The 144,179-nt window shown below is 43.7% G+C and overlaps 3 protein-coding genes across 10 annotated transcripts in view; 1 reads left to right on the top strand and 2 right to left on the bottom strand.

The window, feature by feature from the left end:
• The window catches only part of SMAD5 (SMAD family member 5), a 53,379-nt gene extending 11,904 nt beyond the window's left edge, over positions 1-41,475 (top strand). For 2 of the 8 annotated variants that reach the window (XM_082454638.1, XM_082454639.1), the window contains exons 2-7: positions 7,602-8,155; positions 14,409-14,660; positions 18,038-18,157; positions 29,125-29,346; positions 31,159-31,415; positions 32,853-37,924. In XM_082454638.1, the coding sequence (XP_082310764.1) occupies positions 7,753-8,155; positions 14,409-14,660; positions 18,038-18,157; positions 29,125-29,346; positions 31,159-31,415; positions 32,853-32,996 (1,398 nt within the window). In that variant the 5' untranslated portion in view covers positions 7,602-7,752 and the 3' untranslated portion in view covers positions 32,997-37,924. Of the gene's footprint in view, positions 1-7,601; positions 8,156-14,408; positions 14,661-18,037; positions 18,158-29,124; positions 29,347-31,158; positions 31,416-32,852; positions 37,925-40,987 lie in introns of those variants that run through there. The other 6 variants (XM_082454641.1, XM_082454642.1, XM_082454644.1 and 3 more) reach the window with 6 other exon arrangements.
• A 4,872-nt stretch (positions 41,476-46,347) lies between these two features.
• Positions 46,348-48,055, bottom strand: SMIM32 (small integral membrane protein 32). The gene has a single exon (XM_082454697.1). It carries the CDS (start codon positions 47,411-47,413, stop codon positions 47,102-47,104), a length of 312 nt encoding a protein of 103 aa, XP_082310823.1. The 5' UTR covers positions 47,414-48,055; the 3' UTR covers positions 46,348-47,101.
• Positions 48,056-62,224: 14,169 nt separating this feature from the next.
• LOC309657329 (short transient receptor potential channel 7) lies at positions 62,225-121,703 on the bottom strand. The gene is made up of 8 exons (XM_082454616.1): positions 119,013-121,703; positions 103,850-104,083; positions 98,326-98,590; positions 81,841-82,036; positions 76,077-76,298; positions 75,351-75,431; positions 68,229-68,304; positions 62,225-66,216 (listed from the first exon to the last, which is right to left on the bottom strand). Exons 1-8 carry the CDS (start codon positions 119,200-119,202, stop codon positions 66,047-66,049), a joined length of 1,434 nt encoding a protein of 477 aa, XP_082310742.1. The 5' UTR covers positions 119,203-121,703; the 3' UTR covers positions 62,225-66,046.
• Positions 121,704-144,179: the final 22,476 nt, after the last annotated feature.

The raw sequence follows: 144,179 nt of genomic DNA, 5'->3' as shown, positions 1-144,179 counted from the left end.
TATTACTGGGATAAGTTTAGAGATAATATAGAAGAGTATTGTTGTTGGTTGTGAATACAATCAGCTGTTTGAATTGAGGATGGGTGTTCTCAGTGTTTCTAAATTCATTTTATTTAGTGAAAGGCGAAGGGGGTGTGAAAAATTGAACCAACTTTTCAATAAGAGATTTAAAATTAAACCTTTTGGGTACTAGAAAACCTGATCATACTCTTATTTTCAAAGGTATTGCAGGTTCACTGGGACTCATATTGCATATGCTAGTATTTGCAAATCAAAAATATTATTATTTTACTCTATTTTTTGTATACATAATGAAAAAATTCTATCGTAATGGAGGACTTTTGTGAGGGTAGTAAAATAAATCTGTTGCTCTATCCCAAGCACTCTGATACTTTTATTTCAATTTGTGGACCAATGTCTTATTTTAAATATATATTTTACAGAAAAGATGACAGGAGAAAATTGATCTATCACATGGGTACCATAAAACAGTTTTACCAGGACTTCCCGGGTGGCACAGTGGTTAAGAATCCGCCTGCCAATGCAGGGGACATGGGTTCGAGCCCTGGTCCGGGAAGATCACACATGCCGCGGAGCAAGTAAGCCCGTGCGCCACAACTACTGAGCCTGTGCTCTAGAACCCGTGAGCCACAACTACTGAGCCTGCGTGCCACAACTGCTGAAGCCCATGCACCTAGAGCCCGTGCTGCACAACAAGAGAAGCCACCACAATGAGAAGTCCGCGCATCGCAACAAAGAGCAGCCCCCGCTCGCTGCAACTAGAGAAAGCCCGTGTGCAGCAACGAAGACCCAATCTAGCCATAAATAAAAAAAATAAATAAATAAAATTTAAAATTAAAAGAAAAGAAAAGCTTATGCTATATTTAGGTCTTCATGAGCCAATGATAATTGGTTCAGGAAAACACCCATTCAAAATGAAACCACTTAGAATGCAGACCAGTATTTCATACTGAATTGTGAATAAAAGGTCTGATTGGGACTTTATCTTAAAAACTTAAAATTTTGGAAAATCATTAGGTTATAATTGTAAACATGCATTAAGTTTTATAATGAACAAAGATTGAATTGAGTATGGATAGGCTTAATTTTTCTCACAGAACAATTTAGTAGCATGATATGACATCCTTCATGTTTGACATTTGTGGTACTAATATTAAGAGCATTTTTATTTTTGTGAAAATATTCATTAAAATATATATGGATTTTCCCATGGACTTCTGTTAATCCGTTGACAGTGAAGTTATTATTGCTTACTGATAACTATAAAAGTGGTGAATTTCCCATACTCACTGTTCATCATTAGTGCAAACCACTGCAGGAGTACTGTCCATCTGGGTCATATTGCATTCTTCCTGTGGGTCTCAGAGGCAAAGGGAACCGCACATCTGACGCTTATGTTGCTTGATGGGCCATGATTGATAAAGTCCTTTGTCTTTCTCTGAGTCAGGAGTCTCATGTTCTTTGACAGTATGCATGAAACAACAATAGACTTATTTGTTTATAGGATAGTAAGGTAAAATTAAATCCCAGACCTTGCATCTTTTGCTCTCATTTTAATAAACTTTATGAAATGTTACAGTTTTTGCAGAATTTACAGTTTTACTTGTGGTTTAGAAGCTGTTATAGTAAGGGAGATGCTAGTGAACAAGAACTAATTATAAGTGATCAGTACACTAGTAAATTTTTAAAAGATATTTTAAATTGAAGTATATCTTAAAATAAAGTGCACAAATCTTATGTGTATAGCTCAGTGAACTTTTATGTATGTGTACATCTATACCACCATCACCCAGATCAAGATATAGAAATTTTCTAGCTCCCCAGAAGGCTGTCTTGTCCCCTCTTAGTAATATTCTTGCCTCTGATGCCATAGGTTAGTTTTGCCTGTTTTTCAGTGTCATGTAGTTGGAATGATAAAATGTGTAATCTTTTGTATCTGACTTCTTCAGTATATCAATGAGATTCATGCATGTTTTACATGTGTGTGTTCTTTTTCATTGCTGTGAAGTATTCTGTTGTATGAATTTATTACTATGACTTATCTACCCACTCTACTGTTGATGAATATTTGGGTTATTTCCAATTTGGGACTATTACAAATAAAGTTGTTATGAACATGTACTTGCCTTTAGATTGACATAGCACTTGTTTCTGTTGGATATATACCTAGGAATGGAATTGCTGGGTCATAGGGACCTATGTTTAGCATTAGTAGATGTTGTCAAACAATTTTCCAAAGTGGTTGGGCTAGTTTATATTTTTGCTAGCAATATGTAAGAATTGTTCTGATTGTCATGAACACCTTCTCTCTCTCTCTCTGTTTTTTCTTTTTTTTTGTGGGATGAATATCAGGAGTCCCACTTTTTTTTTTTTTAATTAATTAATTTATTTATGGCTGTGTTGGGTCTTCGTTTCTGTGTGAGGGCTTTCTCTAGTTGTGGCAAGCGGGGGCCACTCTTCATCGCGGTGCGCAGGCCTCTCACTATCGCGGCCTCTCTTGTTGTGGAGCACAGACTCCAGACGCGCAGGCTCAGTAGTTGTGGCTCACGGGCCCAGCTGCTCTGCGGCATGTGGGATCTTCCCAGACCAGGGCACGAACCCGTGTCTCCCGCATTAGCAGGCAGATTCTCAACCACTGCGCCACCAGGGAAGCCCCTCTTTTTTTTTTTTAAGTCTAGCTATTCTGGTAGATGTTGGTGTGATATTTCACTGTCTTTGTTTGTTTTTTAAATTTCTTTGATAACTAATGCTGTTGAGTCCATTTTACCATCTAATGGCAATTTTGATATCTTTTGTGAAGTGCCTGATCAGGTCTTTTACTTATTCACTAGTGAATTTTTATAATCAATTTTGCTCCCTTTTTAAATTTTAGATAACAAGTACTTGGATTACTTGCACATACCAGTTATGCAGTTTGGAAAGTTATAAAACATTTTTAGAAAGAATTCAATTAAACATGTTTAAAATTTTTAATCATTCCATATTTAAAGAGGTAAGTGCAAAGTTTGTCCCTTCTCCTTTCCCAGTGCTAGAAATTCATGTGTGAATAGCATGTTTGAGTTTATAAAGCATCTATTACATGTATGTATATGTATATGTGTGTTTTCAGTACTTCAGGCACACATTATTTTATTCATCATTTTAATGACTTAGGAACCATCATCCCTATTTTACAGAAAAATTAATAGGCTAAGAAAGAGTGATACCTGGTCATGGTCATATACCTAGTAAAGGACAGAATCTGATCCTCTTCTGTTTTCATTACATTGATAATACTTTAAAAAATTAAAAATAGTGCATTTTTGAGTTATAAAATATTTAGATGTAGAAAAGTAGAGAAAATAATATATGTGATGATTTGTCAGATTTTCTTCAAATCCAGTTTTAAAAGAAACATAGCTAAAGCTTTTCCATTTGTTCTTCCACCTTCTTTCTTCTTTCACCAGAGGTAGTCAGTATTCAGTATCCTGAGTTTGGTATGTATCATTTCCATGCATACTTTTATTCTCTTACTATATCTGTGCATGTCCATAAAGAACTCCTTTTTTTGTTTTAAATTGTATACAGTTGCTCTTATAAAGGTATGTATGTTTTTACAAATTGCTTTTTTTTAAACTGTCTACTCACTTACTTAATAAATAAGCACTGTTCTAGGTCCAGGGGAATATGATGATGGATAAAGAATACAAGGCTACCTGCCTACTAACATGTCTGTGGGGAAGACATGTAGTTAATAAATAAAATCCATATGATATCAGATTATTATAAATGTCATGAAAGAAAATTGAGCAGGACCGGGGGATAGAGAATGATGCAGGAGTGGGATGTATGCTATTTTAGATAAAGTGGTCAGGGAAGTCCTTTTTCAGGAGGTGACTTTTGAGCAGCTGAATTAATTGAGAGAGAAAGCCACGTTAAGATCTGGGACAGGAGAATTCCATGGGAGGGAACATCAAGTGCAAAGGCCTTGAGGTAGAAATGACTTTGGAGCATTTGAGAAATGGAAAGTCTTCAAGTGTGGTTACTTGCAGAGTTAGCTAGGAGAATGCTAAAAATGAGTTTGGAGGAGAATCCAAAGGCTGGATCATGTAGGTCCTATAAAGTAATGTTAAAGAATTTGGATACTGAGTATAATGGGAAACTGCTGGATGATTTTTGAGCAGAGAAATGACATGGTTTGATATACTTTTAAGATTACTTTTACACTGGAATTCTGTGTATTAGAAAAGAATATGGAAGTTCTTTCTATATAGGTATGGAAAGATCTTGAAGATACATTGTTTATACATTTTTCTGTACCTTGCTTTTTTTCTTTTCAATATACCACTATTTGTGTAAAAAAGGTTATGATTATTTATATATCTGTATTTGTGTAAAATTTCTCTGGAAAGACATAAAAGACAATACAAGAGGGATTGCCTGTGAGAAGGGGACCTGAAGATAGGGCAAAAAATAGGAAGGAAGCTGACCACTCTGCACTTTGCATAGCAGGAAAATATTTTAAAATTGTTAACAGAAAGTGTACACATCTTCAGTATTCAGCCAGCCAAATTTTCACAAGGTGACTCTCTCATAAAATCACCCAGAGCAAGATGAAGAACTTTACCAGGATGGCAGAAACCCTCAAGCTCCCTTCCAGTCAATACCCCCACCCTTCCCTTTAAAGGGTAACCACCATCCTGAGTTCTAATAGCATGCATGAGTTTCACCTGTTTTTTGTAATGGCACTGTTAACTCCATTCTGTTCTATAGTAGATAATAGATTATCTCCTATTTTATTTATTTATTTATTTAATTTATTTGGCTGCATCGGGTCTTGGCTGTGGCACTTGGGATATTTGTTGCGGCACGTGGGATCTTTCCCTGCGGGGCACAGGCTCTCTAGTTGTGGCACGTGGGCTCCAGAGCACGCAGGCTCAGTAGTTGTGGCTCACGGGCTCTAGAGCATGTGGGCTTAGTTGTCCCGCAGCATGTGGGATCTTAGTTCCCTGACCAGGGATCGAACCCGCGTCCCCTGCATTGGAAGGCGGATTCTTAACCACTGGACCACCAGGGAAGTCCTTCTACTTTTATCTTAGCATTATGCCTTTGTTAAAAAGTTAAAAAAATATAGAAGCATATAGAACAAATCATGCAGGACCCCTTTCTATTTTGCTTGTCTTCCATTCCATGTCTCTCCCCAGAGGTAACTGCAATGAATAATTTAGTATGTAGCCTTTTAGTCCTTGTTTTGGGTTTATATAGACAAATAACTTTCCCCTTTTTTCTTGTTAGTACATAAAATGGTTAGTATTTAATAGTAATAGTGATACTAGATTAGTAGTTAACATTTATGAAGCACTTTCTGGTGGTTAACTACTAATCTAGTATCTGGTCTTCAAGCTTCTCTGCTTTTGTCTCTCCCTTCTTCAACATATCATTGCTCATACATGCTCTCTCTCATACACATGCACTACTCTGTTTAGCCTCTGTTATATTCTAGTATTACAGAATAAGGTCTCAGTCAGCCAGGCCTATCTGCTCTCTATCCTAGAAAATGCTCTCTTCATATCTGCCCATGTATTTTTTTGTTTGTGCTCCTTTTCCTTTGAAATTTTCCTTCTCATCTCAGACAACCAAATCATGCCTTTACTTTCGGACCCAGATGGCTTATTCTATATCCTTAATGTTGCTACAACTGAAGTAAGCCTTTCTTACAGTTTGTTTAACTCATAACACGTTATACTGTGTGACCTGTTACTGAAAAACGTGCTTTCATCTTTTTGTTATATTTCTTTGGTTTAATGTAGGCAGTTTTGCTTACCTGATGAAAATTATCCTGTGTAACATTGGGAAAGATGTCCTGCATAGGGTTAGGCATATCCATCCATACATAAGGAATATACCTTCACTTCCCTGCACCCTTCCTCCCATGGTTCCTGCATGGCAGTCTGGATAGCCACTAAGCATCTGAGCACGTCTCTGACTTCCCAGTGGCAGCAGATTGAGTGGAATTTGAGTTTAGTGAAATGGGCTGTAAGTTGTTCTCTGCACTCTGTATAGTCTGGCCTTGCAAGTAGGGAGAAGTCAGTCTAATTGAAGATTGTGCAGTTCCTAGTGACAGGTGCCAAGAGGTTATGATACCGGTTTCTTGGGTGTGGTGTACAGTGTGAATAAATGCTTGCAGCTCTTAGCCCTTTTTGGATCAATTAAGCACTTTTTAAAGGAGGAACCGTAACGCTCCATAGCTCTGCATGTAACCCTTTTCTCCTAAAGAGGAGTCAGTCAGCGCTCCTATATTTTTCCTTTTCTGGATCAGCACCTAGAGCAGTGCCTGGCACTTAGTAGGCTCTTAGTAAGCACATATTGAAAGAATGAATCAGTTGGCTCTTAAGACGAAATTATTTGGTATATGACTTTTTTTTTTTTAAAGTACCATGGCTGTTCACAGTACATGGCGACAAGCAATCAATACTTATTTGTTGAATTTAACTCTATTTTATTTTACTTTATGTTTACCTGAGTTTTAACTGAGCACATGTATTCTTTTCTGGGAAGATGCACCCCAATCCAGAATAGGCTTGATGCTAGAATTTGCTAGTATTTGTCAAAGACAGAGCTGCAGCGTTATTTGGCAATTTTAGACATAAGAAAGGAAGCATCTTTTGTTACTGACATCCTTTTTCCAAACATTACTCCTGCTATTTCACTAGCTACTCATTGTCTGCGGTTGGCTGTGTAGTGACCACAGGGCATTGTACCACTCTTATCGGTGGAGTACCACTGCATATTGCTTCATCTTGTCACCATCACCAAGGGCTTCTTCAGGGTGTAGAATGGTGGTCTGCCTGGAGCAGGTTCATTAACTTAACATGCTTAAAATATCAGAGAAGGCAATAGGAATTATGAAATTATAAACTATCTTTTTTGGGATTAAACTTTGAATTTATTCTCTTTAAATCTAGCATTCTTCATTTTAAAAGTAGATACTTCCCATTTTTCTGGCAATTAAGTATGTTATAATTTATTTGAAGGTTTGGTACATCTTATGACAACTTCTGATAAAATTTGCATCTATAATAATAATGTGACTTGAGTACTACTATGACTTTTGCCCAAATCTTACAAGTCTGTGAAACATTTTAAAGAGAATAATGACCCTTGGGAAGAGCTAGATTTCTCTTAAGACGTTTGTTCAAATCAGGATAATGTCATGTTCAAAACTGACACAGCACATAACCTGGATTTCAATGAAGAAAAGTACATTAGAATCAAACCTTAGATTTGGGGGCTTCTGACGGAAAGAAATAAAGGTCTAGGGGCTGTTTTTTTTTTTGGTGGGGGGATAATACCTAGAAAGTAGAGCACCCTACTTTGCTTTTGGTTATCATTTGGCATTGCCAGTGAATTATTTGTTCATATTATGAAGAAGGAAGTGAGTGGTCACAGGACTAAGAAAATTTCTCTTTCTAGACGTAGGTTTTTTGTTTTACTTTGTAAACCTTTTCTGCTGTTATTTAAAAGTAATATGCTTTTCAAATTATATTGATTTAAATGTATGTTAATTACATTCATTTAAATTTTCCCCCTTTCTCTTTCAGGACTTGAACCAATGAAAGAAGCTTATGGCACTTATGAAGATAAATGTCACTCCTCCCTTTTTAATTGGAACTTTTGTCTAGGACTTGTATATGACTTTTCACTTGTGATCTGACTTTGAGTTGCAGGAAGGTTTCTGAAGATTTAAATCAAATGACGTCAATGGCCAGCTTGTTTTCTTTTACTAGTCCAGCAGTAAAGCGATTGTTGGGCTGGAAGCAAGGTGATGAAGAGGAGAAATGGGCAGAAAAGGCAGTCGATGCTTTGGTGAAAAAGCTAAAAAAGAAAAAGGGTGCCATGGAGGAACTGGAGAAAGCCTTGAGCAGTCCAGGACAGCCAAGCAAATGTGTCACTATTCCCAGATCTTTAGATGGACGCCTGCAGGTTTCTCACAGAAAAGGCTTGCCCCATGTTATATATTGTCGTGTTTGGCGCTGGCCTGATTTGCAGAGTCATCATGAGCTAAAGCCATTGGATATTTGTGAATTTCCTTTTGGATCTAAGCAAAAAGAAGTTTGTATCAACCCATACCACTATAAGAGAGTGGAGAGTCCAGGTAGGTTTTAACTCCTCTAGGAAAAATTGTAAAAACTTTTCTCTTTCTGATTTGCATTTGACTGAATTTAGTAATTAAAAAGGTTATTTTAGCTTTCTGTTTCCTTCTTAAAGATTTTAGTCTTGGGAGGAATACTGGATTTTGAATTTAGCTTAGTATATGGATGATACAGCTCCCAAGTGGCTTGTTCTAATTCATTGTTCGCTGTAAGCAGCCAGTCGTATATACACTCTGCCATTCCTCTATTTTATCTAAAGTCTAAGTTCCATGTGTGTACTACATCCCACTCCTTTTTGTTTATTTTTTATTTATTCCAGCATTGTATTTTCCCTCTCTGCTAGACTTTTTCTGAAAGCATACAAGCATGTCATGATACAGCCCAACTTCAAATAAAAGTTAAGAATTTCTGTCTTGACCTCAAGAATATGCCCCCACCTCCAGTCTGCCTTTTATAGTAGTCTCCATGTTTATTATCTCCACATTACTTTCTTCCTGTTCTTTCTTGATACCCCTCTAGTTAGTCTTTCTTCCCTACCATTTGACTTGTCAAATTCACTAATGACTGCCTTCTTACAGATAGAGGGGTCATTCATTCTCAGTCCTCATCTTACTTGCCCTCTCAACATCATTTGATACAGTTGCTCTTTTTCCCTTCCACTCAAAACTTTTTTATATTGGCTTCTGAAACACTACACTCTCCTAGTTTTCCTACCTCACTGGCTGTTTTTGCTTAGTCTCTTTGTTGGCTGTTTTCCTGTTTTCACAGGAGTCAGTCCCTGGACTTTTTCTCCATCTATATTTTTCCTCTGTGTACTCTTATGTTATCACATGTCCTAAAACTATCTATAAGCTCATGCGCACATTTTGAACTCCAGAGTCAGCTTCTCCTGACTCTGTATCCAGTTGCCTATTTAACATCTCCACCCGAATGTCTAATAAACATCAGATTTAATATGTCTAAATAGGACTTTGGATTTGTTTTTCCCACCAAGTCTTTTTTTTCCTCCAGTTTTCCCAGTTGAAGTACATGGCACTAGCATTCATGTAATTGCTCCCTAGAAGTCATCTTTTATTTCTCTCTTAGGTTCTGTGTTTGGGCTATGAGCAAATGCTGTTTGCTGTGCCTTCAGAATATATCTTGATCATATCATCTCACCATCTCTGACAGCACTACTCCAGTACAGACCATCATCATCTTTCACCTTAAGTAGTCTAATTGGTCTCTCTGTCTTTTTTCTTTCCCCCAACCCATTCTGTTCTCTATTATAGCATCCAGAGTGATCTTTAGAAAATATATATCAAATCATGTCAGTCCCTGCCCAAAACACTTTAAAGGCTTTCTGTCACACTTAGAACAGATTTCTACAAGGGCCTACATGACCTATCCTCAAACTTCCTCTGTTCCTTGGACTTGCCATACTCCTGCATCCAGGCTTTTTTCCAGTGCTGTTTCCTCTACTTAAGAGTACTCTCCCCCCAGGATCTTTTCATGTCACATTTTCTCATTTCATTTAGTCCTTGCTCAAATGCCCCCATCACTACTTGACTCTATTAGGTATTTATTTTTTTTATTGACTGATGTGAGAAGGACCGTCCTCTGGCTCATTCTGTACTGCATTCCCAGTGCCTAGAATAGTATTATTACCTAGAACTTAGTAGGGAGTGCTCAGTAAATATTTTTTTGTATTGAATGAATTATATAAGCCGAGATACTAGCTGGGTACATTAGTTATCTATTGCTGCATAACAAAGTACCACAAGGTAAGTGGCTTAACACATGTTAATTATCTCACAGTTTCTGTCAGTCAGGAGTCCAGGCATGGCTTAACTGGGTCCTTTGCAAGGCTGTACTCTAGGTATTGGTCAGGGCTTGGGTCTTACTGGAGGCTCAACTGAGAAAGGATCTCTTTCCCAGCTCATGTGATTATTATCAGGATTCAGTTCCTTGCAGGCTGTTGGACTCTTGTCTGGTTGTTGACTGGAGGCTGCCTTCATTTGCTTGCCATGGGACCTTCTCTATAGGTAACTCACATTCATGGCCACTTACTTCTTAAACGCCAGTAAGAAAGGGTCTTCTTGCTAGAAGGAACATTGTATTCTTGTGGAATGTTATTGCATACATCCTGTCACTTTTGCCATATGCTATTGGTTAGAAGCAAGTCACAGATAATATACTCAGAGGGAGGGGGATTACTCCAGGGGTAAATACCCAGAGGCAGGAATCATGGTAGCCACCTTAGTCTGCGGGCCTCGCTGGATTTCACTGAAGATAATATAAGAGCCCAGTATGGTAAAAAAGCTATAAAAATAATATTGATTGTGGAGACTAGCAAAACAAAACAAAAAAATAGTAGTAATGGTGCTCTCAGGGAAAGTTCATTTTAAGGGCTGTAGGGCTGCCAGGTGGTATTTAAGGTGATTCTCAATTTCTTGTTGAATCCAAGGAGAGCTGTAGCCTGAGGAATTGATGAGGAAAGGAAGATGTGAGGATTTAATAGAGAAGTGTAGTTTGGAAAGTTCCCAGGTTTGATATTTGCTAGAAGTTGTTGGAAAGACAGTCAAGGAATTTAGTGTATTCCCCCATAGCTAGGGTGTGTCCAATAATAAGTCGATAGAAATGTCTTATTTTTGTTATGTGTTTTTCCTCAGCTGTGATTCATTCTGTAGAAAAGACTGGGGCTTAGGCCTGGTATGCTTAAGCAAGTTAAGCAGCTGTGGCACAGGATGGATCACTTTATAGTACCAGTATTAATAAAGTCATAATAATAGTAACAGTAATAGTAATAGTAATGAACACTTATTGAGCACTTAAGGACTAGACACTTTACTAATCCTATGAGGTTATTCCTTCATAGGGTTAGAAAATGGTACTAACATTTTACAGCACTCTAAGTTTACCAGTAAGTTTACAGATAAGGAAACCAAAACTTAATAGGGAAGTAACTTATATAAGATCACATATAGTGGAGCCAGAAAATATTGAAGAATGGTAAAAAAAAGGATGGAAAATAGTTGGAAAGTGATAAAGAAAAGAAAAATAGAGGGCCAACCCAGGTGATCCAGCGTTTAATAGGCAGTATTGTCTACTGGTTAAGACTATGTTCTGGAACCAGCCTTTCTGGATTTGAATCCTGACTTTACCAATACTATCAGTGTGACCACAGGCAAATTAATTAACCTTTCTGTGACTTTGTTTCCTCATCTGTAAAATGGGAATAATAATACGTACTTCAGGTTAGTTACGAGAATTAGGTGAGTTAATTCATGAAAAGTGCTTAGATAAAACATTAACTGGCTCAGAATAAGTTTCAAATTAAATATTCCAATAAAATAATACATTCTAGAAATCAAGCATTAGAGAAAATGGGAAGGAGAAAATTATCAAAGAAATAGTACTAGAACAGTTCCCAGAACTGAAAATTGAAAGGACCCAGTGACTGAGTAACCAGAACAAGGGGCAGAAAAAAGACCCACATATGAAATTTTAGCATATCATGGATAAAAAGAAGATTTTGAAAGCTCTCAGAAAAGTCAGGGCACATAGAAAAGACTGAGAATGAGAATACTGGATTTCTCAATGCAGTTTTAGATTCTAGAAGAAAATGAAGCAGTGCCCCCCAAATTCAGAAAGAAAAAGTTATCTATTCTGGAATCTGTCTGCAGATAAACATAAGACAAGATATTTTCATATAGGCGAGGGCTCAAAATTTCTCTTCCTTACATCCTTCCGTAGGAAGCTAATAAAGAATGAGGTCCAGGAAATGGGATCCAACAAGAGAGAAGAGAAGGGGAGGTTCAAGGACCTCAGATTTGTAGGAGATTTAAGTAGCAGCCAGTCTAGATTATAGCAAAGGATGGAGGATCAGGGGAGAAAATGGAATCAATAGATTATTTGTTTGTTTGTGGGATCTGGAAAATAATATTGATGGGAATTTGATAGATCTGTTGGACTTCTGGAAATTAGTGGTACAAACTTGAGATTAATTAAATGAAGGACCAAGGCAATAATTAACTTTAATAAAAACATTGTTCAAGGAAAAATATAATCATAATATATACTTGGCTCAGCAGTGAATTGTATTTATATAATTTGTATAACATATAAAATATAAACACTGGATATTGATTTAACCAAAATTTTTTATGTGACTTTATTGTGGGGAAGGGGAAGGGGAGTGGGATAGAATGGTTTAAGAAAGCTACTTCATTTACCATAAAAGCAAGTCTACAAATAATGTCTTGACCAACCAATAACAACAGTATAAGTATATTACTTAGTAGTGCACAAAGTGAATGTTAGAAGAAATGGCTAAGAGTTTAAATTTGTTGTCTCTGGAAGCAGTATTTGAGGAGGCTTAGAAATTGTTCTTTTTGTTTATAATCTCTTGTAGCATCTATCTTTTTAAACTATCCATGTATTATTTTTGAATGAAAATAAAATAATTTCTAAAAAAATGATGTGTATAGATAATATACAAGTAAGAGAGAAATCAGTGATTTTAGTTGTGCCTCAAAAAAAAAAAAAAGTAAAGAAATCCTTACTGGATTGAACTCCTAAGTAGTTATTTCACTAAGTCTTTCAGATTGCTAGGCAGCTACACATAGACATTCTTACTGTCTCATGCCCTACTGTCCAGTGGCATCTGTCCCATCATTTTGTAAGGGGAACAGCAGTTAGTAATGCACCGTAGAACGAAGCGATTGTCGTCAGATGTTAACTACATAATCACAACACTAATTCAGTAAAATGAAAAGAGATAAAAAAACAGTACAAATTACAGAGCTTCTGATTCCTCAGGTTCATTCTTACTTCAGGGAGGGGAAGTGTGACCCAGTTAACTTAAAAACAGATTGATTTTGTTGCTGCTGACTGATGTCAGAGTCAAAGTGAGATTTTCGGAAGTGAAATTACACTGACAAATATAGGAAAGTTATAAAAGAGATGAATTAGTACCTGTAAGAGTTTAGAGAAATCAGGTTTGTTTCAATTTCCTGTAGGGAAAGGCGATCGGATATTTGTATGTGGTTGACACTTGGGTCTTTAGAGAAATTGAATGTTTGAATAAAGTGAATCTGCTAAGAAAAAGTGTATCTCTTAAAATGTTTAGGCTTTCTTGTATATATTTTCATTATGGTCGTGTTTAGAAAAATTATTTTGAATGGAAGACCTCTACGTAGGAGTTGTTACTGTTTTCAGTTGGGAAAACTTTACTGAAGAACATAAAATGCAAGATCTCTCAAAGAAAGAAAGGTAAAATGTCCAAAATTGGAAACATGGAGGCTTTCAGGGCATGTGCATAGCTGATCTCAACTTTATTCTCTAGTCTTACCTCCCAGTTCAGTGCTTAGGCCACCTGACTGTTCTTTCTTATCTTTATCCATCTCCTCCTTTACATTCTTTACACTCTCCACCCCTAGCACTTCCCTGTGAAATGCTTCCAGGTCTTTAAGGTCCAATCAGGTGTTGTCTTTTCCATGGTATTTTGTTTGATTCCTTGCTAGCTGGGAACGCTCACCTCTGTTCAACTCTCAGTGCATTAAATTCTCTGTGTTATGGTTGTTTTTATCTATTTTTTTTTTTTTAATTTTAAAGTTATATTAATCCATTATTTTATTTCAAATTAATATTAGCTTCTTATTTCATTAAAAGCATACACAGTCTTGAATGGTAAAGAGCAAACATGCAAAGCAGTAATGTCATGGAAATAGCTACCTTGGTTGCAAACTAAGGGATGATACTTTTGTGCACATGGTTTAGGATGTGTTCCCTGTTGCATGTAGATAAAGCAAGACCAACAGCAGTAACATCTAAGGAGATGATGACATATTTACCTTTTTTTTTTTAGGTGTAGTTGATGTACAGTATTATATAAGTTTCAGGTGTACAACATGGTGATTCACAATTTTTAAAGGTTATACTCCATTTATAGTTTTTATAAAATATTGGCTATATTCCCTGTGTTGTAATTATGGTTGTTCTTAAATGTGCTTGATCTCTTATAGAACAGGAGTGATATCTTCTCTGCTTTGGATGTTCTGTCTTCTAGAGTATTTTATATAGGCTGAGTGCTTAGAGAATTTTTGGTTTAGTTATTTTGTAAATATAGATTCAAGGTTCTACAAAGCAGCCCTTCCTAAAAATAAATTGTTTTAATAGGTTTACAGTCTTCCCTGAATCCTTTCTGTCTTTCCCTTCATGTGTATATTTGTTTTAGTCGTTGCTGACAGATGACTTTTGATTTTTGTCTTTCAGTCTTACCTCCAGTATTAGTGCCTCGTCATAATGAATTCAACCCACAACACAGCCTTCTGGTTCAGTTTAGAAACTTAAGCCACAATGAACCTCACATGCCACAAAATGCAACGTTTCCAGATTCTTTCCATCAGCCCAACAACACTCCTTTTCCCTTATCTCCAAATAGTCCCTACCCTCCTTCCCCTGCTAGCAGCACATATCCCAACTCCCCAGCAAGCTCTGGACCAGGAAGTCCATTTCAGCTCCCAGGTAAGAATTTATTTTATTGATACAAAAAAATAATTCCTAAGAATTAGCAGTTGTTCTAATACTGCTGATCCTCTGGGTGAACTGTTAATATGCCAAGAGCCAACTATTTTTGACTATTCTTTGGTAATTGTTTGATTTTCAGAAGAGTTTGGGATTTTATTTTGCCAAGTACCGTAAGTTTAAAAAAATGTAAGTAGACCTATTTTTCACAAAATATAAGAAACAATCGTGAACTTTGTATAGAACCATAAAAGACCCCGAATAGCCAAAGCAGTTTTCAGAAAGAAGGACAAAGCAGAAGGCATCACACTCCCTGATTTCAAACTGTATTACAAAGCTGTAATAATCAAAATAATATAATATTGGCAGAAAAACAGACACATAGATCATTGGAACAGAATAGAGAGTCCAGAAATAAACTCATGCAAAAATGGTCAGTTATTGGGTGGGCCAAAAGTTTCGTTCAGTTTTTAACATAAGATGGCTCTAGTAGCACTTAGTTGTCTTTAACTTCAGTTGAAACAGTTTTGTTAGATTGTATTTCACAGCCGTCATATCAGCGTGCATTAAAAAAAGACTTATCAAAATTGGTGAATTTTTGTGCAGTCATTTAATATTGAAGATGGAAGGAAAAAAGCAACATTTTCAGCATATTATGCTTTATTATTTCGAGAAAGGTAGAAATGCAGCTGCAACGCGTTGGAAATAACAAGTGTTGGTGAGGATCTGGAGATATGGGAACTCTTGTGCACTGTTGGTGGGAATGTAAATTAGTACAGCCACTTTTGAAAACAGTATGGAGTTTCCTCAAAAAATCAAAAATAGAACTACCATGTGATTCTGCAATTCTACTTCTGGATATTTATCCAAAGAAAACAAAAACACTAACTCAGAAAGATATCTACCCCCCACCCCCATGTTCATTGCAGCATTATTTACAGTAGCCATGATTTGGAAGCAACCTAAGTGTTCACTGATAGATGAATGGATAAAGAAGATACAATAACACACACACACATATTCACACAGTGGAATATTATCCAGCCATAAAAAAAGAATGAAATCTTGCCATTTGTGACATGGATGAACCTTGACAGCATTATGCTAGATGAAATAAGACTGAGAAAGACAAATACTATATGGTCTCTGTCAAATAAGATATGTGGAATCTTAAAAAATAAATAAGAAACTAAGCTCACAGATACACAGGACAGATTGGTTGTTGCCAGAGGTGGTGGGGGAAGTGGATGAACTGTTTTTATTTTTTTTAGTTTAAATAAATTGAATTTTTTAAAAAAGCAAACACAATTTGGGGGAGATCAGAGATTACCCTTTAAGAATAATGACAATAAAATAAGATAGAACTTAAAAATTGCACTCCCTCCTCCCAACCCACCTTCCCTCTCTCATTGCTTGATCTTTCTCTATAGCATGTATTACAATCCAGTATAGTATATATTGTCTTTATTTATAGTCTGCCTCTCCCCAGCCTCCCCCGTCTTGACTATAAACTCCATGAAAACAGGGATTTTATAGCATCTTTTGTTTTTTGCTATATACCCAGTACCTATATCAGAGTCTAGTATGCAGTAGATCCTCAATAAATACTTGTTAAATGAATAGACAAAATTATAGCAACACATAAATACATTTACTGTTAACTATAGGTATACCCATATGTCAAGTGGTTGCCAGTGCAGCTTGAGAGATTGAAGCCAAATGGTGTTAATTTGAAAGGTTTCAGAGAGAGGAGTCCTATTATACAGTAAAGGCAGCGTGTAGTAAAAGCTTATCAAAGACATAAAGACAAAATGACTGTTTGATGAATGTGAAGTAAAGTAGCTAATCTGGAAACAAAATGTGGTTAGATATCAATTGACCATTTATTGGACCAAATGACTAAATCCATATATACCATCAGGCATTAAAATTAAGTTCTACCAAAACAACAGCAGCAACAAAGGAAGTAGCTATGTTTGATGTAAAGTTAAATATTTTCGTATAATTTATAATACCAAGTACCATTTATCAAGTGCCTTTTATGTAACTAATACTGTGATGAAAGATACCACATTAAATTTAATCTTCAGAACAACCAAGTGAGATAGATATTTTTCTTGTTTTACGGATGGAAAACGAAACTGGTATTAACCCCAAGAGCTTAAATACCTTGCATAAGGTTGCACAGCTGATCAGTGGGGGTTCAGGCCCAGGTTTCTCTGAGTCTAAAGTGTGTGCTTTTTTAAGTTTGCTACATTGGTTGTCAAATCATTTTGTACTTCGGTAGGTTAAAATGAACCCCAGTTATCTTTAATTAGGTAACTGATGCACCGAATTGCCTGAAGAAGGATCATAAGTGGATTTTTAAAGTTGCTAAATTTTGTTAATGGCATGCCTGTCTTATGTGAGTAAATTGTGAGGTCACTGTGTCAAGAAATATTGGGATGCCTACTGTTGTAAGTAGGGTCATATGTAAATATATACTTCGTAGTTTCTCTACTGCAGTGAAATAGCAATTGATGAAGTTGTGTTTTGTTGTGGTGTGTTTCTTTGGAGAGGATTTCAGTTCCAACTGTTTAACTTGCTGTTAGGTGTTTGTTCAAAAACTAATTTTCATCCTTTGTCCTAGATTCAGTGCTGATTGTAGCTCTGTCTCAAAATACATCTTATACAAACTTTGAGGTGAAAGACAAGTTATATTCAGTATTTATAGTATGAGACAAATAAGTATAGCTGTAGCTTTTATAAAGGTTTTCAACCACAAATGTTGGAACTCAAAAGATATTCTAGTTAACTTTCAGTTTCCTAAGAGCCACTTAATAGGATTTAGCCATTTAATAGGACAGAGCAACCATTTTAAGACATTGCAGAAGAATTAGACAGCTGCTGTTAGTGTTGGCAAATTTTGAAAGAGCATGGTTTTATTTTCCAGTTTTAAATAACCATACAGTATGTGATGATCTTGATAATTCAAAAATGTCTCTGTAGATATCTATCTAAACAAGGATAATCTGTGGCCTTCAGATTGACCTGCAGTAGTTGCAGTTTCTCTGAGCATATGATTCTAAGCAAATGGAGGCAAAATTCTTGACCTTGAATTCTATTTTAGTGAATTTTAGCACTGATCTTACTATCCTGGATTGGAACAAATTCATGTGGACCTGCAGTAGGTTTTTGGTAGCTAATGGGTGTGCTGTCTTTTCTCCTTTTCCCTTGCCCTAAGGTAGCATCCTACATTTTTGTGTGTCTCTGATGTTCAGTAATGAATCCTGCTGGTAATCTTAGGAATTTTCAGATGTGTTTAGATTAACTTTGAGCAGGATGAAGATTTTAACTATTCTTCTGGGACTTAATTTGTCTCATTTTATCCCTCTTAGCTGATACTCCTCCTCCTGCATATATGCCACCAGATGATCAGATGGGTCAAGATAATTCCCAGCCCATGGATACAAGCAATAATTTGATTCCTCAGATTATGCCCAGTATATCCAGCAGAGGTAAGAGAAATACAATACTTACTTTGTTGTTGTTGCTCTTTTTTTTTTTTTTTTTTTAACTTCTTAGCCACTTTTAACAACCACCTTTATTGAGGTACAGTAATAATTTATTTTTTTTTATTTAATTTTATTTTTTATACAGCAGGTTCTTATAAGTTATCTATTTTATACATATTAGTGTATACATGTCAATCCCCATCTCCCAGTTCATCCCACCACCCCCACCCCCCCCTCCGCTTTCCCCCCTTGGTGTCCATACGTTTCTTCTCTACATCTGTGTCTCAATTTCTGCCCTGCAAACCGGTTCACCTGTACCATTTTTCTAGGTTCCACATACATGCATTAATATACGATATTTGTTTTTCTCTTTCTGACTTACTTCACTCTGTATGACAGTCTCTAGATCCATCCACGTCTCTACAAATGACCCAATTTCGTTCCTTTTTATGGCTGAGTAATATTCCATTGTATATATGTACCACATCTTCTTTATCCATTCGTCTGTCGATGAGCATTTAGGTTGCTTCCATGACCTGGCTATTGTAAATAGTGCTGCGTTGAACATTGGGGTTCATGTGTCTTTTTGAATTATGGTTTTCTCTTGGTATATGCCCAGTAATGGAATTGCTGGGTCATATGGTAATTCTATTTTTACTTTTTTAAGGAACCTCCATACTGTTCTCCATAGTGGCTGTACCAATTTACATTCCCACCAACAGTGCAAAAGGGTTCCCTTTTCGCCACACCCTCTCCAGCATTTGTTGTTTGTAGATTTTCTGATGATGCCCATTCTAACTGGTGTGAGGTGATACCTCACTGTAGTTTTGATTTGCATTTCTCTAATAATTAGTGATGTTGAGCATCTTTTCATGTGCTTCTTGGCCATCTGTATGTCTTCTTTTTTTTTTCTTTTATTTTTAAAATTAAAAAAAATTTTTAACATCTTTATTGCAGTATAATTGCTTTACAGTGGTGTGTTAGTTTCTGCTTTATAACAAAGTGAATCAGCTGTACATATACATATATCCCCATATCCTTTCCCTCTTGTGTCTCCCTCCCTCCCTCCCTCCCTCCCTATCCCACCCATCTAGGTGGTCACAAAGCACCGAGCTGATCTCCCTGTGCTATGTGGCTGCTTCCCACTAGCTATCTATCTTACATTTGGTAGTATGTATAAGTCCATGCCACTCTCTCACTCTGTCCCAGCTTACCCTTCCCCCTCTGCTTGTCCTCAAGTCCATTCTCTACATCTGCGTCTTTATTCCTGTCCTGCCCCTAGGTTCTTCAGAACCATTTTTTTTTCTTAGATTCCATATATATGTGTTAGCATACTGTATTTGTTTTTCTCTTTCTGACTTACTTCACTCTGTAGGACAGACTCTGTGTCCATCCACCTCACTACAAATAATTCAATTTCGTTTCTTTTTATGGCTGAGTAATATTGCATTGTATATATGTGCCACATCTTCTTTACCCATTTATCTGTTGATGGACACTTCCATGTCCTGGCTATTGTAAACTGTGCTGCAATGAACATTGTGGTACATGACTCTTTTTGAATTATGGTTTTCTCAGGGTATATGCCCAGTAGTGGGATTGCTGGGTCGTATGGTAGTTGTATTTTTAGTTTCTTAAGGAACCTCCATACTGTTCTCCATAGTGGCTGTATCAATTTACATTCCCACCAACAGTGTAGGAGGGTTCTCTTTTCTCCACACCCTCTCCAGCATTTACTGTTTGTAGATATTTTGATGATGGCCATTCTGACCGGTGTGAGGTGATACCTCATGGTAGTTTTGATTTGCATTTCTCTAATAATTAGTGATGTTGAACATTCTTTCATGTGTTTGTTGGCAATCTGTATATCTTCTTTGGAGAAATGTCTGTTTAGGTCTTCTGCCCATTTTTGGATTGGGTTTTGTTTTTTTGATATTGAGCTGTATGAGCTGCTTGTAAATTTTGGAGATTAATCCTTTGTCAGTTGCTTCATTTGCAAATATTTTCTCCCATTCTGAGGGTTGTCTTTTCATCTTGTTTACGGTTTCCTTTGCTGTGCAAAAGCTTTTAGGTTTCATTAGGTCCCATTTGTTTATTTTTGTTTTTATTTCCCTTTCTCTAGGAGGTGGGTCGAAAAGGATCTTGCTGTGGTTTATGTCATAGAGTGTTCTGCCGATGTTTTCCTCTAAGAGTTTTAGTGTCTGACCTTACATTTAGGTGTTTAATCCATTTTGAGTTTATTTTTGTGTATGGTGTTAGGGAGTGTTCTAATTTCATTCTTTTACATGTAGCTGTCCAGTTTTCCCAGCACCACTTATTGAAGAGGCTGTCTTTTCTCTACTGTATATTCTTGCCTCCTTTATCAAAGATAAGGTGACCGTATGTGCGTGGGTTTATCTCTGGGCCTTCTATCCTGTTCCATTGATCTATATTTCTGTTTTTGTGCCAGTACCATACTCTCTTGATTACTGTGGCTTTGTAGTATAGGCAGAAGTCAGGGAGCCTGATTCCTCCAACTCCGTTTTTCTTTCTCAAGATTGCTTTGGCTATTCGGGGTCTTTTGTGTTTCCATACAAATTGTGAAATTTTTTGTTCTAGTTCTGTGAAAAATGCCATTGGTAGTTTGATAGGGATTGCATTGAATCTGTAGATTGCTTTGGGTATTATAGTCATTTTCACAATATTGATTCTTCCAATCCAAGAACATGGTATATCTCACCATCTGTTTGTATCATCTTTAATATCTTTCATCAGTGTCTTATTGATTCCTTCTAGTGTATTTTTCATTTCAGTTATTGTATTGTTCATCTGTGTTTGTTTGTTCTTTAATTCTTCTAGGTCTTTGTTAAACATTTCTTGCATCTTCTCGATCTTTGCCTCCATTCTTTTTCCCAGGTCCTGGATCATCTTCACTATCATTATTCTGAATTCTTTCTCTGGAAGGTTGCCTATCTCCAATTCATTTAGTTGTTTTTCTGGGGTTTTATCGTGTTCCTTCATCTGGTACAAAGTCTTCTGCCTTTTCATTTTGTCTGTCTTTCTGTGAATGTGGTTTTCCTTCCACAGGCTGCAGAATTGTAGTTCTTGCTTCTGCTGTCTGCCCTCTGGTGGATGAGGCTATCTAAGAGGCTTGTAGAAGCTTCCTGATGGGAGGGACTGGTGGTGGGTAGAGCTGGGTGTTGCTCTGGTGGGCAGAGCTCAGTAACACTTTAATTTGCTTGTCTACTGATGGGTGGGGCTGGGTTCCCTCCCTGTTGGTTGTTTGGCCTGAGGTGGCCCAGCACTGGAGCCTACCTAGGTCTTTGGTGGGGCTAATGGTGGAGTCTGGGAGGGCCCACACTGAGGAGTACTTCCCAGAACTTCTGCTGCCAGTGTCTTTGTCCCCACGGTACACCACAGCCACCCCTGCCTCTGCAGGAGACCCTCCAACCCTAGCAGGTAGGTCTGGTTCAGTCTCCCCTGGGGTCACTGCTCCTTCCCCTGGGTCCCGATGCACACACTACTTTGTGTGTGCCCTCCAAGAGTGGAGTCTGTGTTTCCCCCAGTCCTGTCGAAGTCCTGCTATCAAATCCCACTAGCCTTCAAAGTCTGATTCTCTAGGAATTCCTCCTCCTGTTGCCGGACCCCCAGGTTGGGAAGCCTGACATGGGGCTCAGAACCTTCACTCCAGTGAGTGGACTTCTGTGGTGTAAGTGTTCTCCAGTTGTGAGTCACCCACCCAGCAGTTATGGGATTTGATTTTATTGTGATTGCACCCCTCCTACCATCTCATTGTGGCTCCTCCTTTGTCTTTGGATGTGGGGTATCTTTTTTGGTGAGTTCCAGTGCCTTCCTGTCAGTGATTGTTCAGCAGTTAGTTGTGATTCTGGTGCTCTCGCAAGAGGGGGTGAGCTCATGTCCTTCTACTCCGCCATCTTGAACCAGTAATAATTTATATACCATAAAATTTATCCATTTTAAGTGTATGATTCGATGATTTTTAGTAAATGTATAAAGTTTTACACCATCACCACAATCTAGTTTTGGAACATTTTCATAACCCTTTAAAAATATCCCTTGTGCCTGTTTGCAGTCTATCCCCTCCTATCCCCAGCTCCAGGAACCTTCTAATCTGTTTTCTGTACCTGTGGATTTGCCTTTTCCGACCTTTTCATATAAATAGAATCACAAAATGCGTTGTTTTCAAGATTCATCCATGTTGCACCATGTATCAATAATGTTCTTTTTTATTGCTGAACAGTATTTTATTGTATGGATATACCACATTTTGTTTACCCATTTATCTGTTGATGGACATTTGAATTGTTTCTAGTTTTTGGCTAGCATGAACATGCTGTAATCAACATTTGCAGATAGGTCTTTGTTTTTATTTTTCTGTATCACAGGGTAAATTTAAGTATTTAAGAGAAACTACCAAATTACTGTAAAGTGACAGCACCATTTTACATTTTTACCAGTACCATATGAGGGTTCTAGTTTCTCCATATCCTCCTATCGCTTGTTATTGTTTATCTTTTTGATTATAGTTATTCTGATGGGTGTAAAGTGGTGTCTCATTTGTTTTAATTTGTATTTCCCTAATGAGTAATGATTTTGAACATTTTTAATGTACCTAGCCATTCATGTATCTTCTTTGGCTTATTTAAATCTTTTGCCTTATTTTTATAATTGGGTTGTTTGTCTTATTGTTGAGTTGTAAGAGTGCTGTATATATTTTGGATAGAAGTCCTTTGTTTGTCTTATTATTGAGTTTTAAGAGTTCTGTATATATCTTGGATAGAAGTCCTTTATCAGATATATGTGATTTGCAAATATTTTCTCTCAATCTGTGGATTGTCTTTTCATTTTCTTAATGGTGTCTTTTGAAGCACAAAAGTTTTTAATTTTGATGAAGTTATCAATTTTTTTATGGATTATGCTTTTCGTGTTACATCTAAAAAATCTTTGTCTATCCCAAGGTCATAAAAATTATTCTCCTGTGTTTTCTCCTAGAAGTTCTTTAGCTCTTATATTTAGGTCTATGATTCATTTTGAGTTAAGGTTTTTGTATGTTAACGTTCTAAATTCATCTTTGTGGAAGTAGATATCCAGTTAGTTCTAGCACTGTTTGTTGAAAAGAGTATCATTTCTCCACTGAATTGTCTTGGCATCTTTTTCAGAAATCAGTTGACTATAAATTTAAGAGTTTATTTCAGGACTCTCAATTTTGTTCATTGTCTGTATGTCTATACCTCACCGTCTTGATTACTAAAGTTTTATAGTAAGTTTTGAAAACAAGAAGTATTAGTCCTCCAACTTTGTTCTTCTTTTCAAAAATTGTTTGGCAATTCTGCATTCTTTGCATATTTTCATATCATTTTAGTATCAGTTTGTCAATTTCTGTCTGCCGCCAAAACTCTTCCTTGGACTTTGATAGCGGTCACATTGAATCTTCAAATCAACTTGGGGAGATTTGCTGTCCTCTTTAGTACACAGACATGGAATGTCTCTCTTTTCTTTTCCTTTTAAATTTATTGCTAAGGGAGTGGAAGAATTTTTTAATTTCGAGTTTGGATTCTTCATTGGTAGATAGAAATAAAATTGATTGGATGAAGGCAGTCAAAAGGCACATACTTCCAGTTATAAGATAAATAAGTACTAGGGATATAACGTACAACATGATAAATGTAGTTAACACTGCTGTATGTTATATACGAAGTTGTTAAGAGAGTAAATCCTAAGAGTTCTCATCACAAGGAAAAAGTTTTTTTCTGTTTCTTTAATTTTGTGTCTGTATGAGATGATGGGTGTTCACTAAATTTACTGTGATAATTGTTTCATGATGTATGTAAGACAAATCATTATGCTGTATACCTTAAACTTATACAGTGCCATATGTCAATTGTATCTCAGTAAAACTGTATGAAAAAGACTTAAAAGACTTGCGTCACCTGCATCTTTAATTGCTTTGCCAGATTGAGCTGTAATTTTAGACATAATTTTTGCTACAAAGATTTAAAATATAAGAGCATTTTAACCACTCTAAAATTTAGAAATAGGAACTTGAGACAAATTAGATTTTTCTAATGGAAATGTTCTGAGCCTAAAGCCCTAAAGGAGAGTAAGGAAACCAGTTAACTTTAATTTAAATAATCAGGTCTTAAGTAGTGAATGAACCAAGTTCTTTTGTTAAATAACAACTGTATTAAATCCCTGAAAGGTTAGTTTCAAAATGGCATTAATGCAGTAGTTTCAGGTCTAATTAATGAAATAAATTTCTATTGGTCACTATAAAAAAATTTTTTTTTTTAATTAAAAAAATACAGTTGATTTTTGTATATTAATCTTGTAACCTGCAACCTTGCTGAATTCATTTATTAGTTCTAGTGGTAGCTTTTTTGTGTGTGCATATGTGGATTCCTTAAGGTCTTTTAAATATAGGAGCATGTCATCCATGAATAAAGAACAGTATTTTTTTTTTTACTGTCCAATCTGAATGCGTTTAACTGCCCCTTCTCTCTTATTATTAAAGCGCATATATGAAAAACCTATAGCTATCATAATTAATGATAAAAAACTGAATTACTTTCCACCTATAATTGGGAGTAAGACAGTGATGTCGGCTTTTATTACTTCTGTTCAGTATTGTTCTAGAGAGTCTAGCCAGCAAACTGTTAGTTCTCTTCTATTACTAGATTGAGAATTTTTATCATGAATGAATGTTGGATTTTGTCAAAAGCTTTTTCTGCATCTACTGAGATGATCACGTGAGTTTTCTGTTCTTTTTTTCTAGTAATAAGGTGTATTACATGAACTGATTTTCTGATGTTAAACCAACCTTGTATTCCTAGGATAAAACCCATGTGGTCATGGTGTATAATCCTTTTTTATATATTGCTTGGTTAGGTTTACTAATATTTTGTTGAGTATTTTTGCTTGTATATTCATGAGGGATATTGGTCTGTAACTTTCTTGTGATGTCTTTGTTTGGTATTTCTGTGGTAATAATGGCCTCACGGAATGAGTTGGGAAGTGTTCCCTCCTATTTTTGGAAGAGTTTTTGAAGTATTAGTATTATTTCGTCTTTAAATATGTGATAGAATTTACCAGTGAAGCCATTTTGGCTTGGACTTCTATTTGTGGGACGATTTTAAATAATCGATTCAGTTTCTTTAGTTATTATATTGGTCTATTCAGAGTTTGTTTTTTCTTGAGTCAATTTTGGTAATTTGTGTCTTTCTGGGAATTTATCCATTTCATCTAAATTATCTAATTTGGCATAAAGTTTTTTGTAGTATCCTTTATAATCTCTCTAATTTCTGTAGGAGTTGGTAGTGATGTATTACTTCCTGATTTTGGTAGTTTGTGTCATGTTCTTTTTTTCTTGTTGGTTTAGTTAAGGGATTGTCAATTTTGTTTATCTTTTGAACAACAACTTTTCCCTCTTCCATTGAATTCCACTCTAATCTTTATTTCCTTCATTCTTCTTGCTTTGAAGAATGCAAGTTTACTTTTAGTTTACTTTTCTTTTTATAGTTTCTGAATCTTACATTATTAATTTGAGTTGTTTCTTTTCTAATATGGGTGTTAAAAACTATTTATTTCCCTCTAATCACACCTTTAACTGCATCCCATAAATTTTTATTTTTGTTTGTTTTTATTTTTATTCATTTTTGTTTGTTTTTATTTTTATTCAGTTAAAAATATTTTAAAATTTCCCTTGTGGTTTCTTCTTTGACCCATGGATTATTTAGTAGCGTGTTAATCAATTTCCAAATATTTCAAGATTTCCCAAATTTCTTTTTGTTGTTGATTCCTAATTTAATTCTGTTGTGTGCTTTGAACATATTTAGTATGATTTCAGTTCTTTAAATTTGTTGAGACTTGTTTTATGCTTGTTTTTGTATAGCCTGTGACCTAAGAATGGTTTCTAGATTATTAAAGAATTGTTAAGAAGAAGAAGAATATATGACAGGTAGTATGTGGCCTGCCAAACCTAAGGTATTTGCATCCCACTTGGTCATGGTGTATAATCCTTTTTATATGTTGCTGGATTTGCCCATTTGGGTGGGCAGAAAAGGTTTGCCAACCCTTGGCAAAACATATAGTCTCTTTTAGACAATACTCCATGTACCTTTGAAAAAATTGTATATTCTGATGTCGTAGGGTGTCATAGGATCTCTGGATTTCAGTTAGATGAAGCTGGTCAGTAGTGTTCAGATCTTCTGTATCCTTGCTTATTTTCTTTCTAATTGTTCTATCAATTATTGAGAGTGGGAGATTGAAGTCCCCAGCTACTACTGTTGAATTATTTATTTCCACTTTTAGTTCTGTTAGTTTTTGCTTCTTGTACTTTGGGGGCTCTATTGTGAACAATTCAGTAGCATTAAGTACATCCACAGTATTCTGCAAGCCATCACTCCTATCCATTTTCAGAACTTTTTCATCATTTCAAATAGAACTCTGTACCTATTAAATAATGACTCCCCATTCCCCCTCACCTTACCCCCTTGGTAACTACCATTCTGTAATTTACATTAGGATTCATTTTTTCTATTAACATTCTTTGGGTTGTAACAAATGAATAATGACATGTTATAGTATCATATAGAATAGTTTCACTGCCCTAAAAATCCTCTGTGCTCTGCCTGTTCATCCCTCCCTCTCTCCTAACCCCTGGCAACCACTGATCTTTTTATTGTCTCCATAGTTTGCCTTTTCCAGATGTTTTGTAATTGGAATCTTACAGTATGTAGCCTTTTCAGATTGGCTTCTTCACTTAGTAATATACATTTAAGTCCCCCACCAACCATGTCTTTTCATGGCTTGATAGCTCATTTCTTTTTAGTGTTGAATAATATTCCATTGTCTGGTGTACCACAGTTTATTTATCCATTCACCTATTGAAGGATATCTTGGTTGCTTTCAAGTTTTAGCAGTTATGAATAAAGCTTTCTATAAACATCTCTCTGCAGTTTTTGTTTGGACATAAGTTTTTGACTCCTTTAGGTAAATACTGAGGAACACATTTGCTGGATTGTATGGTAAAAGTTTGTTTAGTTTTATAAGAGGTCAACAGACTGTCTTCCAAAGTGGCTGTACCATTTTACATTCTCACCAGCAGTGAATGAGAGTTTCTGTTGCTCCTCATCTTCACCAGTATTTGGTGTTATCAGTGCTTTGGATTTTGGTCATTCTAATGGTTGTGTAGTAGTGTCTCTTTGCAATTTTAATTTGCATTTTCCTGATGACATGTAATGTGGAGCATCTTTTTATATGTTTATTTGCCATGTGTATATCTTCTTCAGTGAGGTGTCTGTTCATGTCTTTGACCAGTTTTTCTCATTACCTTGTTCATTTTCTTGTTGAGTTTTAAGAGTTCTTTGTATATTTTGTGTAACAGTCCTTTACCAAATGTGTCTTTTGCAAATATATTCTCCCATTCTGTGGCTTGTCTTCTCATTCTTTTGACGGTGCCTTGGTGTTGTATCTAAAAAGCCATCACCATATTCAAGGTCATCTAGATATTCTCCTCTGCTATCTTCTAGAGTTTTATAGTTTTGTATCATAGGTCTGTGATCCATTTTTGAGGTAATTTTCATGAATAGTGTAAGATATTGTGTCTAGATTCATTTTTTTGCCTGTGAATGTCAGTTGTTCTTATACCATTTGTTGGAAAGACTGTCTTTTATCTATTATTGGGGAAGTAACCAAGATCCTTCATCAAAGATCAGTTAACTATATTTATGTGGATCTATTTCTGGGCTCTCTATTCTGTTCCTTTGATCTCTGTTCTTTTGCCAATACCACACTGTCTTGATTCCTGTAGCTTTATAGTGAGTCTTTAAGTTGGATGGTGTTAGTCTTCCAGTTTTGTTTTTCAATATTGTGTTGGCTGTTCTGGGTCTTTTGCCTCCTTATGTAAACTTTAGGATCAGTTTATCAATATCCACAAGATGATTTGTTGGGATTTTTATTGGGATTTCGTTGACTCTCTAGATCATGTTGGGAAGAACTGACATCTTGAGAATATAGAGGCTTCCTACACATGAACATGGACTATATCTCTATTTAGTTTTTCTTTGAATTCTTTCTTTAGAGTTTCATAGTTTCCTCATATAGATTTTTTATCTATTTTGTTTGGTTTTTACCTAAATATTTCATTTTTTGAGTGCTGATATAAATGGTAATGAATTTTTAATTTCAAATTCTACTTGTTCATTACTGGTATAGGAAAGTGATTGACTTTAGTATATTAACCTTACATCTTGCAGCCTTGCTATAAGTGCATATCAGTTCTGGGAGTTTTTTTGTCAGTCATTTCAGATTTTCTGCATAGACAGTCTTGTCATTTGTGAACAGACAGTTTTACGTCTTCCTTCTTGATCTGTATACCTTTTATTTCCTTTTCTTGTCTTAGTGCTTTAGCTAGGATTTCCAGTGTGTTGTTGTAAAGGAGTGGTGAGCACATCCTTGCCTTGTTACTGATCTTTGCAGAAAAGCTTCTAGTTTTTCACCATTGAGTATGATGTTAGCTGTAAGTTTTTTGTAAATGTTCTTTATATCAAGTTGAAGAAGTTCCCCTCTATTCCTAGTCTGCTAAGAGCCTTACTTAGTTTTTTAGTTCAGATTTTTGTTTAAAGTAATTTTACAGACACTGGTATAGTTAAGTCTTTCAGTTTGCTGAAACAGAGGTTTGTCATCTCAAATTTAAACCTGGATTAGATTCTGCTAGAAAAATAACTTAAAATGTGATGTTGCCTATCCGTGTATATGTATAATTTTGAAAATTGTTATGATCAACGTATTTCTGATGTTTGTTTTTTTGAAAACAAACATACAAACAGACTGAAAGTCAGGAAGGACAGTGAGACAAGTGAAATATCTGAAAATTTTCTTTTTCATATAGTGCTTGGGTTGGGTTAAAGGAAACACAGAGTCTGGAGTTTCTGATAATCATTAAACATTTTTTCTGTCTGGTTTGTTCACAGATGTTCAGCCTGTTGCCTATGAAGAGCCCAAACATTGGTGTTCAATTGTCTACTATGAATTAAACAATCGTGTTGGGGAAGCTTTTCATGCATCTTCTACTAGTGTGTTAGTAGATGGATTCACAGACCCTTCAAATAACAAAAGTAGATTCTGCTTGGGATTGTTGTCAAATGTTAATCGTAATTCAACAATTGAAAACACTAGGCGACATATTGGAAAAGGTAATTTTGTCATTTTCCTACATTCAGTTGAATTCAGTCATTTGTTGTGCTTGCTATGTAGTCTGCATTGTGTAAGGTTCTGGGGCATACAAAGAAGCTTAAGGCATGGTCCTGCCCTCAAGTTGCAGATGTTGAAGAATGTATTAAGTAAAGACAGACTTCTTTTCTTTATCCTACCTATTTTTTCTTCATAGTACTTAGGGTCTGAAATCATACTATTCTGTGTTTATTTTTAAAATTTTCAGTCTTTTTGACTGAAATACAAGCTATACAGAAATTTGCATTGTTCACAACAAATCTTTAGCAACTAGAACGATGCCTGGCTCATAGTACATACACAAGAAATATTTGTAGAATATATGAATGCTAGTGAAGGATTAAAATTTTTAAATTATGATATTTGTGGAATATTTTGGGTTGATGACTTGAAAGAATTTCCATTATGTTGGAGGAGCAGGGTTACTGGTAGGAAATCCAGTTTGAATGACGTAAGTCTTCAATGGCTTCACTGCCACATCTCCCACCTTTTAAATTCAGGTAACAGGGTTTTATTTATAATTCATCCTACAAGATAGTTGCCATAGCAAACAAGGAACTTTTCACATTGCAGTGAAATGTCTCACGCATCAAGCGGTCAGAAAGGAAACCTATCCCAGGTAGAGCTGTTTGCCTCTCTTTTAAGAAGTTTTGTTTTTACCACTTGCTACTTTTTGCTTCTTTGACTTGAGAAAGTCTTGGTCCAAATTAGGAACAAAAGGTAAAAAACTTTAATTGTAATATGATTTCTTATAGAAGAGATTCAGAAAAATAAATAACTTTAATTGTAATATGATTTCTTATAGAAGAGATTCAGAAAAATACTATGTCCAAAAATAAGTTGGAAAGAAAGTTTCCATCCTTTTTTGACTGAACTGTCAACTTGCCATGATTTTTTAGGTAAAATGCCTCACTTCTATGCATTGATTTTTCATTCTGCAGTAGAATAATTTAACAGAAATCTACTTGGTGAATTCTTAAATTCTAGAATCGTTTTCCCCTTTTTTCCTAGTATGCAGTTCTAGGATCCTTTCTTCCACGGCTCATTTTTATTGGCCCAGAAGCAAAACATAGTTTTTAATGTCATAGCCTGAAACCAGTCTGTGACTCACATGTGTGTACTACGATGGTCTTTGTAGTACCATTTGCAGTAGAGAAAAGTTGGGAACAACTTCAGCTCTAGTATATAATTTGAATTTTTAAATATTGAAGATTCATATATTATTTATATATTTTTTAAATACCCAAAACTTTTTTTTAAAGGAAAGTAAAATAAATCTGCCATTTAAAGGCTTTTCCTATGACCTGAAATTACATATGTGACTTAGCTTTTTTTTTTTTAAATGCTGCAGACCTTTCCATTAGCAAAAAGAGTGCAAAACTTTTTGCCAAACAACTATTCATGATAGTTGATAGCACTAAGAATTCCTTTGAAAGGACTCATCATAAGGTGCTTTTTGGGGGATTTTTTTTTTTGCCATCGCTTTCTTTCATAGAGATGATAAATGATTGTTGGAAAAGAAAAAAAAACCCTGAGAACTGATAACCTAATATGCTGCCAACTTGAGGCTTAAGTCTTTGTTATTTGAGGATCATTTTAGATTTAGGCACATTAACCTCTTGATTATCTTTGGTGGCATAAGGCCATCTAGTGGTAGCTTCTGTCTGAAGACTTGCTATAGTTTAGTAGTTATTCTTGGTTGTACCTCATACAACTCCCTCGGTTTCATTATACTGCTTTGTTGAGTTTACTCTTGTAATGCCTGTCTTTTTAAGGTGTTCATCTGTACTATGTTGGTGGAGAGGTGTATGCAGAGTGCCTCAGTGACAGCAGCATATTTGTACAGAGTAGGAACTGCAACTTTCATCATGGCTTTCATCCTACCACTGTCTGTAAGATTCCCAGCAGCTGCAGCCTCAAAATTTTTAACAATCAGGAGTTTGCCCAGCTTCTGGCTCAGTCTGTCAACCATGGATTTGAGGCAGTATATGAGCTCACCAAAATGTGTACCATTCGAATGAGTTTTGTCAAGGTGAGTGGGTTGTGACCTGTAGCTTAATTTGAGTCACTGTAAATATGTATATTATATGTCTGTAGGTTATGATTTTAAAAAGTCTTTGTTAAATGAAAGGTACTATTTTTTACCTGATTAAATAGGTTTTTAAATAAAATTCTTGAATTTATAACTTAAACCACATGATTGGTCTAAGATTTTATTTTATAATCCAGACATTATAAAGTGCTCAATATTGATATTGAATAGGGGCTGAGTTTATAAAAGGATTTCAGTTAAAGGCTAAATTGCTAGAAAGCATTTAATATTAAAATTGCTTTTTAAGTTCCGTAGCTTCAGCAGTTTCAATCATTATTAGATCCCATTAGGTTGACTTAAAGAATTCTTTACCATACTAAAATTATTTTCCTTGTTTTAAGCTCTGTTATTAAGGATTTGCAAAGTTCAAAGAACTTTTCAAATTTATCATTTGCTCTTGACCTAATTTTATTGGTATTCCAAATGATGGTGCATAAGCAAAATTTAGAAAGAATTTTAGTGTTATACTTCAGCAACCTGTTCTGTACCTGCTTGTTCCTTAAGGATTTAGCCAAAGAAGAGCAATTGTCAAATGCTCTGTGTAGGTTTTTTTTCTTTTTGGCCCACAGCACCACAGCCCAGTATTTTCTTGCTATAGGCTTTGTTATAGGCCTGTTTATGCAGCAGTTTATCAATAGCCCTGAAGGCATTTCCCTTGCCTTCTATAGAAACATGGCTTTTGCATATTCAATATAGTCTCCCAATCCACCCTCATCACAGCTGCTTACTTTTCCTGGGCCAGGACTACTGTAAGCAGTAAAGCAGAGAGCTAGATAAATTCAGGCAAATAGAAGTGAAAAAATTCTGTTTTACTCTTCGGAGTTTTAGGCTAAAGTGGTCCAGCTCAATTCATCCCAGTAATTTCCCATCTTAAAGGATAATGATATGTGACTGCCACTTTAATTACATTTGTATGCATTGATCAGATTTACAACGCCTTATCTGATGTTTAAAAAAAACCCTGAAAATCAAAAACTTTTTGTTTACAAAATCTGATGTGAACTTACATGAGGCTATATTTGAGTTTTATTTATCCCATTAAGAGAGAATGTAGCTCACTGCAGAAATATTAATATTTTAATTATGAGGTATTGCACCATTATTAACTTTCTAAAAGTAAAAAAAAAGAAAGAATTCTGAAACATATCTTGCTCCAAGGGTTTCTATTAAGGAATTATATGTTATTATAATGATGCAGCTATTGTGTTGCTTTTAATTTCATGGTGAATGCTAAGATTGGTTTTGTGATAGTTTTTCCTTTAGGTATGTCTGTATATCTCTACTGTTAAAGTTTATTTTTGTTAATGTGTTGAAATTGGTTTTGACTGGTTGACAGTTTAAAAAGTGGCTTGCCATATTATCTGTTCATTTTCATAGGGCTGGGGAGCAGAATATCACCGGCAGGATGTTACCAGCACCCCATGTTGGATTGAGATTCATCTTCATGGGCCTCTTCAGTGGCTGGATAAAGTCCTCACTCAGATGGGCTCCCCTCTAAACCCCATTTCTTCTGTTTCATAGTGCAGAAGTATTCTTTTCCAGTTATATTATTAGTGGACTTGTTTTAATTTTAGGGAAAATTTCAGTACAGATACTGTGAGCTTACATGGAAAACAGATATTACAGCTTATTTTTTTTCTACATAATTGTGACCAATACATTTGTTTTTGTGATGAATCAACATCTGTTTGTATTCATGTTCATGTGATTAACTCGCAAAAGTGTTGTGAAAGATGCAGAGTGAGTATTGTGCCCCAGTTCAGAAGTTTGGCATTGATCTTAAACTGGAACATACTTTTGCCTTATTGTCCCCTCAGTTTTTTTATTTGTTAAATTTTTTTGGAAAAGTAATACATCACATGATGAAAATTATAACAGTATAAGAAGGTGTTCAATGAGAGTCTTCCGTTCTATTCTTGATTCTCCAGAAGCTGTACTTCTACCAGTTTCTTAGTCCCACCAACTTTAAAAAAGTATAATTCATTGTTTTATAAAAGCATATGGTAGGGGCTTAAAAGAAACTATAAAAAAAAAGTCTTTTATTTGAAGGAACACTATACACTGCTCTAACAGGTAGTGTTCAGTAAAAGCCAAGTGATAGTTTTCTAAGTGACATAAAATTTACATTTAATACAGCTAAATGTTGGTCAGTGCATTGTGACTTCACTCAATATTATCTTTTGTAAAATATTTCCTTTTTTAAAAAAAACTTATTGCAAACAATGGATCTCCAGTATATGTCATTTACTCAAATCTGTCATAAGTACTACTTTATAGCTAGTGACAGTGCATGCACGGCCTTGTTCAGCTGTGTTTGCTGCTTTTGGCCAATGTTGCAAGAACTCTAATTTTGACATGCATTAATCTTTTATTTTGCACTTTGATGGGTGACAGTTTTTAGAGTAACCTTTTGTGAAACACACTCAAGCGACTTGGACTTAGACGTTCATCCTTGCTTCCTTGGTACCCCTTTTGTATTAAACACTGCAATTTATAGATTACAGTTATAGGAAGTTATACTTTTTCTAGCTTTTGTCGTATTTTCAGCCTAGATTATAAGACTGTTATTCTGTAGCTCCAGTTGAAGGTGCCTTTTTAATTCCCTGCAGGATGATATTAATGTTGAAAAATCATGTCCTTCATCCCATTGTTCTTACTTGCGTCTGTTTCCCCACGCAAGGACCTGTGTCCTGTATCCATAGGAGCCTCTTCAGTCTGGCCCCAAGGATGAGGCCACCTGTCTGATGCTTAAATGAATTGAGCTAGCTGACGTGAAAACATTCACATATCAAAGAATACAGACTATTCTCTCAGTTACCATGGGTGCTCTTTTCCCGTTTTTTTTAGCACCTATGTGGATACTAGTCTCCACAGTCCTCAGAGAGGAAAGACATGGAAACTCTAAAATACTCACTTAATCAGTCATGCTTAAGGGCTTTGAGTAGAGGACTCTTAACCTCTTTTTCTAGGGAGCAGTCAAATGGATACTTAGTTATGGCATGAAGAACAAATACATTTTTTGGAAAAAAAAACCACCTAACTTACCTATTAGAAGACGCTTATTTTCTAGTGCCTTTTAAAAATATGTGGAGCCATGTCAGTCTTCTGTTTAAAATGTTAGTTTCATTTGACTTTCTACTTTGCCCTTTCTGCTCTTACGAGGAAAAAAAATGCATTTTTTGAGGAAAGGAGAATGCAGTTCCTTTTGTTTTCCATAACATTATTTATTGCTTTTATAAAGTGCAGCCAATGGATGGTTTTAGTTCTCTCAGATGAAGTGCCATATGTGTTTCAGCTCACAGTCCTTTGCTAAGTAAAAGGGAACTTTCTGACAGTCACCTGAGCCTTAAACGTAAGTTTTACATGACATGCATTCTCAATCTTCCAGAATTGTGTCAGCCACACAAAAGAGGATTATTTGCTTAGTGATAGAACTTAGCTATTTACATCATTCTTTTACTTAGGCTCATGGCACAATCTTTGGAACAAATTTGTAGAAAAACTACCTAGGTTGACTGGCAGATACATGTAATCAACTTCAGTGGGCTTGAACTGGTGGAAACTATTGAATTGTTTTATTGATGCTTACAACTGAGTTAATTAAAAATTGTTTTTATTCATGTAACAGCCTTTAGAGTTAGCAAGATTTTATGTGATTGGCTTTTTCTGTGTTTTCTCTAAGGAGCTGTGTCTCATGAATGACAGTACTGAAGCTATTAACTGGTAAGAGTTTCATGTAGAAGTATAATAAGCCTGTTGTATTTCCAAAAAGTTGTTAACTCTACACCCCTGGGTTTTATATGAAAACTTCATTCAATCCAGCTGGTCCTGTAATTCCTGAGGATGCTCAGTACAGGAATGGATGGGGGATAAAAACTAGCCAGTGACATTAAAAAAACTAAGTAAAATTCTACCAATGAAAAAAGCACCTCTGAAGGAAACCATTTCATAAAATTACAGTTTTAAGCTTTTATTTAATCTCCAGAATGGTTTATAGTCAAATTTATGAAAACATCATCACAACCAGAATAATCACATTTTATAGCATGTACAACATTTAAATAAATATATGCCAGCTGAAAAGATAGAGTCTGGGAATAATAAAATTACAACCAGTTTGGTAAATGCAAAAAGAGGAATAGAATCAAAATTAATCTCAGTAATGTATTAAAGCAACAAAAAGATACTGACTGGAAAAAAATAATTTAAGAGGTGCATTTGACTAATATCGCTACATAATTACCTGGCTTACGTTATGGAATATAAACTAGTAGGCATGTTACTGATCTACTGAAGTGAACGTTTTTTCTTTAGAGAAAATTTAAGGAAGACATCAATCTAAATGTCAAATATATATATCAGACTATAAATCACTTTTTACATTTTCTTGTTATATAAGTAAACTATCAATATGGTAATAGAATTGTCTGGGTTTCTGAGGTGAAATCCACAGTAAGATTGCTGTCAATAGGTAGTTCAATAAGTTATACTTAATAGTATGGAAAGAGGGTGTAGCTATTTTATACTTTTCATAACATTTGAGAGTAAGACATTCTTTTAGGATGTAAAATGATCAGTAAGTATTCAGATCTGAAATCTATTGTTAAGATAAGGACTGGGGCTCACATTATATAACCTTCAGTATTATCTTAGAGTACCTGTGGGAAACAGTTCCCCTGTAATAGTGTTCTTTTAAAGGAGAAAGTTTATACAAAAATGAAATCATGCCAGTAGCAGAGAAACCCTAATTTCAAGTTTGATAGTACCTGTTTAAGTGTTGTATTTCTATTACAGAGAGCATCTAATATACCATTTTAGCTCCATTTCTTTATACTTTTTCTAGTTGCTTGCTTAATATTACTTTGGATCATTATCACTCTCCCACTTAAAATATATTAATATCTTTTATACTTTCTGAAGAAGGGAAAATCTTTTGATAATTATTAAATTCAGCTTCCAATGATGATTTAAATTTTGGACCTATTAACTTTTAAGAGGCTCAGAGCTCTTCCTTGTCTTATTAGTTAAATCCTCACTTAATCTCTCTGGTAGGAATTATGAATGTGTGTCCTCATTATACCCATCAGCTAGATAAGCAAGAATCTTTTAAGGTAGTAGATAGCCTGGTGGTTTTAGAAGTGTTTGGTGATTTTTATTGGCGGGAGTTTTCCTAAGTATTGGTTTATGGGCATCTCCTCAGATATTCAGTAGCGCAGCTTTTTGGGTGGTAATCTCAGGTTTGATGCCTGTTTCCCCTGGAGAGTAGCATTTTCCTCATTAAAAGAGGTGGGACTGGGGAGGTTTACTTCTCACAGAAGATGCATGTATGGAGAGAGAACTTGAGGCATTTCTTCTGCGTAAACAATTCTATTCAATACCTGCTAAACAGAAACTTAGCTAGTTCTTTGTAATTCACTGGATTGAAGTTTAGCACGTCCTAATTACAAGAGGTAAGAGTATTTGTCAAGCCTTTGTTATATTGGATTTTTCATAATAGAGACTTCTCTTCTAAAATGCAGTTATTATAATTGAAGTGTTACCCTAAAATTGGATGATTTACAAAAACCAATGAGAAGGACTTTACATATCAATGTTTTTAAAAAATAAGAGCTTATGCTGTAATATTTGCTGGTAGCAATTGCTGTAGAACAAGTGTTGAGTTGTTTTGTTGAAAAGATCTAGTCTCAGAGCAGGATTCTTCTGTTATTTGTGACAGAGTGAAAAAGCTTTGTGTGGTTCTCGTCCAAATAATTCAGGTCTTAAAATTCCTAAAATCGTCAAAACCATTGTCTTTTAAGGATTTATTTGAAGATAACTGTTTTTTAAAAGTTTGAAATTTTGTGTAGAGGTAGATTTTTTTTTACCCCATTGATAGGTAGTGCCTTCTTAATACTAGCTGGTGTTAGCTATAACAAAACTCCAGTGAGGCCAAACAATCCCAAGTAAAGAAGAAATCTTTTAGAGTCAGATTTGCCCTTCTAATACCATTGGAGATGATGTTGCTTTGATTTATTCATAAAGTATTTTAACTGTAGGGACTCTTGGAGATAATAGTTGGGCAAGTGCTTTTCTTTTCAACGTGGTTGGTTAAAGTTGCATTTTGAAAATCACTTATGTTAAAATTGGGTAGGACTGTAATCATGAAAACTGGGTGTTTGTATGTAATCCTGCCCATGTTCTCTTAAAAAGATATTTCATATGCAGATGATAAAGACCAAATCACTGGCTGCACTCTAGGTCTGCTTCTTACTTGTACTTGTTCTCCTTCTGTTTATGTTATAGAAAATGAAAGTCTAGCAACATGCTTCAATTCTGTTATCTTTTTGATACTTATAAAAATGTATTAGGTTTTACTATATTGTGCTTTTCAAAGCCATAACTCTTAAGAACTTTGTTTTTGGATATTGTTTGCTAATACTTTATTTTAATAAATCTCAAAATCTGCTTAATGTGTGTTTTTGTTTGTTTTGGGGGCTATTCTTTTTTGATTTAACATGTTTCATTGAGTGAAGTTATAAAAAAGGATGAGATTATCAGTTGCTGTGATCGGCTGTGTTATCTGTTTGTGCACTAGCGATAGAAAATGAATATACTAGGCCTTTCCACCCAGCATGAGGTTTGCTCAGAATGATCAGTATGTTTCTGTTCTGTTTATAAGAGAGTTGATGTGTTTTTCTTTGTTAGTTTAGTTTTGTTTTGAAAAAGGATTTGAATTTAGAGTCTGGGGTTTTTTAGTTTAACCACTAATTTCCCTTCTCTAGCTCTATTTAAAATTAGAGGTCTTGACCAGATGATTGAGAGATAGAATAGTTGTTAGCAGAGCTGGCTTTGGAGTCTGCTTGCCTGCATTTGGGTCCTGGACCTCAGAGCTTCCTTAACTCTGTGCCCTTAGGCTTAACCACTCTGTGCCTCAGTTTCCTGATCTGTAAAGTAAAAGTCTACTTGTAGGATTTGGGGGAAGATTAAATAAAGTAATACAAATAAAGTACTTAGTGCCCGCCACATCAGAGCTCTTTTATTATTATTATTATCATAACCATCATCTCTTACCTTTCTGCTGCTTCTTTGAATCAGAGGAATTATTTCTGATGCTACTTGACCTTAGTAGATTAATCCTTGATTACCCACTTTGCGAATTAGCCTTGTTTTTCTTAATTTTCTCCTTTTAAAAAAAGTTCAAAATCACAGATTAGTTTTGTCATCCCCACCAAGTGCCTGCCTACTTTGACCACCTTCTGTGTTGTATATACAAGAAAAACAAACTTATTCTAATTAGAAGGGGATGGTGAAAATCCATGTGTCCCCACTAGAAAAACCCAAACTAAATATTTTAACCTGAAAGAATAAATATAAAAGCTCTTATTATTCTCTATAGAGAAAGGCTTCATCAAAAGAATCCATATCTGCAAATCAGTTTCTTCTTATGCTTTTTTTTTTTTTTAATTTCAAGTGTAAGGCATTTAGTAAGGTATTTAGTAGCAACTTCACTGTTTTAGAAGCATACTTTAAAAACATTTGTTCTGGCAAAAGATTTCAGTGAACAGTGAGAGGTGGTGTTGGCTTCTCTCAGATTTAAGATAACTAGTTTTCAAATTGCCATAGCCAAAACAGTTCAGGTGACAGGGATCAATTGTGACATCTGTTTCAATTTTCTTTTAGACACAAGAACTCAATGGCTAATGCTATTCCATATTACAGCAGTTTTGATGCAATTCGTATTTTATAAATATTTATAAGAAGGCTATCAGTGGGCTATAAGAAAGTATTTCCCCCCCATTTAACATTTTAAATATTACTGTGTTTGTTGTTGTTGAATTTGTAAGCCTATTTTAATAAACTGACTTTTGTTAAAAAAAAAAAGTCTGTGTTCTTTTGGTCTAAATAACTTTTTGTGGTTGTATTTTAAAGGGGCTATAGGGAAAATATAAAGAGTTTTTGGCACCTTGCTCAACCATCTCCATCTTAAAGTATGTTGCATGGGGGTGGAAGGAGGATTTAGTTTGGTGGTTAAGATTATTGTATTATCAATATTGTTTCAAGTGGATGTGTGTATAGTTGCTGTGAGGGGTGTTTCCTGAGGCAGTTTTTGATGTTTGGGATGGATTTTGAAAGCCTTCTTATCCTTTTTCTTAATCTCTTACCCCTTTCCTGTCACCTTTTATTTCATTTTAAATAATAGTTTTATCTGAGATAAATGCTGAGAATTTTAATAGTACAGGAAAGTATGAACTAAAAATCCCAAACCAATAGTGAACCACTAAACATCTGTGCATGTATCCTTCTAAACTATTCAGGTAGTCATTCTACATCAGTCCTTTCCTTTCTTTGACAAGAATTTAGCTGATTATGGGTGAAGCTATAGCTCCTTTTTTGAAAGGGTTCTAAGAGAAATTGGTTTGGTTCCAAAGTGTTTCTTGAATTCTGTATCCCCAAGAGAGCATTGTCCTCTGAGCTGTCTCTTATTTTGTTGAATGGCAGACCTTTCCAAAACATATTACATCAAGCTTAGCTCTCCAGATATTTTAATGAGACTGCTGAAGTGACAGAAGAAGCCAATTGGGATTAATCTGGGAAGGCTTTCAGAAAGAAAGAAAATAAGACTTTGGAAAAGAAGGAGAAAGAAAAAACAGTTTTTCATTCTCCATAGCATTTATCACCATCCAGCATCCTACATGTTTTATTCCTTTGCCCTGTTTATAGACTGTGTCATCTCATGGGAATGTAAGCTGTGGCCAGATATGTGTTCCCACTGCTAGAACAGTTTTTGATATATTGTAAGCAGTCGAATATTTGTTGAATGAATGAGAGTACTGAAACCAGATATGATTTTTTTATACTAGAATTTAGCTTTAAATTATGTAATAAGACAATACTTAATTGAATGGATTGGAGCTCTGTACTTTATTAGATCTCTTTATTACCCACCTCATAGGAGAAGAAAGGGGGAAACTCAACTAAGAACATTCATATTTATTCTTTCTCTTTGAGCTTTTGGACCTTTGCCCCAAAGTTATCAGGCTCCTGGATTGTTGCTTAGAGAACCTACAAAATTAACAGGCAACTTGGAGCTTTAACCTGTTGACATTTAATATTTTCCCAGAGAATCGAAAGGGCACAGTTTCCTTGATGTATTTGACAAGAGAAAATAACAACAACAAAAAAGTGTGCTTTTTAGTTCATAGCTTACAGGGGCAGCAGTGTTAAGAACCCTGTAGTTTGATTTTAGTGCCCTGGTTTAGATTCCATAATATCACCCCCAACTGTTGTGCCTGAGGGTCAGGCCTTTAATTGCATTCAGGTGGGGCACCCTACGCAGTGCCTTTGAGAAACAGAACAGTGACCTGTGTTTGTACTTCAGAATAAAAGATTAATTTTGCTGAAGAGTGCGTGTGTGATTGTGGGGGGAGAAAAAGCAGAGGAGGGTTTGAAGGGCTATGCAGACATTAGTTAAGATTAATGGTAAACATCCCTTGGTTGTCTTTTCTTTACATAAAATTCTGTGAATTTTACAGAATTTGTTTAGGCCAAGTTAGTGATGGCAGTGAAGGTGAAGATGCTGAATGCAAGCACAAACTCGTTATGTATGAACAGGAAGCCTGCAAAGATGATCTTCATATGAAAAGAAAGGTGCTGTCCTTTTACTGTCTGTTTAATAAACTGCTAGAAGTTTACCATACCCATTTTCTCTCTCCTTAATCGTTGAACACCTCTGTCCAGCTGCATACCCCATTTTCCAGCCTCCCTTTCAGCTGTGGCTGGTCATGCGACTAAGCTCTGACCATTGGCATAATAGCAGAAATGATACGTGTCATTTTGGCATACTGCTCCACAGAGGAACCCTCTTGCTTTTTTCCCCTTCCTTGTGGCTAGAATGCAGATAGGATGGCAGGGACTAGAGTAGCCACCTCAAAGTGGACACGGGAGCCAAGGGACGAGGGTGACAGAGTTGTGCTACTCTTGGAAGGTTATGTGGAAAAGAAACTTGGAGGTGGGGAGTGCTCTTTGTTGTATCAGTCAGGCTGTAACCTGGTGAGTCCTTACTTGCTTCTTCACTTACTCTCACCTGACCTTTATTGCGTGCTTACTGCAAGTCAGGCTTCAGGCTCGGCAGCAGAGCTGTCGCAGGGAGTCATTCCTGTCCTCATGGAAAGCGAAACTATAAACACAGTTTAGTGGTTTCAGTCTCTATCTAGTTAGGGTTATTTGATCAGTTTTGGAGGGTGGAGGAGGGGCAGAAATGGAGAATCAAGGAGACTTTAAAAAATAGGCTCGGGGCTTCCCTGGTGGCGCAGTGGTTGGGAATCTGCCTGCCAATGCGGGGGACACGAGTTCGAGCTCTGGTCTGGGAGGATCCCACATGCCGTGGAGCAACTAGGCCCGTGAGCCACAATTACTGAGCCTGCGCGTCTGGAGCCTGTGCTCGGCAATAAGAGAGGCCACGACAGTGAGAGGCCCGTGCACCGCGATGAAGAGTGGCCCCCGCTTGCCACAACTAGAGAAAGCCCTCGCACAGAAACGAAGACCCAACACAGTCAAAAATAAAAATAAATAAATAAATTAATTAATTAAAAAAAAATAGGCTCTGCTCCTGTTTTTCCAAATATCTGGATTTTTTTCTGGTCCTGCGTGAGCAGTATCAGGTTGTTCATTCGTTTAACTAATATTTGAGGGCCTATTAGATGTCAGGCTGAGGATAAACTGAATGAAACAAAAATACTTTCTCTCAAGCAGCTTCATTCCGGCTGATGGAGACACAAAATAAGACAAATAAAATATATAGGGTAGTGGTAAGTTCTAAGAAGAAAAAGTATGAAAGGAAGATTTGAAATGTCAGGGGTGGGAGGAGGAAGATGGCTGAAGGTTTAGATCCAGAAACCAGAGACGGTCTCATTGAGAAGGAAATCTGTGATCAAAGTCCAAGAAGAGGTGAGGGAGTCAGTATGTGAAGTAGTGATTTAGTTGATTCTTAGTCAAGGCAATTCAGAAAGCATATGAATGACATGGTAAAGATCTCAGCTTCCCTGCAGGAAAAGGAGTAATTCAAGCAGAAATAGCTAAAGGTACAAACTTTTAAATTGCATGTTCTTTAGTCTCTGCAGGATACGATAATGACTGAAGTGTTACATAGATGGAGACAAGAAATGTCAGTTGCTAACAACTTTGTGGATTACCACCTCCAGGAAACAGGCCAGTTGGAGGCCCGATCAATAAGGAGCGTTCAACTCAGTATTTCATCTGATGCAAGTTTAGTTTAAGGCAGCAAATCAAAGGTGAAGTGTTCGGATGAAGAACCCACAGGCAAGAGTTTACCTTAACCTCTAGCTGTCTTTCCATTATATTCCAGTCAGTAAATACTTATTCAGTGTCTGTTTTGTGCTTAACACTATGCTGGGCCTTAGGAAAGCAGCAGTGAGCAGAGCGGGCACATGCTGTCCCTGACCTCATACAGCTTACACGGTAATAGAGGGGAGACATTAGGCCACGAACTACAACGCAGTTACTTGATAGCTGCGGTAAGGGACCTGATCGGGGGCTGTGAATGAACATAACTGATCTCCTCTGAGAACTCAGGCAGATCCATTTTGAGGAAGAGATATTGAGACCTGAGGGATGAGGAGGCATTAGCTGGATGAAGGAGGAGGGACAAGCAGCTTAGGCAGAGAGGCTTTAGGGATCAACAGGCCACTGTGTCTCAAGCCTGGAGTGCAAGAGGAATGTGAGGGGATGAGGCTGGAGAGGTTGGTGGGGGCCAGAGGATGCTGCATCTTGTAGGCCAAGGTTAGAGTTTTGTTTTAAATCCTGAGAACAAGGAGAAGCCACTGGAGTGTAAGCTGGGGCTGGAGGCAGATACTGGGGTCGGACACCTGCTTTGGAGAGAGGCAGCAGTGAATGCTGGGCTTTGAATTCAGGTCATGTTGGTAGAGATGGAGGGGAGTAGATGGAGCAGAGTGGTGTCTAGGATGGACTGCACATGGGAAGATGAAGAAGAGTTCGGGGTCAGGATGACCACCATGTGCTTTTTACTTTGGGCAACCAGATGATGGCTCAGTTTACTGAGATGGAGAAGACTGGAGGAAGGTCTAATTTATATGGAAAGGTGATGAATTTTAGTCACTGAGGGAAAGCAGTTGCTATTTTTGCTGCTGCAAACACTTCTGAAATGGTCATCCTGATGGCGAATAATGATAGCTCACATTCGAGCACTTACCACATGTCAGACATGAGCTGAACACTTTACCTCCAGTGTCCCCCACAATGTTGAAAATCCTATGAGCTAGGTACTGTTATTGTCTCCATTTTACAGATGAGGAAGCAGGTTTTCGGAAATCCAGAAGCATGAGCATGGCATGGAGTGGATGGCCAAGGTCAGGTTACCGGGCTCCAGGACTCTGGCTCTTGATCTCTACATTATGCTGCTTCTCCTGGTTCCTGGCATCTTTAACCACTTTCCTAATTTCTACCCTACCCACCCTCTTACCCCCCATCAGAAATGTGTTCTCAACCCTCTCGCCTGCCCCAGTGACTGGTTATGGAAGAGCAGCCCAAACACCTATGTCATGGGTCCTATTCCTCAATGTAGCCTGCAGGCCCAGCCCTTCCAAGGTAATTCCAAGACATCATGGGCTTGGTGGAAGAACAAAGGGCAGGAGGATGTGTGTGCATAGATCGACCTTCCTGATATCCATCTAAATGTCCAGTTAGCACTTCGTAGTCCACTTACCCTGCATATCAGCAGGAGACAGACATGAACTCAGCCACACCCTTTCCAGGGGAGAATCTGGGTCTAGGTCCCACATGACAAAGGACCCATTACTGCTCAACTAGTCTAACGCTAGCCTAGAGATGAGAATGAAATTATTTAGGGTCACAGTCCTGGCAAAAAGCAGAACTCTAGTCCAGTTCCTCATACTGACCCTGCTCGGTTTCTAGATTTCCAGCTCTACATGGTGCAATTACTTAGGAATTTCTTCCAGAAGTATCGGTTCATTTGAAGTGGCCAAGCCTTTGGCTTAGGTGGCTAAGACCACTGAAACCTTGTAGAGACATCAGAAAGATGGTTTCCACGTTGTCTGCATCTTAGCATTTTTTAGCTTTAACCTCTTGATGCCTTGGGACAGTATTGTATTAAGGGATCCCAAGAGCCTCCTGGATCACTCTGGCTTCAACTGGTTCTGGTCCAGGAACTTCAGGTGACCTCTAAGCCAGAAGTCCACTGATAATCCCCCCCCTCGCATTTTTTTGTGGTCACGATAGAGCTGTGGTGAGAGCACATCCTGTTTGTGGGTCAGCTTCTCCCTTCGGCAGTGCTGCCTCAAGCCTAAGGCTCAGTTACAATAACAGCTAATATTTGAGTGCTAGCATGTTACACTGATTATGTCATTTGACATTCAACCCTGTAGAGCTAGGTGATATAATACTCATTTCACAGATAAGGAGACAGGCTAGGATAGATTAAGTAATTTGCACAGGGTCACACAACCAGTGAGCAGTGGAGCTGGGATTTAAAGCCAGACAGACTCCAGAGCTCGTGCTTCTGACCACTCTGCGTACTGCCTTGAGATCTATCCATGGGGAGATGTGGAGGAGGCATACGCTGCCTCTACATTAGTCTCTTACCCCTCACAGCCCCCAGACTAAAGCTGAAGGGTCCCGCATATCAGCAGTGTGTGATTTCATTATGCCAGCCGGGGCTCTCATACCTCCTTAAAACTTATTCCATTTAGTCTTCTCTGCAACCAAGGGTCACATGCATTAGCTGTGTTACCATTACTATAGGCTAGAAAGGTTTGGCTACATTTCCAAAAACCAAACTGTTCTGTGAGGTTATCATAGAATTAGCTCCATTAGGGCTTGGTTGGTGTTAGCTCTCCAAGACATGGGTAATCAAGCCCAAGATGAACCCTCAGCTGCTCATCTCTGCTGCTTCATGGGATAGGAGCAGGAGGGGATCTTGTGCACTGGCTGAGAAGTGGTGGTGAGGAGCCCTAGCCTGAGACTGGAGCCGTAGCAAGTCTTTTCCCAGCCTCAGCTGGGGTCCTTAGATGGGTTTCAGTGTCAGCCCTCACAAAAAGTTTGTAGAATTGTGTGCCTGTATGCATTTTGCCAGACAGGCATCCTTAGTATTCTTCAGATTCTCAAAATCTGAGTGACCCCTAAATGGTTTAAAACTACTCGATTAGATAATCTACCAAATCTCCTTTTAGTCAAACATTCTCTAAGCTCCAGTGTCCTAATGAGCCAGGTGACTCCTGAAACTTTTAAACCACCATAAAGAATTCTCCCTAGAATTAGATTAACTTTGAAAATGGTCAAGGTTATCACAATTCTTTCTATTCCCTCTCAGGTTCTTTGAAATCTGCTCCTCCAAGCTGGGCTTATTCATCCATTGCTTTCCTGCTGTCTTTTCCAGAGCTGGCCTCCTGTCTACCTTGGGCAGAAGTGCTGAGCAGCTGCCCCCATCGCCTGACCCTCAGGTCCTTCCTTCACCAGGTGGTTCTGGTCCAGAAAAGGCTCCTGGAAGGGCTCAGGCCCAGAGAGGCTCTGAGAGCGACGGAGTGGATGCCAGGTGGGAGGAACCACCCCACAGGGAAGGACTCCATGGAGCCCTATTAGAGGGAATTTTTTTTTTTTTTTCAGCAGATGAGGCAGCAATTCCTCTTTGAGACCCACTCGGAAGACACTTGCCAGAGCAAGTAACTGACTGACCCTGGGGAAGGGTGGAGCTGGAGAGGAGCGAGCATCATTAAAACTGACCTGGGCCACAGCGAGGTGGGAGGCGTGCTGCGCTTGGGTCTCAGCCTGCTCAGGATCGCCCTGCCCTTTATCCCCCTTTCCCAAGAGGCGCAACCAATGACCAGAGCGTCGTCAGCACTGGGTCTAATTCGGTGAGGTTTTATTGTAGAAATGCGGCCCCTGGAGATGAAGGACACTATTTCCTGACCACAGGGTGCTGCAGGTGAGACCCTGCGCCTCTAGACCGGCTTCCCGTTTGCGCGTGCGGGCAGAGAAAACTGGGTCCTCAGACCCGGGCGGGACCCATTGAAACTCGCGTCCCCTCCTTCCCCAGGGGACGAAGCTTCCGAGAGCCATCATTCCCAAGTCCGGCTGAGTTCACAGTCAGATCCTAGTGGGACCCTCGGTGCCAAAGAGTGGGAGAGGTGGTAACAGCCGCAGGAAGACGGCCGCAGGGCCGGGGACTCCGGACAGGCAGCTCCCCGGCTGGCTGCGCGCTCGGGTAGTTGCGCGCTCACAGCGCCTGCCCCTTGGGTGTGCAAAGTAGGGAAGTCAGCGGGCGGCGAGGAAGGCTCCCTTGTCCGGGCGGGAGCGCCGTCTTGCAGGAAGGCACCCTCCGCCACCCCCCTCAAGCTGGGCCCACTGTCCAGGGAAGAGAGAGTCCTCCAGGGGAGCAGAACCTTAGTTCCCTGCGGCCACGAGGATCGGGACCCTCTGCAGCCTCCTAACTCCTCCTACTCCCTTGACGCCCAGGGTGCTGTTCAAGGGCGGGAAGGGTGTTGGGGGTCAGGGCGCAGTGTTCCCAGGGGCGTCAGGTGCACCCTGCCTGGCTCACACCGACTGCTGGTGGCGAGACCGGGACCGGGCGCCTGCCGGCGTGGCTGGCTCCGCCGCTACACCGGCCGCATCTTCCAGGGCGCGCGGGCGTCCCGCAGCGAGCGGTCGTGGGGCAGCGCGGCGAAGGCCGAGTGGCGCAGCTGGCAGCCGATGAAGAGGACGACGAGCGCCACGGAGAGCAGCAGCAGGAAGAAGAGCAGCAGGTAGGTAGGCAGGTCGGGCTTGGCGGCCGCGCCGTCCCGCATTCCGCGCGCGGTAGCCAGCTCCAGCGGCAAAGCGCCCTCCGCCTTGACCGTGGCTGCCAGGGCCAGCGCGCCGCCTACCGCCGCTTCGGGGCCGCCCGTGGCGTTGAACACGTCGCCGTACATGGCCCGCGGGGCCGCCGACCCCGGCCCGGCCGCCTCACTTCGCTTTGTGCCGCCCGGCGCCGCCCCGCGCTTCCATGGCGCGCCCTGCTCTTCCCGCTACGGGTGACTGACCGCGAGCCAGGTGCCTGCGGGGTCGCCGGAACCGCGGAGCCCCCGGGCCGCCGCCGCTCCGTAGCCAGCCGCGCTCAGCTGCCCTCCCCGCGGGGTGGTGGACCCCACGGCTCGGAGCTGGACGGCTCGGCGGCCGCGACCCCCGGACTTTTCGGGTTTCTCGCCGTCGCTACCCGCGGTCCCGAATCAGCGACCCGGGTTTACGGCCGCTCTCTCAGCTCGGACCCCAGCTCCGGTGAGCTCCGGGCTCCGGGGCGCCCCTGGGCTGCGGCGGCGGCGAAAGCTGAGCCGTGAGTGCGGCCGCAGCTCGGGGTCCCTGCCGGGCGCCGCCAGAAGCCGGGTGCACAGAGGGCGCAGGCGGGGAGTCCTCCGCGTCCTCCCGCGCTGCCGCCGCAGAGTCTCGGAGCAATTCTGCAGCCTCGAGTCCCTGTTGAGATGCCGGGTGTGCGGAGAACCTGTCCCCGCTGGCTTCGGCTGCTGCGCTCCTGTCTCTAGCTGGAGACTGAGCTCTGAGGCGCCCCGCGCTCTCAGGTCCAGGTCCGGGGGGTGGGGGTGGGGGTTGGAGAGGGGCGGGACTGGCGGCAGCTGTCCCCGGGGAGCGGCTGCGAACCAATGAGAGCGAGAGAGGACAGGTATGCACCTCCCCCCCATCCCGCACCCCTGCCCCACCCCCCCCCACCCCCGGCCTGGCCTCACATCACTCAGGGACAGAGGGACACACAGAGAGGGAGGGAGGAAAAACAGGGTCATGGAAAGACAGACGGACAAAGAGACGATTACAGACCTGTGAACAGAGACACACGCAAAATAGAGACAGTATGGACAGCAAACCGGTTCAGAGACCAGGCTCAGACAGGCATGGATAGCTGTTTTTGTTCTCGTGGACATTCTCCCTCCCGGCACAGCCTGGTTGGCTCCCAGTCCCAAAACTGGGTAGTTTGGGGAGGGCAGGGAGGCCCTGGGCAAGGGCAGAGGGCTCCCAGACAAGCTGGGGCTTGTTCCGTGGGCCCAGGCTCCTCTCTAGCTGAGGGCACATATGCTTCCCCACCATGAGCTCACTTTCTCAGCGCACTTGGCCTGTTCTGCTCAGGCACAGAGGGCGAGAGGAAGACGTGATACTGGCAATGGCCCACCTGCCCTTGGCAGCCCTGGCAAAGGCTTGGTGGCCAGGACGGGGTGAGCAGTCAGCAGGAGCAAGGGGGTGTCTCCTTTCCAGGAGTCCACACTCTTCACTTCCTTTGCGAAGTTTTCCAAGCCCCCCAGATTAGAATGGGAACCAGTGGCCTGGCCACCGCAGCCCCTGAACTCTTCAAGAAGCACTGACTGCCCTGGACTGTCATGGTCTGGCACAAAGCTGAAGGAGGCAATTGCCCTCAAGGTTCTGCAAGTGTAGGGTCAGGAGGGAGTGTGCCTCCTTCCATTTTGCACCCTGGGTACCTCAGTCCTCACCCTAGTCCCAGCTCTGAGACCCCTACAGGGTCAGCCAGGGTCGCAGCCTTGTCTCCCTCCCCCACACCTCCTTCCCCCATCAAGGGCTACAGGATGTGGGAGAACTTGGTAAGCACCGGCTGCAGGAGCCTGTGGGAAGATGAACTCGTTATTCGCCTCTTCCCCACTGCGCCTCGCACCTGCCCACAGGCTTAACAAGAGCAAGCAAGGTGTGCAAGGCCATCCTCGGCCAGAGCGCATTCCCGCAAAGCCCAGCTCAGCCCAGGAGAAACACCTCTGCAAGCTCTTTGTATAACACTGAATTGTGGGCCTGTCCTGACCCTACAGAGAGTTTGACTGCTTGCTAAGTGAGGTGCAGAAACGCTCCGGAGACCCTCCTCAGTGTTTTCCTGTAGTTCCATGGACAGGCCTGTGGGGAGCCTCCCTGAGCGTGGGGGTGGGTGTGGGTGTGGGTGTGGGGTGGAGAGCGGGACCTGGCAGGACTTAGCATGACCCCATCTGCCCACCTTGGTCCCGGGGCGCTGCCCAGTGTGCTCCAAGGGCATAGGGCCCTGAGCCCCTGTGCCCGGCTGCTGCTTAGGCCAACTCCTCATTTTCCAGATGGGAAAGCGGGCTCCGAGAGGGGCAAGGCTCATCCGTGTTAGCACACGACAGCCTCCACGTAACAGTGATGCAGCAGCCGTGGATGTGGGCTGCTCAGGCAAGGAGCAGAGTCCCTTTCTCTGAAGGCCTGAGCTACTTGGGATAGCAGTTTACTCAGCCAGAAGGATCCCAGGGATGTTATGTGAAAGCAGAAGAAGCTTCCTCAGGGACACTGTCAGCCAAGGGGAGAGGCAGCATGTGGATTGGATGGAGGCGATTTTATCCAGGTGAAGCCCCTGCTGTCGGTAACTCTCTGGGTCTTGAGTTTTTTGTTTGTTTTTTAAGGTAAAACAAAATTAAAATTTTCTTTTTCATTAAAGATTGTGCCCATCTGAAATATATACAATGAAGAAAAACATCAAAATGTTTTTGGTTTGTAGCTTAGTTTGTGGTTTGGCCTGGAACTTCCTCCATGTTTGTGTGGGGAGTCATGGTGGCCCTGCTGACCCCCGCTTCCTCTCTACCCTGCGCATGAGGTCAGGTAAGACACCAGGCAGTGGCAGGAAGGCTGGGTGGCTCAGTTGGGAGGTCCTAAGTGGAATCTGGGCCAGGCCTCAGCCTTTTGGGCTATAAAGTAAGGGTTTATGGTAAGTGATTTTGGGTTCCAAACTTGTGCTGGGATCATCCAGGAAGTGGGCAAAGAGTAGGGGGTGTCTGCAGAGGGCTTGGTGTGGATGGAGGGTCCCTGCAGCTCCATTGCTCCTGGTGGGGCAGGGAAATCTCGGCAGCTGGGGTCCCTGGCAATGCGCATTCCTTCCTCAGAGCTGCCACTTTTCATCATCATCTTGCATTTTGCAAGGCCTTGCAGCCTGCGAATGGAGGAACTGGGACTTGAACCCGGGCAGTGGGTTCCGGAGTCCGCACTGAACCACTACCGTGGGCCACCTCCAATTTAGAGCAGTTCTAGTAGCCACGGTTCACACCTCTTTCCATAGGCCAAGCACTTGCTGCTCACAGCAACCTGTGAGACAGACACACTAGCACCTCCATTTTCCCAAGAAGGAAGCTGCAACCCCGAGAAGTGGTGTCACCTGCCAAGGTCACATGGCTGGGTCGGGGTGCCAGGGAGCCTCAGACTTGGCAGTCTGTTCTCGTCTACTCAGTCTTAAGCTGCTTTTTCTAGTGAGAAACTTAACAGAGAGTGTGGTCAAACTGCCTTTCCTTTTGGTAAACTTGGAGGAGGTATCTTACCCTTTTTAGGGGGTCTTTTGGTCCCAAAGTGGGAGGGCACTGTTTCTTTTCCAAAAGATGTTCAGAGAGGATGGTCACGTTCCCTGAACATCCCCTGGCAGGAAATTAAACAAGGTTGGTGCTGAGTAAATGCAGAGATGAAGTTTACACAGCTTTTTACACAAGCCAGAGCGACCTTCCATTAGGAAGCTTTGTGTACCCATACATTTAAGTCTCGGGAAAGATTATAAAGGGGCTTGGAGGTTGGCTTTGACAGGCAGAGGTCACAGGGCTGGGATCCCTGCGGGACCTCTTCCCCATTACGTGGTCGCTGAGTGACACACGCTCCCTCCCTGCTGGCCTGTCTGCAGAGAGACCAAGAGAGGCGAGGCAAGGGTGCCTCTCCTGCCGCGATGGGGCCATTTGTTAGCTGTTTAATGGAAACTTGGGAGACTGCGAGCATTACAGCCCCAGGATTTCATAAACTGCTGCACCGGCCCTTGGTGACTGGTACAGCTATTTTTGTTTCTTCTGCTCACTAGGGGAATTATTATTAAAGCACTCAGCATCACCAGGAGGCTGGGGTGAAGATCAACGGTGAAGTGTTGCTGTCTGAGGTTGGAGTTCATTGCTGCTGGCGTGGGTTTCCCTGTGTACTGTGCGTATTCGACCACTGTGGAGTGGTCTCTGCATCCTCTGTGAATGCTGGTGATGCCCTTGCTTGCAGACTTTTATTTTAACCATCACCCTTGGCAATGTTTTTGTTTTGTTTTGTTTGGGTTTGTGTGTGTTTTTTGTTTTGTGTTGTTTTGTGTTGTTTTTGTTTGGTACAGATGGCTTTGGCAACCATAGTGATTTGTGACTGAAGGTTGCATTTTACAATGTCCATTTCAAGAACTGAATAGCAAGTAGGCCAAGCCCAGGCTCTGAAATGAAGTGATTTTCCAAATGGAAGCAGACAGCAGTGGGTTTGAAGAATGGTCATGCCAGGGCTTTCGAGGGGTTGCAGTCTGGTTTGTGAAGCAGGAAAACTGGAGAAAGGATGGGGTGTGAGGGAGAGACGGTTCTGGAAGGAAAGAGCTCACAAAAGGTCTCCAATCCCAGAAAGGGCGTCTCCACCTCTGTCTTCTGATCCCACGGGCCTGTGGGTCTCTTAAGGTCAGGGGGTGAGATGGAGAGTCAGTGGCGTGATTCACGGGCTGCCTGGGACCTGGATGTGCAGGCTGTGGGTGCTGGCTCTGGCTCTGGTGATGGGGTGACTCTGGACATTTTTTGGACAAAGTCTCACTGGTTAGTGCCTCAACATCCTTCTCTTTGGTTTCAGTGACATGTGACCTCGCCTGCCTTTCTGAGTCCCTTTAGCTGTGTGGCCTCCAGCCAGGTGGGTTCCAGTGACACAAGGCTTGCAGGCTGCTGAGACATATTGCCACCCCCGGGCCCCATCACCTAGCCTCCTGTGGGAAGGACAGGGGTTTGCATGAAGGTGAACCTGCACTCCTGCTGCTGCCTGGGCCTGACCGGGTGTTGGGTGGAGTCACGAGTAGGGTCGTTGCATGCTAAGGAACAGGCCACTGCTCTGGCCAAGAGTGGGAAGGAGGCAGAAGCTGGGATGGAGCCAGCATATGCCAAAAGGAACAGGACTGTTGTTTGAGATTGGTAGCCAGGCTCAGGGGTACCTGGCCTTCTGGCTGGGGCCCTCTGGTCCCTGTATCAAAGCAGGGGGTACCTGGCCTGTGAGGTTACACTTGGAGGGACACTGAGAGCCAGAGGGGATGCCTGGGGCCCAGAAGTGGTGACAGGCAGCAAGGCAGGGTGGGGGTATGTTCAGTCAATTAAGAGGCCCCCCAACCCACCCCATCTGTGGCATGCTGGAGAACTACTTCACGCAAAGGTCTGGGACTTGGTGGTGAGGCCAGGGCAAAGGAACTCACTCAGGAAGAGCTGGCTCTTTTTGGATTGAATTGCCTAAGGTTTGGTATGCATACATCAAGTGGGATGCAGGATTATTTTAGATGGCACGTGGGTACGGCATTAAACATCATCGAATCACACAATGCGAAAGTTAATGTCTTATAATCAGCTTTAATTATTCTGATGATGGCAAGAGAAAAAAATCCAGTTTGGTCCTGTGTCAGTTTGGGTCCTCTGAGAAGCACATGCAAGAGATTTACTGGTAGAAATGCCTGTCGAGGATAAAAGGTGTGGGAGCTGGAGTACGCTGGGAGAGCCTCCAGGTAACAGTGTGGGTCTGACACCTCTAAGAGGAGAGGCGTAGGAAGGACTTGGTAGGAAGCACCACAAACTAAAAATGTCTCGTTCAGACCAGTGGGTGGCCTGTCAGAAGAGCCCCATCAGGCAGGATGTATGCAGCTGTGCGGAGTTGGGCTCAGAGGGTGGTCAAGAGTAGCATGATCTTTCCCCTGCTGGGGCTGGTGACCTTTCACACGGGGCACTTGAGGCCTGAAGGAAGGGATAGCTACCAGGGGTTGAAATCCTAGCCAGACTCACCTCTAAATCCTAGCCCGCCTCCTCGCCCCCAGCCCCTGGTATCCTTTCCTCTCTGGCCTCGCCCCCCCACAGTCTCCAGCTATTTACTGATGGCTTTGACTGGGTGCCTCAGATCCAGAGTCTTCCGAGGGTGAGAGTTGCACCCTTGGGTTTTGAGTCTGGGCTAAGGTCAGAGCCCTGGGTCTCAGCCAGACCCCCTCAAAGCCAGTGCTTTGTTTCTGTGGTCAGTGGTATAAAGTTCACGTGTGTCCTCTCATTGCCGTCGGCATTGCCGCAGGGGCTGCTACGGCCCAGGTGCTGAGCCCCCTGCCCTGCACTGTGCCCTGTGGTCCATCCTTAGGGGCAGATGCAGGTTTTGTGGAGCCTGCAGCTCCTGCACCTTAGGGGCCCTCTCTGAGAACAACAGCACAAAATTAGGTTTTAAAGTAAATAATTATTTAGCATGAGAAAGAATCAAAATAAATGACACATTTTAAAAAGCTGACCAAGATGCAAAGTACAGGAAAACAATCCAGACTGGCTTCTGGGGCCATACGATTCAAACCATAGTTTCCTTCCATCGCCACATTCCTTGGTACCCGGTGTTTGGTGACAGCTCCGTATCTGGTCCCCCCTCTGACCCTGCACCTTCGTGTCCTGACACCTGTGAGCTGAAGTGGTGGGAGTTCTCCTGGGATCCCCAGTGGAGGGCTGGCGGTACCTCACCTCTAAAGTAACTGGAAACCACTTAGTTACATGCGCTAACACTTGGAGGAAATGTGTCTCCAACTTGGCCTCCTCTCAGCCGGATTGCCCGAGTTTCCACGGTCCCTTCAGCGCCACCCAACCCGAGGAAAAGTGTGATGGGGGAATTTGTAGTGGAAAACAATAGTCTTAGCTGTTGCTTTTTTTTTTTTTTTAATTTATTTATTTATTTTTGGCTGTGTTGGGTCTTCGTTTCCATGTGAGGGCTTCCTCTAGTTGCGGCGAGCGGGGGCCACTCTTCATCGCAGTGCGCGGGCCTCTCACTGTCGCGGCCTCTCTTGTTGCAGAGCACAGGCTCCAGACGCGCAGGCTCAGTAGTTGTGGCTCACGGGCCCAGTTGCTCCGCGGCATGTGGGATCTTCCCAGACCAGGGCTCGAACCCGTGTCCCCTGCATTGGCAGACAGATTCTCAACCGCTGCACCACCAGGGAAGCCCTTAGCTGTTGCTTTTGCAAATTTTTTAAACACATGACAGGTCAACGTGAGCTGGGGGGGGCCTGAAGCTTAAGCTTCATTGCCTCACCGTAAACCCAGCTGGATCCATCCTGAACATGTTCCTCTGCCAGAGGGAACCTGTTATCCTTAGGTCACTTCCCGAGTCAGTGACCTACAGTGGCTCCCACTGACCTTTTTAAAATGAAACTCATTCCCCTTGATTTTTATTCTGGTTGTAAAAATAGTATTTGGTCATTACTGAGAAAATATTAACAAGGGTAAAGGAGACAATTAACGTCATCCTGGAGCAAACCCCGCAGGCAAGCAGTAACAATTTAGTTTCACTCTTCTTCCATCCCCTGCTAGGGATTTGACAGGACATTGAAGCAGACAGGTTGGAATGTCCAGACGTCAGCACGTGGGCTCGCATGGTGCTCCCCCTTTCAGTCTGGCGGGTTATTCTAGAACATTCCTGATTGCCAGCCTCCATTATTGTTCCCACCCAAAGCCCTTTAAGGCTCAAATGAGGGCCTGACCAGAAGATGTGACACAGCTGTGGGTCTTGATAAGAGATACCTGTTTTGGCTCCAGCCTGTTTGAGATGGGGGGAAAAGGTCTTTCCTTGTCTACTGACCCAGATCTGTGAGCTGAGGGGTCCCAAGGACAGACAAACCGAGGGCTGGTCCTGCTTCCAACTCTGTCTGGGATGCCTGATATGGGGGGGTGGGGAACAGTAGGGGCAGGGGACCTGCCACAAAGGAAGGAATGGCAAGGGCCATCAGGCTCAGCCTTCCTTTGGTTCAGGTATGGCTGAACCTCTACCTGGGAGGTATAAGGGATGGCTCAGGCGACCTGTAACCCACCCCCATGGCCAGAGGGCAGCACCAGCTAGAAAGACTTGGTCTGAGTCAGCAGGAAACTCTAGGATTGGGGACCTGCATGGAGGCATGTCACCAACTCTTGTCTTCAATACATCCTTCTCCTGGCCACCCCCAGAGGGTGCCCCTGGGCAGCCTGTGGGGAGGCTGGGGAACTGCAGCTCTGCCTCCAGATTCTGCTCCAGAGCTGGGGTCCTGGGTGGGAAGTTAGAGGCCTGACTCCCCTCTCAGGGGTTGAGTCCAGGCCCTGCATGGACAGGCATGCCTCCCTACTCACCTCCCATCCCAAGGACCAGGCCAAGCCTGCAAACCTGGTCCTCTAGAGAAGACTCTTCCTTTGTGATGGGCCCCCTGGTCGCTGGTCTGGGCTTCCTGCAGACCCTGTCTTCATGGGCACAAATCCCAAAGTCACTTCCCAAGTTAACAGGAGGTGGGAGAGGAGAGACATCCTCTGACAACACCCTTCCTACCCCACCCCCCTGCCCACGTATACTTACCATGTAGGGGAGGATTTCCATCCTTGACTAGAAAGAGGAGGAAAATCCAAGTTTACACAATTTTGGAGCATATTCTTTCAGGAATAATTAGAAAATTATTCCTAAAAGATTATTCCTGATTTCCATAAAGGAAAATTATGTTTTCTTTTTCTTCCAAAGTTTAAACAGAACAAAACAAAAAACAACTTGGTTTCTCTCTCATAAAACTCCTAGGGATCCCAATTATCTTAATTTTGGAGAAGTCCCTCCCTGCAGCCAATGAGCCCTGCTCCACACCTGCTCGGGCAGGATCTGGGTGTCGCGGGGGACAGCTCTCATTTCTTCCCTGTTCTTCCTCTGCCTCTGCCTCTGGGTGGTGTCATCTTCTCCCATGGGGAGTGACAGGGTCCGGATCCTGGTCAGAGGCTACGAGCAGAAGGGACCATGGATGTGGGGTCAGACCAGAGAAAGGCCCCCTGACTGAAGCAGCAGCACATTGGTGCTAAAGAATGTGCTGATTCACATGAAGAAACCTGAGAGAATGTCCTTTTTGCTCTGTCAGTTCTTCACAGGGAGGGAGGGACAAATATGCCCATGGCCTGATTCATGAGGAAATGTGATTATTTAAAAAAAAGTTTTAAGTGAGAGAACTGAAGCTGTCCTTTAAGTGGCATTTTAAAACCGAAATTAGAAACTACATTAGCATTGCCATTTGATGCTGAGGCACAAGAGATTTGACCTGTTCCTCCCCTGCGGCTCAGGCTCCCAGGTCAGAAGTTAGGGGGTCTCCATCTGAGAAGGTTTCTTCTGGAGCGTCATACGTGGTCCCTGCCCCTCAGTACTGCTGGGGAAGGGGCTTTTCCCACCACTCCCTAAGGAGGCTGCCTGCAGGCTCCTGCAGGCTCTCTCTGCTGGACGGGAGAAGTGGGCCGGATGACTGGGAATCATCTGGCCCTTCTTTGAGAAAGCCTTTAAAATGACACTCCGCCAGATACAGTGTTGAGTGGATTTTCTCAACATCTCAGCTGCAACCAAAGAGGGAAAACAAGAAGATGCATGGGGGTGTTAAGGGCATTTGAGAAATGACAATCCCCCATCCAGCTCGGTGGGGTCCTGAGTTCACCGGCCCAGGCAAGTAAGGGACTGTCCTGCACTGCCCCACAAGGGTTGCTGGGCCGTGGGGTAGCGTTCTCCAGGGACTGGGTCTGTTTCCCCTTATGGTACCCGTTCTCCCCAAACCGCTCCCCAAAGCTCCCATCTCTGTTGGCAGAACCTGCCTGCTGGGGATGGAGGAGATGGAGGGATGAGGGGTCCCTCCCAGGTGATCCAGTGCCAGGACATCCAGGAAGCTTGCTGTCCTCACTGGGGCAGGTTGTCTGCTCAGGGCTCTGCTCTCTGACTCCAGGTGAGCCCTAAGATCCCAGGACAGAGGGATCTCTGCCTGTGCCCCCGTGCAGGCATGACATTTCCTCACCTCCAAGAAACAGGACACCAAATCCAAACAAGGCCATCCCTGGAGAATGTTATTACCCCAGCCCCTGTTAGTGTTTCCAGTCCCTTTACCGTGTTTTCACTTCATAATGATGCTGTTTGATAATGGTTATGCAGCATAGGATAGAGTGGGGTTGAACTGCCCACCCCTACTTTTTTTCTTGCCTCCAATTCTTTATCCCCCATCTTTTCTACATGTCCAAATTTTACACATCCTTCCAAAACTTCACCTTGGTGAAGACAAGAGAGCTAGCAAGAGCACTAGACCACGAGTGCCCATCAGTCAAGCAACTTGATAACTGTACTGTTTGGCAAGGGGACTTCTGTAGCAATGGTGTCCAAATACAGTCGACCATCAGGAGCATCTTAAAATGTAGATTCCTAGGCTCCACCCCCTGTCTGGCAATCTACATTATCAGCAAGTGTCCCCGGGGATTCTGAGGCAGGGAGTCCTAGGACTGCACTGAGAAATGCCCTGAAAGGCTTGTCCCTCCTGCACCAGGCTGCCTCCCAGGACAGGGCTTCTACACATGTTGTCCAGCCGAAGGGCACCCCTCCCATTCACCTGTGTCCATGGGCACCCACCCTGCACCCAGTCCCGTTCACCAGGCTCAGGGGCCCCGGGGGTTAACTTCCACTCAATGGGACCCTTGCATTGCATAAACTCTTTCTATGCAAAGAGGATAACAAATCCTGCCCTGCCCACCTGGCTGGGTTGTTGTTTTAATTAAGTGAGATAAGGGATGTGAAAGTGCTCTGAGAGCTGTAAGGCTGGGAATCGAAGGGAGGGTTATCTGTGCCTGCTTGGCAATGATTCACTGATTGTCTTGTGACATCCGTCTCTGTACTGCCCACCACGCTTATTAAAAATCTCACAAATCTACTTAACCACTCCCAGCTGAGGGCTTGGCTTTGTTGACTGGCTGCATTCAGCTTGTTCAGCAAAGCCTGCCTCCTTCCACAAGATGGCCAGAGCTGTTTTGTTGGTTTCTGTTGGTGGACAGAAACAGGATTTCTTCCCAGGTGGAGCAAAGCTGACCTGGGTAGATGGGAACCCACACTGTGGCTTCATTAACACTTGCTGACTTGCGTTCTTGGGCTGTTGGTTGAGGCCCCAGGAGTAAGTCATCCTCTTGGGGTGAATGGGTAAGATTCCTCTCCTCCGGTGGGGGGCACCATGCTTCGGTTCCTTTGTTTGAGTTATCTACCGCTTGGGTGAGACGCCATCTCAAAACTTAGAGTCTTAAAACAACACTTTATTGTTTCCCGTGATTCTGTGGTTGACAGGCTTCAGCTGGGCGGTTCTGCTCCCCGTGGCTGACCCGCTCCCGAGGCTGCTCTCAGTTGGGAGCTTGGCTCCACTGGAAAGGACCAGAGGCTTCTCATCCTCCCAGGTTTCTCTCCGCACGGCGTCTGCACAGTGAGTTGTGCAGCCGAGCTTCTCCACGATGTAGCAGCCGCCTACCACGAGGACGAGCCCATGCTCACGGAGCCACTGCTGGTGCCCAGCTGGGCCCCCTGAGTCACAGGACCAAGCCTAGTGTCCACGTGGGAGGGGAAGAAGCAAAGGCAGGCGACCCCAGAGGCATGCGTCCTGGGGGCCCCTGATGTGCTAATTCCCCACAACCTCACTTTCTTTCTTGGGAAGTCACCCCCATACATCATAGAAGAGGGCAGCAGCCAGGCTTGTGTTTACCTGCTCTCTTTCCACTGGCACCAGTGTTGCTGGGCTTGGAGGCCTGGGGTGTGACTTGGGGAAGTTCCGGAGACCCCCCTGCTCCTATGCTCTGTGCCAACGGTGGCTTCTGTCCCTGGGCGACCACAGCCTGTACGGAGGAGACTCAGAGGCCTGGCAGGTAAGCAGTTTCTCTATTACTTTCTGCAGTAGCACAGCTGCACACGCATGCTGCCTCTTGCACGTCAGTTCTGGCCTTCTCTTTCTGGGGGTGGCCTCCGGAGAGGCCTGTGGGGGCCCCTGCACAGCCTCCCAGGCTCCATGAAGATGGCGCCACAGACCTTGTCACTCTTCACATTTGCTTGCGTTGCCTCAGTTTTCTGCCGCCAGGGGACCTGTGTGACAGTGTGTGGGGGGGGCCCTGCCTCCTCTGGCTGGAGAGTGCTGGGAGCCAGATCCCATTCTCACCTCCAAACCCCTCTCCTCATGTCTCTGACCAAGTGGTGGGCACCAGGGGTGACCAGCGGGGTCTCGGCATGCCTCGGGTCTATTCAGAGTTGAGGGCACCTGGCCCGGGACCCTGTGGGTAGATGTGCACCTGGGCTGTGTGGGGAGTGACAGTCCCCTTGGTTTCCTCACACATCTGGGCTTTTGTCTCAAACCGTCGGCTCTGTCTTCTGGAAGAGGTCCCTTCTGTTTCACCTCAGGCTGAATCTTTCATGTCATATGTGTGTATGCAGGGAGAGGACAGACTGGAGCGTCTTTAAGAATCAGCAAAATGGTATTTCTACCCTTTGGGAGAAAAATTGAGGATGTGTCCAGAGTAACTAGAATACTGATCTGTACCAGCCTCTCGCTGCAGCCTCAGCACAATGGAAATCGCTCACCTCTGCGTTGCAGCCGTTCACCTGGAGGCTCGGAAGTCCCAGGGCGCAGGAACACGTCCGTGTGTCTTTGGAGGGGGATATCATGAGACACTCTGGCCCCCCAGCCCCATGGCCTTTGCTGAGGCTCAGAATACACATTCTGTTCATGCTGCTTGTTACAGACAGGGATGACGCTGTGAGCATCTTTACGTGAAGACGTGTCTGAAAAAGCCGCTAGGCTCTCAGAACATTCACCTTCAGCCGGGCTCCACAGGCCTTGGGGGCTTCTAATTTAGTTCTGCAGGCTGGGGAGCCACCAGAGGCTGTGGTTTGCTGGGGTGTCTGTCTTGTGATTGATTGGAGCTGAGAGTGAAACCCTGGGGCTCTGTTCTGTTCTATCCTTGAAGTGATCAGGAGTTACTTCCTGCCTCGAGGAGACTGACCCAGCTCCGGTCTGGGGTGGGCACTGCTCCCCCAGCACCACCAGTCCGAAAACCCTATGGGTCACTGGTACAGCTGCTGGGATTCATGCTACTCTCAATGACCTAAGCTCACCGAAAGCAGCACAAGTCCCCCAAATCCAATATTGAGTTGTATTGATATTTACGTAACTTGAATAGTCCACTTCACCAGCCTGCACCTACAAGTAAGGCTACATCTCCTATTTACAGCAGGAACTTCAGCAGCCAGAAATTGGTTATCCTCAGACTGCTCGTTATTTTGGGGGTTTCTGAGTGGTTAGCCCCCCAAACAAGGGTGATAACTGTAGTCACTATGCCCGCTGCCTTGTCCCGCTTTCTGCTTTGGCCCCCCTTGGTCTCCCCACTACTAACTGCCGGCAAAGCTGTTGAGAGGTGCCTCACTGGGACCACTGTCCATCACAGACGTGCCCAGGGTGCCAATTCTGGATCCTTCCAGAACTGGAGCCTGGGCGGATCACGGAGAAGAGTCCTCTCCCGGTCCTGAGCTGCACCCATCACCTGGGCCCCAGAGCAGCCAGTATGTCCAGCGTCTTGTGGATTCACTCTTGAACAGTTTAACCAGCTTGATACCATCACCCACCGTGTCTTCTTTAGAGTCTCAAGAAGAATAACCCTGACAGTTTCTGGTCCTTGCTCACCTAACTACAGAAATGCAAAACAGCCCCAGGGGGAGGATGGGGCAAATAAGTCCTAGAGTCATTTCTGTGTTCATCAGGATTCTGAGGATGTAAATGACATCCAGAAACCCAATGCAAACTAGCATCAACAAACATGAGACTTTATTTGGCAGCAAAGCTGAGAAGGCTTCTGGAACAGTTCCTCAGATGCAGGAAGAGCTTCAGGAAGAAGGGCATCAGGGGTGAGAATGTGGCACAGCTCCCCTCTCCACCTTTCCTCTCTTTCCTATCCCTCTATTTTTCTCCTCTCCCCACTCCCCTCCGAACTTTACTTCTTCCCTCTCCTTAATTTCTCATTTGTGACCTCATTTGCAGACAGCCTGTCTGTGTGGCAGGGAGGGGTCTACTGGTGTCCCAGATTCACATTCCCTTGTGCAGCAACCCTACTGGAAAAAAAGATCTCTCTTTCTCAGTGTGAACATAGATATCAATCTCAGGGCAGGCATGTGATCGCCCGGCTTGGGGCTGTGTTGGTTTCAGGGGCACGGGGTACTCTGGTAGGTTGTGTTGCGGTTGGGGTGTCATCTGTTTCCAGCCAAAGAGGGGTCACAGCCAGTACAAAGCCTGCACGCCCACGCCCTCCCCCGCCCCACTCCTGCCTGCCCTGCCTTCCTCTGCTTTATCCACGAGCACACAGGGCCCTGGAGGTGGTGGGGTGGAAGCGGCACAGTTTGCAGTGCTATCTACCCTGTGAGTGTTGAGTCTGCACTCAAGACACCTGAACGGGTCCTGGCACGCTTTTATTTGCATATACAAGGCCTTCTCTGGCCTTCTGCTTCCCCAGCGCACTGCTGGGACGGCAGGCCTCTGGCCTGGGAGTGTGTGGGGTCAGTGCCACGGGACCCGCGGCCTCGTCTGTCAGTGGGCACAGCTGATGGGCTCGTTGGGCCCAGTTATTCCTGATGCAGACGTTCTGAGGACGTGGAATCCGCACTTTTTAATCGTACTGTAATGAGAGTGCCCTCCACGCCTGTCCCGCTTGCTCCGGGGAGCCCCATCCTTCCCCCTCCTCCTCCTGCCTCCCTGGATGCCTACGGAGGGCGGCTGGGTGAGGACCTGGCCTTCCAGCTGTGGTCCCATTTCTATGGCCCTGAGCACTTTTCCTCCACAGGCAGGGCCAGGCTGCCTTGGCCTCTCAGCTCTCAGGCCCTCCCCTCCATCCCTCTCCCGCCTCCTCCCCTATCCCTCTCCCGCCCCCTCTGAGGGAAGCAGGGCTGGGTAGGGGAGAGCCCTAGCTCCTCAAACACCGCTTCTTTCAAACGTTTTGATTCTTTCCTCAATCTTCTCTCTTCTTTAAAGGCTCAGGCCTTTGGGAACCCAAGACCTAGACACCTTTCTTTTTTCCCTGCATCTCTGTCATTTTTTCCCTGAGGTAAAGGGCATGGGACATCCCTGTGGCTTGACCGTGGTGGGAAAGCAGAGGGAGAAACCCGGCTCATTTACCTAGGAAGAGCCAGCCAGGCGGCCTCTGCTCGAGGCTGGGGAACCTCGGAAGCTTGCTGTGTCTGCAGAGAGGGCGGAAGGGGGTTTGCTGCCTAGTTAACCAGCCTGGGTTGATTGACGTCCGCGTGCTTCTCCTGGCGTCCCTTCTCTCTAGTAGATCACCCTTCAAGGGATAAGAGGAAGGGATGGGATAAACATAGAATGGGGCGTGGCCTCCCTGCCACAGTGGGATCAAAACTCCTAATTCCTGTCAGCCCCCCAGAGCCTCAGGCTCTACCCTTTACAGAAGCATTAATGAGTGCTTTCAGGAGTGACAGGCCGTGAGGCCGCTTATTTTTAACCAGACAACGGAGGCTGAGCTCCTGAGTGGGACGAGGTGTCTCAGCCTCCCTGAGGCAAGCAGACCTGGAGGTGTCTGTCACGGGCTTCCCAGGCCTGCGGCCGCTGGGAGGAACATTTGCAGAGTCGCACCCAGGTTAGGGAATCTCCTTCGGCCTGGGCTGCTTTGGCCAGTGTTTTGTCTCCTGGGCCTCCTTGGGACGGAGGGAGGTGCTCTGTGATGGGCAGAGGAGGCCGGCTGTGTTTTCTCAAGTGTGTGAGCTCTCCTCCTTCAGAAATAGCTCTGGGTACTAATTGGGGGGTTTTGCCCAGGAAGTGTTCCTAGGATCTGTCAGGTCCTACTAGGAACCATCAGAAGGTGACAAGTCACTGGAGACTTTGCTGCTTAACCACTGGTTACCCAGCAACCTGGACAGGGCCGCCTCTCCGGAGCCCCACAAGCACTGGGAGACAGGTTACAAGCATACACTAAAGTTACAGACTAAATAATGACTGTTGTGTAGAGGGCTGCGAGGGGACGGATCGGGTGCTTTGGGAAGTGTGAGTCTGGGAGGGCCTGGGCCCTTTCTCCTCCCCCTCTCTGTACTTGTGCCTTTCCCAGACTCCATTCCTCTGTCTCCTGTTTCGTCTCTCCAAGAACTGCTTCTCCTGCCTGGCTAATTCCACAGGAGCCAAGGAAATGGGGGAAAGTGAGGGAGGTTGTCAGTGCCTGGAAAACCACTAAGTGCCTGCCCCCGGCTCCAGGCTGACAGCTCTGCCAGCCCTCAGTTCCAAGGCCTCTCCAACAGCGTTCCATGAAAGAGACGTCCCTCCCCTCCTCCACATCCCTCTGGCAGCCATGAATCCATTCCTGGACTACCGTCACCCCCCAAGATGTGGCAGCCAGAGCCTAACGGATGCTGCTAGTTTTCGTTCCTAGTTTTCAGTTACTTAGTGGGACTTGTTTTCCTTTATCTCCTTAAGGGGCAAATTGGAGACTTGGGTTTGATAGGAAAAGGGCACCCCAGGATTTGAAAAATAGGGTTGCCAGCTGCCTCTGGTAGAAGGCAGATAGGGAAATTGAATAATGCATCTTAGAAATGTTTATTAGCATTCTGATGATGATAAGTGAGGGATCTGAAAGGAAATCTTCCACAAGTGTTGGTAACTTGTCCCCTGGTTAGGGAGGCTGATGTGTTTTGTGGGAAGAGTAGTTAATTTATCCCCCACTGGACACATATGTGTCTCATCCCCAATACTTAGCAAGGGACTCGGGAAATTCTGCTGAAGGGATTCAGTCATCCTCTGCAGGCTTTTGGGGGTGGGGGCGGTGGAGCATGGATGAGCATTTGAGAAAAGCTGCAGGTATTCTCTCCGTAACAACGCACCCTCACAAGGACAAGCTCACAATTTGATGGGCACTTCAGGATTTGCAGGTTCTTTGAAATCCATCCATGGACCCTCACATAGACCCCAGGGGAAAATCTCCTGGACCAGAGTTTACATCCGTAAGGCCCCCTGCACATACATGTGCCCCCGATCCCTGTCGGACGCCTCTGCTTCCTTCTTGCTGAGCACTGGGTACCGGTGCCAGGAAGGCCTGGGTTGGAGTCACATTTCAGGGCAGCTTCTCCAGTCACCCATCTTGGCTGCCAAGGCCCAACAAATGTGGGCTTTTTTCCCCCTAGAAATGGGGAAGATTTGGCAAAACTGGGCCTGCATTCCTTACGGCAACGATTAGCTGGGCTTGGCGTCTATGCCCGCTTTAGGTAGGGGGTGGCTGTCTGGGGTGTCAGGGCCTCTTCCCGCCACCTCAATGCTGGGACCAATTCAGTTCTGTTTATCACCCCAGTTGATCTGCACTTTTCTTAGAGCAGAGTTAAGTAAACAATTTTATCTCTGAAGATATACTGCATATCACAAAACACAAGTCTCCTCATACATATGCATATGGGAAACGCTCATATACACACCTGTTTGGCCCATCCAGGTTGTCTGCAAGGCATCTGAATTTATGACCTGATCCTCTTCCTCCTCATAGGGTTGCTGTGATGGTTCAGTGGACTGATGCATGCAGAGCCCTCAGCACAGTGCCTGGTACACAGCAAGTGCTCACTCATCACATCCAGCCGGTGTTACTAGTAAGTGATCCTTGGGGCCCAGCGGCATCTTCTCTAGCCCGCTCAGAATGGGCGTTGCTCGGGACTGGGGCGCCCTCTGGTGGCTGCGCTCCCTACTCACACCTAGGCCCCACCGGAAAGATTTTAGGCTCCTTTTCATCAGGCTCCCCTTCCCCTGCCACTCAGGGGGAGAGCGGGAGAGGTGGGACGGGAGAAAATGTTCCGCTTCCCTCACCATTTCCTTTGCCTCCTTCCTGACCTTGGGGAGGTTGGGGTCACTATGTCTGGGGACAGGAGGAGACGCTTGGAGGTGGGGGTCCTGGCTGCGTGACCCCCATGGTTGGTACCTGCCCCCTCCCACTTGCTCATTCTCCTCCCGGAGCAGCAGATGCCCAAGGCCACCTCCAGAGAGGACGCAGGACAACAGGAGGGCAGCGCATCCACAGAGGCTCCCCAGGCTATTATGAGGTAATTTTATTTCTTTCCATTTCAGGTAAAAATAGTAAATACAAGATAATTTTAATAAAGGTAAAAATACATCATTTGGATTTTGTCGTTGTTCTCTGAACAGTGCTACCTACAGTACAATTTTTGATTTAGGATTTTTAAACCTTTTTTTATATAAACAAATAGAGCGATTTTGCTATTAGGCTATCTGTGTTCTCATCTGGCACTTAAGAATAGATCACAGGTCACCTCCCAGTTCCTTTGGATGTGTGTGGGTGGCGGGGAGGGAGTGAGCAGGGCTGCATGGGATGAGGTGGTTTGGCTTCCTGGATGCAGACAGCTCAGCAGTCCGTGTGCAGTGGGAGGGCACGAGTGTGCATCCGAGATGGCCTTTGCCTGCGCTGCTCACAGGGACCTATGTCACTGTGACTGGACTGAAGGTGTCACATGCATCAGGGGGGTCACTTCCTCCCCTCCTCCTGTGGTCTAGTTTCTCACCCAACAGCCTAGATTCACAACAGTTCTGGGTCCAGGCAGGCCACTGGGCTGCAGATGTCAGCAAGGCTGGTCAGGACAGAGCCAGTTGGTCCCCTTAGCGTCCTAGAGGAGTGGCCCAGGCCCCTCCCCACCAGGGCTGGTGGCCAGGGCATCCCACCTGGCCTTGGAATGCTGGTAGAAGTCACAGGTGCCGATGCAGGCTGTTAAATGTCTTTGCCCTTGTTCACCCTCAGGTGGTCTTTGTTTAAGTTCCTTCCAAACTTCTCACTGAGCTGTTGGATGAGGTCTGCCAGCTCGCCGGTAGCTTGAGATTTCTCTTCAAGAAGCTCATAGCGCAGGCTGGAGATATCTTGCTTGATTTCCTTCAGTTCGCCTGCAAGGACAGATGAGATTTTGGTGAGATGAGCCCGCTGAAGGGGCTCATCCCATAGGCATTTGGGGTGTGCATCCTTCCCACAGAATGTCCCCCTAGAAATGGGGAAGATGTCAGGCTACTGGTCCAGCCCACCAAAGGTGGAGGTGAGGGGACGGGAGCTCTGTTTTGACCTAAATCCCACTCAGCTTCTACCGACGAAGGACCATTCATCTGCTTAAGACCCCTCTCCTCCCATTCCTGGTCACGCTCTCCATTAAGGGTTTGAGGTAGATGGAAGAATCAAGATCAGGGTTGTGAACTGCTAACACCTATTTTATCATGATTGTTAGAATGCTGGTTTTGGAGCCATTAGAAGCAGATTTCCAGACTCTAAGCAACACCCTTGTTAACTGAAACATTTTTTTCTCATCATGCTCCATGTTTTGTTCTGTCGTCGCAGGGAGGAGAAACTCCCAAGTGTCTGAGGGGATCAGCTCAGCACAGTGACTGCGGCCGTGGAGCCAGGCCGCCTCGCAGGAGCAGGGTCTGTCCGGACCACGCAAGCAGCACCCCTCACCGGTGCACCACGGTAGGCCTGCCTTCTCCTCTTTCTTTAGCAAGGGACCACAGGTAGCGTCTTCCACTTCTTTCCACAGCGAACCATGTGGTTAGAAATCCACATAGGCCTGGGCTGTGGGAATCTTCTTATTAACCACAAAGGGGAGTCGAAAGGTTCTCTCCTGGTTTGAGAGATACTGGACTTGGCTCAAGTGGGAGTCCACTGCCTGGGGTCACATTAGTCATACGTGTTTTTTAAGTATTCCTTATACACAGAAGATGCAGAGGTCTTAAAGGTACAGTTTGGCCAGTTTTGACAAAGGCATACATCCCCTATTTTCTTTCCATGGGGGCTTCGCTGAACCCCAGTTTCATGGTGTGATTCTAGTGGCGTGAACCTGGGCAGCCCCACCTTCTATAATCAGTCACATCCCTGTCAATCACGTTACACACTGCGGGGAGCTGGCTGCCATGACACCCGGCAGTTTTGTATTTGAGACCCAACAGTAGGGGTGGGTAGGTGGGCTGCTGCTCGGCTCCTAGACAGTGTCAGCCCCGGGGTCATTCGGTCATTGCTGACCCTGAGGCCGCACTGTGGATGTCCCAGGATGAAGCAGAGGGTCACTAACTGACTAGCCTCCTTCGGGAGGCCCCTGGGGTCCTGGCAAGGGAGAGACTGCATACGTTCACTCTTGGAGGAGGCTCTTTCTAGGTAGCAAATACTTGTCCCAGGTGTCTCATGAAGATTAATTACCTGGTGTATGGTAATTTGCTTTTCGTTTAAGAGTCACTGCTTAAAATAGACTGGAAAATAACCCACACAGGGAAAATAATGTAGTTTGCAAACTGCAGCGTGCATCAGGATGACCTGCCACCCTTATCACGATGCAGACCCCCAGGCCATGCCGATTCATTAGGTCTGGGTGGGCTCTAGATCCGCATTTTTATCAAGTGCTTCTCAGGTGGGGGATTCTTTGAGAAACTGCTGGTTGGTAGCTTCTGCGAGCCAGGAGGTTAGACAGGACAGAGCTAGCTAGAACCGGGGCTGCCGCGGAATCTGGAAGAGGTGTACGGTCTGCTGCTGTCTGTATGTGTGCTCAGGGCAGGAAGAGCTTGGGGCCATCCTGAGCTCCAGGGACATGAGGCCGACTCACGGCAGCCGTGACTGCACAAGGCACAACAACTGTGTGAGCGGGGCTCCGCGCCCTGTTGCTGGTGCTGAGATGGAGGCGCTACACGCAAAGACTGGGGGGCGGCTTTAAGGTCGGAGCTAAGGGCAGCCCCAGCTGATGGTCAGCCGGGGGACAGAGACCCCAGTCCTACAACTCCGTGGACCTGAATTCTGCCAACAGCCCAACGAGCCTCCCCAGGGCCTCCAGACAGGGACGTAGCCCCGCCGCCAACACCTTGACTTTAGCCTGGTGAGACCACGTCTGGCTTCCGCCCTACGGCAAATGAATCCAATCGCTTACCTTCATTGACTTCGTCATTTTCTCTATCCACCTGGGCCTTCAGGACATATCTTTTTATGAGCCGTTTCATGATTTTCTGAAATGTGAACATAAGGAAGGGATCAAACCAGCCCAGCCGAGCAGAGGCAGCTCGTGTGCTGTAGGTGTGAGTGCCTTCCCTCCTGCAGAGCGCCTGTCAGCACTGGGGGTCCTCCCTTGTCTGATGCCTCACTTTCAAGGGGTGCCCTGCCTAGTGGGGAAGGCTCCAGTACCTCTGGATTCAATACCACCTGAGCCCAGGATGTGAAAACAGCGTACTCTCAGTGGCAGAAGGTCCAGCCACGCAGAGAGACAGAATCACCTGAGATCCACGGGCACTGCTTGAGGGTCCTGGGCCTGCCTCTACCCTGGCCTTTGTGACCTTAGCCCATCATGCCCTCTTCTCGGGGCCTGAGCTCCGAAACACTTTCTTGTATTTCAACAACTGATGCAATCACAGGGCAGTAAGGAAATCTTAGCAGGCCAGCCCCGGTGGAGCTGCCTCCGTCAAGCTGCTGGGGAGGAGAGGAGGTTCACTTAGCCCACAGTCAGGACCAGGCACGGAGGACCAGTCCACTGTACTTTGGAAAATTCCCACCAGAGGCAGAGACAGATACAGCCTTGGGAGGGTTGGCCAAGATACCGCTTCCCTGAAGTCTCACCACCCGCCCGACGCTGTCACACTGTCGAGTCACGTTGGAGGTCCCACTTATTATGCAGATACCAGATTCTATAAGCCAAGGAGGCAGGAAGGAACACTTAAGAGCCACCAAGAATAGAGCCAAGTGTAAGAAAGACTGCAGGCGGTGAACTTTGGATTTTGCCAGTTAGTCGTTCCAGGGTTACTGCGATATCGCAGGATCTAAAAATGTTCTGGTGGCCGAGCCTTCTGAATCTGTAGGAGCCAAGCAGCACCGTGAAGGGGGGGATTCCCTGCCCCTCGGCATCCCTTCTGGTGACCGACTTGCCTGCTCACTCTGAGGACCGAGAGGACAGAGGTGGCATTTGCTAGGTTGAAGGGCCCTGAATTCTGTCCCCAGCTTTGCTGTGTGAGGTCAAGCAGGTGGCTAAGTTCTCTCTGACTACCTGGGCTCAGGAAAAGCTTCTTGCAAGTAGAAGAGAAGTGAGCTGCCGGGATGCAGAGAGCTGGAGGATTGATCTCATTATTATCACCAACTGGTGGTTCCCTCGGGGCCTTTAATGGTGACAACCTCGCCAAGGAGGCGTCTCCAGCCCTGTGAGTCCATGATTCAGTGTCCCGGGACCCTGAGCTCTGAGCCAGCTCACGTGGGCCACTTCTGCCCCTCCTCAGCCCCTGCTGGTGGTCCGCTTGGCTCTGTGGTTTGTGTCGTGCTCTAATTTCAGGCTGAACAGTTCATTAGCGAGTTGCCTTCGTGCTGCTCCTTCTCTGAGAGGCCTGGGTCTTGTCCTGTTGGTGGTTAAACTGCAACGCTAGATTTCTCACTGATGTCCTCATAGTCAATAAGGCAGGTTACCTAAGTTTTAAGAATCTGTGCCTTTTGTGGGACTCAGTGATGCTCTTTTCACTTTGAATTGGAAAAACAAAACAAAATAAACTTTGTCCCGAACCAGTTCTCATGGAGGAAAAACCCCAACAAACCAGATACCCAAGTGTCTGACATTCTTACTGAATAAGAAATTTGGAAGTATTCTACTGCAAACTTTCAGGCTGACATAAGACAAAGGGATCTAGTTAAAGTTTGTTGCCTTTTTAAAGGAAAACGTCAAGAATTAGAGGTCCTTCCATTTCTGGATCCATCAATTAAACAGACTGTATATTTACGATGTAGAATTATAAGCCAGAGAGTGGAAGTGGAGAGCTCCCTTTTCTGTGATGGAGCTGAGCAGAATCCTTTCATAGCTACGGCAGCAACTGTCATCCTCCTGGCTTCATGTGCACATTGTGTTTTAGTGCAACACGATTAAACTGATGACTTTAAAAGATTTCATAGTATGTGTTTATTATTAATGCAAATTTGTTGAGTACTTCCTGCAGCCCAGGAGTTGTGTTATCCTCCTTGACAAAACGACCTCATGGAATCCTCCCAGAAACCAGGTGAGATGGGGGTTGTCGTCTCCATTTACAGAGGAGGTCACTGAGGCTCAGAGAGCGAGGTGACTCCTCCAGGGTCACACAGCCAGAAAGTGGCAGATCTGGGATTTAACCAAAATGGAAACCAAAGCTGAGGCTTCGTCCAAGCTTCAGAAAAAGGTTAAGTGCACGATGGTTTTGGAGATGAGATGCAGGAAACTGGCTCCTGTTGGTCACAGGGGGCTTGGACCGCTTCTGGGTACCAATCTGTCCTTTACAAAGCACGAAGTCTTTTATGCAAGAAGAAGCCTCAGCTAGACTTCAGAGGATGGATTGTTAGCCCGCAGAAGAAGAGGGTCACTGGTATGTCATTGTCCTAAATGCCCGAGGCTTGCTCTTGAACCCTGGCATGCTTGATCTGAGCTGTGGTTTCTGCAGACCTGCAGCTCCAAGGGGAGAGCAGCAAGGGTTTGCTTTTAAGCCTCTCACCACAGATTAGGATTTTAGAGGTTTAATATGGAAGCAGAATCGCGTGAGCACGGCAGACACGCAGGGACCCTCTAACCTTCCTCCGTACCCCGGTTCACTCCCAGGAGTGACGTGTACCTTAAGGGAGAACAGTGTGACCACCTGTTGGTTGCTTAGAGACTTCATGCTCTGATGAGGACCTAGCCTCCCCTCTGGCATATGCATGTTAGACCACTTGGGATCTGTGGGAGCAAGATGCCAGTCTCGTCCCCAGCAAGTCTGAAATGGTTAGAAAATGACCAAAGTTCTCTTAACGTGGATGCTACAGAGGATCTCTGTTTGCAGAAAAGATGGACATCAAAAGCCTCCCCTACTTCACTATGTGGAGGAAAAGCATGGTCCTTTGTGATGAGTTTGCGACCCTTCCTGGCCATCTTCCATAGAGTTTTCACTTCATGGAGATAATAAACTTTCCCCAAATTCACACGCCCTTGTCAGTGCCAACTTGGCCCACTTTGCCCTGAGGCACTTAGCAAGTACTGGAGATGAGTATATTCAGTGATCTTACTCAGGAAAAATAACTAATAGTGAGGTGCCCGATGGGTAAGAATGGTTGTGACACTGAGACCCACATCCAGGCAGGGAGGCACACAGTTCCCCTGCCCAGACTCCAAGAGCCAGGTGGCCTCTGGCTGCTGCTGGTGAGGAGGGAATGGAAGGGACCGCTCTGTGCAGCCAGGGCAGCTGAGGACAGAGACAAGGAAGAGAATACACATGCTGAACGTGGCAAACCAAGTAGCATCCAGAGGAAAGCAATGCCGCCACCTAGGAACAGAGACATTGAGGAACATTTGGAAGAGAATGGGCAAAATGGATCACAGGACAAGTCATTTGTTAAACTGGGGTTTATCAGACCCAAGAATGGAAGAAATCAGTGTTGGCAAGCTGTCTATCCTGTTGGCTTTAATCTCTACAGAAAAGGTCATCTAGAAGGCAAAAGAGAGGACTCCCCACTGGGCTTTGGGGAAGGGATTGCATCGTAAAAGTTGGGGCTTATTTCAGTGATGGACTGTGACTAGATTCTACGATTCATTTGTGATGCAGCTTGTCTGCTTTGCCCATGAATGAAATGTATCCTCAGAGACTGAGTATATGAAGTCTGTACACACCCCAACAGGTGGACATGCCAGATCTTGGAACAGGTCAAGGGTAGCTTTGATAGGAAGCACACTTTGGCATTTTGCTGGTATCATGGTTTTGTTCCATTGCTTGGTCTCATGTCCACAGAGCCCAGATTGGAAAAAAAAAAAAAAAAAATTACAAAAGCAAGGAAGCAATTTTGTGAAAAATGACAATTCAGATCCCTGGAAGCCTAAGAAAAGCAAAGCACAGAGAGCCTCTGAAGTTTGGAGGAACTGCCTTCCCTTATAACAGAGAGCCCTAAAAAGCTGAAGGAATGACAAGCTTAAAATAAACACCCAACATGCTAAAGTTGAGCAATCAGCCAGATCCACTAGAGACACAAAGGAAACAAGCTTAACAACTACACATGTATCAACGACGGGGCTTTTATCTTATCGGGACCGCTCCAGAATGTCTCAGAACCTCGACAGTGAGAGGCTGACAGCATACATGCTCCGAGAGATGAAGGCTGTGGGCGCAGCCTGGATGGTAAGAAAGAGGGCGTGAGCTGGGCTCCTCACATTCTTGGCACTTTTGGAAGTTGCTTTGAGAGGAAAGCAATACAGTGTGGAAGGCCACCAGTGGGCCCAAGAAATCAGTTGAGCCATTTTTAGATCCCTGCCCAAGTCCTTCATTCTGTACCGGTTGCTGCCCCGTGATAGCAAAAGCACCTTCCGTTCCTAGCTTCCTCCCCGCCAGGCTCAGATAGAGCTCTTCCCAGTGTCTGTCAGACACAAACAGGGCAGGTTCCGACACTGTGAAGAGGAGTAAGGGGCCAGTGCCCTGGCAGCGTGATGGGGTGCAAGAGGGGTGCCCTTCTGAGTCAGACAGATCTCACTTCAACCATCCGTGTGACCTTTGCCACGAAGCCTGAATTCCCTCAGCTGTTCAGTGGGGGTTACAGATCCTGCCTCTCGCACATGCCCTAGTGTCTAGTCTGCTCCAGCTGCCTGTCTGTGTCAACTCAACGTTTACTCCTATTGGAGCAGATGATAGCTCAGGAAGATGCCCAGGCTTGACCTTGAAGGACTGAGCAAGGTGCGAATGTACAAATGCAAGATGCTTTCTGCTCCATCCACTGTCCTCTCAGCCCTCTCCCTCTGAGGCCCACTGGCCCAGTTTTTCTGTCTTCTTTCTGGTGACAATGATTTGAATAAGTCGCCCCAGGCTTTTCTTGCTGGATTCACAAAATACAGGGTGAGCCTGCTTTCCCAGGCCATCAGTAGCCTGAAGCTGCAAACCGGCTAATCTGTGTAATCATAGCAGGAAGCTCTCCGGGAGACTGAAGGCTGCAGGGACTCAGCCAGTGAGGATGAAAGACAGAAATGGGATTGCTCAAGACCACTCTGGAACGTGGCCTCGTTCATAAAGGATTCATCCTGGGTATAGACATTCATCACGTCAGCTGCCTTCCTTGATGTCAGCTGCTGATTCTGCTCAAAACCCAGGAGAGATCTGGCCCTAATCCATTAGGGTTTTCTTTTCTTTTCTTTTCTTTTTAATAATTTATTTTATTTATTTTATTTTTGGCTACATTGGGTCTTCATTGCTGCACGCGGGCTTTCTCTAGTTGCGGCGTGCAGGCTTCTCATTGCGGTGGCTTCTCTTGTTGGGGAGCACGGGCTCTAGGCGCGTGGGCTTCTGTAGTTGTGGCACATGGGCTCAGTAGTTGTGGCTCGCGGGCTCTAGAGCACAGGCTCAGTAGTTGTGGCGCAAGGGCTTAGTTGCTCCGCGGCATGTGGGATCTTCCCAGGCCAGGGCTCAAACCTGTGTCCCCTGCATTGGCAGGCGGATTCTTAACCACTGCGCCACCAGGGAAGCCCCTGTTAGGGTTTTCTATCTTTTCTGTGGCACAGATAATCTCTACTTCTCTCCGAGAAGCTGAGAAATAAAAATCCTTCCCCTGACCAAAGGATTTGTCCTGTAAAATAACTCAAAGCAGATCAAACTGGTCAGGTCCAATTTTGTGCACAATTAAAGACAAGACTTGCCCTCTGCCAATTTTTAGCCCATGTCACCTGATAAAACTATAAGTGCTACAAGGGACGGGCTGTTTCTTAATTGTACGCTTAACTCCTCGTAACTGCACAGCTAGCTTCTGAAATATGGTTGCAGATTCAATCAGAGACCTGTGTCTGGAAGATGCTAAGTCTGTAATGGCTCCCTCGGGGATGCTGGCACCAGGGTCATATCACCTTGGCCTGAAGGAACACTCAGGACAGCTTCAGATTTACATCTGATAGGAAATGGTCAGCATGGGTAAAACTGCTGGTCATTGGGAGTGGGAAAGCAGGAAAAGAATGGCCTGCACTTTTATAATCAATAACCTGTAGTAACCATTTATCACTGGCTGATGCAAACGGATACAGAGATTTTGCATTAATTTCCAAAAGCAAAGCAAGATCTGTAAGCATAAAAGTTCTCCTAACTTTTATAACAACAGACTTTGCCGGCTGGCAGTCTAAGGTCAGGTGCTTACCGAAGGCATCAGTATCCACCTGGTTGCTTAAGACAGATCCCTGGGAGCCATCCTGCGTGCCTGCCTCTCCCTACCCCGCGCCCGCTGGTTTGCAATACGTCCCTTTGGCGATGCATCCCAAATGTATATTGAGTCGTCAGTTTTTCTCCCTCACCCTTCTCACACTCCAAGTCGCCCTTCCTTGTACCCGGATGACTGTCACATCCTCCTCACTGGTCTCCCTGCTTCCACTCTTGTCCTCACCGGTCTCTTCTCATTATAGCAGTTAGCTAGTCTTCTTAAAGCACAAATAAAATTTTATCATCTTCTCCCTCCCCCAAGTTAAACTCCTCCCACTGCTTTCCTAGGTACATCAGAGTAAAATCCACCTCCTGCCCTTGCTCCAGCCCCCTGATTTCGACTCTGACCTCATCGTCCTCCCCTCTCCCCTGCTCGCTGAGCTCTAGCTGCTCTGGACCCACCAAGCTTCTCCCCTCTGGCTTTTGCTGATGCTCTTCCTCTGCCTGAAAGGCCCCACGTGGCCGCCTCCTTCTCATCTCTGAGGTTTTAGCTAACTGTCCTCTCCTTGAAGGTACATCCTCTGACAGCCATATCTAAGCAGGGGCTCCCTATTTTTCTCCATTTTAACATCTGATTGTTTTCTTCTTGGCACTTTTATCCATTTGAAGTTACATATTTATTTGTGTGTTTACTTGCTCATTGTGTCTCTCTCTCTATAGACTGGAAGTTCCAGTAAGATGGGAACCATGTCTGTATCCCCAGGAGGCAGCATGGTGCCTGGCATACAGTAGGCACTCAATAAATATTTGTCGAATGAAGGAAGGAATGAAGCTGTGTTCTGGGGGGAGTGACACAGCCACGTGACTAAATCGGTGTCTTAACGGAGTCCACTTCTGCCCATACCTGGGAAAGGGGTGGTTACCTGATATCTGGTGGGCTTGCTGTAAGTGTTATTTGCTGTCAGGTTTTCAGAATTCCTCATGCCAGCCTGGTAGCGAGTCTTCTGGGAAAAAAAATAGAGAATACGTAATATATAATACATAATACATGATACATGATTGTACATACATGCATGTTAGGACTCGAACAGGACCTGCATACGGGGCTGTCTCTAAAATGAGGACCCTCAGGAGGTCACTATACCCACTGCTGCTTGGCTTTCTAGAACATGTTCCTGGGGCCTCTAGTTCTGTAGGATGTCAGTGGGTTACAAATTACCATTTGGTCAGCTTTGTTTGGAAAGCACTCAGTTAAAGTGATGAGGGTGTCCTTCCTGCAAGACTCCCCAGAGATCTTAATATGCTAACAATTGAGAATCTCCAGGAGGGGGAGATAATGGGCAGGGAACCTTTCTTCGCAGACATCATAATGCAGATACTTTCCGGGAAGAGCTAATCTGCTTCCGAGTCCACTAAGGAGTCCCTCAGTGGGGTCCCGGCTCAGCCCGCAGGACGAGGGGCACTGCGGCCGGCCGGCTGCCCCTGCTGGCGCCGCAGCTTTGCTGATGCGCTGGCTGATTCTGAAAAGCATGGGGTCCCTCCGGGCTCCTGACTTCCCTTGTATCAGGGGCACCATCTGAATCACACACACACAGCTCCCCCTCCCCCTCCTGCTGCCTCTCTAGCCCCATAAGTCCCACGCTACCTACCCTGAATTTAGAATTCAGCATGCCCATTTCAAGGTCATTTTCACAGCTTTTGGCCTTAGATTTGCAGAGTTTTATGAGGCACATCTTGATTCTCATTATGAGATAATAAAATGATTTAGGACTTGGCACTAGATTAAAAGGAGCAGGTAGAGTTCTTCCTTCATCAAAATAAGACAGCCAGAGCTTTGCTCGGGCAAACTTCCACTCCACATCTGCATCCTCCTGTGAGGCAAGGAAAACAACAGCACACCATCAGAGGCAGTGCTATCCAACAGACACATAACGTCAGCCGCAAAGGAGAACCACACAAGGGCATTTACATTTTCTAAGAGCCACATTATAAAAGGTAAAATGAAACAAGTGAAGTTAATATCAGTGATGTATATTATTTAATCTGATAGATCCAAAATGTTATCATTTCAACATGTAATCATCATAAAAATTATTTATGAGGGCTTCCCTGGTGGCACAGTGGTTGAGAGTCTGCCTGCCAATGCAGGGGACGCGGGTTCGCGCCCTGGTCTGGGAGGATCCCATATGCCGCGGAGCAACTAGGCCCGTGAGCCACAACTACTGAGCCTGCGCGTCTGGAGCCTGTGCTCCGCAACAAGAGAGGCCGCGACGGTGAAAGGCCCGCACACCGCGATGAAGAGTGGCCCCGCTTGCCGCAACTAGAGAAAGCCCTCGCACAGAAACGAAGACCCAACACAGCCAAAAATAAATAAATAAATAAAATGCTGGCTTAACTCCTAGAGAGTTAAAAAAAAAAATTATTTATGAGATAGCTCAGATTTTCTTGGCATACTGAGTCTTCAAAATTGGCATGTATTCTACACTCATAGCACATCTCAATTTGGACTGGCCACATTTCGAGTGCTCAGTGCATGTGGTTCGTGGCTACCATATCAGACACCATCATGTGTTTCCTATTAGAAAGTGTATTTCTCATTGGTCAGAGTGCTGTCAAATGATGTTAAGAGGTCTAGTGTATGTAATTTAAGGGGAGCAAACCTGATGAGCTGGCAGGAGGTAGTCTGGCCATGCCCTCTTCCCTAGTGGTGGTGGTGGTAGATTTAAAGCCCAGATCTGTTACTTTTGAGTTGGTGGCAATGCCAGAAATGCTGAGTGGGGCCCCCTGAGAGGTAGCAGGGGTGTGTTTTCTGTAGGGAGGCTCCTTGGGCCCCTGTCCTAGGAGGGCAGTCTGAGGCCAGGAAAGAGGCGTGGGGTTTGGAATCAGCTGGACCCTTAATAGCTGTGTGACGTAGGTCTGTACGTCTTGGGCTGTAGTGGTCTTGGGCTTGCTCCTCTGCTCATGGTGACAGCCTGCTTCCCGTAGCCCTGAGGTCGGCACTGAATATGTGCTCTGTGAGCAGTGGGCTTTTCTCCCCACAGGCCCGAGCTATGCTTCAAGGGGCTGTGAGCCCAGCAGGGGCCCACATGAAGCTGCTGGGATGTGCCAGGAGAGTATAAGGTCATCACCAGCAGGCTTGCTTTTACTGAGACCCCATCAGCACCTGGCCTGCTCTATGGGGACATGCTATACAGGTCGTTTAGACTGGAAGCTTTGTGAGGACAGGGGTCATTCCTGGTCTCGGCTGTACAGCAGAGAGGTGTGGGAGGGACTGCCGACCTGAGAGGAAGGGTGATGCAGTGGAGAGAGCACAGGCTCCGAAGCCTGGCTGGGTTCAAACCCTGCCTCTGTTCCTTACTAGCTGTGTAACCATGGCAGGTGACTTAGCTGCTCTGGGCCTCAGTTTCCTCATCTGTAAAATGAGGATAATAATACCTACCTCATAGGCTCTTGTGGGAGTTAAAGAAGTTAATGCAGGAAAAACAATGTCAGATACTTAGTAAACCCTCAGTAAGTATTATTTGTATCTCCATAGCTTAATACATTGCCTGATGTTCAACCTTCAGTCACTCAGCAAACCTCCTACTATGTGCCCACCTAGCACTCACCTACTGTGTGCCTGGGCTGTGCTAGGTAGGTACTGGGGATGGCAATCCTGCCCTCCTGGGACAGGCAGCCTGGCCAATGACACGAGTATGTTAACTCATCAGCTCTTTGTATCTAGAGCTGGGCTAAGAGCTGGCTGCTGGGGGTCCTGGCCCTGGGGGTCAGGGAAGGCTGCCCCGAGGGCTAGCATTTGAGCTGAGATCCAAGGGGTGAGTAGTTCTCAACCAGGTCAAGTGCGGGTGGGCTGGGGTGGAGAAGAGTAGCAGTTAATTAGTGGAGAGGCAGTGAGAAGTGTAAACAATTCTTCGTAGGCAGTAAAGAACAGGAGACAAAGAGGTTCAGAGCTGGAAGGTGAAATGGAGGGAGGATTGTTTGTAGTTACTTTTTTTTTTTTTTTTTTTTTTTTTTTAAAAGATCAAGAGATGGGACTTCCCTGGTGGCGCAGTGGTTGAGAATCTGCCTGCCAATGCAGGGGACACTGGTTTGAGCCCTGGCCCGGGAAGATCCCACATGCCACGGAGCAACTAAGCCCGTGCGCCACAACTACTGAGCCTGTGCTCTAGGGCCCGTGAGCCACAACTACTGAGACCCCGTGCCACAACTACTGAAGCCCGTGCTCCACAACAAGAGAAGCCACCCAATGAGAAGCCTGCGCATCACAACAAAGAGTAGGCCCCGCTCGCCGCAACTAGAGAAAGCCAGTGAGCAGCAACAAAGACCCAATCCAGCCAAAAATAAATAAATAAATAAATTTATTAAAAAAAAAAAAGATCAAGAGATGCATTTAAATGCTGACAGGCAGGATTAGCTAGAGAGGGGGAGAGGGTGAGGATGTAGGTGGGGAGGGCTAATGTGCAGTGGCTGATCCCGAGGAGGGAGAGGGCAGGGGGCCAGGGCGCATGGCTGGGGCTGCTCAGGGGGAGAAGGCCTGTCTGCCTACAGGAGGGCAATGGCGGGGGGCGGGGCGGGGCAGGCACAGAGGCAGGCAGGTCTGTGGATTCGGACGTAGGTGCTCAAGATCTGTTGAATAAATAAGTGTTCTCCTGTAAGAACTTACAAATACATACTTCATTAAGGTTCATCGTGACCATGAACACTAGGCACGTCCCAGCAGCCGATCTCAGGGTCCTTGTACACGAATCACCAGTAAGACAGTGGGGACATTTGCTCTCACCAGACAAGGAGAAGCCCAGTGCCCAGTGGGCTGCAGTGGGCTCTCTCTGTCTCCTAGCACCGCCCTGTGGTGGATAACTGGACGTCACAAGCCGTGGGCTTGCTCACTTCTCTCCCAAACTAGTGGGCATCACTCATGCTAATCACGTGACTTCCCACGTTATGTTCATTTGGACCAACGCACAATGTGCTCGATAGGATGGGGCAGAACACCTGGGGTGAGTGCTCCAGAGACCCATGTATTCCAGGCACCATCTGGTTTCTCTTACACGTGGGGAAGCTGAGGCCCAGGAGGGCAGGGAAGGTTAGTTAGCAACAGCTCATTATCCACATAGGTGACCAAGTCTGTAAAACACTTAAATATATATATATATGTATATATATATATATATATATATATATATATATATATATATATATATATATATATATATATATATGTTGTTTGTCTGCTGACACAGTGCTGCGTTTTCCTGTAGGTGGCGGGGTGGCAGGGTGGTGAGGCTGGGGGCTAAGACCAAGGCTTCACACTGGCTCACCTCTTCTTGTCTCCTCTTACCTCTTTTTCTTGCTCAGTCTACACTCTTGCAGCGCAGTGCTGAGTATACCACATTGTTTTATCCCTCCCTGCCTTGGCACGTGCTGTTCCTACTGTTTAGAATACTCTTTTTTGGAGGGATTTTATGGACCAAATCTTCCCCCTAAAATTCATATGTTGAAGCCCTGACCATAAGTATCTTAGAGTGTGATTATCTTTGGAGAAAGGGCCTTTAAAGAGGTAATTAAGGTTAAATGAGGCTGTAGGGGTGGGGCCCTAATCCAATATGACTGGTGTCATCATAAGGAGAGGAAGAGATACACAGAGGAAAGGCCCTGTGAGGACACAGCAAGAAGGCAGTCATCGGCAAGCCAAGGAGAGAGGCCTTAGAAGAAACCAGTCCTCCAGTACCTTGATCTTGGACCTCTAGGCTCCAGAACTGTGAGAAAATAACTTTTTGTTATTTAAGGCACCCAGTCTGTGATATTTTGTTGTGAGAGCCCTAGCAAACAAATACATGGAAGTCTTAATTCTTTTCTATACACAAGTAATTGTTTCTTATAAAAGATTTAAGTACAGAGGTATACCAAGCAAACGCGAAAAGTCCTTTCAAATCTCCTTTCTTGTTTCACTCCCTTCCCCAGAGGATACCCTTTTTCTACCTTTGCTTTCTGTATCTGCACATTTGTATTATTACGTACATGAGACTTGCCTATGGATATTTTTCTACAGCTTGCATTTTTTCACTTAACAATATCATAGAGGTTTGCTCTGTCAGCACAAAAAAGTCTTTCTCATTGTTTATAAACAGTATTTTAAAGTCTATGCTATATCAGTTTATTTAAATATTCCTATGTTGATGGGCTATTTCCAAGTTTTTCTTTTAATGAACATCTATGTAAAATCATATTTCTGCACAGATTTGCTGAGTCAAAGGGTCAGTGCATTTTATTTTGTTTTAATGTTGCATTTATTTATTTGACTTTTAATAGGTAGAACAATGACATGATTTCTAAGCACAAGAGCGTATAAAGAGAAAGCCTGTACACCCACCATGACCTCTAACCCCCACCTCTCAACAGGCGCCCCTTGCTGTGCTCTTCTTGTGTACCCTTTCAGGTTATTTTTCTTTTTCAAATGATTATATGATCAAAAAGGAATATGTGTTCCTTTTGCTTCCTCTCTACATAGAGTACAGTATATACATTGTTCTGCGACTTGCCTTTTCTCTACTTACCATTATAATTGGAGGTCTTTCCACATCAGAATATAGAGAAAGTCCTCATCCTTTTAAAAGCTGCACAGTTTCCCTCTGTTCAGATCCATCATAATCTATTTAACTAGATTCCTAGCAATGCTCATTTAGTTTGTTTTACATCTCTTGCTGTTCCAAACAAGGCTGCAATCAATAGTTCATAGTTTTTGCATTTTAGATTTTGATAAATTGCCTCCTGATATACTGTCTTGACTCCTTTGTCTAGCAAAATCAGTCTTTGAACGGCCTTCAAGTATCACCTCTGCAAGCTTCGGCGCCCCCATCGTCACGCATTCTCTCTATTCTGCAGCTCCTACACCTGCTAGGACTTCTCTGGGTGTGCCGGCCCCACTGCACCGTAATTTGTTGATTGATGTATCTGTTTTCTCTCACTGGACTGAGTGAGAATCTCTTCAAGGGCAGAGATCGTGTCTTGGTCATCTCTGTATCGCCAGTGCCTAGCACAGTCTTGGCATACAGTAGGTACTTAATAAATAACTCGGGAGAGGCAGAAGTGAATGTAGGGTGAAAGAAACAGTCATTCCAATTTGCCATGGTCACCTGCACGCTGTCCCGAGGGGACACATGTAAAAGAGGAAAGATTCGTGACCCTGTTTCTTTCTGCCCTCATTGGGCCATTGCATGCATGGTGCCTGCCGTGTGTCATGGCAGGTTGACTGGAAGTGCTTCTTGGAGCGATCCAGGGAAAATGCCTGTTGTTTGCTATTCTGGCTTCACATTTAATAACACACGAGCTTCTGACGTCATTACCCTCATTGCTGAAAACAACAATGCAAATTAAACCCGGGGAGAGAGAGCATTTTCAGTTAACTGGTCTTACCTCAATTTCCTGATACGAGTTGTTGATCATGGCTATAAGCATGTTGAGCAGCACGACCACCATGGTGACGTTATAAACGCCATAGAGAACGTAGCCAATGTTCTCGATGAATTTGTGGTCATATTTCAGCACCACCGAGATCACTTCAGACAAGCCAAAGATGGACCAAAATAAGGTTTTGAAGCTTTCTTCAACCCTACAAGGAAACAGACAGTCCTCTCAGGCGGTTTGCATCTGCTGACACTTCTCACAGGAGAGTTGCCACTACCCAGGCATCAGTGGTTACCCTGGAGTAGGGCTGGGGCTGCTAGCTGGTATCTGTACTCTGAAGTCATGAGATATTCAGGTTTCTAAGAAGACTTTGAAAGACCATGATAAAGGGTAGACTCTTTCTTTTCCATTCAACCCTTTTATTGGGACTATCGGCTGCAGCATCAGTTTTTTTTTTTAAACCTCTTTATTGGAGTATAATTGCTTTACAATGGTGTGTTAGTTTCTGCTTTATAACAGAGTGAATCAGTTATACATATACATATGTTCCCATATGTCTTCCCTCTTGCATCTCCCTCCCTCCCACCCTCCCCATCCCACCCCTCCAGGTGGTCACAAAGCACCGAGCTGATCTCCCTGTGCCATGCAGCTGCTTCCCACTAGCTATCTGTTTTACATTTGGTAGTGTATATATGTCCATGACACTCTCTCACCCTGTCACATCTCACCCCTCCCACTCCCCATATCCTCAAGTCCATTCTCTAGTAGGTGTCTTTATTCCCGTCTTGCCCCTAGGTTCTTCATGACCTTTTTTTTTTTTCCTTAGATTCCATATATATGTTAGCATACTGTATTTGTTTTTCTCTTTCTGACTTACTTCACTCTGTATGACAGACTCTAACTCAAAATGGATTAAAGACCTAAGTGTAAGGCCAGACACTATCAAACTCTTAGAGGAAAACATAGGCAGCATCAGTTTTTATCTTGTTGCAATTACTTAAACATTTAAAATTAACCACCAGGGCAAATGTTTGTCCGTGTAGGTTATTAGCTTCAGAAAGCACACTCTTCCTTCAATAGTCTCTTGAGTGTCTTTTCTCAGACTACCCAGCCCCACAGGAGAGGGAAGAGGATGGTGTTCGCTAATGGAGCCAGCAACATTGGCGACTGGGGCTTGCTGGGCATTTGACACAGGGCAGCACCCTTAAGCCCCGTGACCACCTCTGTGGTGGGCTGGCTTATTCCCTCCATTTGACAGATGGAAGTACTGATGCTCAGAGCCTTCCGTGCCTTTCCCAGGAGCACTCAGCTGGCAAGTGGGTGCAAATCCAGGCATGTCAGAGGTTTTCAAAAGCAGGTCCTTCTAACCACTATGCTTTACCACCATCCTGGCTCCAGCCACATATATCGGGTGCTCTAAACTGGGGATGAATTTTCAGGAATGAGAGTGATGAGTCTGATGTGTCCATGTTGATCAAATTCACCAGGTAACTGCCCAAACCTCACCCTGCAGCTCACTCAAGGTAGACACTGCATGTACTGTAAGGGCCGCCCAGGGAAGAGCTGGCTTTTAGGACACTGCTCTTTGACACTTGAGATTATCAAGTCACCAAATACACTGGTTTTAAGAGTAAGGTCCAAGCACGTTTCACAGTCTATACTTTGTGGCTCTGACCCTATATCAGGTTTGTGACACAGAATTCAATTAGAAAGCTGGATTTTGGTTGGGTGGTTTAGAACATGCCTGCGTGTGATAATATCTGAATGATTAAGTGCAGGGCTTTTAGTTTGCATCCAGAGTTTGGGTCCTATTATGAGAAAGCACTTTCTTTTTTCTCTTTAACATTTCAGATTTTTAGCACTTACCCACAAATGGCCAGGATTAGCTAGATCTCGGGAGAAAAATCAGCGTTTTTTAAGGATTGGCATTTATTTGACAAGATGTACAAAAATACTAGTACTTGTCCCTTTGGCTAAAAGTGCAACACTGACTTGCATGAATCTTTAGCTCTCCTGTGTGAGAGAGAGTACACGTGTGTGTGTGTGTACATGTGTGTGTGAGTGTGTACATGTGTGTGTGTACGTGTGTGTGTATGTGTGAGTGTGTGTGTCTAGCCAGCTGTTTGCTCATTCCCTGTGCATCTCAGAGTCTGAAAACTGAACACTGAACTGAGTTTTTGTTGTCATTATTTGTTTTTGTTTTCTTTTAAATCTGTGAGTTTGGAATATTTAATTTATCTTAGTTTTAGTAAGCAGGAATTTAGTTAGGGGTTTAGAAATAAAGACTGGATATCGAGCTATTATTTTAGAGCTCCAGCTCCTGATGCTATTCTGAGAAAGGGGGAAAACTGTTTCCTCACATGAGATGCAGCACCCCTGTTGTGTGAAAAAGATGCCATTCAATGAGTGGGCATGATTCACTGCAGGTATTGCCTTCCATTAAGAAGCAATCTTTCGTTTATCACCCTAGTGGAAGGGAACAGTGGCAGAGAGAATCTAAAACCACTCAATAAGCCCCAAATCAAAACTGAAAGGAGATGGCAGAACATAATTTCTCTGACACTTGGTCCCTTCCTAGCAGGGTCAGGTGAAAACCAGAGGACACGCTGTCCAAGGGAGGGGCTGGGCAGACAGATACTGGTCCAGGATAATGTACTTACCAGGAACAACTTAAGAAGTGGATAATACATCCAACTGAGGGACACTTAACAGAAATTCATTTTCCCTTTCTTACCTTGGAAAACCCCACAAACCTTTGGCTGACATAAATGAAGCAAGCAAGTCTAAGCAATTCTAGAACACATCCAGGGAAAACCTTCTGCATTTTGAATAGGGAAAATGGCCTAGATTCGGCATGCGTTTTGTTCTCATTTGCTTCTTGCTATGAATTTTGTTACTAAGCTGTGATTTATCCCTGGTGCCTTCCCTTAGGCATTCTGTGTTAATAATCTGGAGGGGACAGAACCAGCCCACTAAGCAGTATGTGTTCCAGTAAAAGAAGAATATTTACAGATCCCTAAACCTATACCTTTGCCCCTCCTCTAACACCCCACCTCCACCCCCAAGGCTTGGAATGCTGATCTGTTCAGTTTGTTGTCTGGGCATCAGACAGTCTGCACACCTGTTTCATTTCTATTCCATAGCTTCAGGATTCACCTCTGGAATTGAATTTGGTCATGACCTCCAGGAGAATCTAATTACAAGTGGCCCAGACTCACTGGGATTGCCTGAGTGGAAGTAACCCCCCTCCAAAGCAATAATCTCTGCATCAGGCTGGGCAGGAAGGGATCTTAGCCAAACTGTGCCTTTTTAACAAACTCTTCTAAGTTCTTTAGGGAGTGTCTATAGCCCTTGCTTCCTCTTATCATGGGGCAAAATGAGTTGCAGTAACAAAGACTTCCTTTAAGGAAAAGCTGGGTTCATTGTCTTGGATCATCCACAATGGCTAGATTCACTATTGGGGTCTCTTGGGACTTTCATTTGTACTCACGCCCCGTGACATGAACTTTCAGTGGACTAACTGAATAGACTATTTTTGCTGTTGTTGTTGTTTCTCAGAGGGGACATTATGGGCTGAGTTTATGTCCAGTTAGCTGGCCTAAGTGGTAAGCAATACACTATTTTATCCATAGCTCAAACCATATAACTAAATAAATTCTAAATGGAATTGAAGCATTTAATGTTTAAAAATTACATAGTCAAAGCCAGAATAAAATATTAGTAGTTATATAATCTTGGCCTGGGAGAGGTTTCAAAACTACAGAGGGAAAGTTTGAAAGATATGCTCACATAAAACTTTACTTGTAGATATTGAAAACATATTAAGTAAAAATATAAGGCAAAAGACTGAGGAAAGGATTTATATTTGCAACACATATGACAATGGATGATGTCTTTCTTACATAAAGAGCTCTTATAAATCAATATGAAATGACAGACATCCTTGTTGAAAAATAAAAGGAGGACAAAATCTTTCAGGAAAACTTGATGCTTTTTGTGGTGACAAGAGCTCCACAAGTAACTTGATAGGTCAGGTTAGTGGTGTCTTCTGGTTTAATATGTAGTGGGAAATAAGTGAAACGTGTCCTCACTGCATTGTGTTACATTGACCTTGGAAACCTATAATAATATATGCTTAGAGAGAAGGCTGGCCTTGGAGAGGAGTGAGTAGTACATTCCTCATCCCAAGAGCTTGGGCACTGGAGCGAGCCCCAATGTCTTGTGAGGTAATGATGCTCTCTGAGTCATGTACCAGTCATCACCTATAATTTTCAGGAGCTATGGGATACAGGGCATGGTGCAGAAGACCAGTCACTGCAGAGGTCTGGGACTGTCTTTCAAGAAGAAAGTATCTTGCAGTTGACGTAGATGATATTCACCGTGAAGCCACTTGTCTCACGAAAAGTCCCCACTGTCAGATAGCTGGTCTCTAGGCTAAATTTGAGGTTCTTTACTGATAGGCATGGTGGCTGCTGGTTCCATATCCTCCTCCCACCCACTCTGGCTCTCTACCAAGTTTGCCACAGATTCCTCCAATTGTGTCAGTCACAGGAATCTTCACAGAGATAGCCGGAGGAGTAAGAAAGCAAAGGTGCATGCCTGGTTCAAATCCCAGCCCCATCATGTACCGGCTGTGTGAGCTTGGGCATGTTACAAAATCTGCTTGAGCCTCAGTTTGCTTATCTATGAAAGCGATAATGGTACCTTATTATTAAGTTGCTGTGGAGATTAAATGGAGCAACCCATTTAAAGTGTATAGTAAGAGTCCAATAAATGGTACCTATTATTTTTATTCATGTGTTTATTTGCCAAACTTTCACTGAACTCCAACTATGTGCCAGGCACCATACAGAGCAGGATGCAGGGGGCACAGGACTTGTTTGTCTCTGTGGAGGTCCCAGTCTAAAGCAAGCGCACTAGTGTGAGCCAGTGCTACAAGGCTGTGGGCAAGGATGCTCCGGTCGCCTTGCCCTACCCAGGAACTCATACAACCCCATCAACCTTCAGGTGCCTCCACAGAGGGCTGAATGGAGTTAACAATTCAGCTGCATACTGACTTTTCTGAACAAGGCCCGTTTTCCTTCCTATCTGCAAGGATCATCACCAACCCTTGATTTCATGCAAATCCCCTTTCTGATTTCTCCAGCCTGTGCTGTCTTTGACTGTTTGACTTCTGCCTTGCAGTGGAAGGGGCTGAGGTTTCATCAATAGGCCACCCTAGCATAAGAACTGCTCCTAATGAAGTCAAAGGGGAAAAAGTGCCTGAGAGTGATGTTGAATAGACCATGATTCACCCTCTTCTTACCCGGCGGGGGTGTGTGTGTGTGGGAAGGTTGGGGCAGACTTATCATGCAGAAGGCAGGAACAAGGTAATCCGTTCTCTACCAGGTCTGTCTCGCCTGGATAACAGGACTTTAATAACAGGTTGTCTGAAGAGGCAGTTGTGTATGGGCCTCAGAGAACAAACGGATTAACGAGGCGAGGGTTTGGGGGAATTGTTATGGAAATTGCTGCTGCTTCAGGATGCCATGAGGCCCTCCCCTCAGTGTCATGGAACTCTGCCCGCCACCCCGAACAGTTCAGTTCAGGGTTACCTACCCAAATCTGCAAGTAGCAGCCTCAAATTAAGCAGGAGGCTCAGCTCCTGAAAGGCCGTTTTCTCAAGTTCAAAGACAATAGCTAGCCTTGAGCTAGAGTTCTGCTGAAGCGGAAACAATGCTCACTTGCCATCCCAGTGGGGACTGCTAGAAGGTGCTTGGAATCTAGAAAGACCCCCGCACCAGTGCTCTGCTTCTCTAATACCCAGACCTGGAGACTGAGAGCAGTTGGACCAGCCTTGAGGGCAGTCAGGGCAAGAGCGTCCAATGCCTGAGGAAGTCTGGACCTCACCCCTGCCATGGTCCTCTGAATCACCTCTTGGTTTATCCTGGGCCCTAAATGAGGCGTGATTTAGACGGTCCAGAAGTAGAAGAGTCTGGCCCCAGAATCAGGGCCAAGGAACTGGGATGCACAAAGCCCGGATTTATTCACACTGAGGGTCCAACTCTCCCCCTGATAGCCCGGTTGCTCCTTGAGGGCAGAGCTATGTTTTCTTCCCCCTTGAAACCCCAAACCTAGTGCAGAACCTGGCACACTGAAGGTGCTAAATAAGTTCATTGTCCTTTGAATGAATGAGTCCCCGTTGCATATTTTGGCTCCCTGTTCCTGATCCCAGTGTTGAGATGAGGCTGTTGTAAAGCAGAGTACAGGTTCTGGGTTTAACTGTGAGCCTTTTGCTAAATAACTTTGCCTCGCTGTGCCTCTTTTTTTCTAGCTGCAGAATGGGAAAACAATAATCTCTACTTCACAGGCTTGTCGTGAGGATTAAATAAGTTAACAGAATGTTTGTGAGGTGCATAAAACACTGCCTGGCACAGTGCCTGAAAGACTCTCATACCCTACCATCAATTCTCAGAATAATCCTTTAAAAATATGAATCAGATCCTGCCTCTCTCTTTTAGCAGCTTTCCATAGGCTAACAGTCAAACCTAGTCACCCAGCCAAGGCTCCCCTGACCTCACTCTGGCTCGCCCCTCACTCGGGGTGCTGTGCCCCTGCCCCTCTGCCTGGAGTGCCCTTCCCCCTTCTCTCCACATGGCCCCTCCTCATTCTCCTCATCCGTTAGACTTTAAACTTAATTGTCACATGGTCAGGTCAACCTTCTCCGACCATGTCTGAAGGAGGTCCTTTTCTAATTATTCTTTTGCATGACAATTTTATTTCCTTCCTAGCTGTCAGCACTTAACCTAAAATGTTCTTATTTGTCTATTTGTTTATCATCATCATCATCATCATCATTATTATTTTGCCTCTTTTCCCTCTTTTCCCATTCACGGAGCATTGTGACCTCCACAAGGTCATGACTTGCTCATGGCTCTGCCATCAGTGCCCAGAACAATGTGTGGCTCACAGTGGGGGCTCAGGAAACATCTTTTGTCAATGAATGGTTGAAGCTAGGAAACAGAGGCATGGAGTGATGTGGTCTTAGCTTGCCTCAGACCCACTTAACAGCTGTTTTTCTGTTAATATTCTAGAGCGAACCCTGGACAGTCCAGTTTCCTGTCACTGTCACTTTGAAGAATGACAGTTTAAACCTTATTCCCATCCTAGAATTGAATTTTAGTGAATAAAAGGTCAGAATTTCCCCGTTTAAGATGCTACAGTCAGTCTGAGAATAAGACAGAGGACTTGAGTCCCTTAAGGATAAGATAGAGGGGAGTGCCTGCAAATATGCTGTGAAGGCCTCATCCAAAAGAGCACATTTTCTATGTACCATCAGGTCTTTTTCCTCAAAACTTTGTGGGCTTTCAGCCTATTCCAGAAGTGCAAAGGTACCAGGCTTTTAAAATTCATGTCATGAATAAACATGAGGAGAGGGTATAAATAAACATTATATGATAGTAGAATGTCTGCTATAATAGGTATAATCATTCTAAAGTAGCTCAGGGAAAGATCTATATTTTTATCACTTATTGGAGAATTATGTGAAGATAAGAATTTACATTAGACCCAAACTATCTTTTTGACACATAAAGGTCGTTTCCAGATGCCCAGCCTCTATGAGCCTGACCTGGGCCCCAGCATTGACCACTGCCATCTCCTCCATCAAGTCTTAGACCTCTCTGTGCTAGTTTCTCCACATGAAAATGGGTATAAAGCGTTCTCTCATTCCCCCCAAACCCTTATGCCTAACTTGAATTCATAAGATGAAAGGTGAGATTATAACTTTCAAATATGATAAAGTATGATGATAATGCTTGTGTATCAGGGATGCCCATATTTCAACACGGACCCAGGATCCTGGGAAAATCTCTCCTCATTAAAGCCCAGGAGGCTGACTCCATTCCACATTCGCACCTGCAAACACATTCAGCATGCTCAGCACAAAGCACACGGCAGAGGCCACGGTCCCATGATGCTGTGCTGATTTCTCTTAACTGGCCATTGGTTATAGTGAGTTTTATGAGGGCAGACAGTATAATCCAGCCTTGGCTGCCCTAGTGGGACCTCCTCTGCAGGTGGATCCTTGTTGGGGCTGTGGCCCTTTGCTGTCAGAAGGCCCCTCTGGCTCATCACTCCCTTCTGGATGTTTCTGGGCCTGTATGGCTCACCTGACCATCTCCCTTTTCTCCCTTCCTTGGGCCAGGGAAGTCTCAGGCTCTTCTGTTGGTAAAACACAGCATGGCATTTTTAGCTTAAGGGCCCCATGCACCCCTTCAGCAAGTCTCTGCTTGTCCCTTGGTGCTGAGGATGGGCCCTCTTTAAGGCCCCACTGCTCCTGCAGTCCTTTAGGATATGGACCACTTCACCCATGCTTCTGGGAGGTAGATCTGAGTGTTTGACTTCAGCTCTGCTGGGTATGGGTCCTGAGGAAGGCCAAGGCCCCTATATCTTTCCTGGATCACTGGGACCTTGCCCTCTTCCCCATCATGCTCTCCTTGATACCCTCCCCACATCCTTTTAGGGCCTTACCGATGTCAAAACCTGGGGAACATCCTCCTTCTCCCCCCCTCCCCACCCCCCGCCACGTGCAGGCAGTCACCGTGGTTCATCCACTCTAACCTCCTCAGCCTCCTTCTCCATCCCCTGTCCACAGCCTCTTCATGGATCTATCAGCTCCCTTTGGAGCTGCATTTCCTTCACAACATTTGCTCATTTGTAAGCAAGCCCTCATTCCTGTGACTATTTGATTAATATCTGTCTTCCCAACCAGTCTGCAAGTTCCATGAGGGGAGGAATCCCGACTGCTTCTACTCATCATAAAACCCCCAGCACCAAGCTCGGGCATCCCCTCCCATCCCCTCCCATCCCTTCCAACCCATCCTTCGCACCATTGCCGCAGCGTTCTTGCTGAGGGCAGATCCGACCATGCTTCCTCTTTTAAAAAGGCCTCATTGGAGACTCTAGCACCCTATTGGCACTTACTTAAAAGACCTTCACAATTTGGCTCCTGCTGGATTATCTGATTGAATTTTCTGCCATTCCCTAAACTCTCACCTGCTTGCCTATTTTTTTTTTCTTCTTTTTACAAAAGTTTAGTCTTAAATGTACCATAAGCTCTAAGACAACACTTCATTCCAGCTACAGGTGGCAACAGATGTTATGGCAGGGAATCCAGATGTTTAAACAGGAAAGGGATAAGGATCACCATGGCCTCAGGCACAAGGAAGAGCTGACTTTTGGGCAGATTTCTTACCTGCACCTTGGCCATGGGGCTTTCCCCTCAGCCTTTGCTTTTAGCTCCTAGAGTTTCTTCCGTTCCTCTTTCTGTTTCTGCATGAATACCTTATCTCATCCAACTTCTTGGTCTGTTTCTTGGGCTGCTTTAGGGGCTTCTTCCTGCCACCATTGTGACCAGACATGGTGTTTGTTGTACCTTCCCCAGACCCTGCCACTGGAAGCGGCGTTTGTTGTTGTTAAGAAAATTTTCACGTATTATGAGGCATTGAAACATCTGAACAAATCCATATCTGGGCAATGAGGCAGCTGCTTTCTCCTTCACTTAAAAATGCCCTGCTCCTTTACCTTAAACAGGCTGGAATGCCCTCCTCACCCTCCTCCAAGACTCTCCGTTTAGGGTCACCCCCTCCATGAAGCCTTCCCTGACCCTGCCAGGCAGAGTTCAGTGCTTCCTCCTCACTGAGCTGCCCAAGTACCCTTTGATGATGATCACATGGTGTAAAATAACTGATGTACCGCCCCCCCCTTTTTTTTTGGAATTCCCTACTTGTCTATGCGTTCCTCAGGGACGGAATGGGAAGATTGTCTTATTGATCTCTATGACCCCAGGGCCAAACAGAACTTGGCATGGAGTAGCTGCTTCATAATGTTTGTCAAATGAATGAGCACACTTTGGAAAAGAAACCTGCTTTACCCAGGGGACAATCACAGGCTGATTATTGAGAGTTGAGATATAGAATCATCAGGTTCTCAATGATAATCAAAATCTGAATTTAGTATGCTATTCTTTAGAATTTAGTGTCACAGGAAAGTGACCCAACTTTTTTTTTTTTTTTTAAATGAATTGACTTTTTTAAATTTATTTATTTATTTTTGGCTGTGTTGGGTCTTCGTTTCTGTGCGAGGGCTTTCTCTAGTTGTGGCAAGCGGGGGCCACTCTTCATCGCGGTGCGCGGGCCTCTCACTATCGTGGCCTCTCTTGTTGCGGAGCACAGGCTCCAGACGCACAGGCTCAGTAGTTGTGGCTCACAGGTCTAGTTACTCCGCGGCATGTGGGATCTTCCCAGACCAGGGCTCGAACCCGTGTCCCCTCATTAGCAGGCAGATTCTCAACCACTGCACCACCAGGGAAGCCCGACCCAACTTTTAAAGGCACTCAGCTTCTACCTTAGAGAGCATAGGCCCTGGTATGGGAGTGGGGGAATTTCAGGTAAAAAGGTGGAGGACGGGCTTGGAGCCGTGCAGATCTGGGTTCACATCCTCTTTTGGCTCTGTGGTCTTGGGCAAGTCCAATATCTCACGGAGCTTCAGGTTCTTGGTAGTAGTATCTATGTCATTCCATTGTTGTGTGGATTAAACGAGAGGGCAGATCATGTGTCTGTCATGAGCTGTTCAACAGCAGGGTGGTGCGGTGGTCCTGGGGTGGTGTATGTGTGGGCAGAGTCTCAAGGAGCCTCTGCCTCAGCCCCAGTGCCCATCTCCAGGTTCACTGGAAGGAGGAACTGGCTTTCCTGCAGCCCCACTGAGGTGGGTGGAGCTGAGTCAGTGCCTTCTGCCCCTGGTGTGCATATGAGTCTCTCCGTAGGGTATGGAAATTTCCCATGACTGTCATGGAAAATAGAAGCTTCTAATTTTGCCTAGCACTGCTGAAGTTCCTTCCATTAAAATGATTCCTGGGGAACAGAATAACCTTAAGAGAGGTATTTTTTGATTAGCAAGGTCTCAACCCGGCTATGCTATGAAGCTGACTCCACAACAGCCTGTAGAAAAGATTGACTGGGATCATCTTTTGAGGGTCAGGGCCTACATTTTTTTTTTTTTTTTTGAATTTATTTTTGGCTGAGTAGGGTCTTCGTTGCTGCACACCGGCTTTCTCTAGTTGTGATGAGCGTTGCGGTGCACAGGCTTCTCATTGTGGTGGCTTCTCTTGTTGCGGAGCACGGGCTCTAGGTGCACGGGCTTCAGTAGTTGTAGCATGCGGGCTCAGTAGTTGTGGCTTGCAGGCTCTAGAGCGCAGGCTCAGTATCTGTGGCGCACGGGCTTAGTTGCTCCGCGGCATGTGGGATCTTCCTGGACCAGGGCTTGAACCCGTGTACCCTGCATTGGCAGGCAGATTCTTAACCACTGAGCCACCAGGGAAGCCCAGGGCCTACATTTAATCTCCAGTCAAACTTAAGTGGGGGAGGCCAAGTTCACCCAAAGAGAAGACCAGGAGCCTATCCTGGGTTATGTTAGAGAGCCCTTCACTTCCCTGCTCTGGGTCCCCTCATTGCCCCCAGCCCCTCCCATTCTTCTTTGTGTACCTGTCCTGTCATGGTCAGGACATGACGAGTATAGGGAAGGCCACCCTTTTCCTACACATCTCACCCAGCTGTATTTCATTAGTGAGCCAAGGATTTTTGTCTCTGTTCTTCCAACACTGAAACTAGAGTGCTGGACCTCAAGGTTTCCATATGATCTCTAAGCAGAAAGCCTTTGCCTATGGAACATGTGCATTCCAGCAAAGGTGGCCGCAAAACAAAACTGCAAAAAGAAAATCCTATTTGTCTACTGACTTCCATGATAAAAATCAAAGGTATGTTCCCAATAAGAACAAAATTTCTAACAGTTGGAACTGAGAACTTTAAGACTTTTTGAAAGAAAATGCATTTTCAGGCGATTTCACCTCCACTTCCTTACGCCCGTCTCAGGACACTTAGATTGTATACTCTGGGAGCATAAAACTGGTCTGCACACCTTCTCCTCCTCACCTCTGGTCATTTGCAGTTTCTAATAGAAGTGACTTAGAGACAATGAGCTGCCAGCTGGTGCCCATCTGCCATGCGCAGGCAGGCCCAGCTCACCACCCAATAACCTGTGCGCACACGTGCCCCTTCTCCTGCTCCTCCCTTCACGCCAGCCCCCGACACTGAAGCAGCTGTGAAACATAACCAGACCTTTGGTTCTGAAGGGAGAGGAGGCTGGAAAGTTGCCTCCTAACTGCTCCTAGGATTTGACTGCAGACCATGCTCTCCGCTGGAATCTGGCTACATATTCTGACTGCACTGAGCTTGAAATCCTATCAATAACACACTCACTTAGGTTAACAAGCTCTTTTTGTTTTTCAGTGCGCAGAGCTGAGCGTGGTCTATCTCCCCATCTGAGTAATGATGAGGTAGAATCAGATCAGCATTTCTCACTGTGTGGTCCCAAGACCACCTATATCAGAATCCCCCAGTGGATTGTTTGTGCTGACTTCTAGGCCTACCTGGAAAGGCGGTAACCAGGCTCTCTAAGGGGTGGGTTCCGGGAAGACTCAGGTTTAGCCATCTCCCCGGATGATTCCGGTGTGGTCTGAGAAACACTGGTCTCAGTGAAGACTGATCATACTGTGTGTTTATTCATACCTTGGGCAGAATTAGTTCAATCTGTCTGTTTTCCTCTACCTCCCCTCACTGAGGTCTGCCAGGTGGATGGGATGGGAATTTGGGGGTGGGGAGGGAGGTACAGTGCTTCTGGAACTGGAACACACTGGAGGTTAGGGCAGGGCTTGGCTGAGGGTTGTGGGTCTGTTGCTGGTGGAGAAACCTTCTTCTTCTCTTTCCTTTTGTCCCAGGACGTCTCTCCCCCTCCCATTTGGGACAGGACTATAACTGAGGGGGATGCGGGTGGGACTGGCTTTTGTGAGCTGGCCTGGGCCCACACCCCTAGGTGAACAGGGCTCCTGTGAGACAGCTGTCTGTTGGTTCCTAACAGCTGACTTTCAAAGTGGACTCCCTTAGGGACCCAAGCTGTCCTTGAACATGGCTGGGGTGGGGTTGAGGGGGGCAAAGATAGGGGAAGGGTACCCGCAGTGTGCTCCAGCCCAAATTTCCTTTCTGTAGCATTGAGTCTTCTGACTCTATAGAAGCAGTTGAGAGGACCATCTTACCCTAAAGCTATAAATTCCACACACAGACAGAGGGCGCCCTGGGGGTGGGCCAAAGGGATGATCCTGAGCTGGGCAGGGTGGCCTGGGTGTGGGCTGTTATGAGGCATTCTCCAAGGGAGTCATTGGACTTTATCATCAGCGTTGCTGGCACTCAGAATAGCTCTGAGTCCCCCTGAAGCACGAGAATCCTTTATCCTCATGTGGCTTTTTGCTTATCAAAGAAGATCTCTGGGGGGGGGGTGCGATACGCTCCAGAGAGCAGTCAAAAGGTAAGAGATGACATTTACAAAAATCCATTCTTTCCTCTCCACTTCACTGCTCTGTTGACTGTTTTCCTGTTCAATCAAACCCTATTCACAGCTTCACATCCCATTTTAGGAGTTGCCAATGCGATAAATATCCTGTCCTTTCTTTACTGTGCTTGCTTCGGCCACGCCTTTTTCTCTCCCTTGCCCATCCTGGAGAGCCTGAATCCTCTTTGGTTGGGTTTCTCACGTCTAGAAAGCTCCATTCAGTTCCCAGCAATGGGACAAGCCAATTGCTTTGGCCCTTCCTCTTGCTGTTACCTTTCCCCATGACTTTTCCTGATCCCAGAGACTCCCTTTATAGATTGGCTGTGCTGTGTCCAGCTGAGAACTGTGGCCTGGACAGCCCTGCTCTTAAGTCATGCCCTTTTTCATTTTTCACGTGTCGTGCTACCAACTTTCGGAGGGACTGTGGGCTGACAGTACAACCTCCTTGTAGGGGGAGCGAAGGGGGATTGCACAGAACACCCAGGGCAGGAGAAATGGGACAGAGGTCCTCATGGTCAGATTCCCAGTCAACTGCTTATCCTACTGCCTCGAATCTGGCTTCCTTTCTCCTGTTGATTCCCTCATTCTTGCTTACGAAGCATTTAGTGAGCAATGCTATGTACAAGACATCGTGCTAGACTGGAAACACGAGGGACATCAGGGCCTGACCACAGAGGGTGAGAGTCTCTGTGTATTGACTGACATCTTGACTTGACATCAATAAACAATGCATCCCACACTGAGTACAGTTAGCTTTGCCCCTAGCAGATCCAGAGCAAATTTGCTTTTGGGTGATTCAAGCTTATTTCATTCCTTCAACAGTTAATCACTGAGTGTTGGAGTGCTATAAATAGTCAAACTGATCCACTAATGCACTTGGCCTGATGTGGTGAACAGTTGGTAGGCTAGGCCCCTGTCCAGAAAGGTCCCATAGAGCCAGTCGGTCCCCAGGTGTCCTTTCTTACAGCTCATCCTGCCCCCTCCTCCTTATTACTCATCGTTTCCATTATGATCACTGTTATTCATTGAAGGCTCATTATATGCCAAGCACTATATTCAATCTGATTTCTTCTTTTTGGATCCTTACAACAATCCTGTGAAGCTGGCCATCTTGGTATTCTCACTTCAGAGCTGGGGACATGAATGCCCAGGGGCGTTAAGCACTTGCCCAAGGTCACACAGCCAGTAAGAGGAGAGCTCAGACTGAAACCTAGTCTGCCTGAGCCGGGGGCGTGTGGTGTGCTGAGACACAGAGCTAGGCACCCCTCGGGTGCATTTCTCAGCGCTGGGCCAGGCACCTGTTCTCTGTGAACACAAACTACTTCTTTGCCTCCGAGAGTAACAGCTTTTGCGCTTCAGCAGCACCAGAGGCCCACCCTTCTGGGCAATTCTCCTCGGGCGGGGCAGTGCTGTCCACGGTTCTGAGCTGAGGGCCGCAGGGTCCATCGCACTTGGTCTGCGTTCTTCGAGTCATGGACCGTCCCTTGAAGGGTGATTTCTCTGGAAGAAGGGTCAAGTGGAGGCCCCTTGCAAGGTGGGACCTGCTCAAGGAGTCTGCACGGTGCAGCTCCGCCACTGTCACTGGCTGGAAAATAAATTCCAGGCCGCTCAAGGGTTCTTGGGGACCAGTGTCCGCAAGTGTTTAGCCCTGTTGGTTCCAGCTGCCATGCTTGTGGCTGGACATCTGACCGTCCTTCCCTCAAGACTCTGGGCGGGAGCCTGATGAAGGCAGGGAGCAGTTCTGGGACCAGGTGAGCCTGGGGCAGGACCTGGACTGGAAACGCTTCTTTATAGAATCGCTTCGTTTATTTGTGAAGGTATTTATGAGCAAGGGTGGGAAGTCTTATTTCCATCTTGCCTGGTGAGGCTCAAATCAATCAAGTGACCTGGCTTAAGGTCATTAGCTACGAAATGCCTATGCCAGTGTAAACTCAGATTTGCCAAATTCTTCTACTAGACCACTGCTCAGTGCTACTGATGGCCCTCCAGGAGACCTCCTGGCGTCCCCTAGAGGGGAGGAGCTCCAGGTCTTTGTGGACATAGGCTCAGTGAGCTCCGACACCACCCCGTGGGGGAGGCCTTGGCATTGCTTGCTCTGCCTGCAGCAGCTCCTTCTGGACCCCCAAGTCAGTCGGCCTGACAGTGCCTTGCCTCTCGGTCACACCGCATGCCTCTTGCCTCCCTCACCTAGGCCTTCCCTGCTGCTTCTGAGGCACGTGGTGCTGCAGGACTTGCTCGGTGCCCATGCACAGCACTGGTTTGCCCAGCCAGGCACGGAGAGCTGCTGACCTGTGCCCACAGGCAGACCTACCTCCCATGCTATGCAGATATGACTTCTCTGGGGGCGGACCTAGAAGTGTAGGTACACTAATGTCCTGTGGAGTGAATGTGATTAATGAAAGACAGCAGATGGGAAAGGTCTGGCTGATAAATTATCTAATTCTATCCTGATGGGCTATTCTGAGATGTAGTACTATATGTCTCACTGTAGAAGTCTGTGATGACCAAGTTGTATGTCTTGGTAGACGGTGGCCAGGTCAGCAACCTGTATGTGCTTTCCCTCCCCCCACACACCATTTTCTTTTTTCCTTTGATCTTATTTCATTTGGATTACAACTCCCTCTCTCCAGTGAAATATTGGCATGCAAGACCTGCCCAGGGCTTTGTTTTCTAGGTAACATAGGCTAAGCCAATCATAATAGTAATAATTCCTTCCATTTATTTAATTTACTGTGTGGCAGCTAAATCAGCTCATTGAATCCTCACACTGTCCCTATTAAGCGGGTATTATTAGTTGCCTCATTTTAAAGATGAGGAAACTAAGTCTCAGAGAAGTTAAGGAACATGATCATGGCCACACAGCATGTAAGTGGCAAAGTGAGGATTAAACCCAGCTCTTCTGCTTTTCCAACTCCAGAACCTGAACTCGAAACCACCCTTGAATAAAGTTGCCTTTAAGCTTTAGAAATGCCAAGGAAACCTGAGTCTCTGTGAGGAGACACTTGCAAGAGGCTGCCAAGGATCCCTGGGAAGCCCGGAGAGCCCCTCAGGAGAGAGCAAAGGGGTACTCACGTTGTGAACGCTGGGTTGTACTTTGCACCTCGGTAGTAGGAGTACAGATTGAACATCCCAATCATGAAGGCCACAAATACCATGATGAAAATGACCATGAACTTGAAGATATCTTTCACAGTTCTCCCCAGGGAGATCTGCAGGGGCCCAAAACTCTCGTTGGCCGGCAGGATGTACGCGATCCGAGAGAAGCTCAGCACGACAGCTATCGCATACAGCCCTTCCGATATGATCTGAGGGTCTGAAGGCCACCACTTGTCCCTGGCTAAAAGAAAACAATCTGGGTTACTCACTGGGCAACAGGATCTGCTCTGGAAGAGAAACCAGTTAGGCATCTTTAGAGACCTCTAACCTCATCACTTGCCATTCCTGCCCTTGTCTTTAAATTAATCCTAATACATCGAAGGTGCCACCCTCCCTCTTGGAACATGCTGGCCCATCTGCCTGGAACACTCTCCCCTCACTTCAATCCCAGTCATCCTTCAAGACTCTGCTCAGGTGTCATCTCTTTCAGGAAGCCTTCTGTGCCCCCCACAGGCTGGGGCAGCCTCCCTCTTCCCCTTTCTGCTCCCACAGTATCCCGTATACCCTCCTGTCATGCACTCACCATGCTGCTTGCTATCCTATCTTCCTTCCCAGTGTTTGAGCTCCACAAGCAGGGGCTGTCCCATTCACAAGGAGGTGGTGGGGAGGAGCACAGACTTAGAGTCAGACAGACCTGAGATTGAAAGTGGCCTTTCTACGCAGGGGCTATATGTAAAATATGACTCTCGGCAAGTCAATTAACTTTTTTTTTTTTGCTTTTAAAATCTTTTATTGTCATTTAAAAAAATTTTAATATTTTAATTTTATTGGAGTATAGTTGATTTACAATGTTGTGTTAGTTTCAGGTATATAGCCAAGTGATTCATGTAGCTATACGTATACAGATATTCATTATGTTTTAGGTTCTTTTCTCATATAGGTTATCACAGGGTAGAGTTCCCTGTGCTATACTGTGGGTCCCCGTCAGTCATCTATCTTATAAATAGTAGTATGTGTATATTCATCCCAAGCTCCTGATTTATCCCTCCCCTCCACATTTCCCTTTTGGTAACCATAAGTTTGTTTTTGATATCTATAAGTCTGCTTCTGTTTTGTACATAAGTTCATTTGTATTTTTTTTAAAATTAGATTCCACATATAAGTGTTATATGATATTTGTCTTTCTCTGTCTGACTTACTTCACTTAGTATGATAATCTCTAGGTCCATCCATGTTGCTGCAAATGGCATTATTTCATTCTTTTTTATTGCTGAGTAATATTCCATTGTATATATATACCACAACTTCTTTATCCATTCCTCTGTCGATGGACTTCTAGGTTGCTTCCATGTCTTGGCTATTGTAAATAATGCTGCAATGAACATTTGGGTGCATATATCGTTTCAAATTATGGTTTTCTCTGGATATATTTGGGATTGGTATTGCTGGATCATATAGTAGTTCTATTTTAAGTTTTTTAAGGAAACTCCATACTGTTCTCCATAGTGGCTGTACCAGTTTACATTACCACCAACAGGAGGGTTCCTTTTCCTCCATACTCTCTCCAGCATTTATTATTTGTAGACTTTTTGATGATGGCCATTCTGACCTGTGTGAGGTGATACCTCATTGTGGTTTTGATTTGCATTTCTCTTATAACTAGTGATGTTGAGCATCTTTTCATGTGCTTTTTGGCCATCAGTGTGTCTTTTTTGGAGAACTGTCTATTTAGATCTTCTGCCCATTTTTCGATTGGGTTGTTTGTTTTTTTGATATTGAGCTGCATGAGCTGTTTGTATTATATATTTTGGAGATTAATCCCTTGTTGGTTGCATCATATGCAAATACTTTCTCCCATTCTTTGGGTTGTCTTTTGGTTTTGTTGATGGTTTCCTTTGCTGTGCAGAAGCTTTTAAGTTTAATTAGGTCCAATTTGTTTATTTTTGTTTTTATTTTCATTACTCTAGGAGGTGGATCAAAAAAGATTACTGTAATTTATGTCAAAGAGTGTTCTGCCTATGTTTTCCTCTAAGAGTTTTATAGTGTCTGGCCTTACATTTTGGTCTTTAATCCATTTTGAGTTTATTTTTGTGTATGGTGTTAGAGAATGTTCTAATTTCATTCTTTTACATGTAGCTGTCCAGTTTTCCCAGCACCACTTATTGAAGAGGCTGTCCAATTAACTTTTTAAGCCTCATTTTCCCCATCTGCAAATTGGGGATAATATCATCAATGTGGTGAGGATGAAATGAAATCATTTATGTAAAGTGCTTAGCTGGAAAACAAATTGCAGGCCACTCAGGGGTTCCTGGGGACAAGGGTCTGGCACACAGCAGGTGCTGATAAATGTTTGTTAAATGGCTGAATGAAATCCTAACCACAAGTTTAGCCATAGATCAGAACAAATGAGCTCACGTGGGGGCCAGGAATCTGAAGGTTCTTGCCTGAGAAAATGCTCTTGGGTTTTGTTCCTCAGGCAGTGTGTGTCTGCGAGTTGCTCCGTGACTGAGCTAAGGCCCCAAAACTGGTGACCAGTCATCCAGGTTTGCTATGACATCCCTGTTCCAGGTGGCAAGAGTCCTGGGACCTGTCTCGTGCTGGGGAGATTCTGCTTGTGGTCACTGGTGAGGGTCTGAGCTGCCCTGGGTATATTCCTTCAGCAGAGCAAACCTGTGAAGTGTTTCTATTGTAGTTCTAATGGTGCAAGGAGCAGCAGCTTTCTTTAATAAGCTGCCTTCTATGTGCCAAGACATACAGTGATTTTCAAGTGAGGGTAGAACCTTCCTCCTGGGGCAGAGTGTGTGTGGGGCATCTGTGGTTGCCACAATGACTGGGTAGGAGTCTTACTGGGATGCTAATATCCTGCAATGCTCCAGACAGACCTGTTCCATGAGGACTGCCCTGCTGAACAAGTCAATTGTGCCCCTGTTGAGAAATACTAAGTGCAACTTAAACTGAGAAACATAGAGAAACCTAAATTAGCCCTTACACTTATATTAGCTGTAATTTTCACAACAGTCCTATAGAGGAGGTATTATTACTGCCATTCTAAAGACTGGATTTGGGGTATGGGGTCCTTTTCAGAGCCAGGTAAATGCAGATAGCAAGGATATTACATAGTAATTCTTGGCATCCCAAGGGAGATGGAAGAGAAGAATTTTGTTCTTTATTTTCAAAGCTAGACTCTGTTAAACAATTATAATCATAAAGAGCAGTAAGAGATCTCTAGTAAGGGGAGCCAGGCCTCCATTTGACACAGGCTTTCATGTAGTGCATTCTAAATTATATGTGGAAATATATAAAGTTATAGACTTTATGTTCTCCTCAAGGTCATAAAACTCAGAAAGACAAGTAAGGGGAACAAATGTATTTTTCCAATATATCTGTTGCCCTCCATGGATAAATAACACATTTGGATAACATGAAATAGGACTCAGATTCTTCAAACAGACGCCAAAAGGAATTCCTTTTTTTCTCTCCCCTATAATTTATCATCTTAAACCTCAGTCGTAATAATAAAAGCCTATAATCTATTAAGATAGATTTAGCTGTTGTCAGACCCTGGTGACCCGGTCAGGACTTTTAGTGAAAAGTACTCTACTTTGACTGGTTTGTAAGAATTTTGATGGGTGTAAAAGCAAACAGCACTTTGATGATTCAGACAAAGGGATTTTCTTCCCCTTGGAGCTGTTTCTAGGAGAAAAATTGCCCTATTGTAACCTGAAAAACACCTGCCTACTTGATGCTGTAGAGGTTGGAAGGGACCATTGCCTGGCTGACCACTAGAGGGCGCTCTGCCTCCATAACTGGGGCACACGCCAACACTTTGAGATGCAAAAGATTTCAAGGGTACAGGGTGGACCACAATGCAGGGGCAATAAAGTGCAAAGCTTTGGGTTGGGTGAGACTTTAATGGGTGAGACTTTAATACAATCCAGAAAAGGAATAGAAGTCACAAGTGAGCAATACTGTGGCTTGAATCACAGCCCTAAGGAAAGTATTCAATGCAGTATCAAGATTCTCTCATCTTTCCTTAATGAACCCTGAGCAGCATAGAAGGGGAAAATATGCAAACCCACGCTTTTAAAATGTCTGGATTTGCTAAACCAACAAACGAAGAGTGGATGATTTGTAATACTACAAGACTCTCCATTTCTTAGTGTGTGTGGGGTTCCCTACCACATTTGCATGTAACATAATCTGCGTAACACAATCTACATTGAATATGGGCAGCAACTCAAGTTTTGTGTTAAGTGGCCAGCCTTCTGGAGATCATTGCTGTACCTGATCATGAAGATTCTGTGGTCATACACACCACGTGGCTTCCATCTAACAGGGACATTTGACATTCAAACCTTTCCTGCCACTAGTGAGTGCCTATGAAATGTCCAGCTAATTTACCAGTAACAACAAATATCTATTGTTTCTTCTCCCCACCCATCTTTCTTTTAGTACAGAAGCCACAGTGATTGAGCCAGAAAATGACCCCAGAGGTACTAGTGATAATAACTTGTTACTATTAGTGAGCACTTAATATTTCAGAACACAGTGCAAAGTTCTTCATGTGCACTACCTTATTTAACCCTTGAAACAAACTTTCTGACATGTATTATCCCAGTTTTACATATGGGAAAATAGAGGGTCAGAAAAATTAAGTAAACAAGTCCTTACAGTAAGCTACAGAAATAGGATTTGAATCCCGGTCTCTCTAACTCCAAAGCCTGTGAACATAAACACTATGCCATTCTGCATCGTTTTCATTTCATGTTGGACCAGGATCCCTTGCTATCCGAGGCAGTACTGTATTTCTGGGAACACTGTAAGCCATGCCATGAAAACCTGTTTCTTCATCTATAAAATAGGAACAACAACAACAACAAAATCTTTTCTGTGGGGCTGTTGCAATGATTGGAGTTTATGGTGTAAAATGTCTATACAGTTCCTGACACCTAGAGGGTCCTTGATAAATGGACGCTTTAACTCTTATTACTAAAAATTCAATCTAGCATCTCACACTGTATGGCCTTGTGGTTTGAAAGAATTAAGGCATCTTCTAAGAACCTATCTTGCCATGAGAAAATAACTTTTGAACTGGGAAAGCAAGACTTATTTTTGCAGAAAATACAGCGATCCAATATGTAAGGAAAAGCTCCTAGATCCACATCAGAAATGAGATTTCTTTAAAAGAAAAAAAAATAAAAGGATCCCACAGAAACGCTCCAAGAACCCTTAGAAAACAAATCCATCCTTTCCAACACAAAACAATTCATTTCTCGTAGTCACTAATTACACGTTCTTTTCAGCTGGTTGTATTGCAGGGACTAGGACTTTCTTGGAGGGTGGCGGGGCGGTCGGTGTCTGCTTTGACAGTAGAAACGACCAAAGTTGGCCCCACCCATGTTACAAACCACAGCTGCGGAACAAACCACGCTCACGGCCCCTGGCCACGCCCCGGAAGCGCACGGAGCGGAAGGCGTAGCCTAACACCCCGCCGACTCACCGTAGGTGAAGTAGGCCACTTCTGGCGGGAGTGAGACGTTGTGCAGCGTGTCGTCCTGTACGTGCTGGTCCACGTACACCTGGGCCTCGCTGGCCTTCAGGAAGGCCATGAATCTTGCGGTGAAGGAGGCCACGAAGATGGACAGCATTCCGAAATCCAGCAGGTTCCAGAGGTGCAGCACGTACTCCCGCGGCCCCTCCTCCCAGATTTCCTTGCATTCGGACCAAATCATTCCTGCGGGAGAGTGAGAAGGTCAGGCTCATTTTTCATTTCCGGGCGTGTGTGACCATAGGGGGCACGGAGGGAACCAGGGTACGGATGTAAATGTAGGTTCTTTGGAGCTGGGAACGTTGAGAGCAAGCAGCAAACGAAAACATGCCTTCAAAGGCAGATTTATAGTCAGGAAATCCACAGACGGCAAGAATTCGTGCCACCTGTCTCTCTGCTTGCAGATAAACCATCTCCAGGTGTGAGGAGAGCGTTCTCATCCACTGATAGATTCTTAGAGGCAATATAGGAGAAATGGCTGACATTTATATATTTTAAGAACTGGGAGGTTATAAGGAATCATCCAGTTCTAAACTAAGTATAACGAAACTGAGGTCCAGGAATGGGAAACGGTTTTCTGAAGGTCCCACATACGTCCTAGAACCCAGTTCTCCTAACTCCCTGATGAGAATGCTTTCCTTTATATTTCTACGAATGTTTCAGTGAACATTAGTTTTGGGTTATTAGTTTTTCTTTTCCTTACTCTTTTATAACTTACTGGATTTTAAAGACATATGTCTTCACTGTTACATGTTGATGTAGAAGTCAACGAGATGTTGCTACTTCCCCCATCCCACCTCTAAGCCAGCCTCCTGAGGTAGCTGAGACTAACAGCTGGGTGTGTATCCTTATATACCTGTACTATCCAATATCGTAGCCACTAGTCACATGTGGATACTGAGCAATTGAAATGTGGCCAGTTAAATTGAGGGATGCTGTATAAGTAGAATACACACCAGATTTCAAAGACTTTTTACAAAAAATGTGAAATATGTCAACAATTTAAAATCTGAAATGATATTTTAGATATACTGAGTTAAATAAAATCTCTTATGACTGATTTCATCTCTTTTTATAATATAGCTATTAGAAAATTTTAAATTAAATATGTGGCTTATGGTGTGGCTTGCCTTATATTTCTATTGAATACTGCTATTCTCTACCTTTATCTTCACTGATTATTAAAAGTAAATCAGTTTAGATTATTAAAAATTATTTGGTAACATTTTGAGCACCTACTATGTGTACATATTATATCTGTTATAATATATACACATTATGTACATGTATGTGTACATATTAACTCCCTCAAATCTTTGCAGTAACCCTATGAAGTACATTCTCTTATTATCCCAGTTTTACAGCTAATATTTCCTTAGACATAGTGAATTGTAATGTGCCCAGATAGGAGGCAGGAGATCTGAAATTTGAGTCCAGAAGGTTTACCCCTAGAGTCCCATGCTCTTGACCACTATGTTCTTTGCTTCTCCAGGAAATAGAATTGAGTTGAAAGCAGATAATGAAGAAAAAAGACTCTTGACTGTTTTCTAATTAACATCAGAGAGTTTACAGCTACTCAGACGTAGGAAAGATTTGATGCAGAACTAGCCCATTCTGTGTTACACCGTGCTACCCTTCACCTGCATACTTAGAAGGTTAATATGGTAAAAGAATCACTAACGGATTGGTTAGTGAAACAATTCCAGCTCATTGACCACATATCCCCTAAAGGTTAACACTGCCAGCCCCTCGGCACTCCCCTGGCTCCCGTGCGTCAGACATGATGGCCTGCCTTCCAGGGTTCCTCCTGCCTCTTCCACAGCTGTTTAGAGAAGTTGTGGCTTCGTTTGATGAAACAGATTCTAAGATCTGCACGTCTGTATCAAATTGGAGGGGGACAGCACGAAGTGTCCCCACACATTGCAGGTCTGTTTACAAGACTCCCCCCACCACACACACCTTGCTCCCCCTTTTTTTCCTTAACAAAGCCATGCTTCCCAAGCTTACACTTTGAAAATTTTTGTGGTAATTCAGTGAAGTAAAATTTCCTTACAATGAAATGTGCTTTCATCTGTGCCTGTTCAAATAGATATTTAAAATATGTTATTGGAAAAACCATTACAGGCTGGAAAAAATGTTTGTTGCTTTCCTCTATGCCCCTGCCCCCCAATTAAAATTCCTAATGTCTTAGTGGAACTGCTTTTTGCTGAGCACTAGGAGAATTACAGGCTATCAATTATTTTAATTCAGGAAGCCCTGGGTTCAGTTCTACCTTGGTCACTCTTACTGGGTATGTGACCTTGGATAAGTTCCTTGATTTTCTTGAGGTTTTGGGGTAATTTCCAGCACTAAAAGCTCTATGAATCTGAAATGCAAATTATTTACAGTAAACTGACTTTTCTGACCAATACAGAGGCTCCTCGTTGGGCATTGCAAATCACTTCCTCCATGGTCCAGTGCCCACATCAGTCTTCCTAGATTTACATATTAACTTACCCAGACTAGTTTAAATTATTCCAAGTCCATGAGTAAAAGTAGCATGGGCCCAAGGGTTTGAGCAGCAGGAATGCTTAATTAAAAAAGAGATGTGTGAAATTAAGTACTTCAGTGAGTGAAATTAGGTCCCCTGCTTCCAGGGTGCTGAGGGTAGTTCAGCATTTTATATCCAACCTGAGCCCCCTGGACTTTTGCCTCTAGCATGACAATCAGATGAGTATATAGAGCCCAGGGGCTTAGAGAGTAAGGATGTTGGGCAGTGGAGCCTCCTTCAGGCAAACTCCCCTTCACTCAGGGATGCCTGGAGCACAGAGAGCATGGTCACTGGTAATTAATGAGGATGGCTAGCAGAGGAACAGGTTGGGAAATGCTGGGAAGCCTTGGGGGAAATGAGTAGCTTTATTTAGACAGGTTCTAAGTAACGACATGCAGGCTGCTGAGATGGGGCTTGACAGTTCAAAAGGTGGTTCACCCCCCTCCCTGCCTCAGATGCTATTCAGAAGGTATCCCCCTTCAAAGTCCTGTGAGACTTAACTGTGTGCATTCCTTAAATGGCCATAGCCCCTTCCTCTACAAAGGGCTTCTCTACACTGTCCCAACGCCCCCTAACCACATCTTGGGAGGCTTGTCTGTTCTTTTGGGTCAACTTCTGATCATTGGGTCAGGATATAGGTGTTCTGTTAACTCACAGGTGGGAGAATATCCCTAGAAGCCCTCAATCCTCAGGCCCTAACATCCAAACACCATCTCAGTGGCAGGTCCTTTGCAACAAATCTGGGCCTCACACACATTCAGGGTTCATTTGTTTTCCAGGCAAGGAGATGATATTAATAGATGCAAAAATTTTCTAAGAAAGCTCATCCCCATCTCTAATTTTAGTAGCTAACCATTGTTGAGTACCTGCTAGGTGCTAGGCCCTGTGCTAAACACTTTTCCAACACTAAAGCTTCCTTACAGCTTGATAGGTACCGACTATAATTATCTCCACTTTACAGATGAACAGACTCGTGTGTGAAGATGGCAAGTAAGTTATCCAAAGTCACACAGGCAGTTCAGGACCTTCTTTCCACTGTGCTGTCGCTCACCATGCCCTCTACTAGGCACAGACTTACTCTCACTGGTCAGGAACTCATTTACCACTTAACAGACAGTGTTGAGCTCTGACTTTGTGCCAGGCCCCATTCTGGGGATACCACAACCAAGAAGATGCTATCCTTCCCCAGCAAGCTTGGTCTAGTACTGGAGACAGACGTGTCCACAAACAGTAGTGCTATAAGGTGACAGATGCTGTAATAAAAACGTCCAGGGGAGTGTTTGTGGATACACAGTGATAAGAGCAGTCAGTGTTATAATCATGAGACCCAGCAGAGTGCCGGGCATAACATGTATCTGTTGACTGAGTGAAGGAGGTGACACCTGGCATGAGGAACCAGGAGCTAGCTGGGTGAAGGAGCAGGGGCTGAAAGGTGTTCCAGATAGCGGCTGTGGATGTGAGGGAGAACAGGCTGTTCTAGGGGACTGCAAGAGGCTTAGTACGGCTTAGGGTTGGTGGGGGTTGTGGGTGGGGCTGGAGGTCGGCAGCAGGGAGGGTTAGTGAAGGCTCAGTAGATCCTGAAAGGCCCTCCTTCAGGCCATGAGGAGGAGGCTGGGTGTCACCCTAAGCTAGTTAGCTCCTAAAGGAGATAAGTGGAGCAGCAACGTGGTCTGACTTGCTGGGGGAAATTTTGGCAGGTTGGCTGGAGTAGTCTACTTGGAAATCTTACCTAGATAAATGAGGAAACCATCAAAAGAATGATTTAGGTGAGGAACACAGCCCATTTGATTTTGCAGTTTTATTCTTGGTCAAACCTAGATGTGTGATTCTGGAGCTAAGACTTAGCACTGCCCTCAAAGAGTTTGTAATCCTTGGTGGGTGACGTGAGGGAGCAGCTTGATCCTCGCATTTTACACATGTGAAAGCTGAAATTCAGAGAGGCAGAGCCACCAAGGAAGAAGGGACACAGTCAGGACTGGGCTTCTTGATAACCAGTCCCAATCTCTTTCCTTCTCTCCCTCTCTTTAAGTGTATTTTCCTACTGTGCTAGGCATTTACATCTCACTCCATCAATTGAGCTTTCAACTGGGGCATCTGTTTAAGAAAACACTGCCAGGTTCTCTGTAAGAGTTGGGTTGAGAGAGTCTTCATGACATAATTCTCTTCCTAGATGGAGAAATGACATGCGTGGTGAAGAGGCTTCCTGCCCTCCAAGCTCCATGGCTTTGTGCGAACCAGTAATATTGTCCCAGTCCTCTGGTGAGCGTCTGTATAGACACACTCTCCAAGTCACAAGCTGTATTATAAGCTCTTTCCTCTACCCCAGAGTGGCTGCTCATGATACAGGCGAGAAAGATATATTCCTGTGGTATGAACTGATGTTGGAGATTCTCCAGGCAGAAGGATCTGTGATCTCTGGTTCATTTGGTCCTCCCCAAAGCAAGTTGTCTTACAACTCTAGAGAACACACACGTCTGCTAGCAAATTCACCCCTCCTTCCTCAGTCACGCTCTTCTCTTGGCTTACTTTTTTTTTTTTTTTAAGTTTTTAAAAAATTAATTAATTAAAAAAAATTTATTTGTTTGCACCAGGTCTTTGTTGTGGCTCGTCTGCTCCTTAGTTGCGGCACGTGTACTCCTTAGTTGTGGCAGGCAGGCTCCTTAGTTGTGGCTCATTGGCTCCTTGGTTGTGACACACGAACTCTTAGTTGTAGCATGCATGTGGGATCCAGTTCCCTGACCAGGGATCCAACCCGGGCCCCCTGCATTGGGAGCATGGAGTCTTAACCACTGTGCCACTGGGGAAGTGCCTCTTGGCTTCCTTGATACTGTGTCCTGGTTTTTCTTCTACCTTTGCATGTAATCTTAGGCTCCTTGTGGCTTCCACCTCCTTTGCCCCTGCTTTAAATCTCCTGCATTTACAATCTAGAAGTTTCTCAAAATTCTGCTAGTAATCAAGTAAAGCATATGGAGTTCAGGAAGAATATATTTCTGATTGGGTTTGACCCTTTCACAGAATTGTACAGCAGAAGAGGAACAACCTACATATCCAGTAGGGGTTTGGGAAAGTAATAGAGTATTGTCACACTATGTGGCCATTGAGAGAGGGCCTTGGGAAAACCAGATACCTACATGGAGCAAGATCTAACAGAAGATGAAAAGAATCAACTACAATTTCTATGATTAAAGAAATATTAATATTAATTGAGACAGGCTGGAAACAAAGGAAAGCGTGTAGTATTTATTGTCAGAGATGTTAATTGTTAGGAAGAAAAAGAGAAGGGAGAATAGGAGGGCAGTGAGGGTGGACAAACTTGCAATTTTAAACAGGTTGGTTAAAAAAGTCTTCACTTTGAGAAAGAGACTTTTTTCTTTTTTCTTTTTTTCATTCTCAGTTTCTTCTTTTTTAAAATTTATTTATTTTTAAAATTTATTTCTTTATTTTTTAAATTTTCTTATTTTTTTAACATCTTTATTGGAGTATAATTGCTTTACAATGGTGTGTTAGTTTCTGCTTTATAACAAACGGAATCAGCTATACATATATCCCCATATCCACTCCCTCTTGTGTCTCCCTCCCACCCTCCCTATCCCACCCCTCTAGGTGGTCACAAAGCACGGAGCTGATCTCCCTGTGCTATGCGGCTACTTCCCACTAGCTATCTGTTTTACATTTGGTAGTGTATATATGTCCATGCCACTCTCTCACTTCGTCCCAGCTTACCCTTCCCCCTCCCCGTGTCCTCAGGTCCATTCTCTATGACTGCATCTTTATTCCTGTCCTGCCCCTAGGTTCTTCAGAACCAATTTTTTTTTGATTTCATATATATGTGTTAGCATACGGTATTTGTTTTTCTTTTTCTGACTTACTTCATTCTGTATGACAGACTCTAGGTCCATCCACCTCACTACAAATAACTCAATTTTGTTTCTTTTTATGGCTGAGTAATATTCCATTGTATATATGTGCCACATCTTCTTTATCCATTCATCTGTTGATGGACACTTAGGTTGCTTGCATGTCCTGGCTATTGTAAATAGTACTGCAGTGAACATTGTGGTACATGACTCTTTTTTTTGAATTTAAAAAAAAATTATTTATTTATTATTGGCTGTGTTGGGTCTTCGTTGCTGTGCATGGGCTTTCTCTAATTGCGGTGAACGGTGGCCTCTCTTCGTTGCAGTATGTGGGCTTCTCATTATGGTGGCTTCTCTTGTTGAGGAGCACGGGCTCTAGGTGCACGGGCTTCAGTAGTTGTGGCATGTGGGCTCAGTAGTTGTGGCACATGGGCTTAGTTGCTCCGTGGCATGTGGGATCTTCCCGGACCAGGGCTCAAACCCATGTCCCCTGCATTGGCAGGTGGATTCTTAACCACTGTGCCACCAGGGAAGCCTGTGGTACATGCTCTTTTTGAATTATGGTTTTCTCAGGGTATGTGCCCAGTAGTGGGATTGCTGGGTCATATGGTAGTTCTATTTTTAGTTTTTTAAGGAACTTCCATACTCTTCTCCATAGTGGCTGTATCAATTTACTTTCCCACCAACAGTGCAAGAGGGTTCCCTTTTCTCCACACCCTCTCCAGCATTTATTGTTTGCAGATTTTTTGATGATGGCCATTCTTACAATGAGGTGATACCTCATTGTAGTTTTGATTTGCATTTCCCTAATGATTAGTCATGTTGAGCATCCTTTTATGTGTTTGTTGGCAATCTGTGTATCTTCTTTGGAGAAATGTCTATTTAGGTCTTCTGCCCATTTTTGGATTGGGTTGTTTGTTTTTTTGATATTGAGCTGCATGAGCTGCTTGTATAATTTGGAAATTAATCCTTTGTCAGTTGCTTCATTTGCAAATATTTTCTCCCCTTCTGAGGGTTGTCTTTTCATCTTGTTTATGGTTTCCTTTGCTGTGCAAAAGCTTTTAAGTTTCATTAGGTCCCATTTGTTTATTTTTGTTTTTATTTCCATTTCTCTAGGAGGTGGGTCAAAAAGGATCTTGCTGTGATTTATGTCATAGAGTGTTCTGCCTATGTTTTCCTCTAAGAGTTTTATAGTGTCTGGCCTTACATTTAGGTCTTTAATCCATTTTGAGTTTATTTTTGTGTATGGTGTTAGGGAGTGTTCTAATTTCATTCTTTTACATATAGCTGTCCAGTTTCCCCAGCACCACTTATTGAAGAGGCTGTCTTTTCTCCATTGTCTATTCTTGCCTCCTCTATCAGAAATAAGGTGACCATATGTGCATGGTTTTATTTCTGGACTTTCTATCCTGTTCCATTCATCTATATTTCTGTTTTTGTGCCAGTACCATACTATCTTGATTACTGCGGCTTTGTAGTATAGTCTGAAGTCAGGGAGCCTGATTCCTCCAGCTCCATTTTTCTTTCTCAAGATTGCTTTGGCTATTTGGGGTCTTTCGTGTTTCCATACAAATTGTGAAATTTTTTGTTCTAGATCTGTGAAAAATGCTATTGGTAGTTTGATAGGGGTTGCATTGAATCTGTAGATTGCTTTGGGTGGTAGAGTCATTTTCACAATGTTGATTCTTCCAATCCAAGAACATGGTATATCTCTCCATCTGTTTGTATCATCTTTAATTTCTTTCATCAGTGTCTTATAGTTTTCTGCATACAGGTCTTCTGTCTCCTTAAGTAGGTTTATTCCTAGGTATTTTATTCTTTTTGTTGCAGTGGTAAATGGGAGTGTTTCCTTAATTTCTCTTTCAGATTTATTGTCATTAGTGTATAGGAATGCAAGAGATTTCTGTGCATTAATTTTGTATCCTGCTACTTTACCAAATTCATTTATTAGCTCCTGTAGTTTTCTGGTAGCATCTTTAGGATTCTCTATGTATAGTATCATGTCATCTGCAAACAGTGACAGTTTTACTTCTTTTCCGATTTGGATTCCTTTTATTTCTTTTACTTCTGTGATTGCTGTGGCTAAAACTTCCAGAACTATGTTAAATAATAGTGGTGAGAGTGGGCAACCTTGTCTTGTTCCTGATCTTACTGGAAATGGTTTCAGTTTTTCACCATTGAGAATGATGTTTGCTGTGGGTTTGTCATATATGGCCTTTATTATGTTGAGGTAAGTTCCCTCTATGCCTACTTTCTGAAGGGTTTTTATCATAAATGTGTGTTGAATTTTGTCAAAAGCTTTTTCTGCATCTACTGAGATAATCATATGGTTTTTATCCTTCAATTTGTTAGTATGGTGTGTCACATTGATTGGTTTGTGTATATTGAAGAATCCTTGCATTCCTGGGATAAACCCCACTTGATCGTGGTGTGTGATCCTTTTAATGTGCTGTTGGATTCTGTTTGCTAGTATTTTTTTGAGGATTTTTGCATCTGTGTTCATCAGTGATATTGGCCTGTAGTTTTCTTTCTTTGTGACATCTTTGTCTGGTTTTGGTATCAGGGTGATGGTGGCCTTGTAGAATGAGTTTGGGAGTGTTCCTCCCTCTGCTCTATTTTGGAAGAGTTTGAGAAGGATAGGTGTTAGCTCGTCTCTAAATGTTTGATAGAATTCACCTGTGAAGCCATCTGGTCCTGGACTTTTGTTTGTTGGAAGATTTTAAATCACAGTTTCAATTTCAGTGCTTGTGGTTGGTGGAAGGAGACTTTTGAACATAGACCTGAGCAAGTGAGGGAGTGAGCCATGGTGCTACCCGTGGGAAGAACTCTTAGGCAGAGGGGACAGCCTAAGCTAAGTTTCTGAGGCAGAAACAGTTTGAAGCAAGGAAGTCAGTGGGGCTGAAAGTGAGTGAATGAGATGGGAGGTGATGGGAGATGAGGGCATAGAGGTGGGGTAGAGAGGTGGAGGGCTTTGTTGGCCTTTATAGTGACATTGGCTGTCATGCTGAGGGAGAATGTGATACCACTGAAGAGTTTTGAGGCAAAGAGTGACAAAACCTGATTACATTTTAAATGGATCTCTAGCTCCTATGCTGAGCATCTACTGAGGCACAGGGTGGGAAGGACAGAAGCAAGGACACCTGGTCAAGGCCCTTCATCTCTTAGTGGTCCACCTCTCTCTCCATCACTGGGGGACCAGTTTGAACTTGTTAGAGTCCTAAAGTCCTGTTTAGCTCTAGGGCTGCTCCTGGTGGCAAGGGAATCATGGTTTGTATAGCCAGTCTGTCTAAAGGACTACATTCATGAGTCATGGGGGAAGAGAACTGTGTGGTGTGTTTCTGGCTGCTCCAAGGCCTTCCCGGCAGTGCTCGGGAGTAGCATATGAGGACTCCTTCAGTAAGGGCCTGATACCACTTCGAGGCTCTCCGTGTCTGAGCAGAGTATATCAGGTTGTGGACCTTAGGGTGTGCCAGCCCAAAGAACACAGTGAACACAGTGCTCAATGTCTTTCTCTTAAAAGTTGTTATTATTATTAGCAGTATTTTATAATTAAAGAGCTCCAGAAAATAGAGACAAGATAATATTAGTCTTATTTTATAGCTGCTTCCCCAGTATCTGGCACAGTGCCTGGTACATAATACAATGCTTAATAACTACAGAATATTTATGGAGAGAAAAAATTGAGAAAATAGAAGCAACACTATCAGAAAACTTGCACGTTGTACCCAGCACTGCATTTACCAAGCTACCTGCTCTGTGCCCTCAACTCCACCTTCCTCCTGTTAGAGTAGATGAAGTGTCCACACTCCTGCTAAGGGCAAGTCCTCTGCTTGCCTGCTGCATCCCATCCCCTCTTGCTACTCAGGAACTTTGCATCCAAAGTCAGTGGTCAAGTCTCAGGCCGCATGTTACTTGATCTATCAGCAACACTCGACCTAAGTGATCACTGCCTGGGTCTTGACACAGTGACTTTGGTTGGCTTCTGGGACACCACTCTCTTATCTCAGTCTCCTTTGCTGGGTAAGATACTTCTCATTTTCCCATCCTTGAAATATTGCTGTGCCCGAGGGCTTGGTCCTCGGTTCATATGTCCACATTCACAGTTGAGGTATTGCATATAATTTACTTTAAGTAGACTGACATTTCCAAATTTATGTTTCCAGCCCCAGCCTCTCTGACCTTCAGCATCTGTATCCAGTTGCTACTTGACATTTCCACTTGGAGATCTAATAGATAATCTCAAACCGAACTCTTGATTTCCATATCTACTCTGTCTCCAAACTGCTCCTTCCCTGGTCTTTCCTGCCTTAGAGGAACTCTCTATTATACCATTACTTGAGCTAAAAAACTTGGAATTTTCCTTGATTGCTCTCTTTCTTTCACACCCCACAGGCAATCCAGTAGTAAATATTATTGATTTTACCTCCAAAATATAATAACCGTCTACTACCTCCTCAAAACCAGCTGTTTCCTGTCTGAATTACTGCAGTGGCCTCCTAACTGGTCTCTCTGCTTCTGCTCTTGTCCCAGAATCATCTGTTCTCTACACAGCAGCCAGTGATCCATTAGAAAATGAGGTCGTAGGATGTCACTTCTGCACTCAGAACTGTCCAGTTGTTTCCAGTCATACTCAGAGTAAAATCTAAACTCTGTACCATGGCCTCCAATGCCTTGCATGATTGACTCTGCCTATCCTGTGACCTCATCTCTGCCATCTCCCCCTTATTTATTCTACTGCAGCCACACTAATTTCTTTGCTGTTCCTCAAACTTGTCCAGCTTGCTCCTGAATGCAGGCCTTTAACACATACTGATCTGTCTTTCTGGAATGCATTTCACCCAGATGTCTGCAAAGCTTGCTTTCTCTTTTCCTTTAGGTCTCTGTTTACATTTCACCTTATCAAAGGAGGGAGGTAAGAGAGCTTGCCCTTACCTGCTCAACTACTCTGATAAGGTAAAATGTGAACAGAGACCTGAAGGAAGAGAGAAAGCAAGGTAGGCAGATATTTATTCAACTTGTCTTCTCAGTCAAAGAAACTTGAATACTGACTGGGTATTTGAAAAGAAATTATTAATTTTCTTTTATGTTTGTAGTTTTGTTTTAGAAAAAGAATCCTGATTTCTATTACCAGTCATGATGGAGCAGTAAACTGGAAAAAAAAAAAGAAACTATTTTCAGACGTTGGAAATAGCAGAGCACTGTGATCCTTAAGAGAAACAAGCAAGGTAAGCCACATGATAGCCCTGTCTTTTATTTTTTTCTGGAAGCACATTTCAGTCTGCAGGGTATGGAGAGGGATTCCAGAAGCACAGAAGGCAGTCCCAATGAGTTGAATACACAGAGATTAGAGTTCAGGAAGGCTGAAGTGATTAGATGTTATATGGCAGAGTTCCAGAGAGAAAGGTACTATAGAACCAAAACCCAAAACCAAACACAAACAAAAATAGTCCAGAAATTTACATAGATGTCCTTTTGAATGTTCCCTGAATGCTAAGTCATGAATGCATAGAGTAAAACTCCACAAACAACAGCCAGAGAGCTGCAAGCTGAACAGTTTCTAGAGCTCACCCAGAGTGGAAAGATGTTTGAGCTCTGACCATCCACAGTTGAGAATCCTTGTTGATTACCCTGGGCATTTAGTAGAGACCCAGATGTGTGCCTCTATAGTACAAGGATAATCAATCCTTATGGTAAAGCTTTTCTAGGTCCACTCTAAGAAAGTTTGAAAAGGACCAAACTCATCTGTAAGAATTTAACAGCCTGTCAGAATAAAGCAAAAAAACTCTTTAAAGGAAGACAACAAAATCTAGATGCTCACCAATATAACATGTAATGTGCCCATCATTCAATCAAAAGTTACTAACACACCAAGATGTAGGAAAATATGATCCATGTCAGGAGAAAGTTTAGTCAGTAACCCAGAAATGATGGAGATGATGAAATTAGGAGTTAAGGACTTTATAACAGTTCTTACTATAAACATGTACATTATGTTCAAGGATTTAAAGGAAAATACAAACATCACGAGGAAGGAAATGAAAGATATAAAAGAGAACCAAGTGGAACTTAAAGGGTTGAAAAATGTAATATTTGAAATGAAAAATTCAGTGGTTGGGGATTAAAGTCACAGATAATGGAGGAAAAATGTCAGTGAACTTGCAGCACAGAAAGATTAGAAAAAAGTAAAAGGAAAATTATCTTTTAGGATACACACAAAATTGTTTGTAGATGAAATTTTATGATACCTGGGATTGGATTCAAAATTCTACAGAGTTGAGAGAAGGGAAATAGGATGAAACAAAAATTAGCTTTGATTTGCTAATTGTTGAAGATGAGTGATTGTACAAAGGGTTCAGTATAATCTTCTCTCGAAATTTGCAGTTCTTAAAATTATTCATGATAAAAGTTTGAAAAATATAATCTAGTAAGAAAAAGTAGTTGGAATCTTTCTTCTGTCTAAAATGTGACAGGAAGTAGGTCAATGAAAAATAAGTCTTCCCCTTTACAATACTTCTTATGTAATGGTCTTGAAAACTCAGCTTTGCTTTGATGGGTAGAAGCTGGGACCAGACTACAAAAGCTGGGACCTCTGTAGCTAGAGATGCTTCCCTCTTGTTGGGATAATGCTCTGACACCCAGGAAGAGAAATATGAGGATGCAGGAAGAAGTCATGGCTCAGTAGGAGTACCATGGTTAACATATGGTAGCACCCACTGAATGGGGAGTATGCTTGGACTCACCTGCCTTCTATTTGCAGCCCAGGTGGGGAAATGGGATGGGTGAGTGATTGGTGCCATAAATACTTTGTTTTATCCATAAACCCAACATGTGAGTTTTTTTTTTTTTTTAACCGTGTCTTAGTTTAAGTTGCTATAACAAAGTCATACAGATTGAGTGGTTTATACACAACAGAAATTTGTTTCTCACAGTTCTGAAGGCTATAAATCTAAGATCAGGGTGCCAGCATGTTTGGGTTCTGGTGTGAGCCCTCTTTCAGGTTGCAGACTGCTTGTTGTGTCCTCACATGGCACAGAGAGGATGAGAGAGCTCTCTGGGATATCTTTTAAAGGGCACTAATCCTATTCATGAGGGCTCCACCCTCATGACCTAAGCACCTCCCAGAGGCCCCACTTCTAATACCATGACTTTGGAACTAGGGTCTTAACATATGAATTTTGGGGGATATAAACATTCAGTCCATTGTAAAGTGCCTAGTGTTAAAGTGCTTAATTTAGTTAAATTGGAGGTGGGGCCGGTATACTAGGGAGAATTGGGATAGACTCAACTGTGAAAGTGAAGCCACAGAACTTACTCTGCAGCAGGCTTTAATGTTCCTTTCCAACTTGAGTACCAGTGACTGTACAAAATGAACCTTTGGCTACAGACTTGCTGGTTGATTAAAAGCTCCTGGGAAGCATGGTGTGCTTTCCTGTCTCTGCCCTTTGGGTCAAACCATTCTTCTCCTCATTACCTTCTGCCTATTGAGAGATCCAGCTTAGAGACCATACTCCCAGTTGTTAGCAGTTTGGGGATCTGTGGGATATTCTCCAATGGTTCAACTCTTGTGGCTCTCTTAGGCAATATCATTTAATTAGCACAGGGCATGTACTGGGCTGTCTTTTCAGGTATTTGTTCTTTTGTGAATTTGTTGATTGAAAGTACAGACACTTTGACCCTGAATACGTTTTGACTCAATGTTTGTGAACATAAACATAATGAATATTACGCCAATATTGAATTTTTGTTAAGAAAAGCAATTGGGGGTGAATACCATTAGGACAGTTTAATTAATTGATAAAATCTTGATACTGCATACATTTTTTGCCTTTTTATTTTCAGTTTTGTTTTACTCAAAACATTCCCATCAAATTCAAATCTTTTTGATGTAAATCTTATAATTTATTGATCAAGTTTTGGTTATTTACAATATCACTGATTATAGTTTTTGCAGGTTTTCATTGTTTCCTACCAAATCTGATTTTTTTACCAATAAATTTTGCAGTTTTCAGTGTTAGAAAAATCTGCAACACAGTTGGCTATGTACCATTTTAGCCATTGCCAGTTTTATCTTATCTTGCTTGTTTCTACTAGTAATAGTTCTTGTGAGTTAGGCAAAAGAGAGATAGCCTTTCTTGACTAGTCAGTGAGGCAATTTGGAAGGATTTCCTTGGCAATTCCAGTGGCAGACCTTGGCAGCACAAAATAGCACCACAAAGAGGAATTCCACAGCTTCATTACGTTCACTAACACAAATAATGAGAACATGTTACTCCCCTAACTTTTTAGATTTGTATTATTACTATTCTACTATGTATCAGTATTCAGTGGTAACAAAAAATATCTTTGAAGCTATGCAATCTTATACTTTTTTTCAGAGGCAGAACTTGATTTCCTAAGGCTTCTAGTAGACTGTATTTAAATGAGCAAAACCATATGTCCCCCCCCTCCCCCACACACTTTACAGTCACTTTCAATACACACATAAGGAAAGGTACAGAACGAATCTCCCCCAAACACCTCCTTTCAAAATTGGGATTTATATTACAGGTCTGTGCATCTTTTACACCAGCACAAACAGAAGTTGACTTTGGCTTCCTTGCTGGTCATCTCCTCACCATTTTGTCTGCCAAGAATGCATTCAAGAGGAGAGGAAGAGCTTCTGAAGTCAGGGTTTAATAATGTCCTATTATAATTAGGGGAGGAGACATTAAAAGAGTGACATGCTTACCCAAGACCCACTTCATGATGAGCATTTCTGTCCAGGAGAATTGTGTAGTTTTCACTCTGAAGATCTGTTTTGGGTAGTCTGTGAAGGTTTCATTGGGCAGGGTTTTAACACCTTCGAAGCGATCTGATGCGTTCACAACTAACAATCCCAAGAAGATTGTAAAAGAAACTGCATGTGCTACAAATTTCATGAAAGGGCTCCTCAGGGTTCGTCCTAGCTGGAAACAAAATATATACAAGACATGTTAATCTGGCAGCTCCAGGCAAGTTCAGGGCTCTCTCTAAAAGGCTTTTGCTGAAAGTTGAACCAGAGAATCCTCAGTTTTGGACAGAAGCTGCTAATTGAACCCAGACATTTTCTCTAGAGCTTTTATGTGAGAGGCTGCTTGACCAAATCCATTTTTCTACTCACTTTAATTTTTTCTGTTTAGAAGACTTAATGGGAGCGGTAAGAGAAAGGAGTAGAACACACTAATATAACATCATTTTACAATCTGACTGCACAGCTACCTCCAACCATGTGGATGTGAATTTTATGCTTTATGAATCTAGGAAAAAAATCTGTTTCAGTAGAGTTCAGAATTTAAAAAAAAACACTTTGGATATGCTCTGTTGCTCTTTTGTCTATTTTCTTGAGTTTTAGCTTAGATGACTTATTTTCCACATTTCTTATATCTTGGTAAATTTATTTAAAGCTATGCATTTCCCACTAGGTACTGCTTTAGCTATGTTCCTATAAATTTTGACATGTAGCATTTTCCTTGTATTCAGTTATAAATATTTTTATAATTTCCCATTTGATTCCATTTTTAACTCAGAGGTTATTTAGTTTCCAGATATACAGGACTTTTCCCCCCTTGCTTTAAAAAATCCTGTTTTTATTGCAGCATGTGTTCAGATCATAGCCTCTGTGATACTACCCTAAAACTATTGAGATTTTCTTTGTGGCCTAGTACACGATTAACTTGTGCAGTTGTTCCATGTGAGCCTGAAGTGATCCAAAAGATGCCTTTTAGGGAGTAGGTATTGGTCATATCTTCTTATCCCTGGCTTGCCATCCAAAGGCCACTTGGATCTTTGAGGACTAACTTGGGGGCTGCACAGTCAGTCTTTGCTGACCACTGTAAATGAATTCACTTGGGTCTCTTCCAGGTCACTGCTGTCACCCTCACCTAAACACCCTCACCTAAACACCTCACCAGGTATACTGATAAGACAAGAGCAAAGAGGGGAGTCTTTTCTGGATCTCAGTTCCTTCTCCAGGGCAAATGTTCAGTTATAGCCAGTGACTAGTTAATTGATATTCATGTTCTGCCTCGTTCAGGAGTCCTAGAGTGAAATGTCACCCAGCATGTAGAGTATTGGTTCAGCAAAAGATCAGCTATAGGAGTTTCTCCTGGTAAAATTTCCCTAACTGTGACTATGTTCAACATAACATTTATAAATCAGATGGCTTGATAATGTTCTTTCAGTAGGCTTCAGTATGCTAATCATCCACGTTAATGGTGCCAGTAATTATTGTAACGTTCTAATGTCATAGAACCCATCTGTTGAAATTTAAAAAGATAATTTTAATCTTTTTTTAAAAAAGACTGCGTTTCAAGTCTGAACGTTGGAAATCCCTATTTGTGCTGGAAAGAACTTGTTCGGATTCACCTGCATTGTCAAATTGTCATATGGCACTAAAATAACTTCAGAAGTGTTGAAAAAGGTGTTTACCTGAAAACTAGGGGGCCCACAAACATCTTACAAATGACATTTCTTAGTAGTGTTTAACCTTATTATTTACAAAATAGGGACTGTAGATTATGTTTAGCCATAGGTAGATGTACTAAATTCAGAATGTAGAGATTAAATATAAGGACAAATAAAATACCTTACATAAATTCAGTAAAAAAAAAAAAAAAAAAACGGAATCAAACGATGTCTCATATTGACTTATGTGATGTCAAATACATACTTTGAATTTTTCAACATTTTAGCTGACTGTGTTGGCATCTTGGAGCCCCATTTCCCAACCAAGATGCTGGGATACTTTGGTGTATACAGGCAACATCCTTAGATAGTCATTGCATTGTTTCCTGTCACTGTGTCCTAGCTGAGGTAGTGGTGAGAGGCGAGGAAAGTTGGAGAATGACTGCAGAGTGGGGAGAGGAAAGGTTGAGGAGAGGGCAAGGGATACCAGATCTGTGTGTCCCAGCAGGGTCCCAGAAATGTCAGAAAAAGGTGGAGAACACGGAGGTAGACACAGCTGTTAAGGGATTTATGGCCAAGTTTCCTCAATCCTTTATCAGTGAGCTCTATGTAACATCTTCCAGTGACTACCTGGATGAGGACCTGGGGACATCTCTCCATCTTCTCATCTAGGCAAGGCACCTGATGTCAGGAATCTGCATGCAGGTGCACCCATGCTGGCCCTGGGATTCCCCATAAGAGCTGCTTTGAGGAATTTAATGTTGTCTTTGTTCCCTCCTTCCAGTTGTTATCTTCCGGCAGAAGATGCATCTGTAAAAATTATTGTATTTATTGCAGATGATAAGAAAAAACCCTGATAAGGCCCTGCAGTGATGTAGAAGGTTACCCTGGGCTCAGTCCCACTTGATTTAAGCCATAGGGAGGAAAAATGAGGTTAGGAATTGATGCACCTTTCTTATATTTCTTCTGGGCTTGAAAGCATCTTTTTAAAAATTTATTCATTTTTGGCTGTGTTGGGTCTGCATTTCTGTGCGAGGGCTTTCTCTAGTTGCGGCGAGCTGGGAGCCACTCTTCATCGCGGTGCGCGGGCCTCTCACTATCGCGGCCTCTCTTGTTGCGGAGCACAGGCTCCAGACGTGCAGGCTCAGCAGTTGTGGCGCACGGGGCCTAGTTGCTCCGTGGCATGTGGGATCTTCCCAGACCAGGGATCGAACCCGTGTCCCCTGCATTGGCAGGCAGATTCTCAACCACTGCGCCACCAGGGAAGCCCGAAGCATCTTTTTAACTGGTAAAACTTTGATAAAGGTCAGATGAGATCAAATCATTTCAGTGATTTCCTTTTTCTTTTTCTTTTTTTTGTGACATTCCATTTTTATCTCAATTTTTTGAAGCAAATTATGCTTGGGGTAAACTTCCTCCTTTCACAAGGTCACCAGGTGAACCAAAAGAAAGGAGAAAAGTCAGCCAATATATACCAGCAGTTCTTAGCTGGGGAATCATTAACGCTGAGTCAGGTAACAGTGTTAGGTATAAAAAGAGATGGTAGAGCTTTGGGAGACATAGGCCTTGTTCTCCTCTGCCTGAAGAGGAAAACTGGTGAGTCTGAAACATGGGCTAAAGCAGCTCTGTCATTACTTGGCCCTTAGGAGCTGAGAACATATCGGGAAGTCCAGGCTTGCTGTACTCAGTCTCTGGCTCAAGCCCAGACTTCCTGGGTACTTTTCTTTTACTCTGGAAAATAGGTGAATGTGAGAATAACTGAGTAGTGCTCCTGAATTAGCTCCAAATGAACTGCATTCTCAAGTCCTCAGGGTGGACACCTGCTTTTACTTGTTGACACACCTCTGTGTTCTATGGCACTGGGCTCTTAGCCCACAAGTGTAAGCACCTAACTGGGACCTGGTAGCCACTTGCCCACAAGGTAGGCCATGGCTGCAGTAGAGCACCCAGAGAGTTTCCAGCATCTCTCCCCAGTCTGAACCTCCAGTCTTCCTCATCAAATGCCACCCTCTCTTGCCGCCAGCTGCCAGTGGCCACAAGCAAGGGCTTAGTGTACAAGCTGTTTTTTTGTCTTACTGGACATTCCAGGGACACAAAATGTCAGTCAGACAAGTCTCTGAACAGAGGAGAAGAAGCTGCAGCCATGGGGCCAAACCTTCCTGCAATCATTACTTCTAGAATATTCCAGAAGACACCATAAGTCTGACCCCTACGTTCCATGGTGGCATCAGTCTCTTGAATTTACTGGGTCCCCAGAAAGTCCGGGATTCCTCCCCCTTCCACACATCCTTTTTTTTGCATCACATCTGCATGATATTGGCCAAGATTCTTCTCAGACCTACTGAAAATCTAAAAAATTTAGTCAGCAACTGGCATATCATCTCTTTCTGAACGTTTCCCCAAGCAGGTAGAGGCAAACCAATTTGCTGGTGTTGCTTAGTCCCAGTTCCCTGGAAGCTGTCACATTTAGTCTTACAGCAAAAGTGAGGATTGGCAGTGTTCGGCTGTTGTTTTAATGATTGATGTCCTAGAATTAGTTTGTGGCTTAGAGAGTGTGGAGGCAGCACCCCTGTCCATCTCTGGACGAAGGCAGTGATCTAACCTGCAGCACAGACTAGATAATACTACTATGAAAACAAGTGCCTAAAACCAATGACCAGCGCTAATCCAGCTTTCAATCTGGTTAGTCTTTTTTCACTCACTGTGCTTTTTCCAGCTCATGATAAAGGACAGAAAAAAATAGCCTTACCCTACCTATGTATCATTTGGGGAATACCGATTTAGAAGTCTGGGTCATGGTGGACTGCCATAGAAACAAAATCCTCAGTAGATACGAGGTTGAACACCACAAATATTCAGTATGAGGGCTTTTATCTTTAACACTATTCTACAGAAGAAGGAGTTTGAGTCCTAATTTCTTTCTCTGACACCCCTCCTACTCTAAGGCAGTCAGTTCCTTGCCTGCCTGGTTAGGTGGCCTCATTAGCAGATCTGAAGTCTTGGGCCCATCGTCCTGGCATGAGTTTTGTCTTGGTGGAGTTGACAAGAGGATCCATTTACTGATGACACTTTTATTAACTGCCTTAGCTGATCAAATTCCCTGTGGAACTAATCTCCCTGTAGTCATATTTCTTCTACTGAATGTTGATTCCCTAAGCTTAATTGCTTTTTTACTGTATCACCAAGTAAATGCAGCTTTGGAGACTTTAATGACCACTTAACCTACGAAACATATTTCAGAATTTCGACATGATTTGTTTTTATAGGCGCTAGCTCTTGCCTGAAGCTGGAGTGACTGCTGATGCCTTTTGTGGCTTTGGGTCAGATGGGCTGTAGGGAGGGTGGAACAGGAGGTGCGGCAGCTTGGCTCTTGCAGGTTCCACTCCTTCCATACGGGCGGGCACCAGACACTTCCCCTTCCTGCGAGAAAAGAACCCAGCTTTGCGCCTTTCCAGCTCTCCTCCTTTTTCCTTTGTCTTTTTTCCTTCTAGTGACCTAATTAGCTGCCCGTGTGGGCCAGAACCCAGACAAGGAAGCCAGGAAGCCAGGAAGATGTTGAGATGGGTCTGCAGTGCCCCAGTAGGAGAAGCCTTTGACTCTCAGCTCCTAGTTGTTTCTCTTTTCTGAACCTGCTTATAAAGTGTGTGCATCATAATGTAATTGAGAGAGTGAAATGAGGTGTTGCATGAAAAGGGCTTAGCGAAAAGAAAGTACTCAATAAATGTTGGCTATTCCTATTATCATTATTATAATTATTATTACTATGGGTTTGGAGGCCGTGTTTAGGACATTGCATAATTAGAAAAGGAACAGTGCCTTTATTCCCCCTTTATTCTGTTATTGATCAGATTATGCCTTGTGTGTATAAAAGTTTCCATTTTATCACTCCTCTGTCTTTTAAGAAAATGATTTAAAAAAGCAAATCTTAGCATTTTCCCTCTTAAGTGGTTTTCTACTTTTGTTGGGTCTCTCAGGGCTATTTTCTTTAAATGTGGGAAATGATCAGCTGCATATTTGGACAAAATGGACTTTAGGTTATGCTAAGTAGAGAGAAGAAATAACCGCAAAGACATGCACCTTAAGCAGTCTGTACCTTGCTGCACGGAGCAATCCAATAGGCTATGGCGAGAAAAGGGAGGCCTAGGGAGACTCCAAAGACAGCCAGGAGTTTCACAGCGATAGACTGTTGACGTAAGCCTGAGAGATTTTCATACCACATGGTAAGCAATTGCTGTTGACAGTTAGGATGAGCAACGAACTGTAAAAACAAAACAAAAACAAAAACAAAACGCAAACAGGAAAATGGCATCGGTAGCACTTGAACAGTATATGACCTATGAGTAGCTCAGGGCTGACATGTTCCCCTGGGGACGGTGGCCTGGGTGTTGGAGCCAGAGCAGCTAGGTCAGGTACCTGCTGGGCCCTTCTGACTTGGAGATGCTGGGGGTCTCTGTGCTATGAGCCCTCATAGGACTGGCCCTCATAGGACCGGCTGCATCAGGGCTTGGTAAACTGAGCGCCTTGAGAAGTCTCAGGCACAGAAAATGACAGTCAGCTTCTGGGTAGATGCTTGTCTCCAATCCAAGGACACTTATCTCTGGGCAGAGTTCATATGGGTGTCAACATATTGGAATGGATGGAGCATGAATGGGATTTTAGAGTCGACATGCGTTTGAATTTTGCTCTACCATTTACTAGCCATGTGGCCTTGGGCCAGCTACTTCACCTCTCTGAGCCTCAATATTGTCCTCTGCAAGACAAAGCCTGTCACGTTGTCTTGTAGGGTTAAATGAGATATTGTAGAAAAGTTCCTCTCTCTTTTCCTATGTTGTCTAAGAAAAAGTTCTTGCAGTGGAGTTTCCAGAGGACATGTTAAAACTCCTCAGTATTTCCCCACTGGATTTCAGTGGTATTTGGCTTGGGTCCCTGTTGCTTATTGTAGCATGCTGGAGCACTGACACATTGTATCCCCGTGCAGTAGCTTCTCACTGTCACGTCCCTCTCTTGGATCTGCCTTGCCCTCATGCCAGGTTACAAGATGGGCCTTTTGTGGACATTTTGTATTGTTGACCTCACCCTTCTTGATATATGTTAGAGTAGGGTTGGAACCCAGACTTAAACTGGGTCCATTAGGTTTTCTCAGCTGGCTATTTTTTTTTTTAATTCCTCTTTTTATTTATTTATTTATTTTTATGCATCTTTATTGGAGTATAATTGCTTCACAATGTTGTGTTAGTTTCTGCTGTATAACAAAGTGAATCAGCTATACATATACATATATCCCCATATCTCCTCCCTCTTGAGCCTCCCTCCCACCCTCCCTATCCCACTCTTCTAGGTTGTCCCAAAGCACCGAGCTGATCTCCCTGTGCTAGGCAGCTGCTGTCCACTAGCTGTCTATTTTACGTTTGGTAGTGTATATCTGTCAGTGCTACTCTCACTTTGCCCCAGCTTCCCCCTCCCCACCGTGTCCTTAAGTCCATTCTCTATGTCTGCGTCTTTTTTCCTGCCCTGCCACTAGGTTCATCAGTACCATTTTTTTTTTTTTAGATTCCATATATGTGCGTTAGCATATGGTATTTGTTTTTCTCTTTCCGACTTACTTCACTCTGTATGACAGACTCTAGGTCCATCCACCTCACTACAAATAACTCAATTTTGTTTCTTTTTATGGCTGAGTAATATTCCATTGTATATATGTGCCACATCTTCTTTAGCCATTCATCTGTCGATGGACATTTAGGTTGCTTCCATGTCCTGTCACTATTGTAAATAGTGCTGCAGTGAACATTGAGGTACATGTCTCCACATAATTTTGAATTATGGTTTTCTCAGGGTATATGCCCAGGCTACTTGAGACTGTGATCGAGAGAGGCAGTCTTTTTATTTACTGAGGAGTTAACATGTAACCTTCAGGGATCTGGGCAGCTACCTTCCACTGTGTAGACTAAGTAGCAAAACAAGCCAGTTACAAAGAGAGAAAGAAGAATGAAGTTGTATAGAAAGAGGTTCTGTAGTGTCCTTCCCTCTCCACTCCAGTGGAGGTCCAGCTCCACTCTGCACATATGGTCCACAAGACACCCCTAGATTCATATACAGCATCTTCCTTTTTCTGATTGATTCAGCAGGTTGACTTGAGTTGCTGTAACCAAACATCCTTTTTCTGCAAATATTTGGTGCTACTTGACCATTTGTTTTTAGTTGATTCTGAGTCTTGGCCAGTAGAAACTGGTAATAGGCAGTATGTAAGTAACATTTATGGGAATAAAGTTTACACTTGAGAAAATTATGCTCATTAGCTTATTTCCTCCCTGTGACAAAGGGAAGCCATTATTTGCTTTAGGCAGCCTGCTCTTTGGCCCTGTCAGGATAGCCATATGCCATAGGAGCTGGGACCCATGGACTAGAGCAGATAGACTGGGCATTCTTCAAAGAGATTGCATTTTCATTGGATTACCCTGGATCATAATGTCCCAAGTTTCATCCCATTTGCCTCATTGGGTATTAAGAGGATATATGCAGCAATTTCTGGGAAATGCAAAACATTCCCTTTTCATTATAAGAACAATATAAACAGAGCTATTTAAAAAATTCTCAACGCAGATGGCAACAGCTTCTTGTTTCCAGTTTCTGGGAACTCACAGTAGCAACCAAGTGATTTGCAAGGATGCTATCAAAGCTCTATTTGGCCCTGCAGCAGCCCCTGGTGATACTATTACTCAATCATTAGCTGCAAATGAGGCTTTTTTGGGGTAACGTTATTGGATTCATGTCAACCATTGTGGTTTTTCCCTTCAAGAACAAGAGCAACAGATTCTCCTCAACCCAGGTAGGAACCCTCAGGCCATCATATGCTTTCCTGTGCCCTTTCTGGCTCACAACAAAGTGGAGCAAACAACAGAACATCATGCACATGTTTCAGTAATTCTCAGAGCCTGATCACGGCAAGTCGTCCCGTTGCAGGTCAACTTGCAGGCATGGGGGGGCGGTCGGTTTTGTTTTTCAACAGTTAGCCTTCCCTCGGTGCTGAAATGGTCCTGCCCTGGAGAAACACACAGTCTCATGAAGTAGCGGAAGACCACTTGGCTCACCCTGTGGCTCCCTGCACTGTAGCTGCTCTGGAAGGGCTCCCGTCCTGATCCCTGCCATTGGCCTCTTTGTCTTTATCTGGGGAGAGCCCATCCATGCTTCTTCTGCTGCCTCCTGCAGACAAATCAGCACAACAAATTGGGCAGCAGAGCAGGAGGGGAAGAATTCTGAGAGAGAACACAGTAGGAACCATTGCCACTCGCCCTTACCTGCCTCAGAGGACAGTGGTCCCGAATAAAACAGGGGGGTCTCTCTTGAGACTCTGTCCTCTGATTAGACCTTTGTTAATTTCCACAGTAGCCTTTCTTCCTCCATAATAAAGCAACCTAGCTCCAGACATGCTATTTATTTGTAGACAGACTTTATAATATAATGCTCCCAGTAAGCTGACGGCAGCTGATAGCTGGAGCCCAGATTGTTATTCATCTTTACGTGGGCACTTTTCTGTATTGGTAGCAGGACTTTGAAGATAACTTCATGACGCATAGTTCAATGTGTATCAGAGGATTTTTCTCCACTGTGCTTTTGAAGCACAGAGAAACATCATTCCTGACCCAAGGAAGATGAGAGTAACATGAGGCGCACCATCAAGACACAAAGAACACCCTAACCAGAAGGGCACTCAGTCAGGGAATGAAGGCAGGAGCAGGGGGAGGATTTTTAAAAGCAGGGTCAGAGAGGAACAGAGGAAGGGAAGCCCACAGCTAGATAGAACAGAATGGGAACTCAGAAAATCAGTGTTGTCTTGGGCCAGATTTCTTTGGCATCTGGCTCACAAAAGGGTGGAATGATCTGGATCCTAACAAGAGGATTGCCCAGGCCATTCCTGTCCCTAAACCATTCTGGACTGACAGCATGGTACACATTTCTGAAAGTTCTTCAAGGGAAGAACTGGATTGACCACCTCAGCTTTCCCATCGACATGATTCACACTCTTCCTAGTAGGGAGTGATGGCCTGGAGCTGAGACTGTTAAGGTAGGCTTACATGGAGCAGAGCAGCCTCTCAAGAGAATACACGTCAGACCATACCCACAGCTGGGATGGACTGTTCCAGAGGACTGGGTTGGGGCGGGGAGCTTAGAAGTTAAATTGCAAAGAGGGGTAGGAGGGAGCTCTGAGACAGAATTCCCCATAATGGAGAAGGAGACTGGAGAACAGGACCTGAGGGTCAGGAGGGACTAGAATTCATGTGGCTGCCGGTTCTTGAGTCCATCTCAAGCCGGTTATTCTGGTGGCATGTTTGACCAGCCTTCATGTTTAGTATAACAACATTTGTGCCCAAAGCTGGTTTTCTGTTAATATCTCACCTAAAATTCCTATTCCTCCCAGACCCTGGTGACTTAGTGAGAATATAATGCTGGCATATGGGAACTTTTGGGCATATTGGCCAAATCTTGGCTCTTACTTTGCTTTCACTTGGACCATGTGCTACTATTTTTCTTTTATAGCCTGAAGGAAAATTATCCCCTTCACTCTTTTCCCTGCTTTATATTCATTTGTAAGGACATATCTGATATATTAAGAATAGATAGTTGTTGAAGCACTATCAACATTCCTTAACTAACTATTAAGTATTTTTAGGGCTGTTTCATGGAATATTAACACCCTTGGGCCATATATTCATATTACAACAGGGCTAAGACTTTCCTGATGGGGAGTGTTGAAGCGTGTGGACTGGTACCTGGCTGCTTGGGTTCAAGTCCGGGCCCTGCCACACGCTGGCCATATGCTCTTCGATCATTGACTCTTTCCATGCTTCACTTCCTTTTTCTGTAAAGTGAGGCTAATAATGAAGATTGAGTGAGTAAGTGTTTGTAAAGTGCTTAGGACAGTACCTGACAAATAGTAAGCGCTGTATTAGTATTTGATAAATAAAAATAAGCCCGTGACTCTCCTTTCCTTTCCCATTTTTTCCTTTCCCTCTTCCTCTTGTTTCTCTGTCCTCCTCCCTACTCCCTGAGGTTCTACTCCACCCTCCTTATCTTTATTCTGACCTCCACGTTGTTTTGGCAGATTTTCTTGAAGTGTTGTTGCCTTTGGAAAGGTTCATGTAGCCTAACAGGTGTGTGAGGCCACTCCCTCTCTATCCAGCGCCTCCCTCCTTATCCTCCAGTGAAAGTGCTTTATCCAGGCACTTAGGTAAAAGTGGGCTGGTCTCTGCTAGGGCAGTCAGGGCCACCATCAAGTCTATTCAGCTCCATGTTGATGGTCCCCCTCCACTCTGGAGCCCTCCGGCAGTGAGGTGCAGTACAGGTTCCTGAACCTGCAGAAGTACTTCTCCTCCGTCCTCGATGCCCCTCCCCTCCTTCACCTTAAAAGCTGTTAAATCCTGCATTTCCCCTTTAGTGGAGAGGGGAAGAGGGCTACATTTGAGCTGAGGCTTTGAGGCTGCATGATTTCCATAATCCTTAAACAGATTTTTTTCTCTGACACTGAGCCTCATTTACAGAATAATGAGATGTGGCAATGCATGATTTGATAAGCTGAAGAATAAATTAGCTGGAGAAAAATTTATGAAATCCAATGCTTATAGAGAAAATGACTTACTTTATACAGATAAACCATCAAAGGCCGATGTCCAGTGTGACTGTGGTCAAGATTTTCCACTTAGCTCATCACTAGCCTTTCCATCTAGAAATCTTTTTTCCTCCCTCTGGAAACTGTCTACATAGGCAAAAAGAGACAGATACTGTACCAGTTGTCAAGTGGCTGTTCTTAGTGTGGACAGTCAGACTGAATTAGTATAGTTCTGTGGTGCCACTTCCTGTTGGGTGCATCTCATAGGATTTGGTTCAATGGTGCTAATGTTCTCCCCTCCCGTTTTGTCTTGGCAAAGCTCTCAAGTCATGGGAGTTGAGGAGGGAAGAAGAGGAATGGAAATGTCAGTTGTTGACTTGTTTAGTTTGTTGGTTTGTCCATTCATTCATTCATTCATTCATTCATTCAGCATATTTTTCTTCACTGCTGCCCCTTACCAGGCACTGGGCTCAGCACTGGAAATACAGAGAAGTTGCAGTCCTTGTCCACAGGGAGCTCCCAGCTCTGTGAGTCTGTGCATGGAATAGGGCTGAGCAGTAACACCCACCAGTTATGGAGTAAGCCTTCCATGAATGAATGAACACCAAATGCCCATCCCACCAGGAGAAATGCTTTCTCCTGGGCCCCTCCCTCTTGTGAGACCTACTATTGAGAGCCCCACATCCTTGGCACAGCTAGTTGCTTTGTCTACACTGATAACTTAACCTTCAGACTCTTCTTCTCTGTGCAGGCAGTTAGCGGAGTGGTTACATGCACAGGCTCTGAGGCTGGACCATCCTGGTTCAAATCCCAGACACGGCATTTTCTAGCTGCGTGGCCCTGGGCAAGCCGCTTCACTGCGCCTAGCTTCGTGATCTGAGAGAGAGGAAAACGTGTGTTGGGTGCCCAGTACATGGCCTGGTACTTACGATTTAAGGTGGGCGTCGGTGTTACGCTGCTGCTTTTCCTACTAACACTTCTCCTCCCCCTCCAGGGCTTAAAATAGTTCTCTTTGCTCTTCCCTTTGCTGCGTTTATCCATCAGCAGAGTGTTGCGTGACCGTGTGATTTTAGAGTTAAACATTCCTGAAGAACTTAGTATGCTTAATTACAGTAAAAAAGAAAGCAGAAGTTGCCATTGTTTTATTAAGTTTTAAATCAATGGAGCATTCTAGTAGGGAACAACATTGCCAGCATGCTCGCTGAGCCTATTTATTTAGCCATGCGGCTCCTGAGCGGCCACCACAGGAGTGTAATCCATGATAGTCCTGGGTAAATGGTGGTGGAGGATGAGAAGGAAAAGGTGTGGGGCTTGGAGCTTTGGGTGGGTAGCCCCGCAAGTCATACCTCTTTCAAGGAGCCTCTAAGCATGGGCACTAGACAAAGTAAAATGTTTTAAAATCACAGGTTGAGTGTTTTTTACTGTTAATAATTGAGGACCTAGTATATGAAGGAACTTTGGTTATGGTATCTGTAAGCTTCACAATAACCCTCCCCAAAATGGATGTATTATCTACAGCCTCATATGCAAACGAGGATGTATTATCAACCCCATCCTGCAGTTGAGGAAACTGAGGCTGGGTCAGTTTAAGTCCCACAGCTAGAGAATGGTGTAGTCAGGGTTCCAGCTCAGGTCTGTCTGATTCCAAAGCCTGAGGTCTTTTCATGTGTAAGCTCCCTCTGAAATTCTCTTGATTTGGTTGGCTTGGACTCTAGCCCTTCCCGGTCTTAGTTCTTTGCCATAAATAAAACAGTAAAAGCAAACACTTATTGAGCACTCATGTGGATCAGGCCCTGTGCTGAGCACATTATGAACATTGTCTCATTTAAATCCATTATGCCCATTATAGAGCTGATGGCGCTGTGACTGTCAGATCCAAAGTGGACATTTCTTAACCACTTCTTTATACCGCCTCTCTCAACTGACATTTCCTGCGTCTTTTCTAGGTCAGGTCTCTGGCATATTCTATCTGCCAAGCAGGAGGGCCTCTCTGTGAGCCTACAGATTTCACATGTGCTGCAGAGATGCTCATACCCCCAGCCAGAGTTTTGGGTGTCTCCTTTCACCCTGTGGCAGTGGGCTGTGTCCTCTTGGGGAGGACAGTTGATCTCTGACTTCCTTCTCCAGAGCAGTACATGTTTTATGATAATCCCACATCCACTGCATTTGCACTGTTTGGGTTGGATGGGAGGGTGGAGGGTTAGGGTTAGATGGAGGGGATTTTGGTTGGGGAGAAAGGAAGCAAGTGAAAGGGAGGGAAAGGAAGGAAACAGAAGAACAGAGCAAAGGAAGGGAGAGTAAGAGATAGAGTTTAAAACCTGACTTCCAGCTGCTGTTCCAGCTTCTGCTCATTTCCTCCCCATCCCTGGTCTCTGGCCAAACTCCAGCAAAGCTGTTCTCAGAGCCTTCCCAAGCTTGACCATCTCTGAGCCTCTGGTCAAGGTATCGCTGCAACCCGGAGTGCTTTCCTCCTCATCCCCCCATAGCCAAGTTTTGTCCAGCTCAATAACTGTCTCTTCTGTGAAAGTTTACCCTGCCCATTCAGGTGAGAATCTTTCTTTCTCTCCTCTCAAGTCATTTGTAGTCTCTCTCGTTAATCATAGTTATAATGCCTGTATAACCGTCTACTGGAGAGAAAACCCCTCTGGAGGGCTCTTGTGGTCCTTAGGGTGGTGCTGAATGCATGGGTACTCAGGCAGTGTCGTCTGAATGAGTGAGTGGTGCAGCAAGAAGTTCTCCGAGTTCAGACTGCAAACCTGGTGCCATCTAGAGGACCAGAGTGGCCTTCCAAACATGGTCCCTGTGGTGTGGCAGAGTCCAGCACTTGTGGCCATGTCACCACATCTGGAAGACGCACATGGGTACAAGAGGCTGAAGGTTTGCTTGCTCTCCAGGAGACATGATGAGCAGATAGATGACTGAATTCATGTCTCCACCGAAGTTATCCTCACTGCAGAAGTGCCAGGAGATTGGAAAACGATGACAACAGCAGCAACAACAGCAACTTCTTCATTTCCAGAGGTAACTGAGCTAGGAGTTCAAAGATCGTACCAGGAGAAAATTCATACCATCATCTGCAGGAGGTGCCCAAGAACGGAGCCAGGGAGGCAGGCAGGGATTGGAGCTCAGCTCTTGGGGAGTTCTGCTGCTGTGTTTCACGTGCCTTGCCTCCACACACTGCCTCCCCCTCCTCACCTGTTCTACAGCGCTGTCTTCAGAATCCCCCATTTGCTGACTGAGTGTGTTTTAAACACTCCCCTCTTTGCTGGGAGATTCCATTCGGATGCCTGCACAGATGGCTCTCGCTCGGTTCCAGCTTCCCCTACCTTCTCTTCCACTTGTGCATCTGCTAGCCCAGCCAACCATGGTGTGTTCTTGGTTATTTACATAGCGGAGGGTCCTGCCAGGTAGCTGCTGATTGAGCCGTTCTGGAAGTCTACAGGGCAGCAAGAGGAGATGGGCACTTCTGAAGACTCTTCGCGCCCACAGAGACAGAGATTTGATATCGTCTTTTCAGTTGAGTAGTTTGCTTGTTGTTCCCAAAGATAACACTCTGTTCCTGTTTCCCAGGGACAGCAGGACGTGAAAAATTCCTCGACCTCAAATTAATCAAACCTTGAATTTTCCAGATCAATAGGGATTACTTACACAAATGGCCCAAATTGGTAGGTTCTGAGGACTGTATCTGTGACTCAGCAGCCTCTCTCTTGCCAGGGAAAGAACGATTTTCTCATGAAGCAGCCTGTGCTTCAGTCTTTGGGGTGCAGTGACCCAAACAGATGGTTCTGGGCTTCTCCCAGAGCTATGAGCGAGCCACTTCCTGAGTGCAGACACAGTGGCAGCGGGCCTTGGCTGGCCCTCCTGGAGGCGAATGCTGACTGTGTGATTTTGCGGTGCTCCCGGAAGTCCTCCCACAGCACTGAGCCCCGAGGGTGCTGATGAAGCGACTTGGTTTCCAGTCTGGCTGTGTTGTCATGGCCAGAGTCACACTGTGTGTGGACGCAGAGTGAGCTTCCAGCTGGCTCCAGATGACTGCCTCTGCTCTTTCACAGTGTCACAAAGAGGCCACTCTCCATGCCTGGGCAGTGACTGTCTCCACCCCACTTAGGGCTGTGCCCTAGCCTGAAACTAAAGGAGGAATGGAAGCAGCTTCTAGCAAACCTTCTTGGATTATCTTTAACTACTCACGTTCCTGATCCCTCCCCTCCACCCAAACTGCTCTATACACTGTTCCTAAACATGGCCTGTGTAGTAGCCCTCATGCCTTTTTCAAGGAAGGTCCATCTTGCTTCTCTCTGGTTCAGTTCCTAACCAACCTTCAACATCCAAGTTTCTCTTTACTTTCAAGTCCTACCAAGTCCTTCAGCCCCCTGAGATACCTTGGACTCTTCTGGGTCTTGTTGTACAGCCAACTCACTTGACAGTCATGGTCATGGGTCAAGCTGTGAATAGCTGTATTATTGTGTTTACATCTGATCTCTTCTGCTATTTTTAAGCTCTTTGAGGGAACCAACTGTCTTTGTTTCCCCAGGAGTGTGCAGCCTTATGTTTTGCACGTAGTAGGTACTCAGTAAACATATTTTGAGTGATAAATTGTACTCTTCCGAAGCCTCTAAGATCTGCTCCATCATTTTCTCTGTGACTCATATTCCCAGAATGATTTCTAAATATAACACATCCTCTCTTACTCTCAGGGTCTGATGAACATTTAACTGTCTTCACATCTTTAGTAGAGGGCAGACAGGGAGAGATGATGAAAACTAAACCAGGCTCTTGTCTTCTTGTGCAGGAGAAGATTGAAATGGGAGGCTGAAATAGGGTTTGAGGATTCTCTTTTGGATTGAATGAGGGTTGTTTAATTTCTCTGTATGGCATTACCAAACTGACATCAATCCGGAAAATATTTATATACTAAAAATAGTAATAACTATTATCATTACGAAGAATAGCTAATGTCTATTGATTATCTATTCTGTGTCAGGCTCTTTGCTTAACAATCGGTGTTATTTAACCCTCATATCAATTCCTTGAGATAGATATTGTTATATCCCTATTTTAAATATGGGAGTATGAGACACAGAGAAATTAAGTAACTTGCCTATAAACATGAAGGTGATATAACAGGGTATGGACTTGAAGCCATTTTGAACTATTATCCTGTATTTCCACAAGGTAGATTTTAAATCAGGCAGACACACCAAAGCATGAGGAACCACAGTGATTTCTCCAAGCTTACAGAAGCCAGGGGACCTCCCGATTCAAGTTGTTGTTAGAACTCTCATCTCTGTGCTTCTGCCTGTGGGCCAGCCAAGGCCCAGTAGAGATAAAAATCAGGAATACGCAAGGGGAAAGGCTTGAAGCCAGTTTCCTCGACAACCTCATCTTCCTAAAAGGAGCGAGTCATCATGCTAAAGATGAAATCCTGGGCTCTCTCTCCTGCATACAGACAAGAGTGGCAACAACTGATTCAGCCGTGGCTTAACGGCCTGGTCAGCACTTTGCTAGGAACCAGGTTAATGTGGAGGTCACCTAAGCCCTGATTTACAGCCTTGAAACATACAGACTCCGGCCAAAAACCCACTTTGCTAAAGGATCTTTTTAGGATCTCCGGCCTCTTGCTAAATCCCACCTGATGCTGACATTTTACTAGGAAGAGCTGTAGTTTCAGATAATTCTTTGAGCCTGAGATCTTGATAATATTCCCAAGTTGGATCCGTAACTCTTGTCCCTTAGGTGCAAGGTTGTAGAACATGCACAGGGTCTGGAGTCAGCCCACCTGGCTGCCAGTCTTGGCTTTACCACTGACTGTTAAGGGACAGGGTAGCTTAAGTTTTCAGGCCTCAGTTTCTCCATTTATAAAATGACCATAAGCATGACTAACTCAAAGGAGGTTTCAAGGGTTCAGAAAATGCACTTCCAGTTTTTGGTTTATGGTTCAGTTTACAAGTGCCACAATACTGTTTTGTTGTTGTTGTTGTTGATATAATATTTCTGTAATAAAAGTCAGAAATGTAAATCATTTTTATCTTAAGCCCTGTCCAAAGAGTTATGTCATGCATTAAAATTTTTAGTCATTCAAAAGTATGTCACAGAGTATTCATCTATATATTTTTTATGATTCTTAAGTAGAGAAAGAAATTTGATTATCAATAACAGCAAAATTTTCTTGCAAGAACAATTCTAACTCAAGTTCAAAGACTTCATCAACTAGGAGAACATAGATCCAAAGGTAATGATATTGACACAGGAAATCAACATTTATATACTTAATTAAATAAAAGAAGACAAAGACCAGAAATGCTTTCTTGAACTATAAAACACAGCTTCCAGCCAATAAAAAATTGTAGTCCTAGGTTGATGGAGCTAGTGCTAAGTGGTAGGGTGAAGTAGTCATACATTTTTCCAGAAGATTTTCTCCAATTATAGAATGAAATATTAGATCAGTTGCAGATGAAAGAATCAGAGGGAACTGTCTTGAGTTTACCTATAACTTTCTATTATGATTCCCAAATTTCCAGGTTTCTCTTGTAGAGTAATGTGCATATAACTCAGCAGTGATTTATTTGATACACTTTACTTTTTTTTTTTTTTTATCACAGCCCCTGAACGAATTTTGTAAGAATTTCTCTCTCTTTCACTGTCTTTTTTTTTTTCCCTATTTTATTTATTTATTTATTTATTTATTTTTGGCTGTGTTGGGTCTTCGTTTCTGTGCGAGGGCTTTCTCTAGTTGCGGCGAGCGGGGGCCACTCTTCATCGCGGTGCGCAGGCCTCTCACTGTCGCGGCCTCTCTTGTTGCGGAGCACAGGCTCCAGACACGCAGGCTCAGTACTTGTGGCTCACGGGCCCAGTTACTCCGCGGCATGTGGGATCTTCCCAGACCAAGGCTCGAACCCGTGTCCCCTGCACTGGCAGGCAGATTCTCAACCACTGCGCCACCAGGGAAGCCCCCACTTTACTTTTTAAAATCACACTTTACGTTTTACTCTTATGTAATTATTTAAAAATAACACTTAAAATTAATTTCTCTCCTATAAATATATTGTTGATGTATGTGTAACATGTATTTTGCCCATGTTTTCATTTTACTTGATGTTTTTATTTCTATATAGTTTTAAATTTGAAACATGCTTAGGATTTTGTGTCACTTTTTTAAATTTAAAATTTTGAATTCTCAACACTTAAAGAATGTTAGTATTACCAGTATTTTGATGATAATGAGAAATGCTGAAATAATGGCATAACCATTGGTTCGAGAATTAGAAATAGCATGTTTGTGACCCAGATGTTCCAGATATTGGCAGCTGGTGAGCACAAACCTAGCCCCATTGGTAGGCATGCTTGCATCCATCCACCAGACAGATAGTAAGTGCCAGTTGATACTATGCACCAAGCATTTTCAGACACAGAGGACACAGCAGTGAGCAAGATGGTCAAGGCCTCTACCTTTGGGAAGCTTGTTAATTCCCAGATCTTGATGGTTCGTAGCCCTTTCAAGCTAGATGGCAGGGATTTTTTTTTATGATTGCCTCTTCCTGTATATTTCTGCTTGATTCAAGTATCCTACACAAGTCACCTTACCCGTCACTAAATGTTTTCTGAACTGTTCCTCGGCGGCTGGTCCAGTGCACAGGCACAGCTGTTCCTGGGCCTCTGTAGCCCTGCTCCGGCTGCCCCACCATCAGCTGTCTGATCTCCTGTTCCGCTTGCACTGAAGCCTCCTGGCTGGTCCCTGCCTCTGAAGAGTGTGTCCATCCTTCTGCTCTCTGCTCTGCTCTCAGGGGCTGACTTTCTCCTGTAGTTCTGCCTCTGGGCTGGTGGGCTCCCGCCTGGTGGTGGGTGCTGAATTCCTCAGGACTTTGAATGTCTCCTTGGCAGGTGGGGCATCTGCTTCCTTGGCAGAGATGACCACTTGCTCTCCATCATGCCTGTCTCCAGATCTCCATCTGTTTACCCTAGAAATGGCTGTCTCCTCTCATGCTCATCTTTTCTAGAGGGCAGCACCCCAACAGTCTCTGGAAGTGATGCCTAGGGTGAAGTAATACCTTCCATTGTCCCACAGTTTCTCCTTCTCAGGGTTCAGGCCTGCCTGATTCTGCTTCTGAGATCCTAAGTGGAGGATCACTTGTCATATTTCATTTTACCTCCATTTGGCTGTATGAGTTAGCCTCCCGAAAGCTGGATGGAGAGAGGTGTTAATCCTGAGCCAGTACTCTTAGCTCCCTACACACAGGCTCATCTTGGCTTGTGGGGAGGCCACGGACGATCTGAGGACCACCGTCTGCTGAGCCCAGAACCGCTGCTTATCCCTCACACTCAGGTCTTGGCCAGACTTCTCCTCTCTTCTAGGAATTTTTCTCTCAAACCTTCCTTAAAAATTAACCTTATTTCCTGCTCTTCCACCTTCTGGCACCGACCTGACCAACAAAGTCAAGTCCCGTGTAGACAGTGTTCAAGTGCTCTTCCCTGTGGCTCTGGGCCCTGTGCAGACACTAGGGTGTGTCTGTTATGAGCACCCCTCCCCAACAGCCACCGTAATTGTTCCCATCTAGAGCACACAGAGAACTTTTAAAGGGTGTCTCCTAATCCCGTATGTCACTACTGCTGCTTTCTGTCCTCTGATACTTTAAAGGACATTGGCACATAGACAAGAAGCCGGGCACATACCTTAGCTGGATAATTAGTAAATGCTGGTTTCTTTTCTCTTGGTGCCTGCTGTCACCCAAGGCTTCCAGCCTGAACATCCTCAGTTGGTCCTTTCACTTCTCTCGGAAATGTGGAAATCCATCACACCCCAAACACTGGGAAACATGCAGCGTTTATTTCTGGTGAAGGCACATTCTGGTCAGGCAGGTGACCGCTGGCTCTGTGTTCTTAGATGTCAAATGAGGGGTATGAATATTCAGCAACCAGTGCAAAGGTCCCCTTGACAATGTGTTTGGTATTTGAAGAGACAGTCGTCTCCTTTGTCATTCAGGGGCTAGTGATATATATATATACAGAAAATTTCTTGATAGGTTGAGTTAATTTGGGTCATACTTTGAATGCTGGTTTTTATCAACCTCTGGCAAATAAAATCTCTCTTTAAGCATGTTCATATTCTTTAGAAGTGGAAACTGAGTCTCATAAGTTATCGTGATGTATTTAAGGTTACACCTATGTATACATAAATTTATGTTCATCCATCCGTCCATCCATCCAGAAAATACCTACTGAGCCAGATAGCAGAAACACAAAGTTTGCAAATAATGTCTCTCAGTATTGCTCTCATGACCCTCAAAGTCTACTTAGGGAAACAGACAAGTAAGCAGGCAAATTCAGTGTAGCTCAATCAGTGCCATAACAGGGGTTAGCCGTGCATGCCATGATATAGCAGAGAAGAGGCACCCAGCCCAAGAGGGGATATGGAGGGATAGTGAGAAAAGGCTTCCTGGAAGAAAGATTCTTGAGCTGAGCCATGAAGGCTATAACCAGGCCACTGAGAGAGTCAGGAAGGGCATGTTGAAGAGAAGCAGTTGCAAAGAGTTTGGGCTCAGGAGTTAGATAGATCTTGATTTAAATCTCACCTCTGCCTCTGAGCTGAATCTGTTTCATATGTAAATGGGGATGGCAGTACTGATGGTTTACACGGGATGAATGCATTCAAAACACTTCACATGGTGAAGGGGACAGATTAGGCACTTATAAATTATTGTTGTTGTTATTATTAGTGATGCCTTGGAGCCTGGTGTGTCAGGAGAGGTGTAGGTATCTCAGGGTGAATGGACCACTGGGGAGTGATGGGAAATGGGAGCCCCTGAAGGGGTCTTGCCTCATGCTAAGATGGAAACTAAATATGACTTGGAAAAGCAGGTACCTGGGGAGCTAGAGAGAGTTGTAATAGACTTTCATTTTTAGATATATGGTCCAGATGCCCATAGCGTAGATTGTATGTGCACACACATTTACCCCCACTTACGCCCCTGCTGTCCTCTCATTTACCAAAGAGCAAAACAACGTCATTTAAATTACATCATCAGACAGTCTCAAAAGGCTCCAGGGCCACCTGATTCATGGAACCTGCCTAGTAGACAATGATAATTTATGGCAATGTCCAGGATTCACTTTGCAACCTCTTTAAATGTTAATGATCAATAATGGGGAAAGTTCCTGGGCCAGTTATGGGTTTAATTTAATTTACAAAACTATCTGGAGCTATGAAGAATACTTTTTACATTTTTTCCATACCAAATTTGGATAGCTTCTAGTCACTGTAATGTCAAATGTATAGCAAAGACACTACCCTAAGGTCTGAGAATCTAGAATGGAAGCCAGGTGACCTGGGTAAAAGGACAGGAAGGGACAGAGTGGTAAGCAGAGCGAAGACCTCTGTTTGGTCAGGGTGGTCAAGGAAGGCTTTGGTGTGTTTCAGGAAGAATGAGGCTGCCAGTGGGCTGGATCAAAATGAACAAAGAGGAGAGTGGCAGGATGTGAAGTAGGCAAGAACTAGATTATCAAAAGTCTGATAGACATGGGAAGAAATGTGATGTTTGTCTAAGCATAGTGGGCACTATTGGTCTGGCCTCTTGTCCAGCTGAAGGAGGCTCAGTTCTTAGCAGAAATCCATCCTTCCTGGCCAGATAATGTCTCTTCCTTGTTCTTGGGGAGATGGGGGAGGGGAGGTTACAGAATCCACCATCATTCTTGCACCCTCATCCTCAGGTCACTGAGTGTTGGACAGGTGCTCTCTCCCCGGTCCTCACCTCTTCTCTGCCTTGATGCTCATCCCTGCTCCTCTCCCTTCTCTGAGGAAGAAGCCTCTCTCCTAATCACAGCTGGGCTCTCACCTGTGTTCCTGATCTTCCCTATGGCTCCCTGACAGTCTGAAGCCTGGCTCCTGAACCCTGCTGCACTGGATTTCTCAAAATCTCTTCTGATTGTCAGATCTGCGAGTCTGTTCTGTGTCTTCCTTCCCTCTGACAGCTCTGTAGTCCAGGTGCAGCCTACCGCCTGCTGAATCATAAATGCCTTCTCCCTTGACCCCCTCTGTATCACTGGGTGTCTATATAACCTGCCTGGGAGAATCGAGCCTGTCTTGTTTTCTTGCCTGAAGGCTCATCACGGGAGAATGAGTGGTGTTTTGCCTTCTACCTCCAGAGGAGGTGGCCAGGAGGGCTCTAGTGAACCAAGGGGTCCTAGCTCAGGAGGAAATTCACAGTTTCTGGGGGCTTTAGGGATGGCTTTGAAGACCATATGCTGGCCTTTTCTTCGGAGCAAGGCCCAGTGAAGGGGAAGGGCTACAGGGGAGGAGGGTACCTGGTGGTGGAGAGATACTTCCTGAGACTAGGAGAGGGGAGTGGGCTTTGGGAGTTCTCTGTGGGGTGTAGGCATCAGATTCTACTTGAACTCTCTGCTCTGGAGGTAGAAGGACCCCCAAGAGGGGTAATTTCGGAGTGCTCGTATTGACAGTGGCCAAGAGGCTTTTTTAATGGAAGTTCAGGAGACGGTCCCGGCACCAGTCGGACCTAGAGATCTTACTTCACTGGCAGCTCCATGAGGGCAGGGATTTTTGTCTGTTTTTTTTATTATTATATTCCCAGCACCTGCTATAGTATCTGGGATACAGTGCTCAAAAAACAAACTGTTGAATGAATAAGATGGAGCCACAGCTTGTGGACAGATGGAGGTGATCAGTGCGTCTTAGGGGTATCAGGTATCCACAAAGAGAAGGGCACAGGCTAAGAGCCCTCTTTGGGTATACAGGTGAGTCTTCAGGACTGTGATATGACACAGAGGAGGATGCCCTAGACTGACTGAGGCAGGATTTCCTGGCAACCTGGGTGTAGGAGACAGTGGGTTAATTTGACATGATTTAGAAAAATTTAAAAATGATAAGAGCCAACATTTATTGAGCATTTATGATGCACCAGACATTTTTTAAGTGATTAATTTAATCCTCACAATAATCCTATGAGATAGATACGATGATTAACTTTCTTTTTTTTTTTCAAATGAAGAAACTGAGGCATAGACAGGCTAAGTGACTTGTCTAAGATCACACAGCCAGGATGTGAACCACCCAGGAACTCTCACTCCAGAGTTTCTTCTATACCAAGTAGCAGTTAAGATGTGAGATTTCTTACCCCTGAGAGTCATGAAGCAAATTCATACTGGTTATACTTGTTTCTTCACTAATTACATAACTTAATATTGTATATACTTGTATAATACTGTATGTAAAATTTTAGTAATATAATAAAATAATTCTGACGGAACAGATTATGGTTAGAAGTAGATAATTTGTTTTCTAGTAATAGAGTATAACAACTTGGAGTGAGCTGTGCCTTGTCTGCCAACCAGGTACTACGTAGCCAGCTCCCTAACTACTAGTACCTGATACAGATCAGAATAACTCCTGAAAGATAACGTTTGTAATGTGCTACTAGCCCACATTTATACAGTACTTACTATGTACTGGAACCTTATAAGGCAAGTGTTATTACGCCTACTTTAGAGATGAAGGAAAAGCAAGGTTAAGTGATTTGCCAGGGTGACCCCAGGCTGTCTCACTCCACAGCTCATGATTCTAACCACTGCGCCACACAGAATGTTTTTTGCACATCATGTGGAAAGGTCTGTTTTTCAGTAGAAACATTCATTCTTTGATTATCTGGAAGGGAGTCAATTATTTCAGGAAGAAGTCTTTAACAACCACGTAAAGAACCTTTAGGATATGTGTACACTGTTTACGAATATACAATTATAATAGAGCACTGCATATACGTATATGTATATGTAATGTATATGTCCCCCACCCTGTCGGTTTTCACTGGGCAGTGGTCTGTTATCAGCTAAGGATCTGTAACTAGTGCTAATGGATTTGGTTGTTGGAATTTTGTTTTTATAAATCCTCCCTAATAGGTCTTAATTTTACTAAATTCCAGCCTGATGGTCACTGAAAGCAGCTTCCAAATTAGCAAACATTAAAAAATTTCTTTTAGTGTTTAAGAGTGCTCCCCACTCTTCCCCTTTGGGGATCCCACTGGCAGCCTCCTAGGCAGAGAGAGCCGGTCTTAGCCCTGTCGGTCTCTGCACAGTGTGGTAGTTAAGAACAGAGGCTTTGGGACCAGGCATGTAAGTTGAAGTCCCTGCCTGCTTCTTACCAGCTGCCTAATTTTCAGTGACTTACTCTCCCTCTCTGGGCCTTGGTTCCTTCATCATTTAAATGGGGAAAGCATGACTGAGGCTGCTATGAGTATGCAGCATGCAAATGACAAGTGGGAACAGGACTGGCACTCAATGCGAGAGAGCTACTCTACGTGCCTTCTTCATGAGCATCTTCTCTGCTTGTCTTCTGGGTCCTGATTCTTTTTTCCCTGTCCTCTGCCCAGTCCTTCCCCCCATCCATGTGGGCCCAGGGCTCTGAGGTACCCCGTCCTACTGCAAAGTCCTCCAAGCTCCTAAATAGCCTCCAATTTCATCCCTCACCTAAATGAAATCTCTGTTAGGGCAACTTAGAATCTGAGTAAAGCAATTTATCCTCTGGTAGGCCAGACTCCCGCAGAAGCTTCTAAGCTGAACTTGTGCCCTGGGTTACAAAGTCCTGTTTTTAACCTCCAAAAGAGCAGTTACACAGATTCCTTCCTTTCTTGGTCATAGCTACCACCTTACTTTATTTAGGCCCTCATCACCTCCCCCTGGACTCCTCTAAAAGCATCTTAGGTAGTTCCCGTTCTCGTATACACCATCACACCTTGCTACCTACAGTCCTGACATACCATTGACTTGGCCACACATGTGTAAAAGGTTCTGTATTGCACAAGAGTCATACACGTCAACACTGAAAAGATCAAGGGTCCAGTATGGAAATGCTGAAGGATTTTGGTG

The sequence above is a fragment of the Balaenoptera physalus genome, assembly GCF_965194825.1.
Source record: "Balaenoptera physalus genome assembly, chromosome: 3".
Lineage (NCBI taxonomy): Eukaryota > Metazoa > Chordata > Mammalia > Artiodactyla > Balaenopteridae > Balaenoptera > Balaenoptera physalus.
Note: the sequence above shows the minus strand (reverse complement) of the source record. Positions and strands in the feature narration are given on the sequence as shown.

Excerpts from the sequence above, each read along its gene's own strand:
- SMIM32 (XM_082454697.1), bottom strand. The coding sequence starts at position 47,413 with ATGTACGGCGACGTGTTCAACGCCACGGGCGGCCCCGAAGCGGCGGTA.
- LOC309657329 (XM_082454616.1), bottom strand. The coding sequence starts at position 119,202 with ATGAAATTTGTAGCACATGCAGTTTCTTTTACAATCTTCTTGGGATTG. Across the intron at positions 104,084-119,012 it reads CATCATGAAGTGGGTCTTGG|GAATGATTTGGTCCGAATGC; the intron begins GTAAGCATGTCA and ends ACTCTCCCGCAG. Across the intron at positions 66,217-68,228 it reads AAATGACGAAGTCAATGAAG|GCGAACTGAAGGAAATCAAG; the intron begins GTAAGCGATTGG and ends CTGTCCTTGCAG.